The 118,764-nt window shown below is 35.2% G+C and overlaps 5 protein-coding genes across 5 annotated transcripts; 1 reads left to right on the top strand and 4 right to left on the bottom strand.

The window, feature by feature from the left end:
• The first annotated feature begins 457 nt into the window (after positions 1–457).
• Positions 458–19,243, top strand: LOC110811003 (Tetratricopeptide repeat (TPR)-like superfamily protein). Its single transcript, XM_022037353.2, has 26 exons — positions 458–833; positions 1,186–1,275; positions 1,426–1,487; positions 2,540–2,632; positions 2,951–3,023; positions 3,257–3,568; positions 3,658–3,725; positions 3,849–3,980; positions 4,154–4,195; positions 4,313–4,837; positions 4,967–5,124; positions 5,639–6,164; positions 6,246–6,308; positions 6,403–6,504; positions 7,343–7,660; positions 11,934–12,026; positions 12,163–12,264; positions 12,392–12,496; positions 12,623–12,756; positions 13,101–13,284; positions 13,851–13,982; positions 14,404–14,516; positions 15,275–15,365; positions 16,242–18,564; positions 18,756–18,826; positions 18,979–19,243. The coding sequence occupies exons 2-24, from the start codon at positions 1,215–1,217 to the stop codon at positions 18,378–18,380; spliced, it is 5,628 nt and encodes a 1,875-aa protein (XP_021893045.2). The 5' UTR covers positions 458–833; positions 1,186–1,214; the 3' UTR covers positions 18,381–18,564; positions 18,756–18,826; positions 18,979–19,243.
• A 2,668-nt stretch (positions 19,244–21,911) lies between these two features.
• Positions 21,912–24,101, bottom strand: LOC110811037 (Cytochrome b561/ferric reductase transmembrane with DOMON related domain-containing protein). The gene is made up of 5 exons (XM_022037391.2): positions 23,643–24,101; positions 23,166–23,565; positions 22,759–23,042; positions 22,404–22,676; positions 21,912–22,294 (listed from the first exon to the last, which is right to left on the bottom strand). Exons 1-5 carry the CDS (start codon positions 23,967–23,969, stop codon positions 22,220–22,222), a joined length of 1,359 nt encoding a protein of 452 aa, XP_021893083.2. The 5' UTR covers positions 23,970–24,101; the 3' UTR covers positions 21,912–22,219.
• Positions 24,102–26,012: 1,911 nt separating this feature from the next.
• Positions 26,013–27,410, bottom strand: LOC110811028 (uncharacterized). Its single transcript, XM_022037383.2, has 2 exons — positions 27,206–27,410; positions 26,013–26,878 (listed from the first exon to the last, which is right to left on the bottom strand). Exons 1-2 carry the CDS (start codon positions 27,257–27,259, stop codon positions 26,177–26,179), a joined length of 756 nt encoding a protein of 251 aa, XP_021893075.1. The 5' UTR covers positions 27,260–27,410; the 3' UTR covers positions 26,013–26,176.
• Positions 27,411–39,354: 11,944 nt separating this feature from the next.
• Positions 39,355–41,139, bottom strand: LOC110811038 (uncharacterized). Its single transcript, XM_022037392.2, has one exon. The coding sequence runs from the start codon at positions 41,075–41,077 to the stop codon at positions 39,656–39,658; it is 1,422 nt and encodes a 473-aa protein (XP_021893084.2). The 5' UTR covers positions 41,078–41,139; the 3' UTR covers positions 39,355–39,655.
• Positions 40,299–44,067, bottom strand: LOC110811004 (medium-chain-alcohol O-fatty-acyltransferase-like). The gene is made up of 7 exons (XM_022037354.2): positions 43,809–44,067; positions 42,722–43,303; positions 42,538–42,604; positions 42,309–42,418; positions 41,994–42,203; positions 41,743–41,880; positions 40,299–41,634 (listed from the first exon to the last, which is right to left on the bottom strand). The coding sequence occupies exons 1-7, from the start codon at positions 44,040–44,042 to the stop codon at positions 41,467–41,469; spliced, it is 1,509 nt and encodes a 502-aa protein (XP_021893046.2). The 5' UTR covers positions 44,043–44,067; the 3' UTR covers positions 40,299–41,466.
• Between the last annotated feature and the right edge of the window lie 74,697 nt (positions 44,068–118,764).

Raw genomic sequence — 118,764 nt, forward strand, 5'->3', positions numbered from 1 at the left:
CTATCTTAAAATGTAGTTAAAGTAACATAAAATTCTTTTTTGTGACCGATTATTTAATTTATAATCATTACGTATAATGTACAAGAATATCTCTACATAAAATTATGTTATCATTTTAATTAACTCTACAGAAATTGATTATTTATTCAAGTGTATGGTCTAATTTAAATTATTTATTTAACGTAAATTATCCTATATATAGTTCAGATCTAAATTACTTTTATAGAAATAACTCTTACTAACCACCTGCCTTTTGAATGGAATGGAGTACAACAAACCATTTCTTGTTGGCGTTACGGAGTGGTTACGGTCCGAACCTGACGAGCTTACGTAATATATAATTATTTTAAATATTATTATTTTCTTATATATATGTTTTGTATTGGTTATATTTTTTTATATTATTTTTATTAATATATATCCCCATGGAAAATGAAAATTACTGTGGGAGCCCAGAAACTGCCATAAAAACGCCACTTATCATCTGACTCTTAAATCTCCGCCCTTCCTTCCTTATCGCACCCACGCTCCCCTTCTCTCTTTCATCTCAGTGGATGAGACCTGCAATCCACCCCCCTTTAATGGCTTAGCCCTCTCCATTTCTTCTTCCCGGTCTATCTTTGAATTGCATCCCTCTCCTCTCTTTCGTCTGCAGCGCTTCTGCTATAACTTCTTCTGTGACTGGCTGTTGCTACCTGACCTGCTGTTTCTCTTGTTTGACAACATTTCTATATATTATTACTTGCATTAAACACACTTCATTTATCATTTGTTTATCTTCTTCAATCTTCTGAGCTTAGCTCCACTGTTATTATTCTTCTCTCTGCTATCTGGTGATTCTCTCTCTTCAATATCCTCATGGACTGACACGGAATACTTGTTTTCAATTTAATTTGAGTTTTTCGTTTTCGTGTTTTATCTCTTCTGGTTATTGCTTCCTTTTTTTTTTTTAATTAATTTTTTAATTTCGAATTTGGATTACGATTGAGTTAACGAAGTTTATGCAGGATTAACTGTCATCTAGACATTGCGATTTTTGTTCTGTACAGCTGCTCGATTATTGCTTTGAATTCTGGTCCTTATTTGTTTTCTTAGAGTCCTTCGAGTAATAGTCCATGAATATTTAGGGTTTAATATCCGACAGAAATGAATCAAAACACTAATTCATTGCAGCTCAAATTACAGGATTGAGCTTTGGTCACATCTGACAAAAGATGGCTCCCAGGAACAACCGTGGAAAGGCAAAGGGAGAGAAGAAGAAGAAAGAAGAGAAGGGTATTGTTTGTTAATTGGTTTTGTCCAAATTAATATAAACTTTTGTCGACCTTTTAACTCATTTTAATGATTAATTAGGTAATTAATTAATTAACTAAATCAATCACTGTTATTAACTTTTTAATTTAGTCTAAATAAATGCTTCCGCAGTTCTCCCAGTGGTCATGGATATCACCATAAACCTTCCAGATGAAACCCACGTCGTTTTGAAGGTTTGTAACTCAGCACCCACCCCTCCCAATTAGCTCATGGCTATTGTGTGTGACAAAAAATTTAGTACTAATTAAGCAATTTGATTAATCTAAATATTTTTTTTTTAATAATTAATTATTTGATGCAGTTACAAGTAGCAGTACCAATTGTGTGTGCTTGGTTTTTTTTTTAATTTTTTTGGTTACTCTTGGCTTGATTCATGCTTTGTAACTTACTCTCTGTTTAATTTTTTTATTTAATTATTTAGCATTGCTTAGGCTGTCCTTTGCATGACGCTATTCAAACAAAGGCTAATTGTCTGGGTTAGTGATTGTTCAGGCGGAGTTTACAAAATAAAAATTATATTTTGGTATTAAAAAATAAAAAAAAAAAAATTTGTGATTTTTCTTCTTAATATTTGTTAAAATCTAATATAAATGATATTTAAATATATATTTATTTTGAAATAATATGTATTTTTTTCATTTTTAATAATAATAAAATAAATTTTTTTTATAAAAATTAATTTTCTTTCCTCCACTTCTACTAAATATGCCTTAAATTTAGGGTTATGATATGATGTTTTTGGTAGTATTAGTTAAATATCATGATACACATTTTTTTCCATTAGAGAATGTAATTTAACAGTAAAATTAATATAACTTAAATGCAAAAAGTGGTTAACAAAGTTGTTTAGTAGAATCATACTTACCAGTACGGGTTAAAGAACTATTATTTATTTATTTTTTATGTCGGGGACGCACAATAAGTAAATACACGTTTTAAGTGCATTTTTCTCGTGTATTTGTCCCGTCGGGTTGTTGAAAATTGCGTAATTTGACTATATACAGAAGCTGTCATGTACAAATTTATTTGAGCCTAATTGGAATACTATTTGCTCATAATCTTGTCCTTTATTACCCTCTAGTCAAGCATATTGACGATCGCCGTCTGGTGATTTCCATTTAAAAAATTATATATCTTTTTAAATTAAATCCTTTTCATGGTATATATTTTAATGTTTTTATATTATTTTTTAACACTTGATGTTGAATTGAAAAAAATTGGGCAGGGGATATCGACAGACAGAATCATTGACGTTCGTCGGCTTTTATCTGTGAACGTCGAAACTTGCAATTTCACAAATTTCTCCTTGTCGCATGAGGTAATTAATTTAAAGGCCTGCTGCAAATTTCCCTCTCAAAATATTCTCCTCATATAAAGTTTTTGACCTTCATAATTTCATGTGCCAAAACTTAAATAAAAAAATATATGACCAATATTTTCCTAGTCATTGTAATAAATAATTCTTCTCATAAAAATATGATTTTAAACACCAACCTTGATGGAGTTCCCTGCTTTCTTTTTTCTTACATAACTTTTTGCAATTTGGGAGCGGAAAATTGCAAGATTCACAATAGAGGAGGCAAGGGTTAATGGCAATATACTCGAGATATAATTGTATCCGGTTCGGATTTTACAGGTTAGAGGGCCGCGGTTAAAAGACACGGTCGACGTCGCAGCACTGAAGCCATTAGTTGTTATTTTAACCGAAGGTACGAATTTCGCGTCATTCCTAAAACGGCGTCGTGTTCTTTTTAAGCATTTTGCCAAGGCAATCAATCATTCGCTCATGGCTCATTTACCGCGTCACTTAGGAAGACAACGACGTCAAGAGGAGCAGTTGCTTTACCGTTTCATTTACTCTGCATTATTCAGCATTTCCAGTTTTCGTTATTTCATCTAACTAGTTCGCTCTCTGTTTCCGGTGCTGTCCGTGGAAAACCAGAGGACTACGATGAAGAGAGTGCGATGGTGCACGTCAGGCGGGTACTTGATATCGTCGCATGCACGACGTCCTTTGGTCCATCAGCACAAAGCAAAGATCATCCGCAGCCCGAAGTGGGAAGGAATGCGCCTAGTGCACAGGATAAGGTTGCCACGAATTCGAAGAAAACCACTACCATCGCAACTGCAAGCAAGCAATCTTCATCGAAGGATGTGGCGATGGATATCGAGGGAGAAGCGAACCACTCTTGCCCTAAGCTTGGAAACTTCTATGAGTTCTTCTCCCTCTCACACCTGACTCCTCCTCTTCAATGTACTCTCCTTTCTCTTCTTCTTTTGTAAAAAAAGATTAGTATTTCTGTGTTTATGTTGACATGATTTAGGCTATGAGTTCTGGTACAGTCATTAAGAGGGTAACTAAACGGCATACCGATGAGATTTCGGGGGATGATCATCTATTTTCTCTCGAGGTAAAGCCTCAATCAGACGATCTCATAGCTACGTAAAGTTTCGTCTTGTTTGTTCCTCTTTTTTTTTTTTTTTTTTTTCGCTTTTTAAGATTATGATATCACTCTTCTCTTGGCTGGTCTCAGGTGAAGCTTTGTAATGGGAAGTCGGTTCATGTCGAAGCTTGTAAACAGGGGTTCTACAGCATCGGGAAGCAGCGGATCTTGTGTCATAACCTAGTCGATTTGTTACGACAGCTCAGTAGAGCTTTTGACAATGTCAGTTTTACTTTCTTTCCTTTCTCGATGAAATGTTACAGGTTAATTTATTTTTTTTATTCTTTAGCCTATTTCTTAATCATTACGAGAGTCCAGTTATTTCTCTATTTCTTCTTCTTACTTTTTTGTTTTAATTTGTAAAAAAGCTGGTTTGTTTTACATAATATTCTCAGGCTTACAGTGATCTAATGAAAGCATTCTCAGAACGTAACAAGGTAGACACTCTTCTCTGAGCAGCAGAAGTTAAATAAACATCTGCTGCAGGCTAATATGCAGTTTCGATCCTTCTAGTTTATCTATTAGGATACTTAAACTTTTTGATGCTCTTGCAGTTTGGGAACCTTCCTTACGGTTTCAGGGCCAACACATGGCTGATTCCTCCCGTTGCAGCACAGTCACCATCAGTCTTCCCGCCTCTTCCTGTGGAGGATGAGATCTGGGGCGGAAATGGAGGAGGTCTGGGTAGAGATGGCAGAAGTGACTTGATTCCTTGGGCTAATGAGTTTCTGTTTGTTGCATCCATGCCCTGTGGGACAGCAGAGGAGCGGCAAGTCCGGGACAGGAGAGCATTCCTTCTTCACAGCCTATTTGTTGATGTTGCTATTTTCAGAGCCATTCAGGCTGTGAAGCATGTGATGGGAAAGCCAGATTCATTCTATGCAGCAGCAAACCATGAAATTCTTTACACGGAGAGATTAGGGGATCTATATGTTAAAGTCATGCGAGATACTTCTAATGCAAGCTGTAAGGTGGACACTAAGATTGATGGAATTCAAGCAACTAGAATGGAACAAAAGAAGCTGGTGGAGCGCAATCTACTGAAAGGGGTCACAGCTGACGAAAATACTGCTGCCCATGTAAGATTATTATGCAATGTTGGAATATGTAATTTTCAGTAAGGTTACCTTCAATAATAGGATGTTACTTATGTCTTTTTCTTGTTTAATTCTTGAAATGGTTAAGGAGAGACTTATCTTTTGTTGCAGGATGTTGCTACTCTTGGTGCTGTGAATGTAAGATATTGTGGTTATGTTGCCGTTGTGAAAGTTGATGAGAGAGAGATCCAGAAAGTCAGGCCTCCATCTAAAAGCATTGAACTTCTTGAACAGCCTGAAGGCGGTGCCAATGCTCTTAATGTCAACAGGTTACTATAGAATCCCCTATTTTGCTTTTTTGGTAAACAAAAGAGTTTTTTTTTTCTGTTTTTTGTACTTAGCTTAATTATTTGTTGGAAGAGAAAAAAACACAGGATGTGCTATTTGAATCATTGAGCCGTTTTGCATAATAATTCTTGAATTGTTCTTGGAATGTAAGAGAAAGGGCTACCTTGTACCTTAGTATTTTCCCATGATTAAATCAGAAAACGTGTTTTTGGTTCATTTGGCATGTGGATTCAGTACCTATTTTCACTATTATTATTTTTTGTCTGTTTGGGTGTGGTAGTGATTCAAGCAGATTTTCTGATGTGGCGTTTTTACCTTTATGTAACTTATGAGCTCTTTCCTAGCCATTGTTATTAGTTATCAATATACTTTATGATCTCCTTCCTTAATTAGCGGTTCTCCTTCAATTTTCTGGCTTTATTTTGTGGAGGTTTTTATGTTACTACATTACTTGAAATTCGAAGATTACTTCTCTGATTATATTCTCTTTTTCAGTTTGAGATGTCTTCTTCACAGTACACCTTCAGAACACAATAAGCAAATTGCACAATTGCAAGCTCTGGAACAGGAAGAGCTTGTGGCTTCCGAAGCTTTTATAGAAAGGCTGTTGGAAGAAAGTCTTTCTAAACTTGAGGAAGAGGAGAAAGAAGGAGACCATTTTGTGAGATGGGAACTTGGTGCCTGCTGGATACAACATTTGCAAGATCAAAAGAATGCAGATAAAGATAAAAAACCATCCGCTGAGAAGGCTAAGCATGAAATGAAGGTTGAAGGACTTGGGACACCTCTTAGGTCACTTAAGAACAACAAGAAGAAATCAGAAGGGAACAATCTTAAGATGCTGTCTAAAAACTCAAATGCTCATGTGGATGGTGCTTTTAGAGAAGCTGGAAATACTTTTGCTCCTGGGGAATCTGAAGTTGAATCCAATGCTAAAGATAATGAACTTGTGTTAAAAGCTTTGCTGCCTGATGCAGCATTTAGTCGACTAAAAGAATCAGAAACAGGACTTCACTGCAAGGTAATTTTATATGATCCGAAGGCTTTACTATTCTCCTGTATATAGTGCAGCTTGAACTAACCATCTGTGTGAATTGTGCAGTCCATGCAAGAACTTGTTGAATTATCTCAAAAATACTACAATGAAGTTGCACTTCCGAAACTGGTACTTATACTATTATCTGCTTTATTTTCTTATTGTTCTGCATGTAAATGAGATCATGGCTCGACCTAGTTCTAGTGCTAATAATGGGATGCAGGTAGCAGATTTTGGTTCTTTGGAGCTTTCACCTGTTGATGGTCGAACCTTAACTGATTTCATGCATACTAGAGGTCTTCGGATGCGTTCTCTGGGACATGTTGTAAGTGCCAAATATTCACCTAGTACACAAATTTCGAAATTTGTACTTTTTCTTTGGATATGTTTGAAGGCAATAGAGTTTCTATAAGCATCTTTATGGTAATTATCTATATGGTAATAAATAGTCATTTTCAGCTTTTCTGTCAAGCATTGTTTATATATTATATCCTTGTATCTTGTGGACTCTTCACTAATTATACTCATGATCATTGGCTACTATCCGAGCCCACAATGTAAAGTATCTCATGTCATGAAATGTATCAAAATAAGAGTTGTTCATTGTAAATCTGTGGTGTTAATATAATCTTCTAAAGTCCTAGATTTCTCTACTCTTGATAAACATTGGAAAAAAAAAATTACTGATTTCATAAAACATGTTGATCAGTTTCTTCAGGTCTCTAAATAGGTAGAGCCACAATTTAGTAATGGGTTTTCTCTCCTATAGGTAAGGTGGCAATGAAACAATTTCTTGCCCCAAAAAAATGAACTAACCTTTTGTAGTGTTCTTTAGTTTAAGTATCTGTAAACTGATGTGAAAAGAATTGTTAGACAGCTTGGGTTGTGAAGCTCCAACCTTCCACCCTCTACAAGAAAAGAAAAATGGAGGATATAGGATTTCTCTCTTAGTACTGTGTTCAGCTTGCACTATGCCATATCCTAATGCTTGACGTGAAATCCTAACAAGGATATTTTCTCCCAAAAAAAAAAAAAGATCTTTTGTAAAATAAAGTTCCAATGAGGATGCAGTGGATTGAACTGTAGTATGTGAGTTCAAAATGCTAGTTAAATAGCTTTTCCATGTAACTGATCCTTTCTGTTTTTTCTTTTTAATGTATCAGGTCAAGCTCTCAGAAAAGCTATCACATGTTCAGTCACTCTGTGTTCATGAGATGATAGTTCGAGCATTTAAACACATTCTGCTGGCAGTGATTGCTGCTGTTACTGACACTGAGAAAATGGCAGTATCAATAGCTGCTGCACTGAATTTGATGCTTGGAGTTCCTAAAGATGGAGCATTACTCAAGTCTTGGAATGTCCATTCACTTGTATGGAGATGGCTGGAGCTATTCCTGATAAAGCGATACAAATGGGATCTTAGTAGTTTTAACTACAAGGAAGTGAGGAAATTTGCCATTCTGCGTGGATTATGCCACAAGGTATTAAAGATAATATTTAGTTTCTAAGGTTTTCCAAAGTGACCCATCCAGCATGCTAGAAGCTTATGTTCTTCAGTTATTTGAATCATGGGATGCATCATATATAATTTTAAATTATACTAAAATGCTTCAACAATGGCAAGAGACATAGATGAAGGACAACTGGGTGGTGCTGGAGTTGGATAGGCTTTGCACTTTGTTTGGATTAAAGGAAATGGTAGGAAAATAATAGAAAGAAAAGTAATCCTTGTACTTGTTTGGATAAAAATGAAAAAAAGGGTAAGACAAAAGGGAGAGATTTCCTATACTTTTCCTTTAAATCCTAGTTCCTTCAATTCCTGCCAAAATGTGGGAATAGGAAGAAAAGGAAAATAGTAAAAAATTTTAGTGATAAGAGTTTCTACTTCACTGCTAACTGTATAGCGTGTCATTTTATGAAGTTATAATTATACATTTCTTAGTGGTTTTAACTTCAAGGAAGGAATTTTGCCAATCCATGTGGATTATGCCGCAAGGTATAAATGATAGTATCTCGTGTCCTAGGTTTTTCGGAGTGACACACCATGTAAGTCATTAATTTCCGATTCCTTGGTATTTTCCACAATTCATAGATTATGCTGGATGGCTTCAATAATGGCAAGAGATGTAGATGTAGTACAACTGGGTGAGTGTCAGAGTTAGATAGGTTTTGCACTTTGTTTGGACTGAAGGAAATGGGAGGAAAAGTATAAAAAAAAAGTCATATTTAAAAACAAAAAAGGAGTAAAGAAACGAAGGCATGGTCCCACACTTTTCTTTAAAATTCTAATTTTTTCATTTCCCCGAAATGTAGGAAATAACAAAAGAAAAGGAAAGGAGGTAAAAAAGTTTTAACAATTAAACTTGTATTTATTTGCTATCTAGCCCGTCATGTTATGAATAAAAGGCATAATTTAGAACATTTATTATGATTAATCCATTACATTTCTTTACAATCTAAATTCTGTAAAAAATTAAACAATCATTTTCTCGTTTTTTTTTTTGAAATAAAAAGTATGTATATTAACCAGCACCAAAACGATGCAACCCATATATAACATTTACATGTTTATTAAAATATGTATAAGATTGGGATTATTTTGGTTGGATCATGGACCATTTATAATAGACTTGTAATATATACTTTGTACATGGGCGGTACCCTTTGGTACCTTTGTGAATAATATTTCTTGTCTTATATTTAAAAAAAAAATTTATTAAAATATGTATAAGATCCCTAAGGTCATCGATAGAATCTAACGGATAACCTCCTAACAAAAAACTTAAGGTATGGAACCAAATATCCTTAAATTTGTCAAAATTAGATTCAACACCTTTGAACGCCTTTCTACTCCACTCTTTTCAAATTACCCAAAAGGTAGTCAACAGGATAAGTCTCAATCTCTTATCCCTGTGAATTCTAACCCAAGTGCATAACCTCCTTTACAGATCTTCAATGACCCAATCCAGTCCTAGAAGACCATGAGTCAAACTCCACAAATTATGAGAAAACAGACACCACAAAAGAATATGATTATAGGACTCAACTTCTCTCTTACACAGGCAGGAACCTTTCACAAGAATTTTTCCCTTAATGAGGTTCTACAAGACTTAGTTTCTCACTTTCATTAGTAGCAACTATTCGCAAGAATTTTCCCCTTCTTAATAAGGTTATCCAGCATTAGGATGCACTTCATCTGGACACCCTTGATAGCCTCGCATGTGAAAAAGGATATCCTTGGAGTTTCTTTCACTTTCCACATCAGCTTAGTAGGAAAATTTACATCCTCTGGGTCACCCCTATGTAGATATCATAATAGGATTTCACTGAGAAAACACCGGAAGGATTTAATTTCCAACACAACGTATATCTTACGGACTGGCTCCTTCTGAATAATGATAGTGTCTCCAATAGATTCATGTACTCTGAGATCTCTTAACAGTTTAAGTTTCCCTTCAACCCTATCCACCAATCCAGGTTATTGCCTTATCCTACCATATAATCATTTACTGTGGCATCCCTGTCTAGTGCAGCTGTATAAATATTTGGAAATTGATGACACAAAGCACCTTTCTCCATCCAATCATCTTTTCAGAAGCTCACTCTGAATCCTGACCCAACTTTCCACATAATATACTGATAGAAATCTCCCGTCTCCATCCTGATTCTCTTTCGCAGACTTACTCCATACGGGCCCTTAGTATTTTTGGAGAACCAACCATGACCATCCATCCCGTGCCTCAACTTTATAATCTCCTCTGTAGACTCTCCTACCCCATCATGAATCTCCAAAACCACCTTCCCTGAAGGGCTCTATTTAGATTTGTCAAAGATCTCAAAGCCAAGCCACTTCCCTGTAATGGTTTCAATCTATCCCAAGGTACCATGTGATATTTTCTATTTTCTACTGTGTCGCTCCAAAGGAAGTTAAATTGGATTTTCTCCTGTCTTTTAGCCACACTGAAAGGAATTGTTGACAAGGACATCATGTAAATAGGAATCCTGCAAGTGTGCTTTGTATTAATATCAAACTCCTGCCTTTAGAAAGCAAGCCCCTCTTCTGCCCAGGCAATCGTGATTCAAATCTGTTTACCCACTGGTCCTAAGTTAATAGCTTCTTCAACTTAACACCTGACGGCAGCCCCAAGTACTTAATTGGAAGATCATACGATTACTCCCCATAATTCTAACCTTCTGTTCTACCTTATTATCATCCCCAGTTATGACCAATTCTGACTTTGATATATCGCTTTTGAGAACCGAAACTGCCTCAAAACATAGCAGTGCAAATCTAATATTGCACAGAGCCCTATCTTCTGCTTCAAAGAATAATGAAGTATCATTAATAAAGAATAGGTGATTTCACTTCCATCCTCCCTTCTTCTTCCCCAACACAATCCTCTGAAAATTCGGCCCCCCTAGCATTGGAAAAGAGTTTGTTAAGAGCTTCATAACCATTATGAAAAGCATTAGGGATTGAGAATCTCCCTACCTCAATCCCGTAGATGCTTTAAAAAAAACAGAAGGTCCTCCATTCACCATAGTTGCAACCGATGCGGATGTAATGCAAGCCTTAATCCAACTATTACCATTTTTCACCGAACTGATCTATCCAACATATAAAAGAGGAAGCTCCAAGTCACATGGTCATAAGCCATATCTATATCCAGTTTGCTTAAGATGCCACTCTTTCCACCTTTCAAAAGGTGATCAACAACCTCATTAGCAATTAGGGCTACATCTAGAGTTGTCTTCCTCTTACAAGAGCATGTTGACACTCACCGATGACCCTTCCTAGCACTTTAGACATTCTTTTTGACAAGACTTTTGCTATGATCTTCTCCAATCATTATCTTTTCTTTAAATTCACAACTTTTAGCTATCCAAAAAAAATATCTTTCTCATTCTTCCCTTTTAAAACCACAAGTTTCCATTTCTTTTCTTTATCATCATTCCTTTATGGTGGGTTCAATTTGTGGAAAACAACTGAAATTTTTTCTTCATGTAATGGCATGTCCAGCTTTTGTTTTCTTTTTTAAATTTCTGTCTTTTTGAGTACTTTGAAAATATATTTTTTAATTATTTGTCTTTTCTATTTACAAAGTTTCTTAATCCAAATTTACTCTGTTCTTTACTAGTCTAAAACAATCTCAATGAATTGTCTCTCAAGTTTTTGTTTCTGTTGGAAAGAAAATAAAAATGTTGTCCGCAACGAGAACGATTTCATGATTAATAAATGGGCAGTATCTAATAAATAGTACTTCCAACATAAGTTTTGAAATTGTCTTGGTTGTGTTTCACTTTGGTGAATGTTCTGTATGGTCTCACTTATTCTAGCAAATACTTCCTCTCGCTAAAACTCCATATATAAAATTTTTTGGGTACTTAGAAATGCCTAACATAACACATTAATGGTGCAATTAGAAGGATATTGGTATATATTTATGGTTCAGTGACCTCAAAAGTACCACCATTAGCCCTTTTGGGAGATGGATCTGTAGCATTGCACTATCAATTGCGATGGTACTTCTCATGAATGGCAAAGTGGTCTTTCTCTGAATGTCATATTTTAGGGATAGAGACCAATTACACTAGTTGATTTTAGGCATACTGCAAATTAAACTGATGTTTATCTTGTCTTGGGGAAAAAGTAAAAAACAGTAAGTTTGTCCTGGATGCATTTTGCATTTATATTGTGGTTATGGTTAAAAATGTTAATATTAATGCAAGATTTCCTATTTTATGTTCTTTTAGGTTGGCATTGAATTGGTTCCGAGGGATTTTGACATGGATTCTCCAAACCCATTCCGGAAATCAGATGTTGTCAGTCTGGTACCAGTGCACAAGGTAATGAACAAGACCTGGAATTAGAAGAAAAAATGCACAGCAATTTGTCTCAGGCTTGATTATACCTGACCAATATTCCATTGAATGACTTCAATTTTTTTTTTCCCCATTGGATGACATTTTTAATTCTCTGCAGCAAGCTGCTTGCTCTTCTGCTGATGGAAGACAACTTCTAGAATCATCAAAAACAGCTTTAGATAAGGGGAAACTTGAAGATGCTGTTACTTACGGAACAAAAGTATGTAGATGCCAAAATGCTGATCTTTTCCTTTTTTTTTAAGCTAGCAACAAGGGATTTCACAGGGCTTTTCTTTTACCCTTTCTTTTATCCTTTGTAACCTGCTGTATTTCTGTGGTCCTTGTAGGCTCTTGCAAAGCTGGTAGCAGTATGTGGTCCCTATCACCGCATGACAGCAGGAGCTTATAGCCTTCTTGCTGTAGTTTTATATCATACTGGAGACTTCAATCAGGTCCATTTTTCAACCAAATATTTTTCTTGTTTGGGATCTTTGGCCCCTAGAATCTTCCTATATATTTCTTAAGACTACTAGAGGTTCTCAACTTAGTTCTAATTTTTAATGTTTGTCCTCACACAGGCGACAATATATCAGCAGAAAGCCTTAGATATCAACGAAAGAGAACTGGGACTTGATCATCCAGATACAATGAAGAGTTATGGGGATCTTGCTGTGTTCTATTACAGACTTCAGCATACAGAGCTGGCTCTTAAGTATGCCATACTCTTTAGTTTCAATGAAGTCTCATAGTTTCTTCTAGCCCATACCTTAAACTGTTTAATTGGATGAGGAACCAATTATTTATCCTCGGGAACATAGTTCCACATATTGGTAGAAATGTTAAAAATAGGCGTATATTTATCTGTTATAAGCTCCGACTGTAGTTGATTCTTATTTTGTAAGTTTTTCAAGAAATCTTCTGGAATATGAGCATAAATCAAGATATTTTCTGGAATCTGACCATGATTTATGCATATTTAGGTTTATTTTTCATGATGATTATCCAATCTTTGTGGTTTCATGCATAGACTCAAAAATACTAATTCTTGTTGATCAGGTATGTAAAGCGTGCACTGTATCTTTTACACCTAACTTGTGGCCCATCTCATCCAAATACTGCTGCAACTTACATTAACGTGGCTATGATGGAGGAAGGATTAGGCAACGTGCATGTTGCCCTAAGATATCTCCACAAAGCTCTGAAATGCAACCAAAGATTGCTTGGTCCAGATCATATCCAGGTTTTGTTCTGTTCTTTTACTTGTTAATTTCCATTTCCTTTTTTTTTTGGTCCTTCCGGCCATTCTGTTTCTCATTTCTGCACACACATCATTTTTTATCTTCAATGATAGTATTAGTATGAGACTTTCAAATAGGACTGCCTTTATCACTATTTTATCTTGTGCCCCAAGAGCCCATAATGAAGCAGTCAAGGAAGCGTAAAGTATTGTTTCATACGACTGTTGGTTATTTTTTGATCAAGGGAAATATGTACTTCGGAGAAATTTCAAATTATTATTGATTAGGAATAGGTTGATAGAAAATTTGCATGTTCTAGAATTCGAGAATGGGGGGTCCCAGAGTTGAATCTGGAATGAAGTTACCAAACTTAATGCCCTCTCTTTCTTTCTCTACTTCTATTCTTGCCTACTTTCTTTCTATTCTCCTTGTGTTCTCCTTCCAACATTTTTCTTTGTATATGACAGTGCCCAAAATTCTTATAGTATGTGAATTTTACTATTATTTTTTTAAGAATAAAACTTGAATATCTTTTGAACCAGTCTCTTTCTTTGTGAATGCTATGCAGACAGCCGCAAGTTACCATGCAATTGCAATTGCACTCTCGTTAATGGAAGCTTATCCTTTAAGTGTTCAGCATGAACAGACAACCTTGCAGATCCTCCGAGCAAAGCTTGGCCCAGATGATCTCCGTACACAGGTACCTTCCTTGTTAGGTTCGAGAATTAATTGGAGGCTTCACCTTTTTCGTAGGCACACATACTTCTCTACCTATTTTATATTGGAAGCTAATTTACTTTTTGGTATGTACTTGATGGGTATAATTAATAAATGAAAAAAAAATAAGAATTTGCATTTTTCAAATCTTGCAAATAAATAAATTGATGGGCATAAAAAGTTACTAGGGCTAGCAAAAGAATGCCTTGGACCCATGATTTTCTTCTCTTTACTTTCGCTAACTTGAGATCGTGATTCGGGCATTTCATGACATGACATCAGCTTTTTTTTTTCAGAAAGAATTTTTCTTTTCTTCTTCCGGTTGTGAGGTGGGGTTGGTAAGTCCCACATGAATTACAATTTGTTTTAATATCGAATTTTCTCTATACAATCAAATGCTTCAGGATGCTGCTGCTTGGCTAGAGTACTTTGAATCCAAAGCTTTTGAACAACAGGAAGCTGCGAGAAATGGTACTAGGAAGCCAGATGCATCCATAGCCAGTAAAGGTCACCTCAGGTAAATTAGCATTTGGTATTATTGAATATTTGAGGAGAATCAGTTCCTTCTGTCACTTCATTGGCTAATCACTTTTGAGCCGCACTTGTATAAGTTTGTTTGTGCTCATATCTCCTAGTTGACATAGAAAAATTAATTTGTTTTCTTAGTTTAAATTGCTTTAACTGGAAGTACAAAATTGAAAATGTTTGAGAATTGTGACCTTCTACATATCACCCATCACGTTGCTATGGAATCAGCCAAGCTTCTGATTTCTCACCAAGAATTATATGATGATATCAATAAAGGATAAAGATGGTTTTTTCATTTTAACATAGAAATTCCATTGAATGTTTCCAACTGATCCCTTTTTAATATTAACACCTAACAAGCTCTATCCTCGCTTCTGTGAATGACAACTGCAAATTCTTGAGAATGATAATGTAGTGCAAATTCTCTGTCTCTCTCTTCTATGAATGATTATATTCTCCTTTTCTATTGTTCTTTAAACTTTGAGGAGAAGCTTTTAAATTCATGCATGTGTCCTAAATAGCTAGTATTGAGCAAAGGCATCTTCGTCATAATTAAGAGGCTGCTGTAGTGGATAGAACAGATGGACAGAACGAAAGTCACAAGGATTTTTTTGAAAGGGAATTTTGTTGCGTAATTATTATTGCTTTGCATATGCTAGGTTTATTTACGATCTATTTTCTCTTCTACAAGCTTGCAAAAGAAAATGAATATTACTTCAATAGATGATGTTTTATGAAACATGGCAGTGTATCAGATTTACTTGACTACATTGATCCAAGTCAGGATGCAAAAGGGAAAGATAGCGCAGCAGCCAGGAGGAAAAACTATATTGCGAAGGTAAGCTAGTTAATTCAGATCATGCTGGTGAAATAACTTTATTCCACTGTTATATTATTTGCCTAATTATAGGATTAGAAACATTATCTAATTTTTTCTGCTATCGTAGTTTGCTACTTACATTTTCGTATTAGGAGAGCCTCATTGAATAGCAAAATTGTGGACAGGAAAACTTTTAATGGGATTAGAGCCATTTAATAACTGAAACTAATCATAGATCTTGTAAGAATCAGTAGGCCTAAATTATGGGCCGCAAGTGGGGCTTTCTTGAAGGTTGGATCTTGATGCAAGTAAGGCTTCAAAAGTCAGAACCAAATTTAGGCAGTCCCAAGAATGATTGCATGAGGGATGTGCAATGGTATGCATAGTATGCATAAGAAATGCAGATTGGGGAAGTTCCCCTCTCCCAAGTAGATGGCCCCTTCTTTATGGAAATGGTATTAACCTCCCTTGCAACCTAAGGATAAAGAGAGTATGCATTTTACTACTACTATTATTTTGCTATTACAGTCTGCAATTCCAACAAAATTCAGACAATCTCCCGAAAAATAAGTTTTTATTTGGAAATGGAAAGGGACAATATTTTACTCCAAAGATGAATGAATAAATCTCATGATGAAACTGATAAAAACTGGCATTCTTGGCATTCGTCTAGTAGTATAAGGAAAAGGTGCTTTCTTTGGAAACTTCACTTACGAGGAGAGCAGTAATTTCTGCTTAGTATATCCTCTACAAACCTAGGAATTCTCCAACCAGTGCAGTGGTAGGAACATTTCACCATCCTATGCACTTACTGCTAAAACTGCATTGATCTTTGCACATATAACTCCACATTATCCTGCAAAGCACATCCTGATTTTGGACTTCACCTTGTAGGCAAAGGGGAAATCTTACCAGCATATCAGTTCAGAAAGTTCTGAAGGATCTCTGAAGGATGCTCCAAATGAAGAATCAGATGGAGAGACACAAGTACCTGAATCAAGAGCTGACCAAGGTGCTAACCAGGAGATCAGCTCTATGCAGGTCCAGTCCCAACTTCCTGTTATGGATGAGGCTACAGATAGAAAGCCAGTTGTTGTGACTGAAACTTTTCCTGAGGCACATGCTGAAGGAGATGATGGGTGGCAGCCTGTTCAGCGACCAAGGTCAGCTGGATTATATGGCCGTCGACTGAAGCAGCGAAGGGCAGCTTTTGGCAGGGTCTATAGTTACCAGAAAAAGAACACTGATGCAGACATGGATTGCCCTCCTGTCAAGGCAGCTCAGAATGGTAGGTATTACCTTCTGAAAAAAAGGTCAGCATCCCATGGAACCTATGTGGATCAGAACTCAGCAAGTCCCTTCCAAAGTACCAAATTTAGCCGGAGAATTGTAAAAACTGTTGCATACCGAGTCAAGTCCCTGCCTTCCTCTACCAAAGCTCCTGCAACTGAAATCACTAGAGATGAAGGCAAAGCTGATGATTCTCTGGTAGACTCTGGTCCCAATTCTATAACAAATGATGTATGTCCTATGAAAAACTCAATTATCAATCTTGGGAAATCTCCTTCTTACAAAGAAGTTGCTCTGGCACCCCCTGGTACCATTGCTAAGTTGCAGGTCTGGATGCCACAGACCGATACTTTAGATAAGCATGAATTGGTGGTTGAAAAACATGAAGAGGAAAGACTAATGGAAGAAAAAGATACTGAGCAAATAATTATGGGGATGGAAGAAATACTAAAGGAGAAGAATGAGAGTTCTACATCAAACTCATCAGATTACTCAAAAGAGGAGGTTGGACTTCTTGAGAAGAAAGAAGAAAATCAGTCAACTGAAGTTATAGAACCCAAGCCTTCTTCGGTGATCCCTGAAGGCATGCAAGAACCGGAGTCTGGTGCTGATAATGTTGATAATGCTGAGCAAGATAGTACATTGATTGACTGCATACCTGATCCTATTGATTCTCCCAAGAAGGAAGTTCCTGAGAAGGAATCATCTAGTAGTATTGAACCTCAGAATGATCAGAACTCCACTGTGCATGGAATTGATGATTTGAAGGATAAACAATTAATTCCGAGTTCAAGTGATACTAGGGTGTTACCCAACAAGAAATTGTCTGCATCAGCAGCTCCATTCAATCCATCCCCTATAATTTCTCGTCCTACACCAGTTGCCATGAACATTAACCTTCCTCCAGGTCCTGGTGCTCTTCCAGCTGTTGCACCTTGGCCAGTAAACATGACTCTTCATCCTGGTCCTGCTGCAGTCTTACCAAATCCAATGTGCTCTTCCCCCCACCAACCATACCCATCACCTCCTTCAACACCAAACCTCATGCAGCCACTGCCCTATATGTACCCTCCATATACTCAGCCTCAAGCTGTGCAAACGACTACTTTTCCTATAACTAGTGGCCCATTTCATCCAAATAAGTTCTCATGGCAGTGCAGTGTGAGTCCTACTGTACCAGAGTTTATTCCTAGAACAGTTTGGCCTGGTTGCCATCCAGTGGAGTTTTCTGTCCCACAAACTGTTATTGAGCCAATTCCTGATCCTGTATTAGAACCAACAGTTCAATCTGATTGTTCTGTAAACCTGAGTTCAGTCCCAGTTCGGCCAGCAGATAATGATACTATGGGAGAAGCTAACAAGGAAGTGAGTCTTCAGGCACCTGAGGAAATAAATAGTGCTAATCAAGTGGCTGGTGTTGGGTTAGAAAGTGCAAAACAGATTGGTCATCCAAATCAGGGTAGCATTGACATTGCTAGCAATGGACCAAATCACTGCAATGGTCCTAATGAGAATGCTGGAAGCACTGCTGAAAGGAAGGTTGAGGGTGAAAAAACTTTCAGCATTTTGATTAGGGGGAGAAGAAACCGAAAGCAAACTCTCAGAATGCCAATTAGTTTGCTCAGCCGACCTTATGGCTCACAGTCTTTCAAAGTTATATATAACAGAGTTGTCAGAGACAATGAAGCTCCAAAATCTGCTAGCTTTCCTTCAAGTGGGGATTGCACAGCTAAAGCTGTGTAATTCTCAGTTTCTATTTTTACTGATCCTATGTGGTGAACTATTTAGAACCAGAAGATACAATTTTGATTCTATCATACTCAAAAGGAACATCAGCGTCAAGGATCATTTCCAGCATAAATAAACTTTAGCCAACTTCTATTGCATCATCAGCTTTTCTATTCAGGCAAGCTTCGAAAAATTGCAGGTTGGTTTTTTATATCAAAGCCAATGAATTTTGCTGTTTATTTTTCAAGAGTTATCATTAGACATTTTAAGTACACCAATAAAGTGTACCCAGAATTTTCTCATGATATTCTGCCTATACGATGAGTATAAATGTGCAGAAGATTTCCTTTTCCTGAAGGTGATAAATTAACACCTAGTAAAAATTTGCAGATGCTCTCCATTTGACTCGGTATTCCGGGCATGAACATTTTCGATGGAAGCGGAGAGAATAGTTTTTACAGGTACCTGTGTTAAACCTTATGATCTGTCCATTCCTTCTTTTCTTGGCACTACCAGACTTCTACAAATTGTTCAATTGAGTTGCAGTTTTGGAACTTGGTTATTGAAGTGAAAGAAATCATCCTTCTGATAAGTTGTCTTGGATGCATCGTAGGTTTTGATGAATGAATCCATAGATAAGTTGCGAATAAGGTTTCAACAAACATTTGCACTGAGAACAGGTTTTCCAAGGGGAAGTTGGCTTTTTGACTTCTATAGGCATCTGCTAAGGTGGAAATTTTGGCCCTTAACATAGTTAGGACAAGTTTTCAATCTTCAATAACAAACTCTTAAGTGATTGACTTAAAATTTTTTGTTCTACATAGAAGTGACTGATAATTGAATTAATTGTATATGACTTCAGTTTTTCTTCTCTGTCACTTTTTGGTCTCATTGTTACTTATCTTCCTCATAACATCTATACTGTAAAATGCCAATGAGCATGGGTATCCATAATTTAGCATAATTGACGGTTCTCTTTAGTGCTCCGGACAAAAGTTCTGTAAGCCAAGATCCATGTAATTTGCTTTTTAAGGGCACAGGTAGGAGTATATTATCGTTATCAAAGTGTTTACTCTAATTCTAATTAAATTGATTAGTACCAAATAACATGACAAGAATAATGTGTCTGTTGCATTTTCAGAAGAATAATAAGGAGTGGAAATAATAAAATCGCAGGGAGGAGTCATTCCCTAGTTGGGTTGGTTAGCAAGGTGTTAGAGTATCGGCTGTGAGAATAGTCAGGGAAGTCATTTCAATAATTGACAGTTTTTACGGGTAGAAGTCGCTCTTTTACAATGCTCATAAATTGTAAGATCCTAAATAAGAGATTTAGGTGTAGTACAACATGCATACTCATGAAAAAATCTCACCAAAATTACAAGTCTAACGATTATTTCTCGTGCATAAACCTCTTGTTCAGATTTTTTTTTTTTGTTTTGTTTTTGAAATAAATATTAATTATTTATAAGTAATTAATATTTACTTGGTTGTTGCATGCAAAGAAAAATAATACATATATTATTACAAATATGGATACTCAAAATTAATTTTCTTGAATTTTAATTCACAATTTTCTTATGAAATCTCCTTAAAATTTGTTTCAAAACATGTATATTTATATATTCACAATCTATAGTACACGTAAGAAAGTTTTGTTTTCAATATAAATCAAGGATATTGATATTAGAATTAGTTTCTATCAAGTAACATGTTAATGTTTAATTCTCATTAGTAGGTTTATAATATTTAATGTTTGACCTCACATTGATGGAATTATGTTAAAACTTTTATTGACAAGGTAACACATACACAATGTTTAATTCTCATTAGTAAGATTACGAATTTCAAATATTAATATTGGAGGATTTTAGTTTGTTACAATTCATAAAATAAGTTTTTATTTTTGTTTTATCATTTATTCAAAATAATTTGAAACTTAACATACCAGTTTCTACAATATGTAAAAAAACACAAATATTCTCATCGTGTAGTTCCAAAATTTACAAAAAATTATAAAAAGTCACAAAATATAATGAGAATTTGAAATTAATTAATTTGCCAAGAAGGGAAACGGCATGGAAGTGGTGATCCGTCCAACTTGCATATTTGAAGTGGATTAAGCAAAAAGCTTTAACCGCACAGAGCAAGTGAGAGGATCTCAAAATAATGAAATTTTAGAAAGTAGATTAAACAATTTCTCTCTTGGAGTGAAATTTAATAAATTATGATATATATATATATATATATATATATATGAAACTCATCAATAACAATACATGTATATATACATATAATTATACATATATTCACATATTATTCAAAACTAAAAGCATTATTAAGGAGTAGAAGTTATTTCACTAGCAATTTCAATCCAATTAAAAAAACAAAAACACCAATTAAGCCAAATTATAATATAAAATCTCATAATTTTCTTATTTTATCAAAACAAATCCAAATTTATATTCACTAATATTATACACCAAATACTATTGGTCCGAACTCTCTAAATTTACGGGTGTGTCAAAATGCTCTCAAAATAGTTATCTTTGAAGTTTAATTTAAATAAACAAGAAAATGAAGTTTCATCACAAAACATATACAACCTCCCTTTGAAACACACTAAGACCATTAAAAAAAAATATTTTCTGTAATTTTTTTATTGTTTTAAAACCTTAAAATCCAGACACAATTTTTAACACGATAAAATCATAAAATTTCCAATTTTTTTTTTTTTAAAATATATTAATTCAAAGAAAATTATAAAAATAAAAATATAATATAATCTTTTGAAATATATAAAAATTTCGGTTTTAAAATTTAGGAAGATCGATATAGTGAATTACATTTTTCTGACCCAAATTTTTTTTATATTAATACGATTGAGTCCCTAACTTCATATCGTGATATCTCTCACTCGAATACGATTTTTAGTATCATTAAAGAGCTTGTTTGAAGGACTAATAAATTCGTCCATGAATCACACAAAATAGACCAGAATGCAGCCAAAATGGGTCGAAAATCATGTGAGAGACTTGTAACATGTTGTCTTTAAATTCAATTTTTTCTCACAATACAATTAAGTTGGCAACGAATTTTAGCATAAATGAAAAGCTTCCAATTGAGAACTTTTTTATAATATACAATTCATTTACTGATTGTAGAAAATTAAAAAAAAATTCTATGAAAATTATGTTAAAAAGAATTATTTCTTACATGTTATCTATTAATAGAAGAAATTAGTTAACACATTAACATTGATTTTTCATTTCCTATTTCTCAAGATCTTCCTCTTCCTTTATGTTCATCAAAAGTTTCTTCCAAAACTTTGTGTAGAAAAATAAATTTTAGAGTTTAAGATGTTAGTAATTGATTAAAGGATAATATTTATTTATTTAATTGTTTATTAATTTATTTTTATATGTTATATGTTATTTTTATTATTTTGGTTGCAGCTTATTAAATAAATGTTTGAATCTCCTCGCCTTGAGTTCTTGATCCCGGGTTCTTCTATTCCTCTTCTCTCTAGGCAAAAATTACTGCTATAAATAGAAAAACACAGACGTTTATTTAGCATCCGTCATACATTCTTCTTAAAAAAAAAGAAAAGAATTATGAGGTGTAAAAAGATTGCAAACTATAAATTTGACAATACAAAATGTTTGATGATTTTCTTGGAGAAAATTAATCACGAGGAAAATCAAGATTTCTTGCCAGGTCAAAGAAAAACAATCTCAGGAAGCAACTCCATATCTGAGTGACAGGTTGAATCTTGGTTCTTGTGCCAAGGAAAGCTGACCAAGAGCGTCTAGCTAGGGGGGGTACCAAGCGTAGTTTTGCATTCAAATAGTTCCTTCTTAATAAAAGCTCCCAAGGAGCTCATCATGACTCTTGGACGCTAAGGACCAAGACCCTGAAAACTCTTCATGTTCCTGTGGAATAGCCTTGAAAATCTCAGCTAGTTGTGTAGATTCAAAGAAAACACTCATATGTACAAGAAACAAACGTTTAGGAGTAGGGCAATATATCACACTACTCAACTGGATTCATTTGGAAGGTTGGAGGGGAAGACACTGTTTTTTCTGACCTTCTCGTTCTTAACAAGATTTCTAGAACGATAACCACAACTAAAATTACAGTCAGAAGAAAACCATAGCCAATTTTCCAGCTGCTTCCTGAATTTGATAATATGATTCCCAGAACTATGTTTAAAGATCCAAAGAAGAGGGCAGTCCTCCCTAACCAATGGTGATATAAGTTCCAGTATTTACGAATCTTGGATAAATTGCTCGGCCGTAGAACGAGAGCCAGTACCTGAAATCCAAATATGGGATGCATTTAGAATATAAATACAGAGAGAAATGTTGAATTCAAAATAGGATAGAGTAAAGAAAACCTGAAGGTTACTAGCCACAAGAACAAAGATCCCTATTCCTCTATGTGCTGGGGCGTTGGCCTTCATTTTATCATACAGTCGAACTCCAAGTAGTACAGTAACAAAGCCAATGATGAACCCAAGAAATTGAGTAATTGCATGAAGATAATACCACAAAGGATCTTTATGTCTCATGTATCTCGAAAAAATCGCCCCCAGTGGAAGGATTAGACCCCATGCGAATATACCCAATATCCCATGATTCCTCCTACGGCTAGAAACCGTGTCTACAATAGAAAAAGAAGCTGCCCACAGAAGAAAAAAGAAGTCAGTTTCTGTTCTTGCCTTGTGAAAAGATAAAAGAATCTGCAAACAAACTAGCCAGATATATAATACGAGTGATCCTGGAAAATTTTTGAAAAAGAAACCTCTGGAGAAATCGATTAAAATGGTAGTTTTATCATCATGCCGAGAAAGATAGCCGGTTCTTCTCGGGTAAGTACTGCTAAAAGCCAGTAAAATTGGTTGTCTGGCAAGGCGAGTTTGAAATCTGACTTGAAACGCCATGTAAATCATGGCTCCATGCAGTACAACCACGGGTGGGACTTTCTGCAATTCGAGTTCACCCTGATCCGGCACCACCTGCGATGGATCGGTACCCTGCAAATAATACTGCTTGATCCTCACGTGACCTCTCTTCGTCAACCATCCCACCATGGCACTAGATCCAACCATCCTTCCATCCCGAGAAAACCCAATTCCAACCCACCCTGTCACGTACACCGCCGACAAGATTATGGTCATTAGTTTATCTTCCCTTTGCAAGTACTGCAAATCACCAGATGATTGATGAGCTGAGATACAACATTAAAGAAAATTGACAGAGTTAGCCGAATGAAACTCACCCTCAATACGAAAGTATTCCAAAGAGGCGTACAGGAGAGGCCTGAGATATTCCCGTAAGGCGGAGGAAGGAACGTGCTAATATCTGTGCCGCAAAGCTCGTATCTTCCTCCGCCGGAATCACCCGCACTGCTAACATAACCATTTCCAGTGTAGCCTCTCCCATTATGAAAATTATCATTAGTTATAGGTTGAGAATCTGTCAAGGACGCAGTACTAGAGTTACCCACATCAGGAGGAGGAGAATCCGCCACCCCAAATTTGCTATGTTCTGAAAATAGACTGATCACGAGAATCCATAACCAGGCAAGAAATTTTGGGTACGCCATTATCAACTATGGTTCTGGTCATTGCCAGATTTAGGAAGGTTGGCTTAGAAGATTGAAGTGAAAGCACTGTGGTTGGTTAAGATGTATTTGTTTCTTCAACCTGAAGATTGCATTATGGTTCTTGGTGATGGTGGTTGGTGATGGCGGGTAATCCTCATGATTCTTCCCGCGGATTCTCGATATCTCATCACCCAACATCACCATGTCTTTCTCTCTCCTCCTTTATCCCAGCTATTATATCAAAATCTCCATACGATTAAAGACGTATTGATTCCCATATAATGTCAATATTTAGAAAATCCAGTATGTGTTTTTTTTTTTTTTTTTTCATTGGTTTACATTGTGACTAGTTGGAGACAGGTCAAATTAAACAAATCTTTCAGGTTATATTTATCCTTTAAAACTAAGCAACTAATAATTAACAACTCACCATTTTGATTCGCACCCAAAACTTTGATTACAACAGCCTCTAGTCACCCATTTGAACCTCTGACTCCTTTCCTCTAGATGTTATCTAAATAAAGCACTGGAAAATTTTGATGTTCATTTATTTATTATTATTGTTTTGATTCAGTAAATAATGAACTATCCTAATTACTTATTCTGCTTCTCGATATAGCACATTGCATTATTCTATATCACCATTTTAGATAAGAAACTGAGTTGAATGCATGATCAAATTATCTAAAAGTTAAAAAGTAGATAAGAAACTTATTTATGTAGTTAAATAAGAAAAGATGTGCAAGGAACAATGAGAACAGTTTGCAGGGTATTACAGATGATATTATCTCAAAAAAATTAAGTGGGCGTAGATAGATCAAACCAGAAGACATAAATACTTTTATCGGCACCTTCAACAATCTACAAGAGAACAATGATGGAGAGAGAGTCTGCCGATGATGAATAACAAACATTACCAGGCATTTGCATAAACGTTGCAGCATCATTACTTTGACAACTCTTTGACCATAGGTCTTGATGCAATGAGGCCAAGGATCAAATGCGTTTTTTAGTATGGCTTCATAATCAAGTCTTATTTCATAACAAATAAAATTGAAGATCATTTCAGCAAAGTAGGTGCTGTTTTCTTTTTAATAATCTCGTTATAGCACTCATTTTTTGGTTGCATGGTAGATATATATATATATATATATATATTTTTATAAGAGTGTAAGTTTGAATTGTAGATTGTGCATTCTGTATGTTTTTATTATAATATTGTATTACATGTATATATTTTAATGAAACTATTGATTTGCATTTACTATTAAAATGTATAAATTAACGTTAAAAGTTCTTAATATTCTTTTCCTATTGAAAAATTGAATTCCAGTTTTACTCTTGTAGTTTAGTCTTATCACAATTTAAACATTGTGCTGTTTTTGGAATTTTAACTAGTTTATATGATCATCATTATTTCAAAAAAAATTTATTGTGTTCATCAATTTTTTAGAATTATTATTTAAAAAAAAGTTCACGGACTGCAGTCACAATCAAATGAAAATATCACCTAAAAAGGCAAAAGAACATTCTTAGAAAGTAATAATAATAAACTATGAGAGTAGAAAAAGATGTTACAAAACTTAAATTATCATAAAATTACACCATATGTATGGGTTAGAAAAAAAAAAAAAAAAAGGTGTAATCAAGGAATTCTCGTGGCAAAAAAATCGCTGGAAAAAGCAAGATTTGGATTAATTGTTCCCACAGTAGCATTTCTCTTTACATTATTTACAAGAAAATTTGAATTTTCTTATAATTCAGTATATAGTGAAAACAAAAATATATGCATATACTAGATAGGAACTTCCTAGGAAATCCGGAAGCAAAAACATTCTTTCCAGAAAGCTTAATCATGCAAATGAAGCAAGCTTTTCTATCTAGTTCCTCCTCTGTCCAAGATGTCTCCACACATCAAAATTTATGAACCCCCATGTCTAGATTCGTCCAACAACCATGCAGATTGGCATTTACAATCGCCGGAAGAAGCTATAAACTTCTCCTTCTTGACTGCCAGAGGTTGAAATGACTCATTTTTCCATAAGAACAATCAAAGATCCTCAGTAGTCAATAGCTATATTGAAATTAATCAACACCAAAAAAGAGCACAGTTCAATGTTTTTTTCTTTTTTGGGTTTTACTTCAATAGATGGTGTCATTCTTAGGAGGACAATGTTGCTACTGTGCTGTACAAAAAGGTGAAGAACCTAAAGAGATTTAGGCACTCTATCTGTCAATGGAGTTTTAAGCACCCTGAAAATATGTTCCTCCCCACTTTCTTCATCAACTTTAAAAACCCATCTACTGGAACGGCTCCTCTTACTGGCAAGCCTGTGAGCCTCGTTTCTTTCTGCTCCATGTGAACCTCGTCCGCGGTACCTCTTCCCCATTAATCCATCAGTTTTACCAATCATCGTAATCTCCATGCCTTTACCAATTGGATTTTTCATAGACCTCACCTCCTTCATTCCTTTTATATGGCCTCCCAACCCTTCTTGTGCACCCACCAGGTTGTTTGCCACCACCACTGAGCTATTAGGATTGACGTCTAGCAACTTGAGGAATCTCGTGTAGTCATCATTCTTACAGTCAACGAGAGAGAAATCGATGTTTTCGTAGCTTAATAAAATCTCCGAGGGGTCTCCAGTTTTGAATTCCACCATGTCTTTAAGCCCTGAATCTTGGATGACCTTCTCAGATTCTCCAAGGACTGGTTCCGGGAGAATACACACAAGCTTGCCGCCTGTTTGTCTTGCAGCAGCTGCCAAGCCTATAGTTGATTGGGACGCAGAGGGTGTCACCTCCACTATCAGCTTAGATCTTGTGCCTGCTGCTAGGGCTGATATGAATTCTGTGCTTCCAGGCTCCGGTCTTGTGCTTGATTCACATGCTCTCTTCTGATCACCACACTGTTAAACAAATTCATAGTTAAATCATCTCCTGTTAATTTCCTTTCCACTCATGGGTTTCAACAAGAATGCAGGATATAACATATCAAATTCTATGGGTTTGTAATTTGGACCTAAATATCTCATCACTATTTGATGTTCTTAATTCTGGGTTTTTACATTTACAAATCAAATATCGACATACATATAGAAACCCATAATGGAAGAGGGAATTATGAAGCAATAAATTCTGTTGCATAAATGCAAACAATGGAGGCAAGAAAACGATGTAGATATGAGATCTGAAAGTGAGAAAATTAACGAAGAAGAAAAGAAAAGCATAATTACCAGATGAAGGGTATCAAGATAGGCATTTGTAGCAGATGTTGCAGACCATTCCATACTTCAAGTGTTAGAGATATCGCCGGAAAGGCCAGGATTGTTTGACAAAGATCGTGATAAATGAAGGTGTCTTAGAAAGGGCAAATGTATTTTCCTTCTCCTCTGGGTAAAATATTTTCCTGGGAGGCAAACGAAATCATTCCCGTTTGTATCTAATATAAGGAGAAGGATAACGACGAGAGGTAACGGAAGAACAAGATGGATACAGCCTAGTTGGATTACAGATGCCGTGTCCGTTAAGCTGGCTTCCTTCTTGTTGCTGACTCTTTTCCTTTTTAACAAGATTAATCCATGACTCTTCATTTTCCGTACTTGTGAGAATTTTTCTTATTTATTTATTTATTTTAAAGTTCATTAATTTACAAAAATATATGTTTTATTTTATTATATTATTAAAGTATTATTTTACTTATTAATAAAAGTTTTATATATATATATATATATATATATATTTGTATAATTATGTTTAAATGGAGTGAACATTTTCGAAATTACCTAAAAATATGTTTATTTACTTATTATGTGTATGTCTCGTGAAAGTAATTTCACCCACTTTCTACGCATGTTGATGCAATAATTAGACTCTGAATTTAATATGTTCATTAAATTAGAAATGAGGTGGATATTTTAAATTAAAATTTCTTAAAACTGCAACATGCATATAACCTAAAAATATATATATATATATATATATTAAAAAATTATAGATATGTATAAAATTAGGATATAATTATAAGTAGATGCATTTGTTTATTTTCTTTTAAAGAAAACCTCTCTTTATTAACTAATTAGAGTAACATTTACGACACCACTGTACATTGTACCTGGTACCATGCATTCATTTATGAAAATAATATTTCAATTATTACGATTTCCCTAACATAAAGTTTACCCATTAAAATCTCGTTATGGGTACTTATAGTGTATCCACAAGCTCTTCTTTAATTTGGTCGGTCGGAATATGATATGCTGATATATATATATATATATATATATATTTTTATGATGGTCTATTCAGTTTTCTTGCATTACATATTTTAATTTTAATTTTTATAAATTTAATTTCATGTATATAAATATTAATTTAAATTTTTAATAAAAAAATATAAAACATACATTTTAAAAGATATCTTATCTTTTCTAATTAAAAGACTTATTATTCAAGTTTAAAACTAGATATAAAACAACTCTCCAAGATTGCTAAGAAATTCATGTTAAAAGCAAGTGACCCGATTGACATCTACATATATAATAAGTATTTTTCTTCTATTGCATTTAGTATGCAAGCAAATGGAATCTATAGTCTGTAGATTTTGGTAGGGATAAGGAAACAGAGAAGTCATGATACATTTGCTGAAGTGGTCAAAGTTTGGCTCTAATAAGTTCTTTGGGGAGATGGACTTGCATGACTTTATATGTTTTAATCATATCATCTTTACCAAATGAACTTGTAGGATACTACAAGAGCATTCTTGTAGAATAAGCTGGTTCAACATTTATGTTCCATGTTGATCCTTGGGAAAAGGTATAGACGAGTCTTCTTCTTCCTATAACAAAACACTTTATTTAAATATTAGACTTGGATATATTTCTAGTGCATTGAAGGTTCACTTATAAAGGTTTAGATATATATATGTTAGATGCCATATGAGCAAGGGAGTTAGAAGAATATGTAAATTATATATTTATAGACTGCCCATATATGCAAATTATGTGAAAAATGAGACTCTTAAGATATGACGTTATGCTATTATATACTTTTATACAACGGCTTGTACAAGCTTTGAATAAGACGCATCTTCCACCAAGGACGTGGTTCATTTTAATCTTCTAAGGTATATAATGGATCAAGAATAAATGGATACATAAGTTTATGTGCACTGAGCCACTCTCTTTAATACATATGCTCCAAAAATGGCTTTAGAAAATGAAAAAATCTTATAAATAAAAACAATCAAATGACCAAATAATAACTGTATATCGCCTGTAACACAACTTCCAAAAAATGGTATATGCATCCATTAGGTATGGTTAAAATTAATTGTGATGCTTTAATTAGTAATAAAGGTTGGACATACATTGTTATAGTATGTAGAGGTCATAAAGGTAGAATAATTGGATTTAGTATGAGAAGAATTCCTATATTAGGTTCAATATCAGAAGCACTACAATCATGGGTATGGATCTCGCTGTTGTATGAGGTATATCCAATGTGATATTAGAAGGTTTTAAATAAGCTACCAACATTTAGTTAATATTGTATCTCCAACATTTAAACTTCTCTTAGATAAATTTTTACTATTTAAACATAATTTTAGTTCATACATTAATAATTGGATCACTAGAAATTGGATTATGCTTTGTTTAAGGAAACAATTTGGTTATTTGAAATCTAGCACTATTGTTATGTGTTGTCGCCTTGACTAGCATTTTTGTTTCTTTACCTGGGTATTTTTTAGGAGTAATGAATAAATATCATTATATTCTTAAAAAAAATTAAAATCATATCTTCATAAAGAGAAGTAAAATTTAACTCTCATAGTTTCCTCACGTAATATATTAAAGAAAATCTCAACAATTTTATTATTGTAGAGACCCGGAACTTAAATAGAAACAAAGTCATAAATTAAATATGAAAATGTATAATAATATTAGGGTTTACATTCCTTACACATAAATTAGCATGCCCAATAGGGCTATAGAAATGTCCATTTCACAGCGGTATATAAAACAAAAAACGTAATAACATATGAAAATAGTAAATAAATATTGTAGGGAGGTTAACCTCCACTAGCTCTTGATAGGATTTGGGGGGACACCTACTCACAGCCGTCTTGCTGATTAGGATCTGTATCTTAATCTTCTTGATCTGAAATGGTTAATAGGGAAGGGGGTGAGCTACACTATCCCAATAAGAATATCATACTACTCACTGATACAGAAATCGAATGTTAGTAAAAATAATAAAAACAACCAATGGAGCTCTTAATTTAAGTAAATTCATTTATAATAAGAAAAATCATTTATTACATACTTACCGTTGTGAGATTTTCAAAACTGACCAATAGAGACAATAACTCAAATAACATTATGATCTCATATTCAAGTTAGTAAGAACAATAATTTTTTTCTTTTTATTTTGTTTATTGGTATCCCTGGGGGTCCATAGAGGTGTCCTACTACGCATGAACCTAATATCTAAACTTATCAACTAACCGACCACTCCCATACCCCGTTCAGTATGAGTGCCAAAAATACTATCCATCGATACCCCGTCTGGTATGAGGGTGAATTAGGCCGTCCTCATACCCCATCCGGTATGAGCATAAAAAATATCATCCATTGATATCCTGTTTGGTATGAGGTAGCGTTCATGGTAGGGTTCCAAATGTACCCAGTCCGTCCACCATCTCTAAGAATATCCAGTAAGACAACCATTCATTAATTCATATAACCAAACAATTTTTCATTTGCATATTAATTTCAAATTTCACAAATCAACCCTAAATCACGCAAGACAAGTGATATATGCATCAAGTAAGCACAACTGAATCATTTATCCATTTCAATATATTATCATGTATTTAAAGCTGTAAATTCAAATAATCAGTTAAACAAGACAAATAAATAACTAGCCAGTTCTGACTCCATTAGTGACCTGTAATTATTCTTAATTTTTTTTTTACATTTCACAAAATACTATACTATTGATTATTAAACTTCAATTCCATAATATAGAATAGGGTGGTGGATTCTTATCCGAATCAGTGTTCGAAATACCAAACTTTCTACTATGCCTACTGGCGGTCCCTGAAATTCCTGAATTTTCATGCGAAGATTAAAACATGCTTCACGTACCTAAAAATATCTCAAAAATCCAAAATTGGTGTTAAAAATCCTTTCCGGCTAATTTTGGGACTCCAGCATGGCAGCACCGCTGTGCTTCTGCGACAACCCGCGACCGTGGTTTGCCTCGGCCTCGCCGATTTTGGCAGGTTTCAGTTGCCTTTATACATATCCCTGCGAGAAAACACGTTAGGGGGTCTCGGTTGGCCTTAAAAAATCAGAAAACGAAAACCTACCGGTGGTGGAGTTTTTCGGGTGCGATAGCTTCGCTGGCTCACCTTCACAACTGGAATTTTTTTCTTCAGTCAACCTGTAAAAAACATAACGTTGAAAAAATTGCACGAAATGAAAAAAGGGGCTCATCGGAAGAGGTTGCGTGTTTTGCCTGCGGCGGCTTCGCCTGTAGTTTCTATCTCATCTGCTATTCGTTTTGCTCCGATATGGCAACAGGGGAGCTCGGAATCGAATTCTGAGTGGGTAGGAGAATTTTTACCTTTTTTGGCAATTAGAGGTGGCTCCGATATGCCAGCAGTTGGGGGTTGGCTCTCTTCCGGCGACTAGTCCTTCTTTTTCGGCGGGACCCTGGTGGTTAGGGTTCGGGTTTAGTGTGATGCAAAATATTTATACCTATCTCACATTAATTTGGACTGTTCATCGCGTTTGATCTCAACCGTTCAATCACGCCTAAAGAGAAAATGAATCTAGATCGTTCATCGTGTTTGATCTCCACTGTTTGGTTGCACCTAAGGGATAAATGGATCAAGACTGTCCATGCACGCGTGATTACTTCTAGTTCGTTTGATCGCGAGGCGCGCAGGTTGTCAGCATGGCCTCCCGCGTGGCACCAAGTCAGCATGTCTTGCCACGCGGCGGGCTCTGATTCATTGAGGCTGCTGACTGGACGGTCCTACGGGGTTAAATTTTCCTTATTTGTATTCTGACTTCCAGTTTCTGATTTTTCTTTCAAAAACACCACTCGAACCCAAATTTTCATTTATTTTTTTCAAAATTATTTTCAATCTCATCTCTAATTTATTTTTTTCTAAATATAACAAAGATTTTATTAAATTAATTTATAAAATATATATATTTTATACATATCTAAATTAACAAAATTTATCACGAGCCTAATTTTTGGGTCCATGTATTATAACTCTCCCCCTTTAAAAAAAATTTGGTCCATCAAATTTATCAGTCTCACTTAATCAAACAGTTGGGGATATTGGGCTCTTAAGTCTGATTCTAATTCCCGGTGGGCATTGTCTGATTCTCTGTGTGTGTGTGATTCTGCCGTAGTTCCTTAGCAAAGGAAATTTTCTAGTTGCGGAGTACTTTACTCTTTCGGTCTACAATACCCACCGGTACTTCCTCATAGGATAGATCCTCTTGGAGTGAAAGGGGTTCGTGGGCCAAGATGTGAGACAGGTCTGAGTTGTACTTATGTAGCATGAACACATAAAACACGTTATGGACTCTGGATAGTTCTGGAGGTAGTGCCAGTGTATAGGCGGCAGTACCAATTCTGTCTAAGATATCAAATAGTCCAATAAACCAGAGATTTAGTTTCTCCCTCTGGTCAAACCTACTGATTTCCTTGAAAAAGTTGATCTCGAGAAACACTCGATCACCTTTCTCAAATTCCAAATCCCTCTTCTAGGTGTCTACATAACTATTCTGTCTGCTCTAAGCCATTTGGATATTCTTCTTGATCTTAACTATTTTGGCTTTGGTTTCCTCCATAAGATCTGGGTCGAACAATTTCTTATCAACCACCTCGTCCCAACAGATTGGCGATCTGCATGAGCGGTTATATAATGCCTCGTATGGAGCCATGACGATACTTGATTGGTAGCTGTTATTGTAGGTGAACTCTATTAAGGGTAAATGATCATCCTAATGGCTACCGAAGTCAAGAACACAAGCTTAGAGCATATCCTCCAGTGTGCGAACATTCTTTCTGATTGTCCATCAGTCTGAGGGTGGAATGCGGTACTAAGAGATAATTTCGTTCCCATGGCTTACTGAAGACTAGATCAAAACCGAGAAGTGAACCTGGGGTTCCTATCAGATACTACTGTCACCGACACTCAATATAATCTGACTATCTATCGGATATACATTCTTGCTACCTTATCCAAGAAGTTGGTCATCTTGATGACTAAGAAGTGAGAAGACTTGGTGAGCCGGTTAACAATTACCCAAATGACATCATGGCCCGAGCGTGCTCTAGGTAATTATATCATGACATCTATTGTGATGTGTTTCTACTTCCACTATGGAATTAATAATGGTTGAAGTAGGCCGTCTGGGCGCTGATACTCTGTCTTGATCTGCTGACACACTAGACATTTAGAAACAAAGTCGGCTACCTCTCTTTTCATCATGTTTTACCAAAACAGGGGTCTCATACTTTGACATATTTTAGTGCTTCCCGGATGCATGACAAAATTTGAGCATGAGCCTATGTCATGATGCCTCTTTTTAGCTTACTGTCATATGAAACACACACCCTATTCTGAAATTTGAGTAATCCATCAGTAGAGACTCGAAATTTTGAATTTACTCATTGTTTTGTATCTTTCTTGAGAGCTGTTAGGGTGGAATCGGCGAATATGAATTTTGTGATTCTTTGGATCAACTCAGGTTGAACAGTCAGGTGTGCCAAACATGTAACTCTCTTTAGGTCCTGAAGTCATATCTGTTGTGCAGTCCCTATTACCCTGTATTTTGAAGCCATTATGTGAGCTAACATACCTGCACTTTTTCTGCTGAGTGCATCGGCTACCACATTGTCCTTACCCGATTGATATAAAATATTACAATCATAGTCATTGAGGAGTTCTATCTATCGTCTCTGACACATGTTGAGATCATTTTGAGTAACTATGTGCTTCAAACTCTTATGGTTAGTATAAATATGAAAAGACTCCCCATATAAGTAACGACCCCAAGTCTTCAAGATGTGGCTAATCGCGGCAAGTTCTAAGTCGTGGGTGGAGTAGTTTTTCTTATGACTCTTCAACTGCTTGGACCCATAGGCTATGACCTTCTCATACTGCATTAGAACACAACCCAACCCCAGGTAGAAGACATCACTATAAACTGTATATCCATATGTCCTACTCGGCAAGGCCAACACAGGTGCAGTAGTCAACCGCTTCTTTAGTTCTGAAAAGCTCCTTTCACAGTCTTTGTTCCACTCAAACTTGACGTTCTTCTTTATGAACTAGGTCAAAGGAGTAGCTAGGATAGAAAATCTATTTACAAACCTGCGGTAATAATCTACTATTCTCAGAAAGCTACGAATCTCCTTAACAAAGGTCAATTTCTCCCAACCAAGCACTGCCTCAACTTTTTCGGGGTTCACTGATATTCCATCCCTTGATATGATATGCCCTAGGAAGGTAGTCTATTCGAGCCAGAACCTACACTTCCTCAATTTTGCATACAACTTCTTTTCTCTGAGAACCTACAAAACCTGAGTCAGATGGTGAACGTGTTCCTCTATATTTTTTTGAATAGATTAGGATATCATCGATAAATACAATAATAAATTGATCTAGGAATTGTCTACAAATCTTGTTCATCAAATCCATAAAGACGATTGACGCGTTGGTTAGTCCAAATGGCATGACCAGGAACTTATAGTATCCGTATATGGTTTGGAAAGCTGTTTTGGGAATGTCCTCTGCCTTGATCTTTACCTGATGGTAACTTGAACGTAGGTCTATTTTGGAGAAGATCTGGGCACCCTCTAACTTATCAAAAAGGTCATCGATCCTGGGGAGGGGGTACTTGTTTTTGATCATGACCCTGTTCAGTTCTGTGTAGTCAATACATAACCTTAACATCCCATCCTCATTCCTTGCAAATGTGACTCTAGTGTCCCAAGGGGACACACTATGTCAGATAAACCCACTATCCTGCAATTCATTGATCTGTTTTCTCAGCTCTTCTATCTCAACATGTCTCATGCGGTAAGGGACAATCGAGATAGGCTGGGTGTGTGGCTAAAGATATATAGTGAATTTAACTTCTCTGTCTACTGGTAGTTTGAGTAGTTCATTAGGAAACATATCCAGAAAGTCTTGAACTACCAGAATCTCTCAAATGTAAATTTCTTTCTTAGGTTTGCCTAGTTAGAGAAAACTACCGAGTTAAAGCACTTTGTTGTCGGAAAATTGCCGTGAGGGAATAATGTTTAAAAATTTTATTAATTTGTAAATGACTCTTCATTAGGAGAGTTGAATACAAGTTTCTTGTGAAAGCAATTTACGGTAGCGTGATATGCCGCTAGCCAGTTCATTTATAGGATTATATCAAAGTTCCCCATCTCAATCTCTATTAGGTCCATACTCAATTTTTTATCTACTATATCTATGATCCAAGCTCTGTAGATAACCTCTCCTAGTAGTGTCCTACTCCCAAGAGTAGATACAAACAATACAGAATTAAGTCTTTCAGGTAATATATTCAAGTTTGGTGTAAAAACATGTGGGATAAATGAATGTGAGGTACTAGTATCAATCGAAATATGTGCAAGATGATTACAGACAGTGTATGTACCCTGTATCACGTTTGGGTTAGCTTCTGCATCTTGTTGAATGAGGTTGTAAGCTATGCCCTAAATAGGAGGTATGGTCTATTTCTAATTCTTTGGGCACTCTCTCGCATAGTGCTGGACACTCCTAAATATACGACAAGTATTGTTGAGGCGATAGCAAGGTCGGTCCCCATGATCTTCTCCACAGAACTAGCAAGTCCTACCACGTCATGTTACTGAAATATGAGGAGGAGCCTGAGTCGCTGGCCTAGGTCTCTTGTTCTGTTGAATAGGTGCAGTGAGTGCTGATCTGTTGTGTGAAATTGGAGGCCTGAGGTTCCCCATTGTTGGAGGAAAAATACGAAGGTTACTCTCCACTAGCTGTGCCTTGGCCAGAACGGTTGAGTAAGTACTGAGCTCGAACATATACAACTGTTGTCTAATCTCAAGATGGAGGTCCCACTTGAACTTTCTTGCCTTTCTGTCTTTATCCATCATGCTTTCAGGGGAATACCAACCAAATTTTAAGAACTTTTGGGCATACTTTGACACAGTCATATCACCCTAGACTAGGCGTGCAAACTCCACTTTTTTTCAGATGTTGGAGATGCTCTAAAAGGTACTCTGTATTGAAGGCCATCAAGAATTATTTTTAAGTGACTAAAACAGGCAGGGTGGCCTGCTTGAGCTGCCACCAACAACCTGCCTCTCCTACCAGCATGTAGGTGGCAAGTATAACTCTCTATTCGAGAACTACCCTAAGAGTCATGAAAGCTTTCTCTGTCTCAGCTAACTAGTATTCAACATCTTCAAAGGAGGATACCCCTGTAAAAGTAGATGAGTTTAATCTTTTGTACCTCTCAGTGTAGTCTGTGTCCATCATGGGTAGAACTGGGTCCTATGGAAAAGGGACTGGATTGTGCTGGGGAGGGACCGGATGGCCCTGTGGTGGTATTAGATGATACGATAGAGGCACCGACTTGTACTGTGGTGGTGCCGGGTGATGCAGTGGGGACACCAGACTATACTGTGGTGGTGTCGGATGGTATTGTGGAGGAGTAGGGTTGTACCGAGGTGGCTCAGAATCCTCCCGCTATAGGGGTGGCTTAAACTGTGGCAGTGGAGGAGGGTCAGGTAGCTCCCTCATTTCCTCCCGGGCCTGCTGGGTAGCGATGAGTCTCTCCAGCATTTCAAATAGTTAGTTAACATCCTCTCGAAACAAACCCTCCCGGGCTGCTCGATTTAATGGTGGTCTTCCTCTCTTCATCTTTCTGTACCTGCATTTTACAAGAAATGGTTGAGTGATAATTTATTTTTTTGGTGTTTCCTTAGGTCTTTGTGTAAGGAATGGTTCCGAGGAACGCAACTCTAATACCGATTGTAGAGACCCAGAACTTAAATGGAAACAAGATCATAAATTAAATGCAGAAGCGTATAATAACGTTAGAGTTTATATTTCTTACACATAAATTAGTATGCCCAATAGGGCTACAAAAATGTCCTTTTCACAGTGGTTAATAAAACAAAAAACGTAATAACATATGAAAATAGTAAATAAATGTTGTAGGGAGGTTAACCTCTATTTGTTCTTGATAGGATCCGGGGAGACACCTACTCACAACTTTTTTGCTGATTATGATATGGATTTTGGTCTTCTTGACCTGAAATGGTTAATAGGGGAGGGAATGAGCTACATTAGCTCAATAAAAATATCACACTACTCACTGATATAAAAATTGAAGGTTAGTAAAAATAATAAAAACAGCCAATGGAGCTTTTAATTTAAGTAAATTTATTTATCATAAGAAAAATCATTTATTGCATACTTACCGTTGCGAGATTTTTAAAACCGACCTATAGAGATAATAACTCAAATAACATTATGATATCATATTCAAGTGAGCAAGAACAACGACTTTCTCTTTTTTTTTTTGCTTACTGGTATCCCTGGGGGGTCCATAGGGGTATCTTGCTACGCGTGAACCTAATATCTAAACTTGTCAACTAACTGACAGTCCACATACCCCGTACGGTATGAGCACTAAAAATACCATCTCTCGATACCCTATTCGGTATGAGGGTGAATCGAACTATCCCCATACCCTGTCCGGTATGAGCACTAAAAATACTATCCCTCAGTACCCCGTCTGGTATGAGGTAGCATTCACGGTAGGGTTCCTTATGTACCCGATCCGTCCACCATCTTTCAGGATATCTAGTAAGATAACTATTCGTTAATTAACACAACCAAGCAATTTCTCATTTACGTATTAATTTTAAATTTCACAAATCAACTGTAAATCATGCAAGATAAGCGATATATGCATCAAGAAAGCACAATTGAATCTTTTAACAATTTCAATATATTATAATGTATTTAAAGCTATAAATTCAAATAATCAATTAAACAGAATAAATAAATAACTAATCAGTTTCGGCTTCATTAGTGACTTGTAATTATTCTCAAAGTTCTTCTAAATTTTACAAAATACCATATTATTGATTATTAAGCTTCAATTCTATAACAGGAAATAAGGTGAGAGATTCTTACTCGAATTGGTGTCCAAAATACTGAACTTTCTACTGTACCTACTGGCAGTATTCGAGTTTCTTGAATTTTCCTGTAGGTATTAAAACACTATTCCCGTACCTAAAAATACCCCAAAAACTCAAATTCGGTGTTAAAAATCATTTTTAGCCAATTTGGGGTTCCAGCACGGCGGCTTCGCCGTGTTCCGACAATGCCACACAACGCGCTCCAATTCGTCGAGTTTGCTGACTAAACGGTCTTACGTAGTGAAATTTTTTTTATTTGCATTATAACCCCCAATTTTTTATTTTTTTTTCAAAAATATTATTTGAACCTAAATTTTTACCTATTTTTTTTAAAATTATTTTCAATCTCATCCCTAATTTACTTTTTCCCAAATATAACAAAAATTTCATTAAACTAATTTATAAAATATATATTTTTTATGTCTCTAAATTAACAAAATTTATATTGGGCTAATTTTTCGGGGTCAGGTATAACAATTATGGTTTAATGAGTTCCAAAGAAAATTCATTATTTAGATATCACTTTTTTGCATGAATTTTCAGATAATAAATTATATTATATTCTTTATTAATACAAAAATTTGAAAATTAATTAATTGTTTTCATACCAGATAATAAAGTTCCAATCTAATAGTTTTTAGTTTTCTAATCAATTGATATTTAATAATTTTTATTTTTATTTTAGCGTGCAATTAGTTTGACTGACATATCTTCTCTTTTAACTGTGGGAAATTAATTTCCAATATCTATAAATGCTTGAAGAATTTAAAATACATTATTTTTATTTAACTTTAAATTAGTTTTTACGCTAAGGAGGTGTTTAAGGCGAATGTAATTTATATTATAAAATTTAAAAATATTATCAGAACTATTATTCACTAGAAACAGTTTTAATTATTTGTTTTTTTTTTTGATAAAAATAGTTATAAAAAATATTATTTAAAAAAAAAAATAAAAGAAGTGTACTTGACAAAAATGACTTTTGATATTCGAAATATAAATATTTATTAAAAAAGAAAAACTGTATTCTAAAACTGCAAATTTAAAACGTAAAATTCCTTAAAAAATGGTCTAAGAATAACATAATGTGAGGATAAAAATTAAGATTTTTGTTCCAGATACGTGCTTTCGTGGTTGATATATACTCGCATTGCCATGAAAATCTCCATCTCTATTTATTTATTTATTTACCTGATAATATTCATTCTGCAACAGTTATTGGGAGAAAAAATGGAAAAAGAAAAAAAAAAAGAGCAAAAACTAGTGGCATCTTGTTAGCCACCCATTTTTTTTTTTAAAAATGAAAAAAGTTATGGTGACCCAAGACCCATTTAAATTAAGAATTACACTCATCTTAACTACATTAATTAATGGAAGAAGCTCAAGTATCCAAAACCCCAGTACTATCAAGAATTTCTTCAACAATGGATGCCAAAACATATAATTCTCCATCATCTTTGCCCTGTACTAGTACTTGGGCTCTGCTGAGTTTCGTGTATGTCAAATGGACTCTCGCCCTCATAATTTCCACATGGATCGTACGCACAAACGATGAAGACGCCGCCTTTTCTGCATTCAACCCGAGCACACCCTAGCTTGTAGCTGTCTCTCCAAACAATCTGCGTATAGTGCCCGCACGTTTTCCCTTCTTGACACGTGTTGTTCTCGGCATTATAGAATTGACGTTCATCCGCCCACAATCTCACCGCTTCTGCTGCTGTCCACCGATTGCTGCCGCCCCAGAAGAGGTTCTCTCCGTAGGGTCCGTCGGAGTGGATCATTTTGCAGTCTTGGATCCGCTCGTTTGCCCATGAACGTGCGAAATCCTCTAATTTTTTGTCCCACAAGTAGAAGGGTTGGCCTACACTGCTCCTGACTTTGTTGTGCTCGACCAGGAATTCGAGTATATCCGCGGCTTGTTCCCCTTTCGCGGGACTCTTTGGTGTGGCGTTATTATTGGGTTCTGAAGGCGATTGATTATTTCGTGGTGATGGGGGTGGATTTTCGTTTGCAGGTGATTTATTACTGGTTTGTGCAATGCTGTTGTCAGTGGGAGGAGGATTATTATTTATGGGTGATCGATTATCGGTGGCAGGAGGATTTATAGGTGATTGCTTATTTCCTACTGGAATGTTCTTGATGGGGCTTTTGGGTGTCGGAGTTTTGGTGGTGGGAGGATTTACAGGCGATTTCTTAACAGGTACTGGTACATTTCTGGTAGGGGGGTTTATGGGTTTTACAGGCATTTGTCTTTTTGGTGGTGGATTTATAGGTTTTACAGGCAATTGTTTTTTTGGTGGATTTATGGGTTTATTTGGCATATGGACGGGCTTTGTAGGTGCCGGACGGTTCACCGGCCATCGTCTTCGTCCTCTCCGGGGATTAATATTTTTGTTGGGTGAGTGAATTTTTTCCACTTTTGGGTGGTTGTTGCCACGATTTATGGGTAAGGGACGACCGGGCTTTGAATGGTGTCGACGTCGATAGGCTTCCAAGTAGGTGCGATTTACGGGAGAGTGATTACGATTTCTACGCCAGTGGCGGCGGCGACGACGACCTCCCAGTCGATTTCCACGTGACCTTTTCGCACGCGGGCGATGACCTGCTCTATTTCTGTTGCTGGTGGGTTTGATAGGTGTTTGACGGTGGTGACGAGGGGCTGGCAGGTTGCTGGGGTTGACAGGTGAATGATTGGGAAGACGATTGGGTGCGATGGGGTTTACAGGGCGTTGGGCTGGACGCCGATGGGCTGGGTGTTTATTTGGGGTGGCAAGGATAGGGTAAAGTTGAGCAAGGAGGAAGATAAGGACGGCGAGCATTTGAATTTTGATTTTTGAAAGCTCCATCGTCGTCGTCCTTGATTGTTGGGTCATCTTCCTGTTAATTATTTTCAATAATCAACTTAATTGTTTTTTCACTTTTCTTTTTTTGGTCTCTCGAAGCTGTATTAGTTTTTGGTAAACCGAATTTATGGGGTTGCCACAAAACTCACGGACTTCCCAAAGGTCAAACAACTTCAATTTTGGTTTTGCCTTATTTATTTTTAGTTAACAAAGTCCAAACCCACCTCAAGAGAGCCCAATATCCATTCCACCACCTCAACCCTTTGGAATAAAACATAAAACCCATCTAAGGTTATCATGTATATAGACATATATATATATTTATATATATATATTTGAAGATCGCTAGGCGTATATAGTTATTACGTAAGACTCTTCATTGTCTGAGTCTTGACTATATGCAAGAAGGTCGTCCAAGTTTACATTAACATAGCTTGATTGTTTCTGGCTATGGCTGCGTTCTTGATAAGCTTGAGCGAATCCATGATGTCATCGCACAGCTGATGAGGATTATGCACGGTGCCTTCATCCGCCGACAAAACGATGCTCATCTTGTTCACGTAACTTTGGAAGTTAATCATCAACGCCTGTAATAACCCAATAATTAATACAATTTAACATAAACAAACTTACATTCATGCATACATACATATATATATATATATGTTCTCCTTTAATAGGAAAGAAGAGCTTACATGAGGTTGGCCATAAGAAGATGGAGCAAGAAAAGCCATTGGATGGCCATAGAAACCAATTTCCTCAAGGGGTCCGACTAGATTTGAGAGACACATCGTTGTGTTTGATATAATTTTGTGCGAGAGAGCACTCGCTACCTGCAGTTGAAGCACGTAAACAGACATATATAAGCTCCATGACCCATGTGTGTATAGTATCAATTACAAGAGTAGTTATAAGTGCGTGTGTGTATGTGTATACGTGTGTATACCTTGATGCCAAAAAGCTTGAGAACTAACTCGGAAATGGAGAAAGTGTAAATTGCTTCAAGTGAACGCTTCTTCCTATCAACAGTGGCCTTGGCTTGTCGAACATAATCGAGTGGGTCATCTCGTATTGCAATGTCAAAGGGAAGGAGGATAAACCCGATCCAGTTGCCCCATTTTGCTTCTGTGTTCTTCTCCATCATATCGGCCAATGCCTGTATATATGGATATATATATATGCATCCACCAAAAAACTTAATTATTCACGTACAATCAATCATTGGAAGCTATATATATATATATATAGTATATATATTGACCTGAATCCCTGTTGATGCTCTAATATTAACAAGCAAAGTTGATCGAAGCCGAATCTTCTTCGGCAGATTATTTTTCTTCTCTGTTTCTCCACCATCTTTCCTGCCCTCACCTGCAAGAATCATGAAAGAAAATCCTGTAAATCCAATTAAGTAATTGCCACTTTTTCTCTGCTAAGCCATTTTCGAATTTTGTCAGGCAAACGAAAAACGGGAGCGGCTTGTTTGTTACCATATATTCTATTGAGGTACCGTGACAAACCAGCTTGTGTGATCCCAACAGCAACATCGTTTATTGTCTGCAAACCAAGACCATTATATATATATATATATATATATATATATCATCATAATATTTACATAAATACATAACAGCTGTATATGTGTGTGTGTGTGCGCGCGTATGATATACTCACGGTGTTCATTGCATTCTTTATCAACTTGAAATCATCCAAGCTAATAGTTCGAAACACTATCCGCCTGGGTCTTGACTCAACCCCAGGCGGACCCTTGAGAGGATTCTCTGTGTCTTTCAAGAACAATGCGGTGGCCACGAACATGAACACATCTATAATGGTATTACAAAGCAGTTTAAGAAATGACCACAAAACAAAAAAGGAAACCCAGAAGCTTTTGGAATTATTCCCAGTTTTCTGGCGTTGTTTGGAGGTAGGAATGGTGGGCAAGGCCTGAGGATTCTGCATTTGGCGAGTACAAGCTAGAAGAAGAGACATGAGAGAAGTTCCATCGCCGAGAGAGTGATGGATCCTGAAAATGGCGATGGCCTGAGAGTGAGAGGTTTTGAGGTTAAGGAGATGCAAGTCCCAGAGAGGCTGGGAGTTGGGGATGACGGTGGTGGTGAGATTGTAGACGTAATCTTCAAGAAACTTGTCTGGTGCGTCCATGGCGGAATCCAGGTGGGGAACTATTACGTGCTTTTCAAGATCCACTTCCGTGCGTACCCATTTCATCTCTCCTCTTTTTTTCTCATCTGCAACCTGGAATTAAAAATATCAGATTAAATATTTATTTAAAGTTGACGAGCGGATATAAAAGGCGCCAAAAGAAACGTTTATCTTGTAGCGGCGGACACATTGGTTTCTAAATTTTACAACACGTTGCGGGCGTGCAAGCAAGATGGCCGCTACCTGTTTCTCTTTCAAAACATTTACGTCAAATTTATTTCTAAAATTGTATATATTTTAAATTGATAAAAAATTATTTATAAACATTTGTAAAATTTAAGAAAATTTAAACTGTGCAAACAAAGTTTTATTATTTCAAATAGAATTTTTACATTATTTAGTTAAAATAAATATATCGAAATATTTTCTTTTAATTTGCTGGCTGTACTAAAAAAATAATAGATGAAATTATAATTATATATTAATATGTCAAGATATAAAGAATCAATTTAGCACTGTAGAATTCTATTAGATAACTCATGAAATTTATCATATATGTATAGAGAGAATCATACACTAATGAATTCCACATATATACCTGCAAACTGGAGAAGCGAGGGTGTTTAAGCAAAGTGAAAAGGAGGTTGGCCTTGACGACGTCTGGGTAAATGACAGTTTTGCAGCCCATGATGGCTATTATATGAACGTTAAAATTTGGTTCGTGAAACAATCGAGCCGCGGGGCTCAGCGGCTCTTCTTCTTCTTCTTCTTCTGAATCTCTTCTCTTCATCTTCCTCTTCGTTTCAATGGGTTTCAGAGATTTCATCTTCATTCTCAGAGACCCAACTCCTTCAGATTCCATGTGGGTCTTTCTGATTTATCAAGTATTAACTGTCTCATTATATAGTATACAAATTTATTATTGGCCCCCAAATTTCTCTCTAATTACTAGATGCCATTCAAGAATACTACAAATATATAGACTTTGCATGTGATTTTTTTCTTAATTTTTCGCAGAAAAAAATATATATGTTTCTGAATTCATAGGTATGCAAGGAGTATAGGTGACATCAATATATACATATGTGTGTGTGTGTATATATATAAAATGCAATGTGATATTAATTAGAAACAACAAAAGTTTTGAGTGGTTTGCAGTTGTTCAGATACTGTATATTTATGTTCCCTTGATTTACAAAGAAGAGAACAAAGAGATAATTAATCATCCACTACAATACAATAACTGTCTACTACACCACTTTCTGTTCCTCCACTCTATATATATATATATATGTCATCTTATAATAATACTTCTGACTTTTTTTTTTTAACAAATGTATTTAATGTTATTTATCCTTGTAAAATTAATATTGCTATTCACGTATGGGCCCTTAAAATGTTAAAAAAATTCATAATAATATTTATCTTTATGTATAATTAATTTAATTATTGAAGTCTACCGCATGAAGCTTTAGATTTTCCATCTCAAAAACCAGAAATAACCTTTCCAAGATGTTATTTATTTATTATAATGATAATGATTAAAACAATAAAAATTCTCACACTTCCAACTTAATATCTTTCTTAATTCTCAACGGTACAAGAAGCTATTGGTTCTCACCCTCAAGTTTTGAAATGTATTTGATTTGTGTTTAATCTCCTTCAGAGCACAACTGAAAGCAATTTTTATAGCCATTTATGTAAATAATTTAAAATAATACACATCTTGTTGAGTTTTATGGCAATAATATATATATATATACATGTTTATGTATAAAACATGTATATGTTATATTATTTAATTATAGACTTAAAACAATTATACTTTTTTTTTTTTTAAATGATGACAAATTTTGTTGATAAAAAACTGAAGCACAATACAATTACTAACTTATGAGACCCAGAGAAGAAGTTTAGCTCAAACATTAGTCACAAACCCAAGAGGCCTATGTCAATAGAGTAGTCTATGTCACCTATTGATTTAATACACATTTATATATAATATACTTAAATCTTGTTTGGATAAATTTTAGTAATGATTAATTAATATATAACACTAACAATAATTGAATGACAATGACATATGATGAAAATGATAATTTTTTTTTTTATATATTTAGATGACTATATATTAATATATATTAATGACATATTTTTATTTGAATGATAGGATTGTATAATTGTATTTTCAGTCACATTATTAATTTACTTATACCTATTATATGTAATAATAAATGACATATAAGAAGTATGTAATAAAAAAATAAATTATTTACCAATATAATTACATTTGTATTTAAATAAATAATTATTACACATAATTACATTAAATTTTTATATTTAATAAAATAAATAATAATTTGTGAGGATCAAAATAAGGTGTTAGAGTTACATGTTTATTGAGTAACTGTTAATCAAATATGACTTATCACTTTCAATAAAATTTAAATGAACCTACAATTGGAAATATCTCCAAAATTAATGACTCACTAACTATTGAATTAATTATTTAATTAATAATAGTAATTAAGAAGCTTTTGACTTAATGGTTAAATTAGAAATAGTAACATTATAAATACCCAGCTTTTTTTGTTTCAACCATTTATCCTCATACATTTCTCTTGATCAGTTAACTTTTTTTGTACGAGATTCTAAATTTCATTACTTACATTATTAAATAAAGATACAAAATAATAACCTTAATCATAGAGTCTACTTCAAAAAAATTATTTTGTATTATCGCTCACTTTACAGCAGTATCTTCAGTATCTGGAGGGTGATAGGGAGGATAAGATAAAATATTTAAATAAGTGATATTATAAAATCATAGCATAGTACATGCAATATATAATTTTTTTACATACAACAAAACATATATCATATAATATTTTCAAAACATATATAAATTAGAAGACGAATGTACAAATTAGAAAATATATTCACAATTATTTCATTGTATACTTTATTGCTATTATAGAGGATCAATCAGTTACCATACATTATCCGTAGGCACAAATACTTATCACTGATTCTTCATGTATCTGAACACGGAACGTTATATAAGAGTACCTTCAAACACTACTACCCCCTGAATACGGAACGGTTAGGGCACACAGATCAGATTGTTTCCTCATACATTTGAATATGAAACGGTTATGTATGGCCATACACTTATCACTTCACCAATACACTCGAATACGAAATAGTATGTATGACTATATTGAAGTCTAGCATAATGTAGGTGCTTCTAGAACAACTAATTTCCACAATGAGTGATGCACACTTATATCGAATTAAAACTTTAACAAATACTTATTTAACAAATACGAAAAATAAATTAAATACTTACACATTTTTATACTGAAAATATGTAAAATACTTTAAAACTACATTGGGTATGAATCTATAATATTTATTTATCTTAGGTCCTTAGCAGTCGTAATCTTAATTATGGCATATTTCTAGCTTTATTTATGACATTTTCCTCTAAAAAATTTGACGGAGCTTCGAGATAATTTTTAGTCACTTTATTGACTCAAAAATATTCAACACAATACTCAAAACTAATCTAAAAAATCAATGAGAAACCAAACTTCAAAACTTAAGAAAAAACTTACCTTTCTAACGATTTATAACTTTCTTTTGATCGTGAGCTTTTTTTATCTTCTCTTCCTCTTCCTCTGCTCTCACAAATTTAACAGAGTTTCCCTAAGATTTTTATTTAAAATCTCAAACTACTCTAAAAAATTACACACTTCTTATTCCTTCTTCTTCCTTCACCCTTATGCTTCTCACTATTTTTCTCTCATCCGGAATGTCTCTTCCTCCCTTCTCTCATCTTCTATTTATTGGAGTAGGGAGCCACGAGAGAAAGGTTGCCACCATTATATCATGTCACTTTATCTAAAAGTTGTCACATTTCATTATGTCACTTCATCTAAAAGGTTACTATTTTTCACATGTCATTTTATCTAAAGGTTACCACTTTTTACATACTAATTCATCTAAAATGTTATCACTTTTCAAATGTCACTTCATCTAAAAGTTATTACTTTCTGTGATGTCAAGTCATCTAAAAGTTACTATTTTTCACATGTCACTTCATCTAAAAGTTACTATTTTTCGCTACATTATTTTATCTAAAAGTTACCACTTTTTATTATACCATTTCATTTAAAAGGTTGATACATTTTTTCATGCCTCTTCATGTTTATTCTAACTCCTTCATTCTTATCTCTTTTTTCTGTTTGACTGTAAATTATGTTCTTAACTTATTATATATTTCTAAATACATATAAGTTTTAAATTAAATATATCAAACATAAAAACTTAACTCGGGTGTATTTTTAAGCTATCACAAAGAAGATGTCTGTTGATGACCTATGGATGATCGTGAAAGGCTGGACGTTGAGCTGGAGATCTACAGAGTGCGAACACCGCTGCATACTGCGGATTGAAGAGTCAGCTTGCATGACAGAAGCTTGAAGACATCCTTTTAGTTTTTAGTTTTAGGTTTTTACACTGTGTGTACATATATGTATATATATAATATAAATATATTTTTTATTTTAATATTATATATAATATAAATGGTAACGTTATAATATAAATTAAGCTTGAAGCCATTTTCAAATAACAAATTTAAAGAAAAAAAATTGAGAGTAAATGCAAGCCATGGTTTCCAAAGTTTAGAAGTAGTTTTGAAACATTTTCCAAAAAATACCCTAAATTGTTAAAATTCCTACAATAGATATTCGGCCAAATGTCTAAAATTGTTCTTTAAATTTTTTTTAGATGGTATTTTAAAACTTTTATTGTAACAGCCCGAACCCCAATGTTGGTAGGTACGGACATTAACACAATATTTTCAATTAGCGAAATATATAAATATTAAATATGTAGCGGAACTACACTTTAATACACATTTCTTGTGACAGGGTAATTATTTATTTACCAATAATTAAGATATCTAAATTAATTTATAAATATAATATAAACTAACAAGGTTTTCTTCACCATCTTCTGTTGATATTGGACTTGTTTTTCTTCTCATCTGACCTGGATGTAGGTGAATTTGGGTGAGCTTCACGAGCTTAGTAAGAAAAAAGATTCTATAACAGAAACTTACGTACATGCATTCACGCAATATATAATATATAATAAGTTTTATCATCAACGAAAATGTCAAACAAGCATCATAATCAAAATACACAACAAAATAAATCATCACACAAAACATATTCTAATCCTCACTCTTATAACCTAATTCTTGTTCTCATTTCAAATCACACTCACACTCGAAATATCCCAATACACTCAGAATCTCACATATAAGGTTTCATCATGCGATGCCGTTTATATTGTCATCGAAGAGAGGCGAAATGGATCCCCATGTTGTATAGATAATATACACACATAAATTTTACAATGGCCACAGCAGGTATATTTGATAGGTGACCCACACTCACAAATATTTATCTACATCTGAACTAGGCTTCAAACTCTATCCATGAGCAGGTTCACCATACCGGCTGAAGTTCAGCCACACACGCACTCTCCCCTCCTCAGTTCAGACTAAACGAGTAGGTATCTAGGGTCCTTACACTCTACACTCTTTTCAAATCTCTCTCATTTCAAATTCACTTACTTAATACTTAATATCTCAATTTCTACGCATGATAAAACACAAACACACACATACAGACAAAATATACAATATCATCACGCACATAAGGGCCATATATTTCAATCACTTTCTGAATCATCCTGTACCAGATCACACAACAAGTACAGTGCATCGTACATCTAAACCAGATCACACAGCAAGTGCAATGTATCCAAATTTTACATATACATACATTGGTTATATATTTCACACGCATAACATGTGTATACACATATTAATACCTACACATATATTATAATACATACATGTTCTTTTACTACATATCTCACACAGAGTATATATATTTATATTTATACACACAATTTCTATTGATATATATACACATTTATACTTAAACACGTACACACAATCACACACAACATATCATATATATATTTACGCATTTGTTCTTATCAATTCGTCGTATATTTATATATATATATACATACACATGCGTAATAACGTATATATATATATATACACTATATAAACACACACAAATACAAATTAGACATACTAATAATATTCATATTATATTGCACATACATTTAAACATTCACACATAATGCAATATATATATATACACATTTAAATAAACATAATTTATATCTCTGTATGGAATACACATAATTCTTACCTATAGTATGATCAGAAAAGTTTTAAAAATCCTTTCTACCTCGGTCTACGGTCCTTTCGGAAATTCAAATACCGTTTAGATAATTTTCATTGTTTATAATAGAAACACATACTATATTATGCAGAATTAGGAATGGATTTTACCTTCAGACACATAGTTCCGGTCACTAACGCCACCATGTGTCATCATATATGTGTCATCAAAAATGTCAGGCGCTGATGATCAAATCACCGTGCGTTGTCACATGCGGCGCACATATTTGGTCGCCACCCCTCCAATTTTCTTCCTTAATTTATTTTTTGCCTTTTTTTCTTCTTCCTTCCTCTTCCTCGTGACCTTTTCCTCTTCTCTTTTTTTTCATTTCTTTTGTTTCCTTTTTTTTTCTTCTTTTCTCTCTCTCTTTCCTCTCTCTACCCAACATGATTAATCTCTCTCTTCTTCTTATTCTTCTTTTTTACCTTTTTTCTTTTCTTTTCTTTCTTCTTCTTCCTCGTGGCTACTTCATCTCTCCGTCGCATGCGCCATGGCTGTCGTGCCTCATTTCCTTTCTCTCTCAGTTTCTGCGTCGCGTAACATGGTGAGATCCTTCTCTCTCGATCGTCGATGCCACTCGATCTTCTCTCCTCTCACAGTCGCATCTCTCCCTTCTCGATCTCTCATATCTTCCTTTCTTTTTTTGTTATTTAATTACATATATATACATATATATATTTATTGCTTGGATATTACATATATATATTAGCTGCTGCTTGGATATTATAATCTCCCCTCCTTAAAACAATTTGGTTCTCCAAATTGCACGTCAAGAAATTGAAATTAGTCACCTCTTTACTTTGGAAATTTCTGTTAGGAGAGATTTTTCTCTCACTAGCAAGATGCCTATTTTTGTTGGAGAATTTCTGTCACTTAGGGAAATTTTTCTCATGTTGGAATCTCTTCTCCTCCTGAAGTTTTGGTCTCCAAATTTTCATTTGCGAGTTTAAACGGGATGGTGCCTTAATCAGATTTTCTTAAGAACAATTAGTGTAATTAGTGAAATATTATTTTATTTAAAGCCATATCGATCCTTAAGTTTTAGGTGTCTAATTTAACTTATTGCTTTTATAACTTCTAACAATTAAGGTGTGATTGGTTGAAATGGACTTAGAGAGTTATGAAATCAATGATTATCCTTGAAGGTGATTATGAATTCTTTTAGTAGTAGATTTAATCATTAGTTTTGCTGCAAGCAGTTACGTTTAGTTCTAATTCTCGTAAGTACACTCTATGGTCCTAAGAATTATGTGACTACTCTAGCCTTAAGATATGAGTCACCATTTACTCACATAATCCATTACTCTTTTTGGTTTAAAGTGAAAAATCACATAGGTGTGGTGATTGTGGTTCATTACGCTTTCTCTGCGCTACTTTGATGAGTAACGTATTGAAAATTTGCTAATAGTTGGGTGTGAGGACAACTCTTACGACCATACCCCTCACTTACAGAATTTTTTTTTCTAAGAGTACTATAACTTATAGATAAGAGGATTCTAGTTAGGCATTGTTTGATTTTAATTCCTCGAATGATAGTTCTATTTCCTAAGGATATGGTTATTTGTTTCCCTAGAGGGATACAACGAGAATTCTTAAAAAAATTTAAATCGTCATTTGGCCCCTATCAGGCTTAGAATTTATTAGGTGGATTATATCTATTTGAAAGTTTCTCTCATTTTGATAATTTCTTTATATTGAAAAATTTTCTCACTTGAGGGATTTTCTTTCCACATAAGAGATTTCTTTTATTTAAGGAATGTCGCTCTCATTCGGGAAACCTCACTGTTAGGATTTTGTTTTTCTTTTTTATTGAATCCCAAATTTGCTTGGAGGTATCTTTGCGTAAGATGGTCTCCAAGATCGAATGATCAATAGCCTAGAATAAGTAATTCGTTGTTTTAGGGTCCTTAAACTTTAATCCCTCAATTTTTGTTTTCTGCATATTAGACATAGCTATTCCAATTGCTGGTTCTAGAACCCCTTCCAAAACGACTTACCAGTACTCTTTATATATGAGGAAATTTTTCATCAACATGCTCCAACAATCATAGTGGCCATCGAAGCAAGGAATTGTATGTTGTACAAAACTGTCAGATGCCATTGACAATAATAATTTCAGCAAAAGAAAAGCTACTGCTTTTTTTGTACGAACTAGAAACTTGTTGTTCTAAGACCACTATTGACTCAAATTTAATAAATTGCAGAAATAGGATTGATAGAATAAGAAGATAGAAACTAAACTTAAAAGTTTATCTAAAGTGATAGCAAATTAGCCTATAAATAGACATTACAATAAGTAAACAGCTAACTCATAATTCCTATAAAATATGAAACAATAATCACACTAACATAAACTGAAATGTTAAAACTTAAGAACCATTAAAGTATTAACCATAAAAATCTGTAAAAATAAAATATCTTCAGCAAATAACTAAGTTACTATTAACACGATCAACTAAAAAGGTAAAGATAAGGAAGAAAGCCTCTGGTTTAGGAACGAATGATGATGAAGAGGCATAATCTGCAAGTGATGAAGAAATGGATGAGGTGAAAGACATGGAGATTGTTGTTATCGAAGAAGAGAATTGTGTGGAAGTAGAAAGAGATGGAACGAAGGATAATAGTACTAGGAGTCGTGAAAGAGTCTCATTTCGAAACAAACTTACAAACACTAGGCATTCTAGGAAGAAAATAAAAGATCTTGAGATTAAGGGTGAGGACGTGGTTATCAATTTGGAAAATGGTCTCCCTACAATTTCATTTCTTGACAGAGTTCATAACTACATTTCTCAATCTATGAAGAACCGCGTGATTATATGATTCTTGAGTAGAGCCATTAACTACTGCGCCTTACTTGGCTGCCTCCAGAATCTTTGGAGACCAACAAGAACCTTCCAACTCATTGGTATGAACAATGACTAAGTAAAATTTACTGACTATAATGATTTCATGCATACACTCACCAGGGGTCCATGAGTTATCTATGAACACTACCTAACAGTGCAACCATGGACATCACCTTTTTCCATCAACAACGATACGGTGACTTTTGTTGTAACATGGGTGAGATTCTCTAGGCTTCTACTTGGATGGGAATTTGTCTCCCAGTTGGGACATTGGCTCCCAATGAGAAAGTGTTTCTCGCTCTTGGAAAATTTTCTCTCAGTTGGGAGATTTCTCCCCCCCTTAGGAACTACTTTCTTATTTTAAAGGAAATTATATGATTTTTCCTAACAGCTTTATTACAGTCATTTGATTCAATAAGTGTCAATAGCTCAAAAAAAGGTTAAGATTCTAATAGTTTTCCTTAGCACTTGTGAAGTTCGACGACGGTGGTTGGTTAAGTATCATCGTCTGTTAACTTCATGGTGAACCCTTAATTGGTTGAGTTCTAAGTTTGCCAGAAAATAACCTGTGGTTCCTATCGCTAAGTTTGTGGAATACTGTTTTCCTATTTTCCATATGAAAAATGTTTAAGAGAAAGTCCAAAACATTTCTTAAGAGTCATTCTCCTAAATTCTGTTGGTCCTACGCCTCCTAAGGTTCTTATGCCTCATGTCACAAGGGTTGGTTCCGAGGAATGTATGCTCTTATACCACCTGTAACAGCCCGAATCCTAATGTCGGTGGGTACGGACGTTAGCACAATATTTTGAACTAGCAGAACATAGAAATATTAAATATGCAGCGAAACTACACTTTAATGCACATTCTTTGTGACAGGATAATTATTTGTTTACAAATAATTAAAACATTTAAATTAATGTATAAATATAAAATATAAACTAACAAGATTTTCTTCACCATCTTCTATTGATATTAAACTTATTTCTCTTCTCCTCTGACCTGGATAAGGGTATATTGGGGTGAGCTTCACTAGTTCAGTAAAAAAAAAAATTTTATAATAGAGATTTACGTACATACATTCACGCAGTATATAATATATAATAATTTTAATTATAAAAAAAATGTCAAACAAACATTACAATCAAAATACATAACAAAACAAATCATAACACAAAACATATTCTAATCCTCACTCTTATAACCTAATTTTTGTTCTCATTTCAAATCACACTCACACTTGAAATATCACAATACATTTGGAATATCACATCTAAGGTTTCATCATACGATGCCGTTTAAGTGAACCTACAATTAGAAATAACTCCAAAATTAATAATTCACTAACTGCTAAATTAATTATTTAATTAATAATAGTAATTAAGAAGCTTTTGACCTAATGGTTAAATTAAAAGTAGTAGCACTATAAATACTCGCTTTTTTCATTTCAACCATTTATCCTCATATATTTCTCTTGATCAATTAACTTCTATTAATACTGTAAGATTCATAACTGCTAATTAAATATGTCGAGCAAAATTCAACAAGCTATTTTGCTACTACTTATAGCCACATGGATTACAATGTTGGTGGTTCAACCAGGAGTTGCCCAGTTGTTGCCAGGGCTTTCTCAAATTAATAAATGTTTGGGATCTCTGAATAGTGTTCAAGGATGTGTTATATCAATTTTTACTTTCCCAATTGGAGGTCTTATCCATTCTTCTCCTTGATGCAATGCATTTTTAAATATCACTTCTAGTTGTGAGTCCATCATTTTTCCTTTAGCCCCTTCTACTCCGTCGCTCATTCAAAGCTATTGCAATTCTCCGAAGGCATCTCCATCACTTACTAAATGATTTCATCTCCTTAATACTTAAGAAAATCAACAAAATTCCAGTGTGGATTTTTAATATCTTTATTTATTGGATTTAAGTGATTGAGTTTCTAATTCCTAATAATTAATTCTTAATAAAATAAAGATTGATGGTTCTCCTTTTAGTTCATTCTCTTTTTCTCTTTTATTTTTCTTTAGTTTCTCTTTTTTTTTCTTCTCTCGTGCACTTATTATAATGGATATCTCAAGCATCAACATATGCAAAAATTTATTTGAACTTTAAAAAAATAGTGAGATTAATTTACCTGCAAATTGAGCAGTAATTTAGCTTATATCAAAGGAGGGAGTACCACTTGAAGAGATGAAGTGCTTATGATATGGAAATGACTGTTGACAATCGTTACATGAAGTGCTTATATCAACAAATGATAGTACTTATATATATCCCCATGGCTCTATTACAAAATAAATAAAAATTTAGTAAAGTAAAAATGAGACACATCTTCCTATATGTACACACACCATATAACATTGAACCTCTCCCTCTCAACTATCAGCTCTTTCTACTTTTTTTAATTTTTATCGAAAAGAAAAAAAAAATCAAAGAAGAAGATGAAGAGGATAAAGAAAAATGTCGCGGATGCTGTGAAGAAAGCAGAAAGAATGTCATGGACCATACCTCGTCTTATAGGATAATGATAGAAGCATACTTTATTAAATTACAAAGACTCGAGTTAAGTAAAATAACTTAACTTTATTAATGATAACAGAGTCGCAGAAGTATTATATCTCTTAAATGTAAAATATAAATATATGTACAAGACTTTAAATTTTCTTGCTTATATTACTAAATAAAAGTATGAAACAATAATTTTAATTTCATAGTTTAGCTTCAAATTTTTTTTTTGTATCACCGCTCACTCCACAGAGACATCTTTAGTATCTGGAGGGTGATAGGGGGTAAGACAAAATATCTCAATAAGCAATATTATGAAATCACATCATAATACATGCAATATATAGTTTATTTATACATAACAAAACACATACCATAGAATCTTTCCAAAATAGATACAAATCAGAAGATGAATGCATAGATCAGAAAACAGATTTACAATTTTTTCATTGTATATTTCATAGCTATTATGGATGATCAATCAATTACCATGCATTATGCGTAGGCATATATACTTATCACTAGTTCTCTATGTACCCAAATATGAAATGACATACAAGAGTACCTTGAAACACTGTTATCCTCCAAACACGGAACGATTAGGGCATACAAATCAGATTGTTTTCCCATACACTCGAATATAGAAAAGTTATGTATAGGTACACACTTATCACTTCGCCAATATACTGAAACACAAAATAGTATGTATGGTCATATTGAAGTCTAGCATAATATAGGTTCTTCTTAAACAACTTCTTTCTATAATGAGTGATGCACACATATCAAAATCATATTTTAAAAACACAAAGCGAATAAAACAAAATAATACTTATATTAGAGTAAAACTTTAACAAATACTTACTTAGCAAATATGAAGACAAATTAAACACTTGCACATTTTTATATTGAAAATACGTAAAATATTTCAAAATTACGTAAGTTATGAATTCATAATATCAACTTAGCTTAGGTTCTTAGCAGTCGTAATCTTAATTTCAGTAGAGTTCTGCTTTTATTTATGACATTTTTCTCTCAAAAAGCTAGTAGAGTTTCGTGATGATTTTTGGTCACTTTTTTGACTCAAAATATCCAACACAGTACTCAAAAACTAATCTAAAAAATCAAAGAAAAACCAAAATTCAAAACTTATGAAAAGACTTATATTTGTAGTGGTTTATAACCTCATTTTGATTGTGAGCCTTCTTTCTCTTCTCTTCCTCTTCTTCTGCTCTCACAAAGTTAGTAGAGTTTTCCAAAAAAATTTATCTAAAATATCAAACTACTATAAAAAATTACACACTTTGTACTCCTTTTTTTTCATTCACCTTTATGCTTCTCATTATTTTCTCTAATTCGAAATATCTTTTCCTCCCTTCTCCCATCCCATATTTTTAGGAGTGGGGAGCCATGAGAGAAACGTTGCCACCATTTCATCATGTCACTTCATATAAAAGGTTACTAATTTTCATATGTCGTTTTATCTAAAATGTTACCACTTTTTATATTTCATTTTATCTAAAAGATTACCACTTTTCACATGCCATTTTATCTAAAAGGTTACCACTTTTTACATGCCATTTCATCTAAAGTTGTCCCTTTTTGTGATGTCACTTCATCTAAAAATTATTATTTTTCACTTGTCACTTCATCTAAAAGTTGTCATTTTTCGTTGTGTCATTTTATTTAATAGTTACTACTTTTCATTATACTACTTCATTTAAAAGATTCTCACATTTTTCCATGCATCTTCACTCTTATTTTAGTTCTTTTATCCTTATCCATCCTTTTTTCATTTGACTATAAACTATGTCCTTAATCTTATTATATATTTCTAAACACATATAAAATTAAATTAAATATATCAAACATAAGAAATTAACTCGGGGATTTTTTCAAGCTATCACATCCTCCCCCACTTAAAAAAAGAAATTTGGTCCTCCAAAGTGGACATATTAGTGGTCACAAGCAGATGTGGGTATTTGACCTTATTTCCTTTTTTGGCTCCCATGTGGCTTCTTCAGTTGAATGATGCTGCCATGTACTTTTATTAAGGAGATTACTAGCACCATAATATCTTTTCTTTACGATCCAATATATGCATCGGAAACTCAATGTAGGATAGCTTGTCCTGAAGTGCAAGGGGTTTATATCAGAGTACATGCGATGGGTTGGGGTGATATTTCTTCATCATTGACACATGGAAGACATTGTGTATGTTGGCTAACTCAGGTAGCAATATTAAATGGTAGACGACAACTCTCACTATATCCAATATCTGATAAGGTCTTATAGATCTAGAATTGAGTTTTCTTTCCTCCCAAATATGGTGATCCCTTTAATTGGTGAGATTTTTAAAAATACATAGTCGCCTACTTTTAATTTTAAATCTCTTCTCCGATTGTCAATATAACTTTTTTGCTTACTTGGAGCTGTCAGGAGATATGTCTTGATCAGTTTCACATTCTTTATAGTTTATTCCACTAATTTGGGTCTAACTAGTTTTCATTCATTAACTTTTTTCCAACAAAAAGGTGATCTGCAGGGTCTTCCATACAAAGCCTCATAAGGCACCATTTAAATGCTGGACTGATATCTATTGTTATACGTAAACTTAATCAGAGGTAAATAATCGTCCCAATTATCTTACAACTCAATGACACAGACGTGTATCATATCTTTTAGAGTTTAGATTGTCCGTTCTAATTGACCATCTGTTTGAGAATGAAAAGCCGTATTAAAGGATAGTTTGGTCTCCGTAGTATTCTGTAGACTGGTCTAAAATCTTGAAGTAAGGTGGGGATCCCAATCGGAGACGATTGTGACTAAAATTCCATGTAATCTTATAATCTCCTTAATATAGAGTCTGACTAATTTGTCCAGTGGGTTATTTACTCTAATAGCCAAGAAATGAGTAGACTTAGTTAGTCTATCAACGTTAACCCAAATGGAATCATGCTAGGATCTTGTTTTAGGTAGACCCACCATGAAATCCATGGTAATATGTTCCCATTTCCACTTTTCTACTAGTAATGGCTGAAGTAGTCCTACTGACCTCTGACGTTTAGCCTTCACTTGTTAGCATATGAGACATTTGAAATGAAATCTACTATATACTTCTTCATCCCACTCCGTGATATTTGGTCCTCAAGTTCTGATATATCTTAGTGTTGCTAGAGTGCATAGTAAATCTACAGCAGTGCACTTCTTTTAATATCTCATTTTTCATACTGTTATTATTTAACACATATGTTTTGTTTCTAAACCTCAGTACACCATCTTTTGATAGTCTAATTTCTAGTATAAGTTCTTTACTGACACCTTCCATAATCGACTTCAAGGTAAGATCAGACTGGTAGGCTTATCTAATTTTCTGCTCCAAAATAAGTTGTACTTTTATATTGGCTAGGTATTCTCCTGATATCTTATATCAGATATTTAGGTTCAACTTCTAAAACTCCTCTATGAGTCTCCACTCTGAGTCCATGATGTAGGCAAGAGTGCAAGTACTTTTCTTACTAATTACATCTGTGATCGTATTGCCTTTTTTAGATATTATAGAATCTTGCAATCATAATCCTTAAGTAAATCTATCAATCTCCTTTGGTGAGTATTAAATTTTTACTGCAAAAACAAATACTTCAAATCTTATGATCTATATAAATTTTAAAACTTTCACCATATAAATAATGGTGCCATATCTTTAAGGCAAAAACTATAGTGGCTAGTTTTAAGTCATGGGTAGGATAATTCTGCTCATGATTCTTTAATTTTATAGAACAATAAGCTATCACTTTTCTGTGTTGCATTAGCATGCATCTTAATCCTTCCTTTGAAGCATCACTGTAAATAGAGAATCCACCAGTACTATTAGGAATCGTCAATACTGGGGCTGTTGTCAACCGCTCATTCAGTTCCTGAAAATTTTATTCACACTTATCATTCCACTTGAATTTTGTGTCATTTCTAGTGAGTTGAGGTAATGGAGTAGTGATCTTTAAAAAATTTTCAATAAACTTCATGTAATATCCAGCTAGATCGAGGAAACTTCGAACTTCAATTATCGTTATAGGTCTTTTCCAGGTTACTACCGCTTCTACGTTAGTTGGATCTATAATATCCCATCCTTTGAAACTATATGTTTAAGGAAGACAACCTTCTTTAACCAATACTAAAATTTCTTAAACTTGGCATATAACTTGTTTTTCATAAGTATCCCAAGCATTATTGCCAGATGCTCCATATTTTCAGCCTCGCTCCATGAATAGATCAACATATCATCAATGAAAATGATAACAAACTTATCTAAAAATGATTAGAAAACTTTGTTCATCAAATCCATAAATACTGTAGGAGCATTTGTTAGACCAAAAGGTATGATTAAGAATTCGTAATGGCCATACTTGGTCCTAAAGGCAGTCTTGGGAATATCCTCTTTCTTAATTTTTAATTGATAGTATCCAGAACATAGATCAATATTTGAGAATACTTGAGCTCCTTGAAGTTGGTCAAATAGATCATCAATATGAGATAACATATACTTATTCTTTATGGTAACTTGGTTCAGTTGCTTATAATCGATACAGAGCCACAATGTACCATCCTTTTTCTTTATAAATAATATTGGGGTTCTCCATGGTGATACACTTGGTCTGATGAAATCCTTATCCAACAATTCTTGCTATTATTTCTTGAATTCTTCTAATTCAACTTTTGCCATTCGATATGGAGCCTTAGAGATAGGGCTTGTACTAGGAATTAAGTTAATAAAGAACTCAATCTCCTGACCTGGGGATAGTCCTAGAAGATCTTCTGGGAAAAATTAGAAAATTCCTTCACCACATATATTTATTGTAGATTGACTTCTTTACTTTTATTCTTCATTATGTAAGCCAAAACTCTGCACATCCCTTTTCAAGTAATCATTGAGCTTGAATGTAAGATATGAGACATGGATGTTGGGACTTTGTAATCCCTTTGAATTTGAAGATCTTGTCATTGGGAACATTAAACATCACCGTCTTCCTATGACAATCTATATTAGCATGGTACACCACCAACCAATCCATTCCTAATATGACATTAAAATCATACATATATAAGAGTATGAGATCTACAGGTAACTCTCTATTGGCAATCTCTGCAATACATACTCAGTAGATTGTACTAGTGGTCAAGTCCCTACTGGTTAAAGTAGAGACTACTAATAATCTAAAGGTGACTGTTCAATGTTTAGATGGTGAGCAAATTTAAGTGATACAAAAGAGTATGTAGATTTTGGGTCTATTAATACCTTAGTCAAGGTACTAGAGATAGTGAACATATATTGGATCACATCCTGAGAGGCTTCTCTTTCTGTAAGGGCATATACTATTTCTCGAGTTCTTGGCCTAGTCTGCTCTTTGTTGATATGACACTCTTTGATCCGATATTGGGTATTACCACATCTGAAGCATCGATTTATCAGTTTATAATAGGGTCTGTTACCATGGTTCTTTCCACAATGAGGGCATATATTCTCTGGCCCCTGTGCTAAGACTACGAGACATGTTTTCTGTCTTTTATCATATTGTTGTAGCTCCTGGGGGTTCATTTTATTATTTGGTATGAATGGTCGAACTCGCTGGATCTATTATGAGACTGGGCTTGTAATCTCTTCTGTAATTTGAGCTCGTTCCAGTACTTATTGGTAGTAATTAATCTTCAAAACTTAGGCTTCCATCTACTACTACTTTGGGCACAAACTGAGCCAACTCTATGAACTTTTTTTGCATATTCTGGCACTCTCATATTCTCTTGCTTTAACTCTAGGAACTTTATTTGCTTATGTTCTCGAACAAAGCCTGGAAAATATTTCTCGTAGAATGCTGCTCCAAATGCTTCCCAAAAGATTGTTGTCCTCAGAGATCCCTTCTTCAGGTGCCACCAGTGTTCTACAGCTCCGTTGAACATGAACGTGTCTAATTGTACCTTTTACTCTGAAGTGGGGTTGAGACCCTCAAACATCTTTTTTAGCTCTATGATTCACTGCTCGACTAATATGGAGTCGGTTGCTCTAACAAATGGTGGTGGGTTCATTCTCTTGAATCTTTCAATGAGTTTTCTATTATTTTCCTCCATCGGCTGCGTGTTAATTGTACTAACATTATTACTGTAGCACCCGGAAAAAAAAAAAAAAAAAAAAAAAAGGGGGGGGGGGGGGGGGGGCCACGTCAGCAGCCACGTCAGCAGGCCCGGTCAGCAGTCCCGGCCAACTGGGGCCTGCCACGTGGCAAGACCGCGTCACTCCGAAAGGAGCCACGTTGGCGATCCGCGTGGGTGCGATCCGACGGCCCAGATCAATCGCGCGATCGGACGGCCCAGATTCAATCGCACGGACGGCCCAGATTCAATCAAAAACGAACGGCCCAGATTAAAGCGAAATGAACGGCTGTGATCAAAAGGCAAGGGGTTATAAATAGAACCCCCACACCAGACCACAAACCCTAGCCGCCCGCCGCTCGCCGGAGAAGACGAACCAGAGGCCGACCGCCGCCACCTGCCGCCGCACCGGGGAAATTTTCGACCGCTAATCGAGGTAAATTTCATACCTCTGACTCGTTTTTCTCCGCTGATTCCTCCTATGGCCAAATTGAGGCCGAAATCCCGGCCAAACGGCCGGAATACGCGGCCGAAACCTAGCGGCGCCGCCGCGCCCCTCTCGGTTTTTGCCTCCGACGAGGTCCTTCCCGGCCTCCGTTCGATGCAATTTTTATATCACCGTGATCACCATTCTTTTCTCTACAGGTTGACCGAAGCCGAATCACCAAAACACGAACCTCGCCGGAGAGCCGCCGTACCCGAGAGCGCCGCCGCCGGTAAGCTCCGCTTTTCCGTGATTTTTGGCCCCCCCGGGGGCCCTAGGGTTGTTTTCTGACAAGGACCAATGCGAGTGTGACCGAATTCGGCTGAAAACGGCCGAAAACAGCCAACCCGAGGCGACTCGCCGCCGCCAGCGGCGGTGCCGTCGTCGGAGCACGGCGGAGCCGCCGTGCCGGAGTTGCGATTTGGTCCGAAAGGGGCCCTGGGCCTAATTTGGATTTTTTTTGGAACACGTGCAGGTACTGTTAGTGTGTTTCAGTTCCCCGGGAAAAATTCAGGGAAAATTAGGGACGGCCTGCAGGCGCACTGTGAATCGTATTCGGATCCCGAAAACAAGTAAGGACCCCTCACCCTATTTCTTATCACGGTATTAAAGTTCAAAATGATAAAACGGTATTTCTTGAATTAACGCATGTGTGAAATTGCTTAAGGTTGCTAATGGAGCCCGAGTCTAGTGTGATTGATGATTTACTGTTATTTGGCCTGTTTTACACTGTTTTACAGCTTTAAATGCATTATGGGGTTTGATGTGTTCATTTTATAGTTTCGAATGCATATATTACTGTTTTATTAATTATGGGTTGAATGACTGAAGAACTGATACTGTATGTTGTCTGTTCGGCATGAATTACGATTTGCTTGTTTAAATGTGAATTAATGATGCTTATTGAGGAAAAGGGAAATGAAACATTGTATAGACTGATAATTGTATGATGGGGTCAGCCTGACTAGATATCCTGGGAGATGGTGGACGGACCGGGTCCGTAGGGAACCCTACCGGGATTGTGGTCTCACATGCCGGACGGTGTATGGAGATCTTATGGTTTTGGCGCCCATACCGGACGGGGTATGGGGACGGCCCGTTTCACCCTCATACCGGACGGGGTATTGAGGTTTATGATTTTGGCGCCCATACCGGACGGGGTATGGGGACGGCCCTGGAAACTGATTATGAATGTTAAAGGTTAACGGGTAGCGGGACCCCTAGGGACCCCCATGGATACTAGTAGGCTGGTAAATGAGAAAAGGATATGTTGTATAATGATTGAATTACAAAAGGCGTGATAAGTGCTATGTTTTACAGCTTATATTATTCCATGATTGTGATAATGTTATTATTTTTCTTATATTGTTTTCATAAATTCCACCGAGGTAAGTGGATGGTAAAGGTTTTCATGTTAATAAACGAGTTTATTGTAAATTATGCTCCATTGGTCTTTTTGTGTTTTTCTACCCACCTTTACCTCCGTGACGGTGAGATATCGTGATGTTCTTACTGGGCTAGTGTAGCTCACTCCTTATTTAACCATTTCAGATCAGGAAGACATGGTTCCCGAGCCCGTTCCGCAGGAGGACGACGAAGGGGATACCTAGAGACTCTGTAGTCATACTCATAGTTTTATTTTCGAGTTTCTCTCTTAGTTAGTTTAATCTTTTATATTTTAAGTACGTTTCTGGTTTTTCGTGTAAGGGATGTTAACTGAAATTTTGATCTCGCTTCCGCATTTGATATATTTAAATACTCATTTCATTTTAATATTTCTGGGGCCGTTACAATTACCATTTGTAGCACTTTTGCTATGGACTACGTGTTGGCCTACTATCATAGCCAAACCTTCGACTATACACATGAGTCTATTTAGACTCTGCTCGATCCGATCTTTCAGAACCTGATGTGCCTGCTCTCTCGGTATCCTTACCATTTCCTACATTCATGAAATTCAAACTTAGAGAAATTTTACTATGTTTCAAAACTCTATCTAAGTCTCATGTAACCCTAAGCCTTGTATTCAAGGGATGTCCTAGAATCGTGCTATGATACCACTTGTCACGGATCATACTTCGTCTTATAGGGTAGTGACCGGATGATACTTACTTAAATCACATAAACTCGAGTTAAGTAAAATAACTTACTTTTATTAATCATAACAGAGTCACATAAGCATTACATCCCTTAAATGTAAAATATAAACATATGTACGAGACTCTAAATTTCATTGCTTACATTATTAAATAAAGATACAAAATAGTAACCTTAATGACAGAGTCTATCTTCAAAAAATTACTTATGTATCACTGCTCACTTTGCAACAATATCTTAAATATTTGGAGGGCGATAGGGAGGATGAGATAAAATATCCTAATAAGCAATATTATGAAATCACAGCATAGTACATGCAATATATAATTTTTTTACACGCAATAAAATATATATCATATAATCTTTCTAAAATATATACAAATCAAAAGACGAATGTACAAATAAGAAAATAGATTCATAATTGCTTCGTTGTATACTTTATTATTATTATAGAGGATCAATCAGTTACCATACATTATGCGTAGACACAAATATTTATCACTGGTTCTCCATGTATCCGAACACAGAACATTATATATGAGTACCTTGAAACACTGCTATACCTCGAACACGGAACGGTTAGGATACACAGATTAGATTTTTTCCTCATGCATTCGAATATGGAACGATTATGGATGGGTACACACTTATCACTTTACTAATACACTCGAATACGGAATAATATGTATAGTCATATTGAAGTCTAACATAATGTAGGTGCTTCTAGAACAACTCATTTCCACAATGAGTAATGCACACATCAAAATCACAATTTGAAAACAAAGTGAAATAACACTTATATCGAAATAAAACTTTAACAAATACGAAAGACAAATTAAACATTTGCACATTTTTATACTGAAAATACGTAAAATATTTTAAAACTACGTTGGTTATGAATCTATAATACTCACTTACCTTAGGTCTTTAGCAGTCGTAATCTTAATTCTTCATTCACCTCTATTCTTCTCACTATTTTTTGCTCATCTGGAATATCTCTTCCTCCCTTCTCTCATCCCCTATTTATTGGAGTAAGGAGCCACGAGAGAAAGGTTGTCACTATTATATTATGTCACTTCATTCAAAAGTTGTCACATTTCATTATATTACTTCATATAAAATATTACTATTTTTCACATGTCGCTTTATATAAAAGGTTACCACTTTTTATATGCTATTTCATCTAAAATGTTATCACTTTTCACATGTCACTTCATCTAAAAGTTGTCACTCTTTGTGATATCAATTCATATAAAAGTTACAACTTTTTACGTGTCACTTTATCTAAAAGTTACTACTTTTCGTTATATTATTTTATCTAAAAGTTGTCACTCTTTGTGATATCAATTCATATAAAAGTTACAACTTTTCACGTGTCACTTTATCTAAAAGTTACTACTTTTCGTTATATTATTTTATCTAAAAGTTACCACTTTTTATTATACAGTTCCATTTAAAAATTTCACACCTTTTTTTATGCTTTTTTATGTTTATTGTAGCTCCTTCATCCTTATCCATCTTTTTTCTGTTTGACTGTAAACTATGTTTTTAACTTTATTAAATATTTTAAAATATATATAAATACTAAATTAAATATATCAAATATAAAAAATTAATTTGGGTGTATTTTCAAGCTATCACAAAGAAGATGGCTGCTGATGACCTATGGGTGGTCGTAAAAGACTAGACGCTGAGCTGGAGATCTTCAAAATGGGAATGTCGCTGCATACTACGAATTGAAGAGTCAGTTTGCATGAAGGAACCTTGAAGATATCCTTTTAGTTTTTAGTTTTAGGTTTTTACACTGTGTACATATATGTATATATATAATATAAATATAATTTTTTATTTTAATATTATATATAATATAAATGGTAACATTATAATATAAATTAAGCTTGAAGCCAGTTTCAAATCACAAATTTAAAGAAAAAAATTGAGAGTAAATGCAAGCCATAGTTTCCAAAGTTTAGTGGTAGTTTTGAAACATTTGCCAAAAATACCCTAAATTGTTAAAATTCCTACAATAGATTTTCAGCCAAATGTCTAAAGTTGTTCTTTAAATTTTTTTTAGATGGTATTTCAAAACTTCTATACTTAACTAAATTTTACACTTTGGAAACTCTTTTTTTAAAAAGATAAAAGTTAGTTTAGATTTTTATACTTTCGTGAATATTCTAACTTACAGAACTTAACAGTTATAAAATATTTTGCATAGAAACATAATAAATTTGTTGAAATTTAACTTAATTTGATCAAACAATTATACAAATATTTCGCTGTCACTTTGACCCAATGAATGAGACACATCAAGATTGTGGTTTTAAATCGTGTCACAATCAATATTTTGGATCTTTTAAACGTATATATATATATATTTTTTACCCACTAACCATAGGAAGAAAATAAAGAAAGGAATGATGGCATCAAATATTAAGTAGAGAGAATAGTTGAAATTATAATTACTAATTTCCTTTGCTTTTTACAAAGAGTTATAGCAAGTAAAAAGTAAAAACTTATAAGTATTCATATCAAAGTGGAGTCCGATCTAAAAGAGCATTATATATTAGTCGTTCTAAAATTAAAATTTGTCGAAGTTTAATTCGTAAATCATACATTTTTTTTATGATTTCATATATTAGCCCTTAAAATGTTAAAAAATTCATATTAATACTTATCATATATAATTAATTTAATTATTAAAATCTACACATAAAACTATAGAAATTCTATCTCAAAAGGGGTGAGAAAAACAGAGAACTAATTGAATATATGGAGTTTTTAAAACAAGAAACAAACTTTCCAAGATGTTATTTATTTATTATAATGATAATGATTAAAACAATAAAAATTCTCACACTTCCAACTTAATATCTCTCTTAATTCTCAAGGTTACAAGAAGCTATTGGTTCTCACCCTCAATTTTTGAAATGTATTTGATTTGTGTTTAATCTCCTTCTCAAATTATTTAATCAGTACAAAGCAAAAATTATTTCAAATAATTTCAAAGTTCAGAGCACAACTGAAAGCAATTTTTATAGCAATTTATATAAATAATTTAAAATAATACACATCTTCTTGAGTTTTATGGCAATATATATATGTTTATATATAAAACATGTGTATGTTATATTATTTAATTATAGACTTAAAATAATTATACTTTTTTTAAAAAAAAAATGATGACAAATTTTATTGATAAAAAATTGAAGCGCAATACAATTACGAACTGATAGACTAAGAGAAGAAGTCTAGCTTAAACATTAGTCACATACCCAAAAAACCCATATCAATAGAGTAGTCTATGTCACTTACTGATCTAACACACATTCATATACAATACACTTAGAGTTACGTGTTTATTGGGTAACTCGTTAATCAAATATAACTTATCAATTTCAATAAAATTTAAGTGAACCTACAATTGGAAATAACTCCAAAATTAATGACTCACTAACTACTAAAGTAATTATTTAATTAATAATAGTAATTAAGAAGCTTTTAAACTAGTGGTTAAATTAGAAATAGTAACATTATAAATACTCAACCTTTTTTGTTTCAACCATTTATCCTGGCACCTTTCTCTTGATCAGTTAACTTCTATTAATACTGTAAGATTTATATTTGCTAATTAAACATGTCGAGCAAAACTCAACAAGCTATTTTGCTACTACTTGTAACCACATGGATTACAATGTTGGTTCAACCAGGAGTTGCCCAGTTGTTGCCAGGGCTTCCTCAAATTAATCAATGTTTGGGATCTCTGAATAGTATTCAAGGATGCATTATATCAATTTTTACTTTCCCAATTGGAGGTCTTATCCCTTCTTCTCCTTGTTGCAATGCATTTCTAAATATCACTACTAGTTGTCAGTCCATCATTTTTCCTTTAGCCCCTTCTACTCCGTCGCTCATTCAAAGCTATTGCAATTCTCCGAAGGCATCTCCACCACTTACTAAATGATTTCATCTCCTTAATACTTAAGAAAATCAATAAAATTCCAGTGTAGATTTTTAATATCTTTATTTATTGGATTTAAGTGATTGAGTTTCTAAGGATGTTTTCTAATACTAATTCTTAATAAAATAAAGATTGATGGTTCTCCTTTTAGTTCATTCTCTTTTTCTCTTTTTTTTTTTTTTTTTTTTCCTTTAGTTTCTCATTTTTTTTTCTTCTCTCGTGCACTTATTATAATGGATACTCAAGCATCAACATATGCAAAAATTTATTTGAACTTTAAAAAAATAGTGAGATTAATTTACCTGCAAATTGAGCAGTAATTTAGCTTATATCAAAGGAGGGAGTACCACTTGAAGAGATGAAGTGCTTATGATATGGAAATGACTGTTGACAATCGTTACATAAAGTGCTTATATCAACAAAGGATACTACTTATATATATCCCCATGGCTCTATTACAAAATAAATAAAAATTTAGTAAAGTAAAAATGAGACACGTCTTCCTGTATATACACACACCGTATAACACTAAACCTCTCCCTCTCAACTATTAACTCTCTCTACCTTTTTAAATTTTTATCGAAAGGAAAAAAAAAATCAAAGAAGAAGATGAAGAGGATAAAGAGAAAAGTCGCGCGTGCTGTGAAGAAAGTAGAAAGAAGATGGCTGCGGATGACCTACGGATGGTCGCGGAAGGCTGGACGCTGAGCTGGAGATCTGCGGAGTGCGAACGCCGCTGCTGACTGCGGATTGAAGAGTCATCTTGCGTGACGGAAGCGTGAAGACATCCTTTTAGTTTTTAGTTTTAGGTTTTTACACTGTGTACATATATGTATATATATATATATAATATAAATATAATTTTTTATTTTAATATTATATATAATATAAATAGTAACATTATAATATAAATTAAGCTTGAAGCCAGTTTCAAATAACAAATTTAAAGAAAAAAAATCGAGATTAAATGCAAGCCATACTTTCCAAAGTTTAGTGGCAGTTTTGAAACATTTGCCAAAAAAATAACCCAAATTGTTAAATTTCTTATAATATATTTTCGGCCAAAATTCTAAAATTGTTCTTTAAATTTTTTTTTTGATGATATTTCAAAACATCTATACTTAACTAAATTTTACACTTTGGAAATTCTTTTTTTTTTTTCAAAAAAAAGATAAAACTTTGTTTATATTTTGAATATTTCGTGAATATTCTAATTAATAGAATTTGACAATTATAAAAATATTCATTTTGCATAAAAATATAATAAATTTATTAAAATTTAACTTAATTTAGTTAATAAAATATATTAATACATTAATAAATTAAATAATAAATTTTATTAAATTAATTATTATAAATCGGTCACTATTAATTTATAATATATTTATAAAATAATAAATTCTATATTTTTAATAAAATTTAAATTCATTATCTATAAATAAAATAGATATATCTTAACTATTATAATTATAATAGTATTATTTTATTTGAATAATTTTATTCCACTAAAGAATTAGAATTACAAGAATATTTAGCATTGATTAAAATTTGTAAGGTTGGTTTTGCTGTCCAGCCCACGTGATGTGGACAAATTAGTAAATATATAAAATGAAATAAATAAATAAAAAGGAAAAAGAGATTGAGAAGGAGAGAGAGAGAGACTTGGTTTGTTTTTCAGAAAAGATAAAAGAAAGCAAAACATATTCATATTTTTTCTCAGTGCACTGAGTACCAAGGAAAAGTAGAAAAGAAAGGACTTGTTTTGTTCTTCACACTGAAACCGAGATAAAAAATTTGAATGAAATATATGTATTAAAAATGTCAAATGCGGAAGCGTAATAAAAATTTTAATTAACATCCCTTATACAATAACTAAAACGTACTCAAAACATGAAAGAATAAACTAACTAAAAGAGATACTCGAGATAAGAACTATAAATATAACTATGGAGTCTTTAGGCGTCCCCTTCGCCTTCTTCCTACAGAACGGGCTCGGGAACAATGTCTTCCTGATCTAAAATGGTTAAATAAGGAATGAGCTACACCAGCCCAGTAAAGACATCACACTAACTCATCGTCACAGAAGTAAAGATGGGTAGAAAACAAAAATGAGCAATGGAGCATAATTTACAACGAACTCGTTTATTAATATAAAAACCTTTACTATTCACTTACCTCGTTGAGATCCATAAAAACGACATATGAAAACAATAACATTATCATCATCATGAAATCATATAAACTGTATAACATAACACTTACAACACCTTTGCATTTCAATCATTAAACAACATATTTTCCTCTTTTACCAGCCTACTAGTATCCATGGGGATCCATAGGGGGTCCCCGCTACCCGTGAACTATTAACATTACAACCTGATTCTAGGGCCATCCCCATACCCTGTCCGGTATGGGCGCCAAAACCATGAACCTCAATACCCCGTCCGGTATGAGGGTGAAATGGGCCGTCCCCATACCCCGTCCGGTATGGGTGCCAAAACACATAAGGTCTCCATACCCCGTCCGGCATGAGAGACCACGTTCCCAGTAGGGTTCCCTACGGACCTAGTCCGTCCACCATCTCCCAAGATATCTAATCAGGTTGTCCACATTTTTCACTTATCAATTCACATAACCTTTTTTCCTTCTTCCTTAATCTCAATCATCCAATCATACACAACATGTAAACCAGTAATTGACATCAAACAAAACAACACAGTATCGAGTTCACCATAATACAAACCATAATAAAAGAAACCATGATTCATGCATACGAGACCACAACATAATTACATCAAACATCATGCTGCATTTAATACTGAAAATTAGATCAAACAATAACAGACCAACACTGTATCAGACTCGGGCTCCATTGGTAACCTTAATCAATTATACATCTATAAAGTCAAACAATACAGTTTAATTATTTATTTAGCTTTAATACCGTGATAGGAAATAGGGTGAGGGGTCTTTACCTGTTTTGGGGTCTGAATTCGACTTTACAGTGTGCCTATAGGCTGTCCCTAATTTTTCTGAATTTTTTTCGGAAAACTAAAACGCGCTACCGGTACCTGCACGTGTCCCAAAAAATCCCAAATCAGACCTAGGGCCCCTTTCGGCCAATATCAGAATTCCGGCACGGCGGCTCCGCCGTCTTCCGGCGCTTGCGGCGGCGATTCGCCTCGGGTTGGCCGTTTTCGGCCGAATTCGGCCACACTTGCATCGTTCCCTGCAATAAAACAACCCCAGGTCCCTCGGTGGGCCAAAAAACACAAAAAACCGAAACTTACCGGCGGCAGTACTCTTGGGTGCGGCGGCTCCTCCGGCGTGAGTTGCGTTTTGATGTTTAGCTCCGATCAACCTGTAGAGAAAAGAACGGTGATCACAGTGGTATAAAATTTGCATCGAACGGAGGCCGAGAAGGGCCTCATCGGAGGCAAAAACAGAGGAGGGGCGCGGCGGCGCCACTGGGCTTCGGCTGGGTTTTCCGGCTGTTTGGCTCCGGTTTGGCCATAGGCGGACTCAGCATCGAAAAACGAGCCAGGGAGAGAAAATTTACCTCGATCGGCAGTCAGAAACTTCCCCGGTGCGGCGGTGGGTGGTGGCAGCCGGCTCCTCCGGCGTCTGGTTTTTCTTCTCTGGCGAGTCACTGGCGGCTGGGGTTTCTATGGTCAGGTGTGGGTGGGGTTATTTATACCCTTTGCCTTTTAATCTCAACCGTCCATCAAGATTAAATATGGACCGTTCGATCGCGATTTAATTGAGATTAAATCTGGGTCGTCCATCGCGATGCAATCTGGGCCGTCCGTGCGCGTGAATATGGGCCGTCCGTGCGCATGTTTGATCTAGGCCGTCTGTGCGCGCGGAAACGGATCTGGGCCGTTCGATCGCGCGCACGCGGATCGCCCATGTGGCCCGTCCCCTGGTCAGCGTTTTCTTGCCACGCGGCGTGTCCTGGTTGGCCGGGGCTGCTGACTGGGCCGCAGACATGGGTGCTGACGTGGGTGCTGACGTAGCACAACTTTTCTAAATTATGTTTTGACCCCCCAATTTCTGATTTTCTTTTCAAAAACACCCCTAGAATCTAAATTTTCACCCCTTTTCCCAAAATCAATTTCAATTAAATCCAAATAATATTTTTACCAAATTTTATCATTATTATTTTTATTTTCATGAAATTAAATTAAATTAAATCAAATTAAATTAATTAAAAATCTAAAAAATTCAAATAATTAAAAAATAAAAATAATAACACTTGGGTGTTACAACTCTCCCCCCCTTAAGAAATTTGGTCCCCCAAATTTGCCTCTTACTCTTGGACGAACAAATGGGGTTACTGGGCTTTAAATTCTGATTCTAGCTCCCAAGTAGCCTCCTTGGGCGTGTGGTTCTGCCACACGACCTTTACAAATGATATTTCTCGGTTGCGGAGTATTCTGCTCTTTCGGTCTGTGATACCGACTGGTACTTCTTCATAAGACAAGTCCTCTTAGAGTGGAAGCGGTTCATGAGCCAAGACATGAGAAGGGTCCGGGTTGTACTTACGTAGCATGGATATGTAGAACACATTGTGAACTCTGGAGAGCTCTGGAGGCAGTGCTAGTAGGCAGCAGTCCCAATCCTGTCTAATATTTCAAAGTGTCCAATATATCGGGGGTTTAATTTTCCTTTCCTGCCGAACCTACTAATTCCCTTGAAATGAGTGACCTTAAGAAACACCCGGTCGCCTTTCTTTATGGCATCTAAATTCAGCATCTAAATTTATTAATCTTGTTTTTGTTCTTCACACTGAAACCGAGACAAAAAATTTGAAACAGCTCCGAACTAGAAGTGTAATACTCTTAATTAATTTTAATTACATTAAAATCAATATATAAATATAATTTTTTTAATTTTTTAATTTTTATTTAATATAAATATAAAAAAAATATGTGGAGGATGAAATTGAAAATAATATAAAAAAAAGTGAAAATTTAGATTATGGGAGTGATTTTAAAAGAAAAATCAGAAACTGGGGGTTAAAACGTAATTTAAGAAAATTGTGACACGTAGGACGCCCAGTCAGCAGCCCTGACGAACCGGAGCGTGCTGCGTGGCAAGACACACTGACGCGGTGCCACGCAGGAAGTCACGCTGGCGATCCGCGTGCCCACGATCAGACGGTCTAGATTTGTTCCCACGCGCACGGACGGTCAAGATTTGTTTCTCCTTAAAAAATGATTGGACGGTTCAGATCAAATTGCCTATTTAAACGTGATCGGACGGTTCTGATCAAATCGCAATGAACAGTCCAAATTTATTACCTATTTAAACGAGATCGGATAGTTCAAATCAAATACAATGGACGGTCCAGATTAAAAGGAGACAGATATAAATAACCCTCTTCACACTAAATCCTAACCCTAGCCTCAAGAACCCCTCATCGGAGAAGAAGAGGCAATCGCCGAGAAGGAAATTGACTCCCACCTACCGCCGCGTCGGAGCCACTTCCGACTGCCAAAAGAAGTAAAATTTTTCTCATTCGCTCAAAATTCAATTTTGAACACCCCCATGGCTAAATCGGGATAAAAAAATTGGCAGATAAGCTGAAAACCGCGGGTAAAGCTCGGCGGCACCGCCACAAGAAAAAGCAAAAACTGTTTCTGATGGGGCCCTTCCTGATTCCCATTTCTTGTAATTTTTCCACTATTGTAATAACCATTCCTTTCTCTACAGGTTGATCGAATCAAAACACTCAACCGCGAAGGTGAGCAGGTAAAGCCACCGCATCGGAAAACTCCATTGCTGGTAAGCTTCGATTTTTTGACTTTTTTTCGGCCAATCGAAGCTCCTTAACGTGTTTTATCGTAGGGATGGGTACAAAACTAGCCAAAAATAGTGAACACGAAGCAAACTGCCGTCGTGGGCGACAGTACCGTCACTGGAGCACAGCAAAGCCGTTGTGCCAAAATTCTGGAATTGGCCAAAAAAGGGTTTCTAACACTGATTTTGGATTTTTGGGGTATTTTTAGGTACTTGAAGCGTATTTTAATCCCCAAAGAAAAATTTAGGGAATCCGAGAACTGACAATAAGCGTAGTTGAAAGTTTAGCATTTTGGACATCAATTTGAGTAAGAATCCTTCACCTTATTCCCTGTTATGGAATTGAAGTTTAATTAATAATAATACGGTATCTTGTGTAGTTTAGAAAATTTCCATAATTAATTACAGGTTACTAATGGAGCCGGAACCAGTTATTTATTACTGTTTGCCGTGTTTAGCTGATTGGTTGATTTTACAGTTTTGAATGCATGATAATACACTTGCATTGGCATGATGATGCGATTGTGTTTCTTGGATGCATGTATTACTTGTTTTATGTGATTACAGTTAAATTAGGAAACTGAAAAATTAAAGGTAAACAGAAAATTATTTGATTAAGTAAATGGATGAACGGTAGCCTTACTGGATATCCTGCGAGATGGTGGACGGACTGGATACATAAGGAACCCTACCATGAACGTTGTCTCATACCGGGTGGGGTATCGAGAATTAGTATTTTAATGCTTATACCAAATGGGGTATAGAGACGGCCCGTTTCACCCTCATACCGGACGGGATATTGAGGGATGATATTTTAGCGTTCATACCGGATAAGGTATGAGGACGGCCCGTTAATTAAAAATGTTAAAAAAAAAAGGTTCACGCGTAGTGGGAACATCCCTATGGACTCCCATGAATACCAGTAGACTGATAAAATAGAAAGTTATTGTTGCCGACTGACTACATATGAGATTATGATATTGTTTATGTTATTAACTCTATAGGTTGGTTTTGAAAATCTCGTTACGGTAAGTATTCGGTAAATAATTTTATTTATGATAAACGAATTTACTTAAATTAAGAGCTCTATTAGTTATTTTCATAATTTTTACTAACCTTCATTTCTGTGTCGGTGAGTAGCGTGATATTCTTACTAGACTAGTATAACTCACTCTTTCATTAACCATTTCAAATCAAGAGGACCAAGATCCAGAGCCCGATCCACAAGAGAGTTACAAATAGGATGCTCAGTTGTTTATTTTCTATTTATTTCTTTGATTTTTCATTATTTTTTTTAAAATGATCATTCCCATATCCCTATTGGATAATTTGAATTATTGTGTAAGGAATGTAAACCCTAACTCTTTATTTCGCTTCCGCATTCAATTCATAATTTATTTCCTTTTAAGTTCACGAGCCGTTACAATTGGTATCAGAGATAGGTTCCTCGGAACCATTCCTTACACAAAATCCTTAGGAAACACAAAAAACCATGAATTATCACTCAATTATTCCTTGTGAAATGCAGGTACAGATAGATGAGGAGAGGAAGACCCCCACTAAACTGAGCAGCCCGGGAGGGTTCACTTCGAGAGGATGTTGACCGACTATTTAAAATGCTGAAGAGACTCATCACTGCCCAGTAGGCTCGGGAGGAAAGGAGGGAGCTAACTGACCCTTCTCCACTGCCACAGGTTGAGCCACCCCTGCAGCGAGAGGATCTTGAGCCACCCCAGTACGACCCTGCTCCTCCACAGTACCATCCAGCACCACCACAGTATGATCCGGTGCCCCAGCCACAGTACCATCTGGCATCACCACAGTATAGCCCAATGCCCCAACCGCATCACTCGGCACCACCACAGTACAATTCAATGCCTCAACCGTATCATCCAGTGCCACCACAGGCCATCTAGTCTATCCTTAGCACAATCCAGTCCTTTTTCTACGGGACCTAATTCCTCCCATAATGGACCCATGCTACATTGAGATGTATAAAAGATTAAACTTATCTACTTTTCCAGGGGCATCTTCCTTTGAAGAGAAAGTTATTGTTGCCGACTGACTACATATGAGATTATGATATTGTTTATGTTATTAACTCTATAGGTTGGTTTTGAAAATCTCGTTACGGTAAGTATTCGGTAAATAATTTTATTTATGATAAACGAATTTACTTAAATTAAGAGCTCTATTAGTTATTTTCATAATTTTTACTAACCTTCATTTCTGTGTCGGTGAGTAGCGTGATATTCTTACTAGACTAGTATAACTCACTCTTTCATTAACCATTTCAAATCAAGAGGACCAAGATCCAGAGCCCGATCCACAAGAGAGTTACAAATAGGATGCTCAGTTGTTTATTTTCTATTTATTTCTTTGATTTTTCATTATTTTTTTTAAAATGATCATTCCCATATCCCTATTGGATAATTTGAATTATTGTGTAAGGAATGTAAACCCTAACTCTTTATTTCGCTTCCGCATTCAATTCATAATTTATTTCCTTTTAAGTTCACGAGCCGTTACAATTGGTATCAGAGATAGGTTCCTCGGAACCATTCCTTACACAAAATCCTTAGGAAACACAAAAAACCATGAATTATCACTCAATTATTCCTTGTGAAATGCAGGTACAGATAGATGAGGAGAGGAAGACCCCCACTAAACTGAGCAGCCCGGGAGGGTTCACTTCGAGAGGATGTTGACCGACTATTTAAAATGCTGAAGAGACTCATCGCTGCCCAGTAGGCTCGGGAGGAAAGGAGGGAGCTAACTGACCCTTCTCCACTGCCACAGGTTGAGCCACCCCTGCAGCGAGAGGATCTTGAGCCACCCCAGTACGACCCTGCTCCTCCACAGTACCATCCAGCACCACCACAGTATGATCCGGTGCCCCAGCCACAGTACCATCTGGCATCACCACAGTATAGCCCAATGCCCCAACCGCATCACTCGGCACCACCACAGTACAATTCAATGCCTCAACCGTATCATCCAGTGCCACCACAGGCCATCTAGTCTATCCTTAGCACAATCCAGTCCTTTTTCTACGGGACCTAATTCCTCCCATAATGGACCCATGCTACATTGAGATGTATAAAAGATTAAACTTATCTACTTTTCCAGGGGCATCTTCCTTTGAAGAGGCCGAGTACTGGTTGACTGAGACAGAGAAGGCCTTCACGACTCTTGGGATGATTCCCGAACAGAGAGTCATACTTGCCACCTACATGCTGGTGGGAGAGACAAGCTGCTGGTGATAACTCAAGTAGGCCACCCTACCTGTTCCAGTCACTTACGAACTATTCTTGATGGCCTTTAATGCAGAGTACCTTTTAGAGTATCTCCGACATCTGAAGAAAATGGAGTTTGCACACCTGATTCAGGGTAACATGACTGTATCAGAATATGCTCAAAAATTTCTAGAGTTGGGCCAGTATTCTCCTGATATCATGATAAATAAAGGCAGGAACATAAGAAAGTTCAAACGGGGTCTCCGTCCTAAGATCAAACAACAGTTGTATGTGTTTAAGCTCAATACATACTCAACTATTCCGGCCAAAGCACAGCTAATAGAGAGGAATCTTCGTATTTTTCGTCCAGCAGTAAGGAACCTCAGACCCTCGTCTTCACACCGCAGACCAGCACCTACTGTACCTGTTCAACAAAACAAGAGATCTAGATCGATGACTCAGGCTCCCCCTCAGATTCCAACAACAGGACGTGGTAGGATTTGCCAGCATTGTGGCAGAGATCATGGGGACCGACCCTGCTATCGCCTCAACAATACTTCTCGCATATGTGGGAGTGCCCAGCATTATGCGAGGGAGTGCCCGAGGAACCAGAACCAGGCCAGACCTCCTATTTAAGGCAAGGCTTACAACCTCACTCAGTAAGATGCAGAAGCTAACCTAGACATAGTACAGGGTACGTACACTATCTGTATTCATCTTGCACATATTTTGATTGATACTAGTGTCTCACATTCATTTGTTTCACATGTTTTTGCATCAAACTTGAATGTATTACTTGAAATACTTGATTCTGTGTTATTTATGTTTACTCTTGGGAGTAGGACACTACTGGGAGATGTTATATACAAAGCCTATGTCATAGATATAGTAGATAGAAATTGAGTGTGGACCTAATAGAGATTGACAGGAGAGACTTTAATGTAATCCTAGGAATGAACTGGATAGCGGTGTATCACGCCACCGTAGATTATTTTCATAAGAAACTTGTATTTAACCCTTCTAATGAGGAGCCATTTACAAATTAATAAAATTCTTTAACATTTGTTCCCTCATGGAATTTTTTTTTATTATTAGTACTTTAACCTGACTGTTTTTTCTAACTAGGCAAACTCAAGAAAGAAATTTGTATTCAAGAGATTCTGGTAGTTTGAGACCTCCCGGATGAATTACCTGGACTGTCAGTAGACAGAGAAGTTGAATTCATGATAGACCTTCAGCCAGACACCCAGTTTATTTCGATTGCCCCTTACCGCATGAGCCGTGTTCAGATGGAGGAGCTAAAGAAACAAATCTATGAATTATAGGATATTGGATTCATCCAACATAGTGTGTCCCCTTGGGGTGCTGGAGTTATATTTGCAAAAAAGGGATATGGGATGTTGAGGTTATGTATCGACTACAGAGGTCTGAACAGGGTCACGATGAAGAACAAGTACCCCCTCCCCCGGATCGATGACCTTTTTTATCAGTTGCAGGGTGCCCAGGTCTTCTTCAAGATAAACCTGCGTTCAGGTTACAATCAAGTAAAGATCAAGCAGAAGACATTCCCAAAACAGTCTTTCGAACCAGGTACAGATACTATGAGTTACTGGTCATGCCATTTGAACTAACCAATGCACTAGCCATCTTCATGAATTTGATGAACAGGATTTTCAGATAATTTTTGGATCAGTTCGTCATTATATTTATCGATGATATCCTAATCTATTCAAAAAGTAGAGAGGACCATGCTCATCATCTGACTCAGGTTTTGCAGGTTCTTAGAGAAAAGAAGTTGTATGCAATGTTGAGTAAGTGTGGGTTCTGGCTCGAGCAAACTACCTTCATAGGGCACACCATATCAAGGGATGGAGTGTCAGTGAACCCCAAAAAAGTTGAGGCAGTGCTCGGCTGGAAAAAATTAACATCGATCAAGGAGATTCGTAGCTTTCTAGGAACGACAAGTTATTACCGCAGGTTCGTGGAAGGATTTTCTAGCCTAGCCACTCATTTGACTCGGCTCACAAAGAAGAACGTCAAGTTTGAGTGGAACGAGGACTGTGAAAAGAGTTTTTTATAACTAAAGATGCGATTAATTACTGCACCTGTGTTGGTCTTACCGAGCGGGACAAAGAGATATATAGTTTATAGTGATACCTCTTACTTGGGGTTGGGATGTGTTCTGATGCAGTATGGGAAGATCATAGCTTAGGAGTCTAGGCAGTTGAAGAGTTATGAGAAAAACTACTCCACCAATGACTTAAAACTTGTCGTGATTATCAACGCCTAAAAGACTTAGCGTCATTACTTGTATGGGGAGACTTTTCAAATCTATACCCATTATAATAGCTTGAAACACATATTCACTCAAAAAGATCTCAACATGCATAAGAGAATATGGATAAAACTCCTCAAGGACTATAACTACAACATCTTATATCACCCAGGCAAGGACAATGTGGTACCGACGCACTCAACAGAAAAAGTGCAGGTATATTAGCTCACTTAATAGTTCCAGAATGCAGGACAATAGGGGCCGTACAACAGGTACGACTCCAGGACCTGAAGAGAGTTACATGCTTGGCCCACCTAACTGTTTAACCTGAGTTGATCCAGAGAATAAAAGAAGCTCAATTCGTTGATTCCACTCTAGTAGCCCTCAAGAAAGATGCAGAATAGGGAGTAAATTTCGAATTTTGAGTCTCTGCCAATGGGTTGCTTAGATTTCAGGATGGTGTGTGTTTTATGTGACAGTGAGCTGAAAATGGACATCATGACTTAGGCCCATAGTTCAAAGTTTGCCATGCATCCCGAAAACACTAAGATGTTTCAAAGTATGCGACCCCGATTTTGGTGAAAGGGGATGAAAAAAGATGTGATCGACTTTGTTTTTAAGTGTTTGGTATGTTAGTAAGTTAAGGTAGAGCATCGACGCCCGGGCGGGCTACTTCAACCATTACCAATTTCGGAGTGGAAGTGGGAACATATCACAATAAATTTCATGATAGGATTGCCTAGGACATGGTCGGGATATGATTCCATTTGGGTGATTGTTGACTGACTCACCAAATCTTTCCACTTCTTGGCCATTAAGATGACCGACCCCTTGGACAAGTTAATAAGAATGTATATCCAAGAGATAGTCAGGTTACCTGGAGTGCTAGTGACAGTAGTGTCCGACAGAGGCTCCAGGTTCACTTCTCGGTTCTGGTCTAGTTTTTAGTAAGCCATGAGAAAGAAACTGTCCCTTAGTACCGCGTTCCACCCTAAGACTGATGGACAATCAGAAAGGAAGATCTGCACACTGGATGATATGCTCCGAGCTTGTGTTCTTGACTTCGGGGGCCAGTGGAATGATCATTTACCCCTAATAGAGTTCGCTTACAATAACAACTACCAAGCAAGTATCGGCATGGCTCCGTACGAGGCGTTGTATGGTCGCCCATGCAGATTGCCAATCTGTTGAGAAGATGTGGGTGATATGATATTTTTTGGTTCAGATCTTGTGGAGGAAACTACAACTAAAATAGTTAAGATTGAGAAAAACATCCAGACATCTCAGAGCAGGCAGAAGAGTTATGCGGATACCTGGAGGAGGGATTTTGAATTTGAGAAAGGTGATCAGGTGTTCTTTAAAGTCACTCCTTTCAAGGAAATTGGTAAGTTTGGTAAGAAGGAGAAACTAAATCCCCAGTTTATTAGGCCATTTGAAATCTTAGACAGAATTGGCACCACCGGCTATAGACTGGCACTGCCTCCAGAACTATCCAAGGTCAATAATGTGTTTTATGTGTCCATGCTACGCAAGTGTAACTCCGACCCCTCTCACGTCTTGGCTCACGAGTCCCTTTCACTCTAGAAGAATCTGTCCTACGAGGAGGTATCAATCGGTATTATGGATCGAAAGAGCAGAGTACTCCACAACTGAAAAATTTCCTTTGTTAAGGTCCTATGGTAGAATCGCACACAGGAAGAGGTCATATGGGAGCTAGAATCAAACTTCAGAGTCCAGTATCCCCAACTATTTGATTGAGTGAGAGAGAAACAAATTTCTTTTAAGGGGGGAGAGTTGTAATACCCGTAATTAATTTTAAAATTTTGAAATTAAAATATAAAATATAATATTTAAATTTATGAATTTTTATTTAATATAAAAATTAGAAAAAAATAGGTGGAGGATGAAATTGAAAATAATTTTGAAAAAAGTATGTGAAAATTTGGGTTCTATGAGTGTTTTTGAAAGAAAAATAAAAAACTAGGGGTTAAAACGTAATTTAAAAAAAATGTACCACGTAGGACTACCCAGCTAGCAGCCCTGACGAATCGAAGTGTGCCGCGTGGCAAGGCACACTGACGCGGAGCCATGCCGGAGGCCACGCTAGTAATTCGCGTGCCCGCGATAGAACAGTCCAGATTTGTTCCCGTGCGCGCAGACGGTCCAAATCCGTTCTCTCCTCAGGCATTATCGGATGGTTGCGATTAAACACGATGAATGGTTCAGATTCATTTTTTATTTAAACTCGATCGGACGGTTGAGATCAAACACAATAGATGACCCAGATTAAAGGAAAATGGATATAAATACCTCATTTCAGACCGAACCCTAACCTTAGCTACCAACCGCTCGCTGGAGAATAAGAACCAGTCTCCGAAAAAGGGAGCCAACCGCCGCCCGCTGCCAAAAAAGGTAAAAAATTTCTTATTTGCTCAAAATTTGATTTTGAACACCCTATGGCCAAATCGGAGTAAAAGAATCGTCAGATGAGCCGTAAACTGCGGGTAAAGCCTGGTAGCACCGTTGCGGGAAAAATAAAAAATTGCCTCCTATGAGGCCCTTTCTGCTTCTCATTTCGTGCGAATTTTTCACCACTGTATTCACCATTCTGTTTTCAACAGGTAGACCGAAGAAAAATCCCCAACCGCGATGGTGAGCCAGCGGAGCCGCCGTACCGGAATACCCTACCGCTGGTAAGCTTCTATTTTTCGATTTTTTTGGCCAACCGAGATTTCTTAATGTGTTTTCTCACAGGGATGAATAAAAATCAACCGAAATCGGTCGAAACTGGCCAAAAACAACTAGTCCGAGGCAAACCATCATCGTGGATGGCAATGCCGTCGCTAGAGCACGGCGGTGCCGCCGTGCCATAATTCTGGAATTGGCTGGAAAAGGATTTTATCACCGGTTCTAAATTTTTTGGGATATTTCTAGATACTTGGAGCGTGTTTTAATATATGAAGAAAAATTCAGAGAACCTAGGGACCGTCAATAGACGCAGCTGAAAGTTTAGTGTTCGACACTGATTCATGTAAAAATCTCTCAACTTATTTCCTGTTATATAATTGAAGTTTAATTATCAATAATACGGTATTTTGCGTAATTTAAAAATTTTTGAGAATTAATTACAGGTTATTAATGGAGCCGGAACCAGTTGTTTATGACTGTTTGTCCTGTTTTAACTGATTGTTTAATTTTACAGTTTTAAGTACATGATAATACACTAAAATTAGTAAGATGATTCAGTTGTATTTTTTTTATGCACGTATTGCTTGTCTTGCATGATTTACAGTTAAATTGTGAAATTGAAAATTAAATATTAATGGAAAATTGCTTAATTAAGTGAATGGATGAATGGTAGCCTTACTGGATATCCTGAAAGATGGTGGACGGACTGGATACTTAGAGAACCCTACCGTGAACGTTACCTCATATCAGACGGGGTACCAAGGATTGGTATTTTGGCGCTCATACCGGACGGGATATGAGGACAATCTATTTCACCATCATATCGAACGGGGTGTTGAAGGATGATATTTTTGGCGCTCATACCGTTCAGGGTATGGGGACGGTATGTTAGTTGATAATGTTGAATAAGGGTTCACACATAATGGGGACATCCCTATGGACCCTCATGGATACCAGTAGGCAGATAAAAAGGAAAAATTGTTGTTCTGATTAATTGAAAATGAGATTATAATATTGTTTGTGTTATTGCCTCTATAGGTCAGTTTTTAGAAATCTCGCTACAATAAGTAGTATATAATAAATGATTTTTTTTAATGATAAATGAATTTTGTTAAACTAAGAGCTCCATTAGTTGTTTTATGATTTTTATCAATCTTCATTTCTGTACCGGTGAGTAACGTGACATTCTTAGTAGGCTAGTGTAGCTCACTCTTTCATTAATCATTTCAGATCAAGAAGAGCAAGATTTAGATCCCGATCTACAAGAGTTACGAATAGGACGCCCAGTTGTTTACTTTTCATTTATTTTCTTAATTTTTCGTTTGTTCTTTTAGAATGGTCATTCACGTAACCCTATTGGGTATTCTGAATTATTGTCTAAGGAATGTAAACCCTAACTTTATTATTTCGCTTCCGCATTCAATTCATAATTTATTTTCTTTTATTTTTCGGACTGTTACAATCATCCTTAAATTTTAGTTTAAACATAACAAGCAATTTATTATAAGGCTTCTTTTTTAGTAAAATTATTCCATAATATCATCACATAGCTGATGTGAGTTAATAATATCTTCATCAATTGCCATTTTGTTAATGTAACTTCGAAAAACATGAACAAATTACAATATCTGTAATCACACGTAAGTACCAATCTAGTGAATCATCAACCCGTATATAAACATATATATAAGAAGTAGATATAATTTTTGCTTTTCCAAATATTTTTTTATTTGTAAATTTTTTTAATATCTATTTTAATTACATAACATAAATTTCTTTTAGAAAAATAAAATTGATATTTTGGAAAATCTTTAATGAAATTGAACTTATGCATTCTAATTTCTTAAATAGAAATAATAAGTTTAATTATATATGAAAATTTCTAAAATGTTATTTTTTATTATTTTCAAAATAATTTTGACACCAACTAATTAAAACACATATAAAATTACATACAATACTGTTTTTTTTATTTTAAAAGCAATCTTCACATCTAATAATTAAAATAAATTTCACATTAAAATCTCATTATATATCAAAATATTATCCTAACAGTAGTCAGTTTATAATATTTGATTCAACAATATTAAAAATTTAACTCATAATATATACAAAAACATACTAATTTAACTCATTAGTATGTAACAAAATGCACATTCAATAGAATATTAATTTTTTTTATTTCAAAAAAAATTTGACATTTCATAATTAAAATAAATTTCACATAAAAATCTCACTATGTATCAAAATATTATCACAACAAATGTATAATATTGGATTCAAAAATATTGTGATTAATAAATAATATTTGATTTAACTATATTAAAAATTTAATTTATTAGTATGTATAAAAATATACTAATTTAACTCATTAGTATGTACCAAAACGCACATAAAATTACATATAATACTAATGTTTTTATTTTAAAAGAAATTTTCACATCTCATAATTAAAATAAATTTCACAAAAAAATCTCACTATGTACCAAAATATTATTTTGACAGTGATCAGCTTATAATATTTGATAAATAATATTAAAAAATTAACTAATTAATATGTTAGTGAGACTATTATGAGTATATTGCATTTAATCCCAGCATATCATGACGTATTCGGATGAAGAAAATATTTTACGATGATTAGAGTGTTTTATTTAAGATGATCACAACAGAATAACAAATTAGTTTAGCTTTTCTCATTTGTTTTTTTTTTAAAATATGGTCTATTGATGACAAAATAAAAAGAGATTATAGCAAGTAAAAAGTGAAAATTTATAAGTATTCACATTAAAGTGGAGTTCAATATGAAAGAATATTATATATTAGTCCTCCCAAAATTAAAATTTGTCGAAGTTTAATTTGTAAACCATACACTCTTTTTGAGGATTTCACATATTGGCCCTTAAAATGTTAAAATTCATAATAATATTTATCTTTATGTATAATTAATTTAATTAGTAAAGTCTACACATGAAGCTTTAGGTTTTCTATCTCAAAAATAAATAAATAAATAAGAGAGTTAATTAAATATATGGAGTTTTTTAAAAAAGAAATAATCTTTCCAAGATATTATTTATTTATTATAATGATAATAAATTAAACAATAAAAATTCTCATACTTTTAACTTAATATCTATCACAAAGTATATCCCGTCTTATAAGATAATGATCAGAACGTACTTACTTAAATCACATAGATTCGAGTTAAATAAAATAACTTAACTTTATTAATCATAACAGAGTCACATAAGCGTTATATCTCTTAAATGTAAAACATAAATATATATATGAGGATGATAAAGGGGTATATAGTTTCTTACATTACTAAACAAAAGTACGAAATAGTAACCTTAATCTCAGAGTTTACCTTTAAAAATTTCTTTCGTATCACCGTTTACTCTACAACGATATCTTCAGTATCTGAAAGGTGCTAGGAGAGTGAGATAAAATATCTCAATAAGTAATATTATAAAATTACAACATAGTAAATGCAACATATAGTTTCTTTATACACAACAAAATATACATCATATAATCTTTTTAAAATAAATATGAATCAAAAGACGAATACACAAATCAGAAAATAAATTCACAATTACTTTGTTATATACTTCATCACTATTATAAAGGATCAACTAGTTATTATATATTATGCGTAGATACAAATACTTATCACTAGTTCCTCATGTATCCGAACACAAAATGACATATATGAGTACCTTAACATGTAACGGCTCCGAAAATTTAAAAGAATTATATGTATTAAAAATGTCAAATACGGAAGCGTAATAAAAATTTTGATTAGCGTCCCTTACACAATAACTAAAACGTACTCAAAGCATGAAAGAATAAACTAACTAAAAGAGATACTCGAAATAAGAACTATAAATATAGCTATGGAGTCTTTAGGCGTCCCCTTCGCTGTCTTGCTGCGGAACGGGCTTGGGAACAATGTCTTTCTGATCTGAAATGGTTAAATAAGGAATGAGCTACACCAGCCCAGTAAAGACATCACACTATCTCACATCCACGGAAGTAAAGGTGGGTAGAAAACAAAATGACCAATGGAGCATAATTTATAACAAATTTTTTTATTAATAATAAAATCCTTTACTGTCCACTTACCTCAGCGAGATCTATGAAAACAACATATGAAAGCAATAACATTATCATCATCATGAAATCATATAAACTGTATAACATAACACTTACCACACCTTTACATTTCAATCATCAGGAAACAGATTTCCTCTTTTACCAGTCTACTAGTATCCCTGGGGATCCATAGGGGGTCCCCTCTACACGTGAACCATTAACATTTATAACCTGATTCCAGGGCCGTCCCCATACCCCGTCCGGTATGGGCGCCAAAACACATAAGGTCTCCATACCCCGTCCGGTATGAGAGACCATGTTCCCGGTAGGTTTCCCTACGGATCCGGTCTGTCCACCATCTCCTAGGATATCTAGTCAGGCTGTCCACATTTTTCACTTATCAATTCACATAACCTTTTTTCCATTTTCCTTGGTCTCAATCATCCAATCATACACAAACATGTAAACCAGTCATCGACACCAAACAAGACAACACAGTATCGGGTTAAGCATAATACCAACCATAATAAAAGAAATCATGATTCATGCATACGAGACCATAATATAATTACATCAAATATCATGCTGCATTTAATACTGAAAATTAAATCAAATAATAACATACCAACACAGTATCAGACTCGGGCTCCATTGGCAACCTTAATCAATTATACTTCTATAAAGTCACACAGTACAGTTTAATTATTTATTTAGCTTTAATACCGTGATAGGAAATAGGGTGAGGGGTCTTTACCTATTTCGGGGTCTGAATTCGACTATACAGTGCGCCTACAGGCTGTCCCTAATTTTTCTGAATTTTTTTCTCGGAAAACTGAAACGCACTACCGGTACCTGCACGTGTCCCAAAAAATCTCAAATCAAACCTAGGGCCCCTTTCGGCCAATATCGCAATTCCGGCACGGCGGCTCTGCCGTGCTCCGGCGACGGCGCTGCCGCAAACGGCAGCGATTCGCCTCGGGTTAGCCGTTTTCGGCCACACTTGCATCGGTCCCTATGATAAAACAACCTTAGGGCCCTCGGTGGGCCAAAAACTCACGAAAAACTGAAACTTACCGGCAGCGGTGCTCTCAGGTGCGACGGCTCCTCCGGCGTGAGTCGTGTTTTGATATTTGGCGCCATGGTAAGAGTATGCCTTAACCGAGACGCGGAAACTTCACGACTCACAATGGAAGGATTAGGGTCAGGTGGTTTAGGGGGGTGTAGCCGAGTTTGATCTAGAGCGTGATTGCCTGAGGATGGGGGAGATGAAGGATCAATGGGAGCTCTAACGGGAGCAGTAATGGAGGTGGGCACTGAGTTATGACGACTCATCTGATTTGGTGAAGAAAGACCGGTCTTGGAAGGACTAGAATGAGAAAGAGTTCCTTGGGCTGAATTGATAAGACCCCACGAGCGGAGGGTTCCAAACCTCGCCCTAGTACACCAACCAGGCAATACCTCAGCACCGCTTATTAACACGATCAACCTATAGAGAAAAGAACGGTGATCACAGTGGTATAAAATTTGCATCGAACGGAGGCCGGGAAGGGCCTCATCGGAGGCAAAAACTGAGGAGGGGCGCGACGGCGCCGCTGGGCTTCGACTGGGTTTTCGGCCGTTTGGCTGGTGGTTTGGCTCCAATTTGGCTATAGGCGAACTCAGCATCGAAAAATGAGCAAGGGAGAGAAAATTTACCTCGATCGGCGGTCAGAAACTTCCCCGATGTGGCGGCGGGTGGCGGCGGCTAGCTCCTCCGGCGTCTAGTTCTTCTTCTTCGGTGAGGCACTGGCGGTTAGGGTTTTTGTGGTCAGGTGTGGGTGGGGTTATTTATACCCTTTGCCTTTTAATCTCAACCGTCCATCAAGATTAAATCTGGACCGTTTGATCGCGATTTAATTGGGATTAAATCTGGGCCGTCCATTGCGATGCAATCTGGGCCGTCCATGCCTAATTGAATTTAGGCCATCCGTGCGCGTGAATCTGGGCCGTCCGTGCGCACGTTTGATCTGGGCCGTCCGTGCGCGCGGGAATGGATTTGGGCTGTCCAATCGCGTGCACACGGATTGCCCACGTGGCCCGTCCCCTGGACGGTTAGGGCATGCAGATCATACTGTTTCTCAATACACCTGAATACAGAATGGTTATGTACGACCACATTAAAGACTACCATAATGCATATGCTTTTAGAATAACTTCTTTCCATAATGAGTGATGCACACATACCAAAATCATATTTTAAAAATAAAAAGCAAAATAACACTTATATCGAAGTAAAATTTTAATAAATACTTACTTAACAAATACGAAAGATAATTAGAACACTTTCACATTTTCATACTGAAAATATGTAAAATACTTCAAAACTACACAGGCTAATGAATCTAAAATATCCACTTATATTAGGTTCTTAATAGTCGTAATCTTAATTCCAATAGAGTTCCAGCTTTATTTATGATATTTTTCTCTCAAAAATCTGGCAGAGTTTCGGAATAATTTTTTATCACTTTCTTGTCTCAGAAATATCCAACACAGTACTTAAAAACTAATACCAAAAATCAAAGAGAAACTTAACTTCAAAACTTAAGAAAAAATTTACATTTATAACGATTTATAACCACCTTTTGATCGTGAGCTTTCTTCCTCTTCTCTTCTTCTTCATCTTTCTTACAAATTTAGCAGAGTTTTCCCAATATTTTGATTTAAAACCTTAAAATACTCTAAAAATTTGTAACGGCCCCGGAAATTAAAAGGAAATGTATATATTTATTCTAAGTGCGGAAGCAAAATAAAATAGATTATGATTAACATCCCTTACACAATAACCAAAACGAATTAAACGTATGAAAGAATAAACTAACTTAAAGGAAATACTATGAATGAATGCTATAAGGAAAACTAATAAATTCTTTGGCTTCTACTCGCCGTCTTCTTGCAGAACGGGCTCAGGAATCAAGTCCTCCTGATCTGAAATAGTTAAGTAAGGAATGAGCTATACTAGCCCACTAAAAATATCACACTATCTCACTGTTACAGAAGTAAAGGTTGGTAGAAAACAAAAAGAACTAATAGAGCATAATTTATAACAAACTCATTTATCAATAATAAAAACTTTTACTGTCCACTTACCTCAGTGAGATTCATGAAAATGACCTATAAAAATAATAACATCATAAATATCATGAATTCATACATAATCTGTATCATAATACATATCATACTTTTGTATTTCAATCATCAGGCAACAAATTTCTTCTTTTATTAGCCAATTAGTATCCATGGGGATCCATAGGGGGTCCCCACTACACGTGAACCATTCACATTAATAACTTAATTCCAGGGCCGTCTCCATACCCCGTCCGGTATGGGTGCCAAAACCATAAACCTCAATACCCCGTCTGGTATGAGGGTGAAACGGACCATCCCCATACCCCGTCCGGTATGGGCGCCAAAACATATAAAGTCTCCATACCCCATCCGATATGAGAGACCACGTTCCCAGTAGGGTTCCCTATGGACCTGGTCTGTCCACCATCTCCGAGGATATCTAGTGAGGCTGTCGACTTATCCACTTATAAATTCACATACCATCCTTATATTTCTTAGTCTCAATTACCCAATCAACATAAATACGTAAACCAGCAACACACTCCAAATAAAGCAACACAACATCGGATTCACAATAATTCAAACCATAATAGATTAAACAGTTATTCATGCATACGGAACCACTGAATAAACAATCAGATACTATACTGCATTTAGACTGTAAAATACATCAAACAGAAATAGACCAACAAATACATCAGGTTCAGGCCCCATTAGCAATCTTAATTAATTATACATATTTATTAATTCATAAAATACCGTTTAATCATTTATTAAACTTTAATACCGTGATAGGAAAAAGGGTAAGGGATCTTTACTTATTTCGGAGCCTGAAATCGAGTTCTCACTGCGCCTACGGGCAGTCCCTAGATTCCCTAAAATTTTTTTCGAAAACTGAAACACACTTTCGGTACCTGTACATGTCCCCAAAAAAATCCCAAATCAGACCCAGTGCCCTTTCGGCCAATTTCGAAATTCCGGCCCGGCGGCTCCGCCGTGCTCCGGCGACGGTGTCGCCACCCCCGGCGGCGATCCACCTCGGATTGGCCGTTTCCGGCCGAATTCGGCCAAACTTTCATTGTTTCATGTGATAAAACACCCTTAGGGCCCTCGGTGGGCCAAAAAATTCTAGAAAATCAAGACTTACCGGCGGTGAAGCTCTCGGGTACGGCGACTCCTCCGGCACGATTTGCGATTTTGTATTTTGCTCCGATCAACTTGTAGAGAAAAGGACAGTGGTCACAGTGGTATAAAAATTACATCGAACGGGAACCGGAAAGGGCCTCATCGGAGGTAAAAATCGAGAAAACCTGCGGCAGCGCTGCTGGACTTTGGCGGTATTTTTCAGCCAATCGGCGAGTGGTTTGGCTTCAGTTTGGCCACAGGGAGGTTCAGCATCAAAAAACGAGCCAATGGGAGAAATTTTACCTCATTTGGCGGCTGAAAAATCCTCCGGTGCGGCGGCGGGTGGCGGCAGCTGGTTCCTCCGGTGGCTGGGTTGTCTTCTTCGGCGAGGGTTCTAGCGTCAAGGGTTTGGGGTTGGGTGTGGATGCGATTATTTATAACCTTCCCCTTTTAATCTGAGCCGTCCATCATGATTTAATCTCGGTCGTCCGATCGCGATTAAATTGAAAATAAATCTAGGCCGTCCATTGCGATGCGATCCGGGCCGTTCGTGCGTGATCAAATCTGAACCATCCGCACGCGTGAGATCTAGGTCGTCCGATCGCGCGCACATGGATCGCCCACGTGTCTCCGTCCCGCATGGCTTCCCACGTTAGCGTCCCTGCCACGCGGCGTGTCCTGGTTGGCCAGGACTGCTGACCGGGCTGCTGACGCGGCTGCTGACGTGGTGCTATTTTTCTAAATTACGTTTTGACCCTTGATTTTCGATTTTCTTTTCAAAAATACCCCCAGAATCTAAATTTTCACCCCTTTTTCCCAAAATCAATTTCAATTAAATTCCAAAAATAATTTTACCCTATTTTATTATTATTATTATTATTATTATTTCTATTAAATTAAATTAAATTAAATTAAAACCTTATAAATTAATTATTTAAATAAAAGAAAATTAACAAAATTCTAAATTAAATTAAACTAAAATAAAAATAAAAATAATAATAAAATAATAAAAGAATAATTTTTGGGTGTTACAAAATTGCGCACTTCGTACTCCTTCCTTTACATCTATGCTTCTCACTATTTTTCTCTAATTCGGAATGTTTCTTCCTCCCTTCTCCCATCCACTATTTATAGGAATAGAGAACCACGAGAGAAAAGTTGCCACCATTCTATCATGCCACTTCATTCAAAAGTTGTCACCTTTCATTATGTCACTTCATCTAAAAGACTATCATTTTTCACATGTCATTTTATTTAAAATGTTATCGTTTTTTACATATTACTTTATGTAAAAAGTTACTACTTTTCACATGTCATTTCATCAAAAAGTTGTCACTTTCTGTGATGTCACTTTATCTAAAAATTATTATTTTTCGCTTATCACTTCATTTAAAAGTTGTCACTTTTTCTTATGTCATTTTATCTAAAAGTTACCACTTTTAATTATACCACTTCATTTAAAAGGTTTTTACATTTTTTATGCCTCTTCATACTTATTTTAGCTCTTTTATCCTTATCCATCATTTTTTTGTTTGACTCTAAGTTATATTTTTAACCTTATTATATATTTTCAAATACATATAAAGACTAAATTAAATATATCAAACATAAAAATTAATTCGGGAGTATTTTCAAGCTATCACAATATATCTCTTAATTCTCAAGATTACAAGAAGCCATTAGTTCTCACCCTCAATTTTTAAAATATATTTGATTTGTGTTTAATCTCCTTCTCAAACTTATTTAATAAGTACAAAGCAAAAATTATTTCAAATAATTCCAAATTTTAGAGCACAACTGAAAGCAATTTTTATAGCGATTTATATAAATAATTTAAAATAATACACATCTACTTGAGTTTTATGGCAATATATATATGTTTATATATAAAACATGTATATGTTATATTATTTAATTATAGACTTAAAACAGTTATACCTTTTTTAAAAAAGTGATGACAAATTTTGTTTATAAAAAACTGAAGCACAATACAATTACTAACATATGAGACCGAGAGAAGAGTCTAGCTTAAACATTAGTCACAAATCCAAGAGGCCCATATCAATAGAGTAGTGTATATCACCTACTGATTTAATACACATTCATATATAATAGAATGAGAGTTACATTTATATTGAGTAACTCTTTAACCAAATATAACTTATCAGTTTCAATAAAATTTAAATGAACCTACAATTGAAAATAACTCCAAAATAAATGACTCACTGACCATTGAATTAATTATTTAATTAATAATAGTAATTAAGAAGCTTTTAACTTAGTGGTTAAATTAGAAATAGTAACATTATAAATACTCGCTTTATTTGTTTCAACCATTTATCCTCGTACCTTTCTCTTGATCAATTAACTTCTATTAATACTCTAAGATTCATAACTGCTAATTAAATATGTCGAGCAAAATTCAACAAGCTATTTTGCTACTACTTGTAGCCACATGGATTACAACGTTAGTTCAACCAGGAGTTGCCCAGTTGTTGCCAGGGCTTCCTCAAATTAATCAATGTTTGGGATCTCTTAATAGTATTCAAGGATGTATTATATCAATTTTTACTTTTCCAATTGGAGGTCTTATCCCTTCCTCTCCTTGTTGCAATGCATTTCTAAATATCACTACTAGTTGTGAGTCCATTATTTTTCCTTTAGCCCCTTCTACTCGATCACTCATTCAAAGCTATTGCAATTCTCCGAAGGCATCTCCACCACTTGCTTAATCATTTAATCTCCTTTATGCTTAAGAAAATCAACAAAATTCCACTGTCGATATTAAATATCTTTATTTATTTGATTTAAGTGATTGAGTTTTTAACGATGTTCCTTAATAATTAATTCTTAATAAACTAAAGATTGATGGTTCTGCTCTTAGTTCATTCTCTTTTTTTTTTTTTTTTTTTTAAATTTCTCATTTTTTTGCTTCTCTAGTTCACTTATTATAATGGATATTCTCAAGCATCAACATATGCAAAAATTTATTTGAATTTTTAAAGAATATTGAGATCAATTTACTTGCAAATCGAGCAGTAATTTGCTTATATCAAAGGATGGAGTACCACTTCAAGAGATAAAGTGCTTATGATATGGAAATGGTTGTTGACAATCGTTTCATGAAATGCATATATCAATAAAGAATAGTATTTATACATATATATATATCTCCATGGCTTTATTACAAATAAATAAAATTTTAGTAAAGTAAAAAATGACGCATATCATCTTATATATACACATACCATATAACAATAAACCTCTCCCTCTCAACTATTAACTCTCTACCTTTTTTAAATTTTTATCGAAAATTCAAAAAAAAAAATCAAAGAAGAAGGTGAAGAGGATGAAGAGAAACGTCGGCGTGCTGTGAAGAAAGCAGAAAGAAGATGGCTGCTGATGACCTACGGATGGTCGCGGAAGGCTGGATGTTCAGCTGGAGATCTGCGCAGTGCGAATGATGCTGCAGACTGTGGATTGAAGAGTTAGCTTGCGCGAAGGAACCTTGAAGACATCCTTTTAGTATTTAGTTTTAGGTTTTTACACTGTGTGTACATGTATGTATATATATAATATAAATATAATTTTTTATTTTAATATTATATATAATATAAATAGTAAAATTATAACCAGTTTCAAATAACAAATTTAAAGAAAAAAAAATTGAGTAAATGCAAGCCATAGGTTCCAAAGTTTAGTGGCAGTTTTGAAACATTTGCCAAAAAATACCGCAAATTGTTAAATTTCCTATAAAAGATTTTCGGCCAAAAGTCTAAAGCTGTCCTTAAAAGTTTTTTAGATGGTATTTCAAAACTTCTGTAATTTACTAAATTTTACACTTTGGAAATTTTTTTTTTTAAAAATAAAAGTTAATTTAGATTTTTAACCCCTCGTTAGATATTCTAACTAACAAAATTTAATAATATAAAATATTTATTTTGCATATAAACATAATAAATTTATTAAAATTTAGTTTAATTTGGCCAAATGCAACCACACCATTATACTAATAAATTAAATAATAATTTTTACTGAATTAATCATTATAGGCCGGTCTTTATTAATCTATATATATCTATAAAATAATAAGTTCTACATTTTTAGTAAAATTTGAATTCATTATCTATAAATAAAATATATGTATTTTAACTTCCAAATTATAGTAGTGTTAATCACTTTGTCATTTTATTGGAATAACTCTATTCCACTAAAGAATTAGAAGAATATTTAACATTGATTAACATTGTTAATTTCAATTGATGTTGTCATAGACTATAACCCGTTTTTTAAGGTAATGACTGGAATATATTTATTTAAATCATATAAACTTGAGTTAAGTAAAATAATTTAACTTTATTAATCATAATAGAGTTGCAGAAGCGTTACATCTCTTAAATGTAAAATATAAACATATGTACGAGTCTCAAAATTTTCTTATTTATATTACTAAATGAAAGTATGAAATAGTAAGCTTTATCTCAAAGTCTAGCTTCAAAAATTTCTTCCGTATCACCACTCACTCTGCAGTGGTATCTTTAGTATATAGAGGGTGATGGAGTTGAGATAAAATATCCTAATAAATGATATTATGAAATCACAGCATAGTACTTGCAATATATAGTTTCTTTGCCTACAACAAAATATATATTATATAATCTTTCCAAAGCAGATATGAATCAGAAGATAAATGCACAAATTAGAAAACAGATTCACAATTACTTCGTTATATACTTCATCACTATTATAGAGGATTAATTAGTTATCATACATTATGCATAGGTACAAATACTTATCACAGGTTCCTCATGTACCCGAACACAGAACGACATACATGAGTACCTTGAAATACTGCTATCCCCCGAACACAGAAAGGTTAGGCCGCACAGATCAGATTTTTTTTCTATACACCCGAATATGGAACGGTTATATATGGATACACATTTATCACTTTGTTAATACACTAGAACAAAGAACAGTTATGTATGGCCACATTGAAGCCTAACATAATGCAGGTGTTTTCGAAACAACTTCTTTCCATAGTGAGTGATGCACATATATCAAAATTATATTTCAAAAATACAAAGAGAAATATGCTTATATCGAAATAAAACTTTAATAAATATTTATTTAGCAAATACGAAAGACAAATTAAACACTTGCACATTTGAAAATATGTAAAATACTTCAAAAGTAGGCTAATGAATCCATAATATCCACTTACCTTAGGTTCTTAGTAGTCGTAATCTTAATTCCGGCAGAATTCCTGCTTTATTTATGACTTTTTTCTATCAAAAGTCCGGTAAATTTTCGGGATGATTTTTAGTCACTTTTTTTTAATGGTTTATAACTTTCTTTTGACTGTGAGTCTTCTTCCTTTTCTCTTCCTCTTCATTTGCTCTCATAAATTTAACATAGTTTTTCCAATATTTTTATCTAAAACCTCGCAATACTCTAAAAAATCACACACTTTGTACTCCTTTTTCTTCATTCACCTCTATATTTCTCACTATTTTTCTCTCATCCAAAATGTCTCTTCTTTCTTTCTCTCATTCCCTATTTATAGGAGTTAGGAGCCATGAGAGAAAGGTTGCGACCATTCCATCATACCACTGAATATAAAAGTTGTCACCTTTTATCATGTCACTTCATCTAAAATGTAACATCTCAAGAAAAAAAAAAGAAAAAACTTGAAAGTCTTAAAAGGAAATAAGAAATCAACGGTCCAGATCTCACCCATAATGGATGGCTACGATCTAATTTCATCTATTATATAAAAAGCATTATTTTTACTAATAAAAAAGAAGAAACCCTAAGAGAAAAAGAGAGGCTACAAATGGATGAAGAAGAAGGCAGTGAGGGAAGGGCGAGCGAGGGAAACAATAATCGGATCAACACTGCTATTTGGAGTGAGAAATAAGTTCAATTCAACCATTCACGACTTGAATTTGAATTACAGTGTATGTGAATTCATTAATCGAATGGGCAGGACTTGAAATTGAAATTTGGAAGACAAAAGGAAGCATATTATGACATGAACTTAGTAGTGAGCGTAAAACATAAATGTGTGTGTCTATATTCTTTTATATTACTCAGAATCGATTATACTTGGGGGAAGTGAGGACCTGAGGGGAAGAGTTCGAATGAGATTTGGTATATCAAAGTTCAATGGGTGAAATCTAGGCAAGGATAACCACATTACAAAAGTAAATTTCATCGAATAATGGTCAAGGGAAATGGAAAACTTTGGAGGTATTCAGGGGAGTCGTCAAAGGAGATATAAGTAACCGAAGAAAGAATGAGAAGGGGTTCCTAAGTAGACATATTCAATCAAATAAAATCTGAAAATCAAATAGAAACAAAAGCTTGACTAACCTGGTGAGTGAAAGGCTAGGGAGAGTGATAATAGGCTTGCATAGTGAAGGAATAGCAGTGAATAAAATAGAAATAAGTTGAAGGAACTTCTAGATGATCCACATAATTAATTTGATAATCTTCAACTAGGAGTGATAATAGGCTAAAAATGATGAATGGAGGACTTAAATGAAGTGGAGTATTGATTCTAAAGTAGGCTGGCTGAAAATATGATAAAATAGGAATCTTATATGACCTGAATTAAAGGGTAAATGTAGGATGAGATTGAGTTGAAACTGATCCATATGTTTTTGTGCTTGTTGTTCTCTCTTTTATGGGGTGTGTGTGGCATGTGTTGGCTGAGGTGATGTGAACTAGCTGACTAATGATCGATCAACAGAGTAGACCAGATAACAGAAGGTTCGAAGGGGAGGAGATGTCCTGGAGCTGTGTGTGTGTGTTTGTGCATTGCCCATGTGGTCAGTGTGCGTGCATTTTCTTCTGGTGTGACCAATACTGATAGAAAGCTGAGTCGATGGAACCGAGTGTGAAATCTAGTGGGAATGAAGAAAAGGGATAATAGTGAGAAAAGGGGTGAAATGATGAAAATTAAAAGTAGAGATATAATTAGGTGAACTAAGCAAGTGTGTTGAGTGATCTTGTGGACATGTAGGTAATGATATAGTGGTCAATTACTAGAAGAGATGTTATATGTATAAACTTAAGAATGGATGAGAAAGAATATTGCAGGTGAGTTGTATAGTCTTGCAAAACGAGTGAGAAGAAAACTTACAGGTAAATAGTTTTGTTCCGTAGCATGGGGGGATTTAAATAACCTTAATGTGAGTCATTCTCATTTTTATTGTATGATTTGTTGCAATAAATATGATGTTTGAAAGTGCTTGGAGGAAAATTTCACGTAAGTGGTATAACTTAAAAAAAACATACCCAGGATGGATGAGTTGTTGTACTTTGATGGAAATTCTAATTGTCAAAATTGTTGTCTTGAGTTTTTTGAGCGTCTTATGCTCATCCTATTATTTGATATTTTTTTCCAGATTAAATAAAACAGGAGGGTGATCCCAATCCAGTCAACGTGGTCCTAGAAGCATAGAGGAAAAAAATAGAAGACTAAAGCTGTGTAGGATTGAGATTATATAGAGGATCATACTGTGTGTAGGAATCCAAAAAATGAAAAAAAAAACAATGTTGCTTAAAAAGAAAGGCAATGAGAGACAATAGAAAAGATAGAGATTTTATATATTCAGTTGGTAGGATTTAGAAATGATATGAATGTATGAACATTTGTTTTTGGGTCTTCTTGGATTATGTTTATCTTATATATATATTTTCATGATAGAGATGATTATGAGCACATGTATATCGGTTTTTGAAATAGGTTGTTACATAAAAGGTTACCAATTTTCACATGCCGTTTTAGATACCATTTTTCACATGTCACTTCATTTAAAAGTTGTCACTTTTCCTTATATTATTTTATTTAAAAGTTATCACTTTTCCTTATATTATTTTACTTAAAAGTTATCACTTTTCATCATACCACTTCATTTAAAAAGTTTTCACTTTTTTCCATGCCTCTTCATAGTTGTTCTAGCTCTTTTATCCTTATCAATCTTTTTTTGATTTAACTCTAAAATATGTTCTTAACCTTATTATATATTTCCAAACACATATAAATGCTAAATTAAATATATCAAACATAAAAAATTAACTCAGAAGTATTTTCAAATACATCCTCTCCCCCCTTAAAAAAAGAAATTTGGTCCTCCAAATTAGACTTACTAGTAGTCACCAACAAATGTTGGTATTTGGCATTTATTTCCTCTTCTGGCTCTCATGTGACTTTTTCAATCAAATGATGCTGTCATAGTACCTTTACTAAGGAGATTGATTACCTTAGACTGTAATATATTTTCTTTGCGATCCACTATCTGCACAGGAAACTTAATATAGGATAGGTTGTCCTGAAGTTCAAGGGGTTCATTTCAAAGTGCATGCATTGGATCAGGGTGATATTTCTTCAGCATCAAAACATAAAAGACATTATGTATGTTGGCTAGCTCAGGTGGCAATGCTAAACAGTAGGCGATAACTCCCACTCTATCCAATATATCAAAAGCTCTAATAAATCTAGGAATGAGTTTTCCTTTCTTCCCAAATCTCATGATCCCTTTGATTGGTAAGATTTTTAAAAATACATGATCGCCTACTTCGAATTTTAAATTTCTTTTTCGATTATCGGCATAACTTTTCTGCCTACTTTGAGCTGTCAGAAGATATTTCCTGATCAACTTCACATTTTCTGTAGTTTCTTCCACTAATTCAGGTTTAACTAGTTTTCGTTCCCCAATTTCTTCCTAATAAATAGGTGATCTACAGTGTCTTCCGTACAAAGCTTCATAAAGTGCCATTTGAATGCTGGATTAGTAGCTATTATTATATGTGAACTCAATCAGAGGCAAATGATAGTCCCAATTACCTCGCAACTCAATAACGTTGGCTCGTAGCATATCTTCTAGAGTTTGGATTGTCCATTTTAATTGATCATTCGTCTAAAGATGGAAAGCCATACTAAAGGATAGTTTGGTCCCCATAACATTCTGTAGACTAGTCCAAAATTTTAAAGTAAAGTGGGGATCTTGATAGAAGACGATTGTAACTGGAATTCCATGCAATCTCACAATCTCTTTAATATAGAGCTTGACCAACTTGTCCAATGGGTCATTCACTTTGATAGTCAGAAAATGAGCAAACTTAGTTAGCTTATCAATGGTAACCCAAATAGCATCATATTGGGATCTTATTTTAGGTATACTCACCACGAAATCCATGGTAATATGTTCTCATTTCTACTCTGCTACCGGTAAGTGTTGAAGTAGTCCTATAGTCTTTGATGTTCAGCCTTCACTTGTTGGCATGTGAGATATTGAGAAATGAACCCTACTATATTCTTCTTTATCCCACTCCATTGGTATTTAGTCCTCAAGTTCTAATACATCTTAGTGTTACTAGGGTACATAGCAAATTTAGAGCAGTGTGCTTCTTCTAATATCTCATTTTTTAAATTATTATTATTCGGTACACATACCCTTTTTCCAAACCTCAAAACACCATCTTCTAATAGGATGAATTATGGCTTAGGTCCATTACTAACATTTTCGATAATCGATTTCAAGGTAGGATCAGACTGTTGAGCTTTTTTAATTTTCTGCACCAACATGGGTTGTACTTTTATATTGACTAAGTATCCACCTCATCTCTTTTTTCTGACATTCAAATTCAACTTTTAGAACTCTTCTACAAGTCTTTACTCTAAAGTCATCAGGTAGGCAAGAGTGCAAATACTCTCCCTACTAAGTGTATCTATAACCATACTGTCTTTTCTCGAATGGTATAGGATATTGCAGACATAATCCTTAAGTAAATCCATTCATCTCCTCTGGCGCATATTAAGTTCTCTCTACGAGAACAAATACTTCAAACTCTTATGGTCTGTGTGAATCTCAAAACTTTTACTATATAGATAATGACGTCAAATCTTTAAGGTAAAAACTATAATGGCTAGTTCTAAGTCATTGGTAGGATAGTTCTACTCATGATTCTTTAATTGTCTGTAACCATAAGCTATTATTTTTTCGTGTTGCATTAGTTCACATCCCAACCCTTGCTTTGAAGCATCACTATAGATAGAAAATCCACTAGTACCGTTAGGAATAGTCAATACTGGGGCTGTGGTCAACTGTTTCTTCAGTTCCTAAAAACTTTGTTCACACTTATCATTCCACTCAAACTTTGTGTCCTTTCTAGTAAGCTAAGTTAGTGGAGTAGTAATCTTTTAAAAAATTTCAATAAACTTCCTATAGTACCCAGCTAGATTGAGAAAACTTTAGACTTTAGTAACAATTGTATGCATTTTCCAGTTTGCCACCACTTCCACTTTAACTGGATCCACTGATATCTCATCCTTTGAAACTAGATGTCCAAGGAAAGAAATCTTATTTAACAAAAACTCACACTTTTTAAACTTGGCATACAACTTCTTTTTCCTAAGTATCCCAAGCTCTATGATTAGGTGCTCCGCATATTCAGCCTCGCTCCGTGAATAGATCAGTATATCATTAATGAAGATAATGACAAACTTATCCAAGAATGGCTGAAAGACTCTGTTCATCAAATCCATAAATGTCGCGAGATCATTTGTTATACCAAAAGACATGACTAAGAACTCATAATGGTCATATCTGGTCCTGAAGGCAGTCTTGGGAACATCCTCTTTTTTAATATTTAGTTGATGGTATCCAGAACGTAGATCAATCTTTGAGAATACTTGGGCTCCTTGAAGTTGGTCAAACAGATCATCGATACGAGCCAACAGATACTTATTCTTTATGGTAAGTTGGTTTAGTTGCCTATAGTTGATACAGAGCCGCATGGTACCATTTTTCTTCTTTACAAATAGTATTGGAGCTCCCTATGGCGATACACTTTGTTTGTTGAAACCCTTATCCAATAATTTTTGTTGCAATTGTTTTTTGAGTTCCTCTAATTCAGCTTTCACCATTTGATATAGAGCCTTAGAGATAGGGCTCATACTAGGAATTAATTCAATGAAGAACTCGATCTTCCGATCAGAAGGTAGACCTAAAAGATCTTTTGGGAAAACGTCAGAAAATTCCTTCACCACAATTATTTTTTGTAGATTGACTTTTTTACTTTTATTCTCCACTATGTAAGCTAAATAACCTGCACATCCCTTCTCAAGTAATTGTCGAGCTTAAATATAAGATATCATACATGGATGTCCGGGCTCGCTAATCCCTTTGAATTAAAAGCCTTCTCATTAGGAACATTAAAAGTCATTGTCTTCCCGTGATAATCTATATTGGCATGGTACACTACCAACCAATTTATTCCTAGTATGACGTCAAAATCATGTATGTTTAAGAGTATGAAATCTACTAGTAACTCTTTGTTGGCAATATCTATAATACATGCTTGACAGACTGTACTAGTGGTTAAGTCCTTATTGGCTAGAGTAGAGACTACTAATACGTAATCTAAAGTTGATTGTTTAATGTTCAGATGTTAAGCAAAGTCATGTGATGCAAAAGAGTGTATAGATCGTAGGTCTATTAAAACTTTAGCCAAGGTACTAGAGATAGTGAACATACATTGGATTACATCCTGAAAGGCTTGAGCATGTCGCTCTATAATGACATATACTCTTCCTTGAGTTCTTGGCCTAGTCTGCTCTTTGTTGATAGGACACTTTTTGATTCGATGTTGAATATAACCACATCTGAAACATCTATTTATCAACTAGTAGCAAGGTCTACTACCATGATTTTTTCCACAATGGGGGCAGATTTACTTTGGCTTTTGTGCTAGGGCTCTCAGAGGAATTATTAAACTCGTCTTCTGCCTCTTATCAAATTGTTGTGACTCTTAGGCCTTCATCTTATTACTTGGTATAAATGGTCGAGCTTATTAGATCTATTGTGGGACTAGGCTTGTATCCTCTTTTGTAATTTGGGCCCGTTTCAATGCTTTTTGGTAGTCATTAATCTTCATAACTAAGATTTTATCCTAAATCTCCTTACGCAGGCCTCTTTGAAACTTCTTAGCTCTTAGACTTCCATTTGCTACTAAGTTCGGTGCGAACCGAGACAACTCTATGAACTTTTCTATATATTCTGCCACTCTCATATTCCCTTGATTTAATTCTAAGAACTCCATTTGCTTCTATTCTTAAACAAAGTAAGGAAAATACTTCTTGCAGAATGTCGCTCCAAGTGTTTTCCAAAGGATTGGTATCCTCAAAGATCTCTTCTTTAGGCCCCACCAGTGTTCTGCAGCTCCCTTGAACATGAATATGACTAATTATACATTTTGCTCTGAAGTGGGGCTGAGAACATCGAATACCTTCTCCAACTCCATGATCCATTGTTCGGCTAATATCAAGTTAGTTGCTCTAATAAATAATGGTGGGTTCATCCTCTTAAATCTTTCAATGAGTTTTTCATTATTTTCCTCCATCGACGGGGTATTATTGGTACTAGCATTATCACCGTTAGTAACATTTTGTCTATGGACTATATGTGGACTTACCACCATAGCCAAGCTTTTGACCATACGCATAAATCTATATAGACTCTGTTCGATCTGGTCTTTCATAACCCGATGTGCCTACTTTCTCGATATCCTTGCCATTTCCTACATTCATGAAATTCAAACTTAGAGGCATTTCACTATGTTTCACAACTCTATCTAAGTCTCATATAACCCTAAGCCTCGTATTCAAGGGATATCCAAGGAATCATGCTTTGATACCGCTTGTTATGGACCATACTCCATCTTTTATGGTAATGATCGGAGCATACTTACTTAAATCACATAGATTTGAGTTAAGTAAAATAACTTATTAATCATAACGGAGTCGTAGAAGCGTTATATCCCTTAAATGTATAACATGAACATATGTACGAGGTTCTAAATTTATTTATTTACATTACTAAACAAAAGAACGAAATAGTAACTTTAACTTAGAGTATAGCTTTTAAAATTTTTTCCGTATCACCGCTTATTCTACAGCAGTATCTTCAATATCTGAAGAGTGATAGGGGCTGAGATAAAACATCATAATAAGTGATATTATAAAATCACAGCATAGTACATATAATACATAATTTTTTTACACACAACAAAATATAGATCATATAATCTTTGCAAAATAGATACGAATCAGAAAACAAATGCACAAATCAGAAAATAAATTCATAATTGCTTCATTGTATACTTCATCATTATTATGGAGAATTAATTAGTTACCGTACATTATGCATAAGTGCAGATACTTATCACTGGTTTTCCATATACCCGAACACGGAACGACATACATGAGTATCTTAAAACATTACTACTTCTTGAACATAGAATAATTAGGGGGCACAGATCAGAATATTTTTCCATACACTCGAACATAGCATGGTTATGTTGGGTACACACTTATCAATTTGTCAATATAACCGAACATGGAACGACTATGTATGGTCACATTGAAGCCTAACATAACGTAGATGTTTTTGGAACAACTTCTTTCCATAATGAATGATGCACACATATCAAAATCATATTTTGAAAATACAAAGCGAAATACACTTATATCGAAGTAAAACTTTAACAAATGCTTATTTAGCAAATACAAAAGACAAATTAAACACTTAGAAATTTTTATATTGAAAATACATAAAATACTTCAAAACTGTGTAGGCTAATGAATCCACAATATTCACTTACCTTATATCCTTAGTAGTTGTAATCTTAATTTTAACAAATTTTTGACTTTATTTATGACATTTTTCTCTCAAAAATTCGATAAAGTTTCAGAATGATTTTAGTCACGTTCTTTCTAATGGTTTATAATCTCCTTTTGACCGTGAACCTTCTTCCTTTTCTCTTCCTCTTTCTCCGCTCTCACAAATTTAGCAGAGTTTTCTCAAGATTTTTATTTAAAACCTCACAATACTCTAAAAAATCATACACTCTATACTCATTCTTCTTCCTTCACCTCTATATTTCTTACTATTTTTCTCTCATCTGGAATATCTCTTCCTCCCTTCTCCCATCTCCTATTTATAGGAGTGGAGAGACACGAGAGAAAGGTTGTCACCTTTCTATCATGTCACTTCATCTAAAAGTTGTTACATTTGATCATGTCACTTCATATAAAATGTTACAACTTTTTGCAAATCATTTTATCTAAAAAGTTACTACTTTTCACAGTCATTTTATCTAAAAATTGTCACTTTTCATTATGTCATTTTATCTAACAGTTACTACTTTTTATTATACCATTTCATTTAAAAGGTTTCTATCTTTTTTCATGCATCTTCATGCTTATTCTACTTGTTTCATCCTTATCCATTATTTTTCCGTTTGACTCTAAATTACATCTTTAATCTTATTATATATTTTCAAACACATATAAATGCTAAATTAAATATATCAAACATAAAAAATTAACTCGGAGGTATTTTTAAACTATCACAAATGTGATAGGTGATGTGGTATTCTTTTAACACAAGGTGGTGATGTATGTACACTTGTAATTATTTTTTTATATTTTAATTTTTAAGCGTTTCTAAAAGTTAAAAAAATTACAAACATTAAATTTTAAAATGATAGATATTTAAATCACTCAAAATTTAATGTAATATACAAAAAATTAAACATAAAACTCTTTTTTTACATATATACTTTACTCTATCATCCTTAAATTTTAGTTTTAAACATAACAAGTGTAACAGCCCCGGAAATTCATAATGGAATGTATATTAAAAATATCAAATGCGGAAGCGAAATCAAAAATTCGATTAACATCCCTTACACTAAAACCAAAAACGTGCTCACAATATAAAAGATCAAACTACCTAAATGAGAAACTTGAAAGTAAAAGCTACAAATATGACTATGGAGTCTTTAGGCGTCTCCTTCGTCGTCCTCCTGCGGAACTGGCTCGGGAACAATGTCTTCCTGATCTGAAATAATTAAATAAGGAATGAGCTACACTAGCCCAGTAAGGACATCACGATATCTCACCGTCACGGAGGTAAAGGTGGGTAGAAAACACAAAAAGACCAATGGAGCATAATTTACAACAAAACCTTTTATCAATAATAAAACCTTTACCATTCACTTACCCGGTGAAATTCATAAGACAATATACGAAAACAATAACATCATTATCATCATGAAATCATATATAAACTGTATAACGTAATACTTATCAAGCCTTTCGAAATTCAATCGTTGACAATATATTTTCCTCATTTACCAGCCCACTAGTATCCATGGGGATCCATAGGGGTCCCGCTACCCGTTAACCCTTAACACTTGAAATCAGATTCGAGGGCCGTCCCCATACCCCGTCCGGTATGGGCGCCAAAACACATAAGATCTCCATACCCCGTCCGGTATGGGAGACCACAATCCCGGTAGGGTTCCCTACGGACCCGGTCCGTCCACCATCTCCCAGGATATCTAGTCAGGCTGACCACATTATACAATTACCCATTTACATAATCTTTCATTCTCTTTTCCCTCAGTCAGCATCATCAATCCACATACAAACCAGCAAAACGGTAATTTATGCCAAACAGACAACATACAGCATCAATATCCCAGTCATTCAATCCATAATTAGTAAACAGTAAAATATGCACACGAAACTATAAAATGAAAACATCAAACCTCATGCTGCATTTAAAACTGTAAAACATGCCAAATAACAGTTAACCAACAAACACACTAGACTCGGGCTCCATTAGCGACCTTAAGCAATTTCACACATTCGTTGATTCATGAAATACCGTTTTATCATTTATTGAACTTTAAAACCGTGATAGAAAATAGGGTGAGGGGTCCTTACTCGTTTCGGGGTCCGAACACGGCTTCACAGTGCGCTTGCAGGCTGTCCCTAATTTTCCCTGAATTTTTCCCGGGGAACTGAAACGCACTACTGGTACCTGCACGTGTTCCAAAAAATCCCAAATTAGGCCCAGGGCCCCTTTCGGCCAATATCGCAACTCTGGCACGGCGGCGGTTCACCTCGGGTTGGCCGTTTTCGGCTGTTTCAGGCCGAATTCAGCCACACTCACATTGGTTCCTGCGATAAAACAACCCTACGGCCCTCGGGGGGCCAAAAATTTACAGAAAACCGAAGCTTACTGGCGGCGGTGCTCTCGGGTGCGGCGGCTCTCTGGTGAAGTTCGTGTTTTGGTGATTCGGCTCCGATAACCTGTAGAGAAAAGAATGGTGATCACGGTGGTATAAAAATTGCATTAAACGGAGGCCGGGAAGGGCCTCATCAGAGGCAAAAATCGAGGAGGGGCGCGGCGGCGCCGCTGGCTTTCGGCCGTGTTTTCCGGCCGTTTGGCCGGGATTTTGGCTCTGATTTGGCCACTGGGGAAATCAGCATGGAAAAAAGAGTCGGGGGTATGAAATTTACCTCGATCGGCGGTCGGAAATCCCTCCGGTGCGGCGGCGGGTGGCGGCGGCCGGCTTCTGGTTCGTCTTCTCCAGCGAGGGCAGGCGGCTAGGGTTTGGGGTCTGGTGTGGGGGTCTTATTTATACCCTTTTGCCTTTTGATCTCAGCCGTCCATTTTGATAAAATCTGGGCCGTCCGTGCGATTAAATTTGGGTCGTCCGTGCGCGCGATTGATCTGGGCCGTTCGATCGCGCGCACGCGGATCGCCAACGTGGCACGTCCCCGGTCGACGTGGTTTTGCCACGTGGTAGGTCCTGGTTGGCCAGGACTGCTGACTGGGTCTGCTGACGTGGCACGCGCGTTTTTTTTTTTTTTTTTCTTCTTCTTCAATTTATCCGGGCGCTACAACAAGCAATCACAAATTTATTATAATGCTTCTTTTTTAGTAAAATGATTCCATAATATCATCACATAGCTGGTGGGATTTGAAATTGTCTTCATCAATTGTCATTTTGTTTATGTAACTCTGAAAAACATAAATAAATTACAATGTCTGTAATAAGATACAAGAATCAATTTATTGACTAAATTGTCGTCACCTCATAAATAAATTTATATATATATATATAAGAAGTAGATATAATTCTTGCTTTTCCAAATAATTTTTTATTTCTGTTTCTTTCTTCTTTTTTTTTAGTTTTAACATCTATTTAATTACATGATATAAATTTCTTTTAGCAAAAAAATTGATATTTTGGAAAATCTTAAGTGAAATTGAACTTATGCATTCAAATTTCTTAAATAGAAATAATAAGTTTAATTATATATGAACATTTCTAAAATGTTATTTTTTATTATTTTCAAAATAATTTTGACATCTGCTAATTAAAATGCATATAAAATTACATAGAATACTAATTTTTTATTTTAAAAGAAAATTTCACATCTCATAATTAAAATAAATTTCACATAAAAATCTTACTATATATCAAAATATTGTCCTAATAATGATTAGTTTATAATACTTAATTCAATGATTAATTTATAATATTTGATTCATTAAAATTAAAAATTTAACTCATTAATATTATAATAATATACTAATTTAACCCATTAGTACGTACCCAAAACGCACATTAAATTACATAAAATACTAATTTTTTTTTATTTCAAACAAAAATTTCATATATCATAATTTAACTAATTTTAATATAAAAATCTCACTATATATCAAAACATTGTCTTCAAAGTAGTTAGTTTATAATATTTAATCAACAATATTAAAAATTTAATTCATTATTATATTAGTGAAAAAATATTTTACGATTATTAGAGTTTTTTATTTAAGATAATCACAACAGAATAAAAAATTAATACAGTTTTTCTCAATTAAAAAAGATTTATATGGTCTATTGATGACAAAATGGAAAAAATATTTCTCTATGCCATTTTGGCCCAATGAATGAGACACACCAAGATTGTGGGTTCCAATCCTACAACAATCAATTTTTTGAATTCTGTTAAACACATTTTTTTTTTTAAAAAAAAAAAAGAAGACTCATAACAAAAAATTACCAATTAACTAGAGGAAGAAAATAAAGAAAAGAAGGATGACATCAAAGAATAAGTAGAGAGAATAGTTGAAATTATAATTACTAATTTACTTTGCTTTTTTACTAAGAGTTATAGCAAGTAAAAAAGGTAAAATTTATAAGTATTCATATTAAAGTAGAATTCGATCTTAAGAGACTCTAAAAGAATTCATCGAATTTTATTTCCTAAACCATACACTCTTTTGAAAGCTTCACATATTGAAACTTAAAATGTTAAAAAAAATTTATATTAATAATATTTATTTATATATAATAAATTTAATTATTAAAATCTACACATAAAGCTTTAAAATTTTACATCTCAAAGGGGAAGAGAAAAAGAGGGAAGTAATTAAATAGATGGAGCTTCTAAGTGGAGAAACAAACTTTCCAAAATGCTATTTGTTTATCATAATTGATTGTGATTAAAACAAATAAAATTCTCAACACTTTCAACTCAATGTCTCTCTTAATTCTTAAGGTAACAAAATGCTATTGTTTCTACAATCAATTTTTTAAATGTATTTAATTCGTGCTTAGTCTCATACTCTGAATTATTCAGTTAGTACAAAGCAGGAATTGTTTCAAATAATTATAAAAGTTCATAGCCTAATTAAAACCAATTTTTGTAGAAACTTATATAATTAATTTGAAATAGTGCATGTATTTTTGGGTATTATGGCAATATACATATATGTGCACAAGTTTATACATAAAACATGTATATATTCTCTTATTTAATTATATAGTTAAGACAGCTATACTTTTTTATTGAAAATTACGACAAATTTTATTGACAAAAGAAATTGAAGCACGGTACTCCTACTAACAGTTTAGGTTAAAAACACAACATACGTCAGACCCAAAGAAAAAGTCTACCTTAAACATTAGTCACAGACTCAAGAGGCTCATATAAGTACAATAGTCTGTATCCCCCAGTGATTTAAAACATGTTCATATATTGTAACAACCCCGGTAATTCATAATGAAATTTGTATTATAAATATCAAATGCAGAAGCGAAGTCAAAATTTGAATAACATCCCTTACACTAAAATCAAAACGTGCTCACAAAATATAAAAGATTAAACTACCTAAAGGAGAAACTTGAAAGTAAAAACTACGAATGTGACTATGGAGTCCTTAGGCGTCCCCTTCGTCGTCCTCCTGCGGAAGCAGCTCGGGAACGATGTCCTCTTGATCTGAAATGATTAAATAAGGAATGAGCTACACTAGCCCAGCAAAGACATCACGATATCTCACCGTCACGGAGGTAAAGGTTGGTAGAAAACACAAAAAGACCAATGGAGCATAATTTACAACAAATCCTTTTATCGAAAATAAAACCTTTACCATTTACTTACCTCGGTGAAATTCATAAAACAATATACGAAAGCAATAACATCATCATCATCATGAAAACATATATATGAACTGTATAACATAATACCTATCACACTCTTCGTAATTCAATAGTTTCACAACATATTTTCCTAATTCACCAGCCCACTAGTATCCATGGGGATCCATAGGGGTCCCGCTACCCGTTAATCCTTAACACTTGAGATCATATTCCAAGACCGTCCCTATACCCCGTCCGGTATGAGGGTGAAACGGGCCGTCCCCATACCTCGTCCGGTATGGGCGCCAAAACATAGACCTCATTACCCCGTCCGGTATGAGGGTGAAACGGGCCGTCCCCATACCCCGTCCGGTATGGGCGCCAAAACACATAAGATCTCCATACCCCGTCCGGTATGGGAGACCACAATCCCGGTAGGGTTCCCTACGGACCCGGTCCGTCCACCATCTCCCAGGATATCTAGTCAGGCTGAACACATTATACAATTTCCATTCACATAATCTTTCATTCGCCTTTTCCCTCAGTCAGCATTTTCAATCACATACAAACAAGCTAAACGATAATTTATGCCAAACAGACAACATATAGTATCAACACCCCAATCATTCAATCCATAATCAATAAAACAGTACAATATGCACACGAAACTATAAAATGAAAACATCGAACCTCATGCTGCATTGAAGACTGTAAAACAGGCCAAATAACAGTTAACCGATAAATACACTAGACTCGGGCTCCATTAGCGACCTTAAGCAATTTCACACATTCGTTGATTCATGAAATACCGTTTTATCATTTATTGAACTTTAAAACCGTGATAGAAAATAGGGTGAGGGGTCCTTACTCGTTTCGGGGTCCGAACACGGCTTCACAGTGCGCCAACAGGCTGTCCCTAATTTTCCCTGAATTTTCCTCGGGGAACTGAAACGCACTACTGGTACCTGCACATGTTCCAAAAAAATCCAAAATTAGGCCCAGGGCCCCTTTCGGCCCAAATCGCAACTCCGGCACGGTGGCTCCGCCGTGCTCCAGCGACGGCACCGCCGCTGGCGGCGGCGATTCGCCTCGGGTTGGCTATTTTTGGCCGTTTTCGGCCGAATTCGGCCACACTCGCATCGGTTCCTGCGAGAAAACAACCCTAGGGCCCTCGGGGGGCCAAAAAATCACAAAAAAACAGAGCTTACCGGCGGCGGCGCTCTCGGGTGCGGCGGCTCTCCAGCGAGGTTCGTGTTTTGGTGATTCGGCTCCGGTCAACCTGTAGAGAAAAGAGTGGTGATCACGGTGATATAAAATTTGCATCAAACGGAGGCCGGGAAGGGCCTCATCGGAGGTAAAAACCGAGAAGGACGCGGCGGCGCCGCTGGGCTTCGGCCGTGCATTCCGGCCGTTTGGCCGGGATTTTGGCTCCGATTTGGCCACAGGAGGAATTAGCGTGGAAAAACGAGTCGGGGGTACGAAATTTACCTTGATCGACGGTCGGAAGTTCCTCTGGTGCGGCGGCGGGTGGCGGCGGCCGGCTTCTGGTTCGTCTTCTCCGGCGAGCAGCAGGCGGCTAGGGTTTGTGGTCTGGTGTGGGGGTTCTATTTATAACCCCTTGCCTTTTGATCTCTGCCGTCCATTTTGTTTTAATCTTGGCCGTCCTTTTTTTATTAAATCTGGGCCGTCCGTGCGTTTAAATCTGAGCCGTCCGTGCGTTTAAATCTGAGCCGTCCGATCGCACGCTTGATCTGGGTCGTCCGATCGCGCCCACGCGTATCGCCAACGTGGCCCTTTTTGGAACGATATGGTTTTGCCACGTGGCAGGTCCCGGTTGGCCGAGCCTGCTGACGTGGCTGCCGACGTGGCTTTTTTTTTTTTTTTTCTCGGTCCAGGCGCTACATATATAATACATTTAGAGTTACATGCATATTAGATAACTTGTTATTACAATTCCGTAACAGTTTATATACAATAACATGAAGTCATATACTTAATTAAATAAAATGATATACTACTTTATGATCTATGATAATATTATCAAGATTCTGTTTTTAAATATTTATAATCCAATAGGAAAAAACAAAAAATAAGGAAACAAGTTCAGCACTTACATGAAAACAAACATTGTGACAGCTTGAATATATATTCGAGTTAATTTCTTATACTTAATATATTTAATTTAAGTTTATAATACTTGCGACCAGAAATTGATTTGGGATCAATTTTAACAATTTAAAAATAAATAAAAATACTATTTAAAAATTAATTTATTTTATTTTATTAAATTATTAAAAAAATAGGTTATAGATATAATTGAAAATAATTTTGGAAAAAATGAGTAAAAATTTGAGTTCGATGAATGTTTTTGAAAGAAAAATTAGAAATAGGAAATCAAAGTGCAAAAGGAAAAAATTTAGTCACGTAAAATGGCCTAGTCAGCAGCCCCGGCGAACCAGAGCACGTCGTGTGGAAAGACGCACTAACGTCGGCACCACGCGGGAGGCCATGCAGGCGATCTGCGTGTCCAGCGATCGGACAGCCTAGGATCGATCTTGCGCGCGTGGACGGCTCAGATTCGTTCCCTCCTTAGGCGCAATCGGACGAACGAGATCAATCGCGATGAACTGTCCAGATTGACACAAGATGGGTATAAATACTTCACATCGCATGGGAACCCAAACCCTAGCCACCAGCCCCCGCCAGAGAAGAAGAACTAGGCACTGGAGAAGGAGGCTGACCGTTTACCGCTACCGCACCAGAGCCACCGTCGATTGCCAAAAAAGATAAAAATTCTCTTTACCTGCTCGAAATTCAATTATGATCATCCATGTGACCAAATCGGAGCAAGAGGGACAGCGGGTTAGCTAAAAACTACGAGTAAAGCCCGGCGTAGCCGCCGCAGTCAAAACTCAAAAATTCATCTGATGAGCCCCTTCCCACTTCCCATTTCACGTAATTTTTCGATCATTGTGTTCACCATTTTTTTGTATATAGGTTATCCGAAGAAAGAATCTCAGCCACGAAGGAGGACCGGCAAAGCCAAGCACCCAGAGTTCTCCCCCACTGGTAGGTTCGATTTTTGTGATTTTTTGACCAACCGATGCCTTCTAATGTATTTTTTTGCAAGGATACGGTCAAAATCGATCAAAACCGACCAGGCTGAGACGAACCACCGCCGTGGGCGGTGGAGCCGGCGCTAGAGCACCGCGGCGATGTCGTGTTGGAACTCTAAAATTGGTTGGAAAGCATTTTGGACACCGATTTTGAATTTTTGAGGTATTTTTAGGTATGTAACAAGTGTTTTGGATTTTTACATGAAAAATTCAGAAAATTCAGTACCCGTTAGGAGGCGTAGTAGACAACACAACGTCTCAAAATACCGATCCAAGTAAGGATCCCTCACCTTATTCTCCGTTACAGTAAATTGAGGCTTAACGATATCTAATTTCATGTTTTTATGAAAAATTAGAGAACCCTAAAAATAATTACAGGTCACTGGTGGAGCCGGAACTGGTTTGTTCACTATTGTTTCGATTTTCTGTTTATTTTTCTGTACTGCCCTATTTACTTGTTATTACATAGTGCATGTTCTTAAATTATATTTTCTATAGCATTATCAATTTATCTATTTTATTTGGTTATATACTGTCATCATAAATACAGTTTGATTGATCTGTAAATATAATATGAGATATTGGTGTGTGCGGTTGGTTGTTTTGTTAATGAAAATCTTTATGTGAAAGATTTACTGGGTACCTAGGGAAAGGCGGACAGGTTTGGTACATACAGAACCCTACCATAAACTTTACCTCAGTCGAATGGGGCTGGGAAGTCTCTTACTGAAAAGATTTGAGAGATATGGCTCACCCTCATACCGAACAGGGTATCAAAGTAATGGAATGTTTGGGTCCATTACCAAATGTGGTATGAGGACGATCGATTAATTGTTTAAATTAGATATTGGGTTGATGAGTAGGGAGACATCCCTATAGACCCCCAAGGTTACCAGTAAGCAGGTAAGAAATGAAAATTATCGTCTTTTGTTCTCTTATACGTAAAAATAAAAAGTTGTATGAATATGAGTCTTCATATGTTATTTTTGAAAAACTCGTTACGGTAAGTACGGAATAAACGTTTTTCTTTGTATTGAATAAATTTACTTAAATTAAGGGTTCGATTAGTTCTTTTATGATTTTTACCAATCTTTAGTTTTATGTATCTGTGATTAGTATGATATTTTTACTGGACTACTATAGTTCACTCTTTTATTAACCATTTTAGATCAAGAAAACCAAGATCTAGATCCTGATCAGTAAGAGAATTGACTAGTTAACCAAACGGACTCCCTTCAAGTGCCAGTGAAGGTTGTTCTAGGAGACTCATTTATTCCTTCCTCTTTTTATTTGCTTAATTACCGTTTGTCTTTTAGTATGGACATTTCCGTAAACCTATTGACCATTCTAAATTATTATGTAAGAAATATAAACTCTAACTTTATTAATTTCTTCCGTGTTTAAATTATAAATTCATTTTCTTTAAGATTCCTGGTCTTTACAGTTTTGCATGTGTTTGAAAATATATAATTAGGTTAAAGACCATATTGTAGAGTCAAATAGAAAAATGATGGATAAGGATGAATGAGCTAGAATAAGTATGAAGAGGCATGAGAAAATGTGATAATATTTTAAATGGAGTGGTATAATAAAAAATGATAACTATTAGATAAAATGATATAACGAAAAATGACAACTTTTAGAAGAAATGACATGTGAAAAGTGGTAACATTTTAAATAAACTGACATGTGAAAAGGTCTTTTAGATAAAACGACAAACGAAAAGTAGTAACTTTTTAGATGAAGTAACATGTTAAAAGGCCTTTTAGGTAAAACGATATGTGAATAGTAGTAATCTTTTAAGTAAAGTGACATGATGAAATGTGACAACTTTGAGATGAAATAGTAAGACAGAATGGTGACAACTTTTTCATCGTGACTCCCCACTCCTATATATAGAGAATAGGAAAATGGAGAAAGAGACATTTCGAATGAGAGAAAAATAGTAAAAAGCATAGAGCTGAAGGAAAAAGAGAGAATACAAAATGTGATATTTGTGAGTATTTTGAGGTTTTAGATAAAAACTTTGAAAAAACTATGTTAAATTTATGAAAGTAAAGAAAGAGGAAGAGAAGAAAAATAAGGCTCACGATCAAAATGAAACTATAAACCATTAGAAATGTAAGTTTTTTCTTAAGTTTTGAAATTCAGTTTCTCATTTATTTTTATAATTAGTTTTTGAGTATTATGTTGAATATTTTTTAGTTAAGAAAATAATCAAAAATCATCTCGAAACTTTCTCAGATTTTTTTTTTAAAAAATTATAAATACTGTCACAATCACATCATCTACATATATTAATATAACTGTAAAATTTTCCTCAATCTTCTTCACAAATAAATTGTAGTCAGCCTTTGATTACTTAAATCCTTACTGCAAAATGAAAGAAGAAAACTTTGCATACCATTGTCTAGAAGCTTGTTTCAATCCATATACACTTTTCTTCAATTTACACACTTTTGAGCAGTTTCTTGTTTGATACCCTAGGGGGAGTTCCATATAAACTTCTTCATCTAAATCTCCATGTAAAAAGGCATTATTTACATCAAATTATCTTAAATTCCATTCATTTACAGCAGCTAAAGAGAGAACTAATCTTCTCGTAGTGATCTTTGTGACCAGTGAAAATGTCTCATAATAATCTAATCATTCCTTCTGTGTATATCATTTGGCAACAAGTCTGGCCTTGTATCATTCCATTGTTCCATCTGCATTATACTTGATCTTATAGACCCATTTGCTTCCTACTGCTCTTTTGTTCGGTGGCAGTTGAGTGATTGTCCAGGCCCCATTATTTTCTAAAGCCTCTATCTCATTACTCATTGCATTCAGCCATCTATTATGTCTGTAAGTTTCCTGATAATTTTTGGGTTCATGTTCTGTATCCACTACAAGCGCAAATCTCTTGTGTTTTGAATTTAGTCTGTTATAGTTCATACAGAAAGATAATGGAATTCCCTTACCTTTGGTCAATTGGGGATCTTTATCTGTTGTCCAGTTTCTATTCACACTTATTGCATCACCACACACATAATCCTTCAGCCACATGGGAGGTCTTCTCTCTCTGCTTGACCTTCTCAATCCCATCTAGGAATCTGTTCTCCTTGCAGTGGAATCCTCTTCTTGATTTATCTCACTCGTTTTTGTGTTAGTGTTGCTTTCATTTAATCTCTTCATTCTCTTCTACTTCACTGGCAGCATTTTTAGCCTCTCTTGTCCCAGTTTTTGTTTCCTGAATCTGGTTTCAGTTTCTGTTTCTTTATAATCTTGGAAGGGTTTGACTCTGTTCCCCTGCAATTATTTGATCATTCTTCTTTATTTTACAAGGCATCACCCATTCATGAAAGATGACATTTCTTGACACAAATATCTTACCATTTTCAACATCTAGCAGCTTGTAACCTTTTGTTCCAAGAGGATAGCCAAGAAACACACATCTTCTTGCTCTTGAATCAAACTTATGTCGTTGGTTTGTCAATGTGGAGGCAAAGGCTAGACAGCCAAAGACCTTCATGTGTGCATAGGCTGGCTTTTTTCTATACAGCTTCTCAAAAAGAGTCTTGTTTTGTATTGCCAATGAAGGGACCCTGTTCATGATATACACAACTGTTAGTACAAAATCACTCCAAAATTTTGATTCAAGACCACTCTAAAATTTCAACGCCCTAACAATTTTAAGAATTTGTTGGTGCTTCCTTTCAAATCTTCCATTTTGTTGAGTCGTTTCCATACAGCTTCTTTGGTGCATGATTCCCTTTTTTGAGTAGAAATCATGTATAAAAAATTCCTCACCATTGTCACTTTTTATGATTTTGATTCTTGCCCCAAATTGTGTTTCCACCCAAGCATGAAAATTCTGCAGTGTTGGCCTTGTTTCAGACTTGCTCTTAAGCAAGATAACGGGTACACCAGCTGTGATAATCAACAATTGATAGAAAATATCTAAAACCATCATATGAAACCTCGTTACAAGGTCCTAAAATGTCACAATATATAAGATCAAAACGATGCTCAACATCACAAATATCATGCTTAGTACACTTCGACAATTTCAAAAAAGAACCTATCTTGGGTAGTATAGAGTGCCTTAGGCGATAGTGCCACAATTCAAAATATGCTCTTATTTCACCCTCTCAAGTTCTAGTGGCTACAACAAAACATTGTCTTTCACAAAAGTTATCCCTTTTTTGCTCTAAAAGATAGAGTCCACGTTCTTGCTTACCCAGTCCAATCGTCTTCCACATCTGAAGACCCTACAGCACACACATCTCAGATGAAAAAATTAAGCAAAATTGTGAGTCTTTAGCTAGTCTTCTGGCCGACAAAAGATTGAAACTGAAAGTTGGTATGCACAATACATTGTTGAGGATCAAATCCTGTGATATCTTTACAGTACCTACAGAAACAACCTGAACCTTCTCACCATCTAGTAACCCAACAGTAGAAGCAACATCAACCACATTTTCGGTATACAAATTAGGTGTACAATATGGTCTGAGGCACCTGTATCAATTACCCAAGGCATTGATTTCAATCACTCCGACTCAACAATGCATACATTGGAAATGGAATACTTACTGGAGAACCCATGCATCTTGTTGTCCGTGTTGAGGGAGGCCCTACTCTGCACCATGTTGGTCGTGGCAGTGTTCTGTTGTAACAGTGACATGAGCTGAGCATATTGTTCCTGAGTTATCATATTACAATTTCCTGCATCACCGGACTCATTCCCTTCTTCTTCAGACACTTGGTTTACCAAAATTCCTTTGCCTTTTTCACAATTCCTGCTCTCTTTGGGATAATCATGTAGTTTATAGCATGTGTCCATAGTGTGCCTTGTCTTGCCACAGTGTGTGCAGGTAGAATTATTTCCAATCACTTTTCATCACTTCTCTAATGAGTGACCTGTGGTCTTACAATGCGTGCAATACAATTTTTCTTTTCCTCCTACACCAGTTTTGGAGCTCTTGTTGGAATCTTCAATACTAAAAGTTGTTGCCTTGTTAGGACCTAGATCAGTAGAGATTTCCCTTCTCTTTTCTTCCTGCTGAACTATTGAATACACCTCATTTAAGTTTGGGAATGGTTTCATCATTAAGGACTTGAGCTTTTATATTCTTGTAGCTCTCATCCAATCCCATCATAAATTTCATTAACCAATCTCTTTCTTGATGGTCAATCAACAATTTCAGGCCACCACAGGTGCAGTTAGGGACAATTTCATAATTGAGTAATTCATCAAACAACTCTTTTGAGTTTGGAAAAGTACACACTGTGTAACGGCCCCGAAAATTAGAATGAAATATGTGTATTAAAAATGTCAAATGCGGAAACGTAATAAAAATTTTGATTAACATCCCTTACACAAAAACCAAAAACGTGCTCAAAATATAAAAGAACAAACTAACTAAAAGAGATACTCAAAAATAAGAACTATAAATATAACTACGGAGTCTTTAGGCGTCCCCTTTGCCGTCTTCCTGCGGAACAGGCTCGGGAACAATGTCTTCCTGATCTGAAATTGTTAAATAAGGAATGAGCTACACCAGCCCAGTAAAGACATCACACTATCTCATCGCCACGGAGGTAAAGGTGGGTAGAAAACACAAAAAGACCAATGGAGCATAATTTATAATAAACTCGTTTATTAACATAAAAACTTTTACTGTCCACTTACCTCGGTGAGATTCATGAAAACAACTTATGAAAATAATAACATTATCATCATCATGAAATCATATGAACTGTATAACAGAATACTTACCACACCTTTGCATCTCAATCATTAAACAATACATTTTCCCCATTTACCAGCCTACTAGTATCCATGGGGATCCATAGGGGTCCCGCTACCTGTGAACCTTTAACATTTATAACCTGATTTCAGAGCCGTCCCCATACCCCATCCGGTATGGGCACCAAAACCATGAACCTCAATACCACGTCCGGTATGAGGGTGAAACGGGCTGTCCCCATACCCCGTCCGGTATGGGCACCAAAACATAGAAGGTCTCCATACCCCATCCAGTATGAGAGACCACGTTCCCGGTAGGGTTCCCTACGGACCTGGTCCGTCTACCATCTCCCAGGATATCTAGTCAGGTTGTCCACATTATCCATTTATCAATTCACGTAACCTTTTATTCCTTTTTTCCTCAGTCACCATCATCAAATCACACACAAACATGCAAACTAGTAGTTTGTGCCAAACAAGACAACACACAACATCGGGTTCTCAGTCATTCAACCCATAATCAATAAAACAGTGATATATGCACACGAAATTATGAAATGAAAACATCGGACATCATACTGCATTTAAAACTGTAAAATAGAACGAACAACAATTGACCGACAAATACACCAGACTCGGGCTCCATTAACGACCTTAAACAATTTTACACATCTATTGATTCATGAAATGCTGTTTTATCATTTATTGAACTTTAAT

This window comes from Carica papaya, chromosome 5, assembly GCF_054855325.1.
Source record: "Carica papaya isolate Zhongbai chromosome 5, ASM5485532v1, whole genome shotgun sequence".
NCBI classification, from domain to species: domain Eukaryota; kingdom Viridiplantae; phylum Streptophyta; class Magnoliopsida; order Brassicales; family Caricaceae; genus Carica; species Carica papaya.

Excerpts from the sequence above, each read along its gene's own strand:
- LOC110811003 (XM_022037353.2), top strand. The coding sequence starts at position 1,215 with ATGGCTCCCAGGAACAACCGTGGAAAGGCAAAGGGAGAGAAGAAGAAG. Across the intron at positions 4,196-4,312 it reads CATTCTCAGAACGTAACAAG|TTTGGGAACCTTCCTTACGG; the intron begins GTAGACACTCTT and ends ATGCTCTTGCAG. Across the intron at positions 12,497-12,622 it reads ATACTGGAGACTTCAATCAG|GCGACAATATATCAGCAGAA; the intron begins GTCCATTTTTCA and ends GTCCTCACACAG.
- LOC110811038 (XM_022037392.2), bottom strand. The coding sequence starts at position 41,077 with ATGACCCAACAATCAAGGACGACGACGATGGAGCTTTCAAAAATCAAA.
- LOC110811028 (XM_022037383.2), bottom strand. The coding sequence starts at position 27,259 with ATGGAATGGTCTGCAACATCTGCTACAAATGCCTATCTTGATACCCTT. Across the intron at positions 26,879-27,205 it reads ATCTTGATACCCTTCATCTG|TGTGGTGATCAGAAGAGAGC; the intron begins GTAATTATGCTT and ends TTTGTTTAACAG.
- LOC110811004 (XM_022037354.2), bottom strand. The coding sequence starts at position 44,042 with ATGAAGATGAAATCTCTGAAACCCATTGAAACGAAGAGGAAGATGAAG. Across the intron at positions 41,881-41,993 it reads TCAAGCTTTTTGGCATCAAG|GTAGCGAGTGCTCTCTCGCA; the intron begins GTATACACACGT and ends CTTCAACTGCAG. Across the intron at positions 41,635-41,742 it reads CTTCTTATGGCCAACCTCAT|GCGTTGATGATTAACTTCCA; the intron begins GTAAGCTCTTCT and ends GGGTTATTACAG.
- LOC110811037 (XM_022037391.2), bottom strand. The coding sequence starts at position 23,969 with ATGGCGTACCCAAAATTTCTTGCCTGGTTATGGATTCTCGTGATCAGT. Across the intron at positions 23,043-23,165 it reads TTTAATCGATTTCTCCAGAG|CTTCTTTTTCTATTGTAGAC; the intron begins GTTTCTTTTTCA and ends TTCTGTGGGCAG. Across the intron at positions 22,677-22,758 it reads TTGTGGCTAGTAACCTTCAG|GTACTGGCTCTCGTTCTACG; the intron begins GTTTTCTTTACT and ends TTTGGATTTCAG.